The sequence below is a fragment of the Argopecten irradians genome, chromosome 4, assembly GCF_041381155.1.
Source record: "Argopecten irradians isolate NY chromosome 4, Ai_NY, whole genome shotgun sequence".
NCBI lineage: Eukaryota > Metazoa > Mollusca > Bivalvia > Pectinida > Pectinidae > Argopecten > Argopecten irradians.
In genome coordinates, this window is record NC_091137.1 from 45,009,443 (window position 1) to 45,130,639 (window position 121,197).

General features: G+C 33.2%; 3 protein-coding genes and 1 pseudogene across 4 annotated transcripts in view; 2 read left to right on the top strand and 2 right to left on the bottom strand.

The window, feature by feature from the left end:
- Positions 1-7,570, top strand: part of LOC138321815 (FAST kinase domain-containing protein 4-like) — a 10,024-nt gene extending 2,454 nt beyond the window's left edge. Inside the window, exons 3-6 of the mRNA XM_069265796.1 lie at positions 301-403; positions 896-962; positions 1,560-1,674; positions 5,110-7,570. Coding sequence (XP_069121897.1) covers positions 301-403; positions 896-962; positions 1,560-1,674; positions 5,110-5,208 — 384 coding nt within the window. The 3' untranslated portion in view covers positions 5,209-7,570. The remainder of the gene's footprint in view (positions 1-300; positions 404-895; positions 963-1,559; positions 1,675-5,109) is intronic.
- Positions 7,571-20,127: 12,557 nt separating this feature from the next.
- LOC138321817 (fibrillin-1-like) lies at positions 20,128-78,288 on the top strand. The gene is made up of 54 exons (XM_069265797.1): positions 20,128-20,264; positions 34,651-34,734; positions 35,267-35,431; positions 36,470-36,589; positions 37,336-37,452; positions 38,753-38,854; positions 39,285-39,407; positions 40,446-40,719; positions 41,065-41,170; positions 41,821-42,022; positions 42,369-42,528; positions 43,391-43,517; positions 43,867-44,164; positions 44,507-44,611; positions 45,015-45,103; positions 45,481-45,619; positions 45,963-46,107; positions 46,445-46,554; positions 47,899-48,069; positions 49,760-49,854; positions 50,981-51,092; positions 51,536-51,787; positions 55,183-55,328; positions 55,606-55,807; positions 56,392-56,544; positions 57,437-57,600; positions 58,157-58,294; positions 59,023-59,185; positions 59,608-59,739; positions 60,003-60,128; positions 60,863-61,035; positions 61,885-62,033; positions 62,287-62,453; positions 62,916-63,062; positions 63,829-63,957; positions 65,075-65,194; positions 65,718-65,947; positions 66,503-66,610; positions 67,053-67,223; positions 67,608-67,781; positions 68,209-68,392; positions 68,880-69,097; positions 69,744-69,918; positions 70,374-70,493; positions 71,104-71,226; positions 71,482-71,577; positions 71,808-71,869; positions 72,637-72,751; positions 73,435-73,551; positions 74,587-74,709; positions 75,035-75,199; positions 76,089-76,310; positions 76,904-77,097; positions 78,115-78,288. Exons 2-54 carry the CDS (start codon positions 34,674-34,676, stop codon positions 78,166-78,168), a joined length of 7,833 nt encoding a protein of 2,610 aa, XP_069121898.1. The 5' UTR covers positions 20,128-20,264; positions 34,651-34,673; the 3' UTR covers positions 78,169-78,288.
- A 1,288-nt stretch (positions 78,289-79,576) lies between these two features.
- Positions 79,577-106,708, bottom strand: LOC138321818 (uncharacterized). Of its 2 annotated transcripts, XM_069265798.1 has the most exons (13): positions 106,566-106,708; positions 105,315-105,350; positions 104,566-104,712; positions 103,979-104,064; positions 103,419-103,530; positions 102,287-102,406; positions 96,354-96,377; positions 93,065-93,173; positions 92,394-92,512; positions 91,777-91,920; positions 87,273-87,398; positions 81,450-86,356; positions 79,577-81,415 (listed from the first exon to the last, which is right to left on the bottom strand). In XM_069265798.1, the coding sequence occupies exons 2-12, from the start codon at positions 105,331-105,333 to the stop codon at positions 85,614-85,616; spliced, it is 1,749 nt and encodes a 582-aa protein (XP_069121899.1). In that variant the 5' UTR covers positions 105,334-105,350; positions 106,566-106,708; the 3' UTR covers positions 79,577-81,415; positions 81,450-85,613. The 2 variants fall into 2 exon arrangements, with proteins under 2 accessions (XP_069121899.1, XP_069121900.1); XM_069265799.1 differs by lacking the exon at positions 96,354-96,377.
- A 4,911-nt stretch (positions 106,709-111,619) lies between these two features.
- LOC138322322 (dopamine beta-hydroxylase-like) lies at positions 111,620-116,609 on the bottom strand (annotated as a pseudogene).
- Between the last annotated feature and the right edge of the window lie 4,588 nt (positions 116,610-121,197).

Below are 121,197 nucleotides of genomic sequence, written 5' to 3' on the forward strand. Positions count from 1 at the left end.
GGTACTAACTCCTAGCTATATAGGTGGTGGTTTTTCTTTGGGTATTCAGGCTTTCCATCACTATCTCAACCTGGCATGTCCTTAAACGGCCCCGACTGTTAATAGGATGTTAAACTTATAAAACAAAACCAAAGATGATGAATTGTCCATTTGTTTTTATGTACCCAGTTCTGATCTATCAGAGTTACTCCCCTTTATACAGTTTACTTGCTGATTGGTTTTACAAGGTATCGTTATATGCCATGTTGTTTTTGGTGAGCCATTCACAGCAGCCTTGATAAACTTTCTTTTTTTTTGTAGAAAAGTGGACCATTTGAGAAGGTTGTGTGTGATGCTATAGAACAAAGTCTACCAAAAGGTTCATGTAGGAGAAATGTGGTGACGCCAGCAGGACACAAGATTGGTATGACATATACAGCACATACAGTCAAACCTGCCTTAGCGACCTTGTCTGTATAATGCAAAGACCACTTGCTTGATAAAACATTTTCTTAGGTCATAGGTCATAAATGGTCAATTTTAGTACAATTTTCCCTGTGTTTATAGAACATTTGGTTATTAAAAACCATTTTTAATTCTTTATCTCTTGGGTGGTTTAAAAGTCAGGTTCGACTATAAAAATGAATACTGTAATAGATTAAGAAGAAACAATCAGAAATATATATACGTGCACCAACGGGTTACAAGATATCTATGAAGTGAAGTAATGTACAATTCTTAACTCTAATAATGACTATTACACATTTGAAATTTAAAGTTACAAAACGTCATGCAATGCTTACCTCCCCTTATCGATTTATTTATTCAAACATGCTATATAAAGGTCTAATACTAAGATATACTGCTTAGATTTATTGTCATACTTCTAGCTCAATTTGTTTTTGTTTTGTTTCAGAGATAGAACTGGATGTGACTGCTGGTGGTAAAGCTGTAGTTAAAAAAGACAAGACTGACTTACACAGGTATGTGCTTAATCTGAAATAGGGGTAGGGGTCTGTAGGGGGGGGGGGGTAGGGATTACATGTAGAACTTAGCAATATCATAGAGACACATTGAACAAATGGTTCAGATTACAGATGTTCTGCATTAATTACCCATTAAAATTTGATCACTAGGCTCTGATATCATGAACAAGTCTCAACTACGACTAAAACAGTCATAAGTTTAAAGTTAGCAAGTCACAGATGACATTATAAAAAGTTACATCATTTGTGATTGGCTAAGTAAAGGTTTAGGGGCTGTGGTTGCCGAGTGGTTAGGATGTCTCAACATATTACCGCAAGCCCTCCACCTCTGGGTTTCGAGTTCGAATCACATGTGGGGCAGATGTCAGGAACAACTGTTTGTCAGTGGTTTTTCTCAAGGTACTCTGGCTTTCCTCCACCAACAAACCTTGCACATTCTTGAATTACCCTGGTTGTTAATAGGAAACTCTAATTTACAATTAACATTTTGGTTCATTAATTAGTTCTCCCTTTGTTACATTTTTCTAGCCCCTTGGCTACTAATTACGGCGAAAACGGTATCTATTAAATCCTGTGTTTGATATGATTATACAGGGTAGCAGTGAAGACACGAGGCTACTACACTTTCTCTAGACTAGACCAACTACCGCTAGGCTGGGTGGTAATGGAAAACAAGAACTTGGCAAAGGAAGGCTACACTGTTGTAGAGGTAAGTCTGAAGTTAAAACAGCCTCATCTTACCCTGATATTAATCTATGGATTTACTTTTGCGAAACTCGCTTATAGAAGATTTCATAGTCCTGGCTACCATGTAAAAGGCCCAGGTACCTTTTCGAAACAAAAATAAAAGTTTCTTAAAAACATTTATAAAAAAAAAAATTATATTGATGCCCTAACATGTTGTTACAACACCAAACAAATGCAAATTTTTCTGAGTAATCTTAAGTTAGAACAGTGAAGATTCATTTCACTGTTTGGTTCAGTGATAGTCAATTAACATGTGTTAATTAGGATGATGCAAAACGTTAACACGGTCCGATGGGAATTTAAATGTTAGTGATTAACGGTCAACTAATGACCTTTTGCGCATTACTTTTATTGTTTGTTTGTTCAAATGTACGTTCTTTACAAAATGTTACGTCATTTACGCAAACACGTGTCAATCCGAAAAGTATTCAAAACTAAATGGAAAAAGAGACTTCGAAACGGCCCGTGTGAAACGGCCCCGTGGTGTTAGAAGATTAAAGATGTTTTCTTCAATTTTTGATATATGAATATCATTAGAATTTCAGGTTTTTTTAAAGTTGCAAAAAATTTCCTAAAGATCTTGGACCAATGCGGAATACTCGTACGAGTTTTTTGATCGCTGAAAGGACAATTGATGTTCTTTTTTTGAAATTGGTCAATATATGTGTCTCAAGCGAGTGCCTTTACCATTCGATTCAAAACCGAAATTACGGTAAAAATTTACGTTAAAAAGTGAATGTGGAGGGCTATATTTTGCAGACACATAAAATCAACACCTAAATTAAATGATAAAATTGCCCATATTTGGAGAGGTATATTTCCGCCATTTTTCTATAAAACCCCTTTAAAATCCATATACATGTAGCGGGTGGAATTTGTTCAATAAATGACAACCCGCTGGGTTTCAGATTCCTTTATGATGTATGTTTATTCCATTTATTTTCACCCGAATTATGTAATTGTTATTTGAACTACATATATACAAAGAACACACACAAAAGTTTACAATACATGTTTATCCGTATATATTTTCATATTTAAAAAATATCTAAATTATAATAATCACATTCAAACCATTTTACTGGAGAATAGAATAATGTATTAACAAGATTTAGAACCAACCGAAAAGCAAGACTTACCTAAATTAATGAATTTTTAGGGACAACATAAAAGTTATATATCAAATGACCACACTGACCAATCAAACACTTCGTCCAATGTCATAAGCAGTCACAGTCATAAAAGTCCGTCAGTGAACTCTATACGTACATACACATATAGATAAACGCAGCGCTCGCGAAATATATAGTTTATATTACGCACGCGAGTAAAACACGGCACGGCATATATAAATACTAATATTATTATTCACTGCAAATTATATATTTGCAATTATTGAAACATCTTTCATAATACACCTTTATACCACTTTTATTTATTACATAAATTCTCGATAAAATATGACCCTTACTACATACATACAGGTTTTAAGGCGCTGAAAACGTCTCGCGCAGGGACAAATATAAACTAAAATTTCGATTTTTGATGTCCTATATCTCCGCCATTTTGAATTCGGTCCTTTTGAATGTGTCCTTCGAAGCATGCTCTTTCACATCCTAATTCCAAAACAATTTCTCTTTGAAATTTCAAAAATTACGTGTTATAAAATTTACGTTAAAAAGTGAACGAAATGCCATATTCAGAGGGGCTATATATCCGCATTTTCAAATTCATGACTTTGAAATTAAAAGTCTGTACAGAGAATGTGACGGGAACTGACACAAATTTATCACAGGTACGAAAAAAATGGCGTACATTTTCGCCATTATCGGTGGCTTTTGTCCTTTGAAATTGAAACCCCGATACAGATAGTATGTTAAAGTCTACATTTACAAAAAATCAACACCCTACATTAAATTAATGAAGGCGCTACGAGCACACAAATTACGTTGAAAAATAAGGAAATGAAACAAAATTGCCATATTTGGAGAGCTATATTTCCGCCATTTTTCTATATAATCCCTTTAAAACCAATAACTTTTGAAGACAAAAGTTCATACAACAGCGGTATGAAAAATCAACACCGTACATACAGGTATTAAGGCGCGCTGAAACGTCACGGGCAGGGGCAAATATAAACTAAAATTTCGATTTTTGATGTCCTATATCTCCGCCATTTTTTATCATATGACCTTGAAATTGGTCATTTTATGTGCCTGAGAACATGCTCTTTCATATGCGCCCTTCGAAACATTTTCTATGGTAAAGTTCATTTTTGACCTTTTGTTTGACCTCATTTGACCCCCTAGTGAACTCGTGACCTTGACATAATTTCTGATAAACATGTAATGAGAAAAAAACGTGAATTATCGTGATCTACATGGAGAACTGAAACGTACATGTTGTGTAACGTACGGTTATAAATTTATGAGCGTTTTAAATTTCGTTCGAAAAAAGCAGTTTCGTGTTTTTTTACGTCTGTGACCTTGACCTTGAACATTATCCTCCAAAATCGAGAGGTTTTTTTTTACATTTTAAGAACTCATTGTAGCGTACATAACGTTCCAAATTTCAGCGCTCTACACCTCTTATTTATTACGAAGATGGTCGTTTAAAGATTTATAAGCTTTTTTTGAAACCCTGTTGACCTTGAGATGAATGTCAAGGTGACCTTTTGCTGTGGTGATTTCTTTACTTTGTTTGAACCCGTAGCGAACTCTTGACCTTGACATATCTTGATAACATTTAAGCAGCGCAATGTCAAGATCTATCTGAACTACAACAGATGTACACGCTGAGCGCTTAAACTTCGTTCCAAAAAATTGTTTTTTACGTCTGTGACCTTGATTTTTTGTTAAAAATGAACGTACATTTCAAGATCTTATGTACATCCATAACTTGAGCTTCGTACCTTATTTCGTTAATATCCTTTTTTTTGCTAAAGAAAAATCTGAAATCCCTAATTAACTTCAACTTGTTTAAAAATGCATCAATCGCTGACAAATTTGATTTTTTTTGCTACCGAAATCTGGAGCAGACAAATTAGTATTTCTTCAGTTACAAAAGTTTCTTACTTTACACCATTATCACCGTAATGATTGAAAATTATTTGAGCTTATTATTTTACTTTGAGATAAGAATATCAAAAAGAATTAATTGCGTCCTGAAAAAATCAATGTCACTATGTCCTACATGGAATGATTGCACATGCATCGAAAGCAAAATAAATTATTTTATATGTACTATTGTGTTCATATAGATATATATATCAGTTATTGCTTAAATAATGAGTATCGTTTATGCTCTGTTGGTGGTTGAGCATCTTATATATTCCCATTTTAAAAATCAAAAGCTTTTTCTGAAAGGTAAAGGAATTGACTTTAATTTTTTTTTTCAGATTCCATATCACGAATGGAATGAGCTAGGAGATAAAGTGGACAAATCCCCCTACTTATTGAAAAAACTACAGCAAGCTGTTTCTTCGAAACTTGTCTGATGTGAACATTTAAAAAAACTTAAAACATGCAATAAAAATGTACAAGAATCTTGTGTCCCTAGGCAAAGATAATGAACTTGAAATATTTGAAGAAAGAAACAAAAGAATTCAATTTTGCGTGCAGGTATTTATCAAAATTATTTGTTTGTTTTTAGTTTTGTGGATGTTTGGCACATTTATTTGAATGTGATTAGTTTGGTGCAACTGTACTAGATCTAGATGCTAGGATGAAATTTTAGCATAATGTATAGTTTTAAAATGATGATTCTATGTAAGGGAAACATCATGAAAATGTTTTCTGCGAGTATTTTTATCCAAAATTTGTTGTTTCATGTGATGAAGTGCATAAGTTAAAAAAACCATGTGTTATGTTATATGTTAAATAATAATATATCATAAATAATTTTACTAAGTCAACTCAGGAGTATGTCAGGGTTGCCCACTTTCACCTCTTTGATGTGAGATACACAATTTTTACTGTCTAGATGTCTCCTATGAAGACATGTGTCACATAGTGGAAGTAATATCGTACCATTCTTTAAACGTTCTCTATCATTCTACACTAAGGCATATATTTTATCCCATCAATGTCACTAGTCAAAAAAATAGAAAATTCTTGAGCATATACTGGGTTTAAACTACAAACAGCTTTAAGACTTGAAAAAATTTGAAGTACTACAATTTCGATAAATGTGTGTATGTTTTATGTGGCAAAAAATGGCGCTATTTCTTGCCTTTAAACTGATTGTTATTCGGATATTTACCCTCTTACCCTTTTGGGATCTTTAGAGGTTGGCAACCCTAACTATGTGGATCAAACGAGATACACAACTTTTGTTGGAATAAAAAAAAAATGTTATTTTGTGTAATGACATTTAATGTTTGTGTGTTGTTGAATTTTCCCAAACTGATATAGAAATGGCTTATACCAGATTAACAAGTAAAGCAATTTAATGTGATACATGTACATATTGTACAGTATATAATTATAATAATCTCATATAAATGAATCCATTTTCATGCCCTGTCATGAAATAGGAGTTGGTGCGATGGAGGGGGCATAGAAAGTATGATGTCTCTACTAACTCGTCTTTTCTGGTTGTCACATCCAGTTGTGTCCTATCCAGTCGTTTTCCACTTTGACATAGAGATTGGAGTTGTACATGTCTAGCAGACATTTCTTATTTAAACTGACATTTAATATCAGGGTTTTAAAAACATTAAAATGCAGATTTATGTTAAAGCAATGGAGACTTGCATATGAAAGCAATAACGAAAGAAGTTAAATTTTGTAAGGATTCATTATTCTTTGCTTTAACTTATTCACCCCTGAAGACACATTTAGACTCTTCTCGATCAAAGACTAGACCAGACTATTATGAAATTCCGGGGGGAAATGAGTTAAAGATATTTATCAACTTTCCTGGAAATATTTAGTTAGCTTCTGATACTCTCTTCAAGGCTTACAGTTAATGTACACTACAATAACAAGCAGAATTAATTCTGTGTTAAGACTTTGCCTTTGAAGAGCTTAAATGTTAGAACCAATATACGTACCTGGCCTACTATACCTTTTGGCCGGCTACAATATGGTGCATATGTACAATAGTCAAGCATTGTCTCAGAAAATCACTTGGGCACAATTTTCTATACTTTTTGTAGGTTTCCAATTAGTTTATAATGCATATACATGCATTTACATATTACTTTTGTCCAAAACAAACATAACTACCATTCTTAATATCTACCATACCGCTCACAAGACGTCAAATTCACAATTTGTGGACTTGTGGTATAAATTCCGTTCAGAAAGACCTTCATGTGTGTTATGTAAAAAAAATTTGCCTCATTTTTTGAGAATTTGATATGTTATGCGGTTCGGTTTTATTGCCAAGTAGGTAAGAAAAACAAGTATGATAAAATGCCTACAAACCTTTTAATAATGGTTTGTATGATTACTTCTTTGCTCCATTAGCAGTAATAGGCACCAATTGTAGCTCTAAAGACGACACCATTTACTATCTAAAAGTCTTTTTAATCACAATATTGCAGCTATTTCTAAGTGTCTTTAGGGGTTAATTAGTTATAGGTTATTTGACTTTGAATGTGATAATTATGCTTTTCTTTATCAAAGTACTGGATGTTAAAATATTTTTAGTGATGATTTTCTACAAAAATGTCCATTGTTCATGACATGCAATTCATTCTTTATTTTTGATTATTTTCTGTCAAAATGTTTTTCTGCTTTTATATCGTTGTTAATTGCTTGAGCCTAAAGAGAGGAAACCAGAATGATGAATGTCTACATTTGATAAGGAGTCAACTAGATGTATATGTATTTAAATTAAAGTTATTAGCTTTTCTTTGTCTCTGTTCGTTTCTGTGGGAAATATCACGTACTGTCAGACCACCCGAGGGACCCAGAAAGATGGTCTTTATACCAAGTGATCTTTATACACAAGTCAAATTGTGTTGATATTGACGAATTAGGATAATGGGAAAGTGGTCTTATTGAACAGGTGGTCTTTATTCAGAGGTGGTTGTTGAGGTAGGTTATACAAGTATGTACAAAAACCTATGGTAGTGGTGACTGTATTTTGACTTTATTACACTAAAATTTATAAAATAGACCTGAGATAATCTGGATGCCGAAAGACCAGAATACTCACAATCTGGATGGAAATTTTATGGAACGGATTTTATGCAAAGAAAATGGAATTTAACAGTCCGGAGAATTTTCAATCTTGAGATTTAAGCTGGGGATGCAATGTTTTGGTTTATTGAGAGTCAACTGTAGGTATTTAAAGATGCTCCACCGCCGACAGAGCATAAATGGCATTCACCATTAGAACAATAATTGGTGTATAATCTTGTATATATATGGCTGATTAACACAAAAAATAATATAAGATAATTTATTTTGCCTTTGATGCATGCGCAATCAGTACTTCATTCCATATAGGATATAGTGCCACAGATTTTTTTCGGGATGCAATTAATTATTTTTTGTATTTTCAACTTGAAGTAAAATTAGAAGCTCAAAATTTTCAATGGTGGTAATGGTGTAAAGTAAGTAACTTTTGTAACTGAAGAAAAATACTAAATCGTCTGCTCCTGTTTTTGATAGTGAAAAAATACCAATTGTCAGTGGTGGAGAATTTTAAGTCATGTATATTTTGTATCCACACACGGTATATATTTGTTTACATCTGAATAATAATAATGAGTAATTACATTAAAAATCAGTTAATTAGATAGATACAATTATGCTTTGTGATAATGTAGAATTGAGTTGACGATAAAATATTGATTCTGTAGTATGAAAACCGGGGATTTTTAATTCAATCGAGTCTGGGTTACCTATCTTTAATGTCAGGATTGAAAAGCAACAATCGAACATACAAAAGAAAACAGATGGAAATGCAAAGAGTACACAAACATAGTAACATTTTTGTAAGAAACCTCAATGGAGCCTTGTAGGAATATTATATCATGTGAATAGTGAAAGGAATATTAAAATTTCACAAAGGGGATTTCGTGCAGGTTTTTTCAAACCAATTGAGCAACGCCAAGCTTTAGTGTACAGATGCCGTAATTACATACATTATGTAATACTGTGCAGCTGTTCCCCAATTGAGTACAATAAGTTTAAATTACAAATGTAATAAATAGTTCTTAAAAAAAGTTTTGTGAAAGGTATTTGAGTTCTTCTGGATTACACAGGTCTGATATTACATTAACAAGAGGCCTCAAGGGATTGTGTTTCTCAATTGTATCATTTTATCCAGTACCGGGTAACGCCATACATGTGCCCGAACATCTGAGGCATGTTTCTAGGATTTATTTCCAAAAAGAGGAAATTTAAAGGAATTGCTATATTTCACCTATTGAGATCAGCCCTTCTGGTCTCGAGGTTTTATTTTTGTTATATAACTAAACCAAAATGTGAACCAAATCCATTCATTGTTATAGAAAAATAAGGAGTCATCATAATTTCCCTATTGTAGAAGTGCTATTCCTTTACACAAGGGACCAGAAACTTCAACAAAGGATGCTATTATCAACATACGGATTAAAATACCCTTTCGGTCGTAAAGAAGAAGTAATGTGAAGAATTGCTTTGTCCTTGAAGAATTGCCCTGTGAATAAACTTATGATTAAACTAATTCAGTATCTTTTTAGGAAGGATACTGTATACTAATTAAACCTTTAGCTCAAATAATGACACTCTTAAAGAAGAAGGAATTTAAAAAATAGATTGCTAAACTTCTTCCGTCCCTCTAACCCAATGGCTACCTGTCTTATTGAAAATAAAAACAGGATTCTTTTTCAACGGATGCTGCTATATGGACCCTTTCGTTCACAAAGAAGGAATGTGAAGACTTGCTTTGTCATCCAGACAACCATAATAATGGTTAATACAAATATGATTATATTTCAAGGAAGGGTTTTATATGCGAAGTAAAATGGCCTAAATTATTTCATTCTTGAAGAAGAAGAAAGTAAAGAAATCGCTAAATGTCCTCTATCCTCCTTGCCCAATGATCACCTGATCTATTACTTACATAAACTGGCTTCTCCTTCAAGGACGGTTTATCCAGACCAGTTATCGACGACGTCCTTTCTTCAAAAGAAGACCATTACTGTAAGTCGTTTTGTCCAGTGGCGACCAGAGCTAATATATGTGGTTGATACAGCACCGTGCCAAAAGTGAGTGTTACCATTGATTTCCTCATTCATGTATTTTATTTGTATTTGCATTTTGAATGAAGATAGAAAAAACATTTGCCCTTCAAGCTAGTAATATTTGAAAGATATTTCGATGTTTCATTTCTAATGTATAATTATTTCTATTACATGATTTTTTGATGTTATTTCCTTCTTTGTTTTTACCAAAATGTTGATACAGAATTACGAGATAAAAGTTAATTTCCTATTTTTATGCCAAATGTTGGCAGGATGATCCATAAATAAGACGAGGAAGATTCAATAAAAAAAGTTAAAAATACCAAGAATTTATATGAAAACCATAAATTGTTGATCAACTTTTTGACACATTGCTGTAAAAGATCAAATCCAAGGATACCGTCGACCATAGAAGGACTGAATTCTTGCGATCTTATAATGTAAAAATGGCGTGATGATTGAAGGATTGCTAGATGCCCGCTTAGTAAGAGGGAATTGAGACATCAGCTTTCGTACAGACACCTATAGCTATCGTTAACACAAAATTGACTCCTTCATTGAAGGATGCTACAGACCAAAATATATTGTCTAAATCATTTCACTCTTAGAAATACGTTTATACGAACAACTGAATTTCTTCTATAGGCTATTTACAACGAGTAGTTTTAAAGGAAACGGCATAGATGATGGATACCTGTTATCATGATAGTACATTTGGTAGATTACAAATTAATGAAAACTTTACACATCATGATAGTACATTTGGTAGATTACAAATTAATGAAAACTTTACACATCATGATAGTACATTTGGTAGATTACAAATTAATGAAAACTTTACACATCATGATAGTACATTTGGTAGATTACAAATTAATGAAAACTTTACACATCATGATAGTACATTTGGTAGATTACAAATTAATGAAAACTTTACACATCATGATAGTACATTTGGTAGATTACAAATTAATGAAAACTTTACACATCATGATAGTACATTTGGTAGGTTACAAATTAATGAAAACTTTACACATCATGATAGTACATTTGATAGATTAAAAATTCATGAAAAACTTGACACATCATGATAGTACATTTTGAATTCCCGTGACAGGTTACACATTTATGAAAACTTTATTTTATAACATTTGTATCGCTGTAATGTATCACTTACAAATGAAGTGGGACGACTGGTTTGCTCTCCGTCAGTATATAATGACCAGATGAGGTGTGCCGTCCGATATCTCTAGAGGTATGCTTCAGTGAGATAGCGCTATAAAATGGGCAAGAGTTTCCACTATTGCACAGAGACACAACACGAACATTCCACAGCCTCCAAAATATACAGACATTCACTCAAGCACACTATATACAAGGGATGCCGCCCTTAAATGACGTGTTCTAAATACTAGTAGGACGTTAATTAACCAACCAACCAACCAAATTAGTAAATAATGATAACAAAAAACATTAATATGAAAAACAAATTTGACCCCTCGTTATACTTGATTTCCATTAATGTGAATGATAAATCACTGATATTTCATTATGCTTTATGGTTCATTTTGTATTACTGTGATGATTTGCATTATAAACTACGTTTTTAGATATTTATCAATAATTGACAATTATGGACCTTTGTTAATGTTAACATGGTGTTACATCAACCTGATAAAATGAAATATCGACCTTGGGGTGAATCCATCATTGTTTAAGATTCTACCTGGTCATCTCAACACGAAATTATCAGAATCAATGAATCTTAATTTACTGGAATAGTGTTTCAAAGAAAGTCCGTTACATTTTTTTTGATATGCTGTAATTGCATTTAAAATGACTTTATGGTTAATGTTTTCGAGGAACACAACATTAGGGCATTGCGCTTGCGGCATCCCAATATGCCAACGTGTAGCTCATTGGGAATTTTTATCCGTGCTATTCTTAATCTAAGTATAACATTATATGACATGAAATAACGAATGTATTTTAAAGATTAATTACATGGATTTCTTTAAAAAATGAATGGATAAAATCTGGTTTTATTCTATGAAACAAAACGAAACCTGATATATGATAATTTAAAGATAAACTTCGTATGCATGTACTACGAATATGAAAACTTGACACGTCATGAAATTACCGGCAGATAACATATATAGGTTAAGATGAAAACTGGACACGTCATAAACATGATCGATTGTATCTATAAGTGAAGTTACCAAATGTCTATTGGTTATGCACGATAGAAGCCATATCACACCATTAAAAGTAGAAATAAATTCATCATGTTGACTGAAAGGTAGTGTACATGCATTTGATGTGAAATTAACAATTTTATTATGCTTTAAAGCGGCATGTTAAGCATAAGGAAGTCGTCATTTTTAATCGTCAATTCCAAAGCACCACATCTTGTGTAATTGACATCTTAACTTATGCAGAGAAGAACATTATAAACCACGACATTTGAATTGCAGACTAATGATCAATTTATAAAAATACGATTGAGACTTTATGCCTTTGTTCTATCTGTATTGACGGTGTAAATAAGATCATTACGTGTCCCTAATGATTTTGACGTGTAATCTCCTAGCCAGCTGGGTAAATAGAGACAAAGTATTGATATCGCGCCACATGGCACCTGCATCAGCATGTTAAACACACAAAGGCGACGCTCATGGGCAGCTTAACGTCAACTTATCATGCGATCACCGGTTTGAATGATTTACAATTTTGAAATACTTTAATTTTTTTTTATTTCCGACTTTTTTTTCTGTAGTCAGACATGTACAGGCTTATCAACATTTCGACTAATTTCATTTTCAAAAGATCAAAAATGGATTATTAAAAGAACGAGATAAGTTGTTGATGGATTTATTGATAAAGGTGTACTATTGTACGAGTAGCTGACCACGAATATTTTATAAGGATTTACGACTTTTTACTGATATCAAATACCCCATCTTCAAGTAACGTTACTTGAAATATTCCAGTACATGATTTGTTAGAAATATCTTAAAAATAAAACTTGCTGAATCAGATCGATTAACCAACTAGCAGTGTGTTATGTAATTGTTTTGTAAATAAAACAACATGTAATGGCACTTAATTTTGATGGTGCCATGAACGCCTTCTCATAGTTTGTCTAAACCTTTAAAAACACTATTAGAGTTACATTATGATGCCATTTCAAATTGTCTTATAGCAAAAATGCTCCACTTTACACCATTACAGCCATTGACAGTTTTGAGCTTCCAATTATATATCAAGACAAAAATATTAACAATAATTAATTGCATTCCGAAAAAGTTCCATGGCACTATGTCCTATATGGAATGAGGTTTTGATTGCACATGCCCCAAAAAACAACATAGATTATTTGATATTAATTTTTGTTTTAATTAGACATACATATACACGATTTAACACCAAGTATTGTTCAATTGATGAGTATCATTTATACTCTGTTGGCGGTGGACCATCTTTAAATATCTCATTATACTTCAAATGAAATTAAATTAAAATATTGCTCTGACGATAAAGTGATGAGAATTTGTGACGAATTTTGAAGTTTTTTTTGGCTTATTGCTTATCAAAAGTTTAAAACTGTGCTTCGTTTAACTGCCATTGCTGCTTTTCGTCCTATGAGCAACTATGGGTTTACGAGAAGCCATTACATATGCGTTGTGGTAATTTATAGACTGAAGTATATTAAGATGGATTTGTGACAGGATAACCGATAACTACTTTTAGTGTTGTCCAACTGAAGCATACTGTCAAATACACCGAAAAAACCTACATGGTCTGATTATACCAACCGGTTATCTCTCTCTATAAACACTGAGCGTAAAAGATGAAGATAAATGAAACATTTGTGGATCTTTCGTATTTTATAATAAATAAATAATTTCGTGGACAAAATTTCCTTGTTAACCAATGAAATTAACACATAGGAAATAATTGTTGTTTTTATATCCGTAATTCTGTAGCAATCGGGTAAACAACATAAGTTTCTTCACTTTGTTGGTTTTTTGTTTGATTCAATTAACGTCCTATTGACAGCTAGGGTCATGTAAGGACGGCCTCCCATGTATGCTGTGTATTGCGTGTATGTAGTGCGAGGTGAGTGTTTTGGGAGACTGCGGTATATTCGTGTTGTGTCTTCTTGTATTGTGGAACTATTGTCCTTTTTACAGTGCTATATTACTAAAGCATGTCAACGAAGACACCAAGAAACACACCCCACCCGGTCACATTATACTTACAACGGGCGAACCAGTCGTCCCACTCCCGGCTTGCTGAGCGCTAAGCAGGAGTAGAAAGTTCCACCATTATAGACTTTGGTGTGTCTCGGCCAAATGACAGAACCCAGAGCCTTCCTCACAGGGGCGAACGCTCAACTCAAGACCAAAAGTGAGGCGGTGCCAAGGGAGGCATAAGGAAAGATAAAGTCAGTTAGGAAGAAGAGAAAAGTTAAGATCCTAAATTTTGTCGCCTTTTACGATCATGCAATAGGGGCAGCAGGTACAATTCTAACGCCCTACCTGCGGGGTAGTTTCTACACAAAGAATATTACTTGTTATATAATACCGGGTATAAATGAAAAAATATCCAGAGAGAGGCAAAATACAATTTAAACAATACAAATGTCTCTTCAATTTTGGATTCTGAGGACATACTCAGGCACACGAAAACATATGTAAATCCATCTTGGAACTCCTTATTCAGGATGGATTTTACACAGCTTGTTGTTTTAGTGTGTCCAATGATGACCAAGATGCCTAGAAGAGACAGTTGTTTTGTTTAAATTATAAATGTTTAAGACATCGGTGTTTCTCGGCCGAGTATCGTAAGACTTAAATTTGATTAACGTTCTGTATCACATGAAATGTCCGTGGACACTTTTATCATGGTTCGGAACTTTAAATTTATTTCGTGGGCTGAAAATTTCGTGGTTAGCTGATGTCATGGTGCTTTAAATAATGTATAAATAATGTAGTTGTTTTAATAATATCGGCTATTCGTAGTTCATTGCAAACAACAAAAACAACGAAGAAATATAAACAAAGATTAAATCATCTGATACAGCAGCAATTATGATAAAAAGATATGAAAATTAACTTAAAGATGCTCCACCACCGACAGGGCATAAACGGTACTCAACATTTGAAATATAAATGGAGTTAACCCATGTTAAATATATGTCTACTTTTTGGCGTTCGGTGGAAGTGTAATCAGAACTTCATTCTAATTAGGGTATAGTGCCGTAGATTTTTTTCGGGACGCAATTAATTATTTTCCCAATTTTTATCTTGAAGTAAAAAAAAGACCTCCAAACTTTTCAATGGTGATAATGGTGTTAGTAAATATTTAGTGTATCTGAAGAAAAACAATAATTTATCTGTTACTGTTTTTGATAGAGAAAACCATTCTTCAGCGGTGTAGAATCATTATAGAAAAGAAAACTGATCTCTCTTACGTTAAGTTAGCCGAAATATTGATTTGTGAATATACTTCCTAGCCGATAATGTAAACATTTTGTCTGGTGTTTCCACTTGCATTATGCGTACATTGTAATATCAAATCTGATATACATATGCTGTTCATGTCTTGTGTTGTGTAATATGCACCTGTTTCCGCGGTTATTACTCCCGTAACAGCTGATTAGTCGTATCCGACACCGTACCATACATCAAAAGTACAGCGTTGAAAAGAATCTCGATGTAAAATATCAATATACATTGTTCTTTTCCATGTTGTTTCTGGTCGATTTTGACGTTAAGTGCATTTAACGTAAATTGAGCGGTGTAATATTTCGGAATTATCAGTTTACATCTCACAAACATCGGTAAGCAGTGCAAAAATATCGAAATGGATAAAAAATAAAAACGTCAATGAAGAGAAAACATACTTATGTTCATATGTATATAGTAGCATATTTTACTTCTTATGTTCATATGTATATAGTAGCATATTTTACTTCTATCAAATTCATAAATAACCGATTAGCCTGGTTGTATTGTCTTCTATTGACAGTATTACGTATATTACAAGATCCTTCGACTGAGATTCTTCTGGCAGTTAAGTAGGTCTATCTGCAATATGCTATAAAAAGAATAAATGCAATGACTTCATGCAGTAAGTCACTCTATGTTAACATTCCTTCATATATTCGACACACATGTAACTCGCCATTTTTGCCTAAATGGTATAACATCAAATAATCGTTGTATAGGCACTTCTGTTGTTTTCTTGGATGTTGTAGAACCACGAAAACAATAAACTTTGTTTTAATATACTAGTAATCACTATTGTTACCCGGAATCTTATCAAAGCTTCAAAGTACAAAATATTATACACACAAATATTTCATACAGAATATTCGTAGCATATTTTTTTCGTTCCAACAATGCCATTTTTGTTAGATTACCCCTGTCAATATCGCACAAATATACCGCGGCTATACATCGTACACGAGTACACACCATATGAGGTATCGTGTGAAATAAAGATGAATATATATATATATATATATAAATGTAGATAAAGATGATATGTTGATTCAGTGTGTTAGTCTGGGTTCCGTGAACTCCGTCTTTTCCCCACCCGATAATTTAAATGACACACTACCGGTGAGGCGATAAAAAAGTTGCCGTCTTTCCACAAAAATACAGTCGATAAATGACATAAATCAGTTACCCCATCCTCAATACTCCATGGGTTACTACAACTGACGTTATATCCTCCCCTGTACTATCTCATTGCAAAACTTAGGCAGTTCAAGAGAAAACGAACTGACTAACCACAGGCCTGTAGAGCCTTTCTTTGAAAATTACAGTGAGAACGACACCCAAGTTCAAAGCAACAGTCAACCACAGTATACCGTTATTTTTTTTATTAATTTCGTGTGTATCAAAGGATCGAATTACCTGTGTCTTCTATTGCCTCCAGTTTTATAATGCGATAGTCCAGAGGTGGACATAAAGTCAATGATAGTAACCCTTGGAGTATCGAGGATGCTGTTACCCCTGTAACGGGTTATAACTCGCTCGCATTGGTGTTCAGCCTAGCCTTCATTGCAACTTCTTACAACAAATAATTATGCAATTTAATCTTAACCTATGTATGGACACATCCTTGATACACCAGGGGTTACTTTCACTCGTAATATCCACCCCTTGGCTATGTCATAGTAATATAATGAAGTCGAAAATGTATACTATCTCAACGGAAACTGCATGCAGAAATTTAACCAGAAAAAAGAAATATGAAGAATTTTAGACTCAAATTTAAAGTGACAATTCACTCAGGCTAATTCTTTTACATAACCAAGAAGCAAAATATAGCATACATGTATTGTTCTACAGTTCTTATGAAACATATAACATAAAATATTGACAAATTCCACGTCATTATTAAGTGTTTTAATTGATACCGTTGAAATTACAAATCGTTGATCAATACGATAAAGCATGTACATGTATACGCTGTACCCTTACCCTAGCCAAAGTCACACACGCTAAACAAATGAACTACATAACCACTAAGGAGGTGATAAGATGATTTTTAGGCAAGACAATTCACCTAATAAGGTAAACACACTGCTGTCAGAGCGATTTGAGCAGTTCTAGACAAAAATTGCATTACTTTACGAGCAAGGGACAGGGTTCGGCATACAAGACGTTTGACCACGATGTGTAATGGCGGACAGCGAGCTAGTTTGAATATTTCACACACATTTCACCACCATGGGCATTTCAGGCATATCACAGTAAAACCGACTGAGCTAATTTCCTGTACAAATTTTAATGTTCTCTTAGACCGAATTGTCCCTTTAATATTCAATGAACACATACAAGAAAAAATCAAGAAAGCAAACTTCACGTTCGCAATCCTCAGAAAAAACCATTTCAATTGATGGGTAAAGCGTCATTTATTCCACTTTACATTACAAATGTTTACTTAGATCATAGCTTGATTACGCCTGTCCTGTGTGTGCTTCACATCTTCAAAAACTAATTGAAAAAAACCGCAGATGAGCAACTAGGTGTCTCCCGGAAGTGAAGACTATGACTATTAAGAGAACGATTGAAGAAACCGAATCTACCAATGCTAGCCTTCATGAGAATCAGACGAGGCATGTTTGAACTACATGTATATGAAATATATTTATGATAAAAAATGCTGTAATGCCATTTTACTTTGGCATGAACTATCAGGTCGTCATAGTGGTAGAGGATACACACGAATATTCCCTAAACGATCATCAATTTTACTCAGAAAAATATATTTCACTATCAGAACAGTATCTTTATGGAATGAACTGTCTGAACATGCAGTATTTATAATTAATTGTCGCTTAATTTTTTTCCAATTAGAAAGCAACAATAACATCGAGTTATTTTGTTTTTGTTTTGTTTTAATCTAATTTGGTTTATAGTATTTGGTATCCACTAAATCTGAGGACTTTTAAGAGGGTAACCAGTATATAGCTTTTAGAATCTTACTGCCTGGTGTAGGGCAAAATATTCATGTCGCCTGAGGCTGTATTGCATGACTAACTATGCAATACATGTACAGCATCGTGACGTCACAGCGTCAGCAAAATTACTATTTTCTTAGTACAATTTTAGTGGGTTTTTTTCCAGAAAGTAGTCTGGTTTGGCGTTTTAACACGCAAACAACGGGATTTGCGTTGAAAATGTGTAGAGAATTGCCTTGCAGTTAGTTTTTTCTCGAATTCATTGAAAATAGCAGGCTATTATAGTTGTATAAATACAATTAAAGGATGAGAGAAAAACACTCTGATTTATGTGGATATAAAGGATAGGGATATTCTACCCTCGGGATCGTAAAATGTTGTAATACCGTCGGCAAACCTCAGGTTTTACAATTTTGTTGTGATCCCGAGGGTAGAATATCCCTATCCTTCATATCCACATACATTGTATGAAAGAATCTTATAATCTTTATCTGGACCTGTGTTCGAATACTGATGAACAGTATGTCTAGTTACATAATAAAGCAGCACATTCGTTTTCTAGTGATGCCGGGATTATTTCCTCAGGGAAAGTGAAATGCGTTGCAAGTATATGGCTTTGAGCTTTACATGGACATGTTTCCTGAAAGAAATTTATGTTTTACATTTACAGAGAATGCTCGGAAAATGTTATCGTGAGGATGGCAGCACATCTGATTGACAACTCTGTATTTGTATATTACAGATTTAAGTAATTTTCGGGAAGGTATCAATTATCATAAGTAGGTATCATCAGCAAGAATGACGTCGTTTTCTCTGAAAAATATTACGTGCTACCATTCCAAACAACCTGCCGAAGTTCAAAGAAATACAATCTGTCCTTGTATGAAGATAATGAGATTTTCATAAAATAAATCCTCTTGTGTTTCGTTTGTAATTTTGCCCGTTTTATCACCTCAATTGCTTATGAGCAGCTGTAGGAAATTAAAATGTTCAACGAAGTTTTCAAAATGCTACCTCAATTACTTTTACTTATGTGCATCTGTAGGAAACAAATGTTCAACGAAGTTTTCAAAATGCATTAAACTTCCACGACACACTGCATGACCATCTACAGAAAACCTATTTGAAAGAGCATACGGATAATGTATATAACGTGTGTCGGGAGGAACGCTTTAGAAACATATTTTTATACTTATTCAATTTCCTTTATCTTGTTATGCAAGAGAAGACTTACGTTAAGAAGTGAAATATACGATTTAAAGCTTACATGTTCTTTTGCAGTTCTAATTGGAATATGATTGTGCTGAACTATGGTGGATTTATTCTTGAAATGTCGAGGCTATTTCTTTTGAATTTAATATTTTTCATGTTCATAGTACACGTTGCTAGGATTATTATTTAAACATTGTATTATCTTGAAAGAGAATGAGTTCACCATGTGTTATGCAGGTACGTACGTGCATTCGTCATGTGTCATGCAGGTAAATTTTTCGCCGCGCGTTTGTTGTTGATTTTTATTTACTTTCTATTAGAAAATATGCCGTCAAGTCCATTGAGAGAAGCTCCGGACAAACTACGATAGACCTTGGATCTATTTAAAGCATCTAAAGGACAGTGAAGGAATTCATGAAGCACTCCATCTGTCATTCAAGTCTTATTAAACAGAATAGGTGTAGATCTTGTGTGACGCAGTACCTTTGTGCGGTCCTTTTCGACGCCAGCTGTTCTTTACTTATACTTCAATAAATTGATTAAAATATGCCCGCAGATTTTTTTCTGTGAAGAAAATTGTCAATTTGTCACTACTTGGGTAGAAGCTTATCAGTAAATACTGTCATTTCAGAAGACACTGACCACGACGATAGTCCTAAGCCTGATAATTGTAAAGGTAGGTTCATTATTAATTAAGCTTTCCAAAACCGTTCGTTAGAAGAATTTTCTTAACTTCAACCACGTTTTATAGGTCGTATAAGATTTATATCATATAATCTTTTTCGTTATCTATTTTTTGTAACATAATTTTGAAAACCTAGTAGTAGTAAAAAATCTATAAAAATATGTAACATGCGTAAACTTGGATTGTTCAACTTTAGTGTAAATGAAAAATCGCTCTCTGCAATTCGGATACTATTAGAGATAATATTACTTCATTATATTAGTGGTTTTATGTCTGCATTTTATATCACTTAATATTGTATGTAATATAATACTTTCTTATATTTTTCCTATTTGTAATTCATGATTAAGATACAAAATCTTGCACGCAAGATGCACGCTTCAATGTAAGATATCTTTACGAATTTATAATACTTCAACTGTCTTAATTGTTATAATGACATGTCAATAGACATATTAGTATTGGTAGTATTGCATGGAAATTGCAATATCAAAAAATGAAATCGAAAATCCTAAAACGCTTAAAACTGTCAAACTATTGCTGTCATTGAGTCATTTGGTAAAAATAAGTGTGTAATAGTTTCTACATTTAAGAACTATGCAATTTCAAGATGCTTGCCAATAAAACTCTTATCCACATATGAAAAACACGTAATTATATGGGAAATTCCCACTAGAGTGGGTTGCATCAAGAAAATAATGCAACAGTTTTCCTTTTATTTATTGCATTGACGACCTTAACTACCTAAGACAGATGCAGCTAAACGTGCAAGATCAATGCAGATTGCACCGCAGGTATTCACTCCTTCATGCCGAGACAGCCCAAGGATACCACCCTCAATTTTATATACATCACTGACGTCAGAGTGTTATAAAATTGACAAAATTTGCCCCTCAGGCATGATTAACCAAGTACAATGCTACATTTGATAAAAACACACAACGTTTAAGATTGAGCGTTTACTGATATCACCACATCTGCACATGCATAGGGGAGTTGAATTGTTACTAGCTTCTGATGGTCGAACATGAACTGAAGCAGGTAATTGTTTTATAATTAGTCGTTTCCAATTAACAAAAAAACCCAAGGAAATCTTTAATGCTGTTTTTGCTGTATTTTTGAATATTTCAATATAGAGCGCGTTTAGTGTTGGAAAATAATGACGTAATAAGTTTTAGTCAATTTGACATTTTTTCCATTAGTTGTATTCTTTAAAAAGATTGTGTAACTTATTATTTCATTAGTGATAATGTAAGAAGAAGATAAACTAAAATCTCACTTTATACTTATCTTCTGTTCATGTATCGTATACGACAATAGTAAAGAAGGTTATACTAACATGTTTTGTTTTTGTTTAGCAATCGTTAAAATTTTCGTTAAAATCCACGTTTGATAATATCAGTACAATACAGTTGAATTGAAACTTGTTCTCGTTGCTCTTTGTGTCAGAACACATAGACATAGAATGGAAAAAAATATTGTACTGTTATTTGATCAAGTTACTATTCGCACTCATTTGAATACATAAAAAACCATCGAGGAAGATATTTTACCAGGTGCTAATATCAGCAATAGAATCATATTTTTGGTTAAATTTGAAAATGTGTTGACATAGTTTATCTAAAGTCTGCAGGAATTTGTACTATCGTTACATACATACGAACAATCGTATGGGGAACTATTAGACGTTTTTGTTTTTCATCAAATGTTTATAAAGCGCAGGATTAGTGTTGTTTTTGTACAAACAAACTAACGTATTTCTATAATGCTTACAAATTCTTAGGCCAAAACTATGTCTGTTTAGGATTACATCGGAAAAAAAAATGGGTCGGTAGGTCTTCACCCTAAAGTAATGGCCGGAACCGGAGTCTGAGATCGAAATCCCGACTTTAAATTGTTTTTCGTAGGAAAGTGGAAAAAAATAGGGTCGGGGGTAAACAATAAGGGTCGGTTGGGTAACCCTAAACAGATATATTTTTGTGGCCTCATGCTTATCACCTGTATACGTTTATATCTATTCAAAATGTAATTTGTAAAATAATCTGTGTTGTTTTGTTTCGCTTTTTTGTTCCTTTACAGTACAAAGATGCATAAATTGCGGAATGAAGCGAAAACATTTCTTTTAAAAATTTGGACAGAGTTTACCATCGCAACATGTTGTAAATCAGTATTTGATGACGACCATTTTATGATAGCGTAGTAGAAATTTTACTGGTATCGGTATCATTGTCCAAAATGGATATTTGACGACTAGTCAATAGACAACTGATTTTTATGTTGTGAAAAAAAGTTTTAAATCTAAAATATTTAAAATGCAATCGTTATGCGATATTTTAAAACAGATCACTAGAGGGGGATCTTTATTTACCAATCTATCATTCTAAAAGACGATTTTTTATATTATTATCTAACATAAACATACCCAAGCTTTCAATTACCAAAACCGACATACAAACTTACCCAATATGCTGGAAATTTCTTAAAAAAACAGCATCAGCTGTCCTAATACTAAAACCCAACTTACTGTTGCGTGTCCATGAAGTTATGGTATTTCGCATCCAATTATAATTCACAAAAATAAAACACATTGAATATGAAAAATCATGCGAGAGCCATTCTCCGGAAGGGAAATACATTAATTATTTAACATGATTTTTTTAGATAAAATATAACAAAATGACACGAGAATGTTTCAATTATAAGTAAAATAACTTTTAAATGTAAGTCGTGAAATTAAATCGTCGTTAAAAAGTCGTTAGGAATGAAAATGCAAAAATGAGGTGGTTTACAAAATATACTAAAAAACTAACAACTTAAAGTGCATCCTTAAAGCTGAATAATGTGCGTTTAAGTTTTAATAAAACTGGTTAATTATTCAGGTATCCATAACGTAATTGATCATGTAAAATGACTCGTATAGAATATTCAGCAATTATATAGCTACGTGAGATATCAAGCGATCAGTATTTTTATTTATCACACTGAAATAATTATAGTTCTGATCGATATTATTCTCCACAGCCAGTCTCTAACTGGGAAGCTTAGCAAGCACAAAACAATTTTCAAAAACATTTTTTGAAACATGTGCGCCATGTTTAAATTTTTTTGAATGGTATCGATTTACAATACAATGAAAATACGCTTTTGTTATAATTCAAAATAAAATGTAGGACAATTATATAAGAAGACGATTTTCTGTTCCCATGTTCGCAAGCTAACAAAGCTTTGTGATATACAAAATATGCAACACAGATGAACATGCATTGTTAACGACTACATTCAATGAAGACATGTTGGCTGGCATTTTTATATCCTGGTCGATAATAATGTTTTTGCAGTTTTCAATAGGACATCTGATATGCTTATTATACATTTGGTTTGTTTTTGGTGTCTTCACATATGTTTGTAGATTGGTAGTGATTAAGGAAACAAAACGTGACATTTAAAAAGAAAATGCATGAGTGAACATAAACTACTACCTTTCCTTGATGTCTGAACTGGAAATTACAAAACTGGCCTGCAAATGGGTCATATCACGATATGTATTGTTCACACAGGAGCCAATGTGGCAATTGGTTAAGGTGCCCGACACACTATCATTAACATTTAACTACTGAGTTTCCAGTTCTGAATCTCTAAGCCATTCAGTGCCCAGATAATAAGCAAAATTAGGTTGTCTGCTTTTATTCGGGTAATCCGGATTATCTCTGACATAAAAGTAAGGTCTGTGCTTGATGTGACATAAGACTAGACATATCTAACTAAACCTTTTATTAGAATGCAGGAAGTGTCATCTGCCTTTTGTTTCACTAACGTTACCATAAAGAAGTGTCTGTTTGTTGCTAGTAAATATGTTCAAAATTACACCCTATTTTTTGCTATTGAGGCATGACACATATGTTTGCACCCCATATCAGTTAATGATTGTTCCTTTCGTTGCAATCCGTTTTAACGTATATCTGACCGATATCTATACATGTATATCTGTCAAGAGAACAGTACTGTCGTCTAATCCGGATCTCTGTCTAATATGGCTTAATTGTATGACATGTTTTTCGTTACATTCCTAATCACAGTTATTACAACCTGAATAATCCGTAGATTTTGCCTATACCGGTTAAATATATGCTTATCACATGACATCCGATTTAGGCAAATAATACTTTGTCATCTTTTGTACAATTCAAATTGACACTTACCTTTAGGCGTATAAAGATTGTACTTTTGTTCCATCGCATTATTGTATGAGGCGACCAATTATTTTGGTATTTTAAGTATCTTGGGGATATCATATTTCCTCTTTTATCTTAGTAACTGAAAAGATTATAGTTTATCACATTTATAAAGACAAATATTAGAGAAATTAATAATATAGATTTCTCTACTTTTCCTCTTTGTGATGCTTCACTTTTGAAAGTTCGTCTGTATGAAGAAAGCTTAGTTGATATCACCTAGTGGTTACACATGATATTCTATTAAAGTGGTAGGTCTTATATTTGCTATTAGAGGTTCAACATTAGTTTGTCCATTTTCAGCATATTGATGGGATGTGCTCTTCGGCATCTTTTGCTTACGCTTCATTTAAGTTGCCATAAAATAAGTCTCACGTCCTAGCCATCATTAAGCATTGAATATATCATGCAAAATGAATCAGAATGCAAACTTACGGAAAATGATAATAGTTGAACCATAAATATCAAAAATATAAACACATTCTGACTCTGGGTCTCATCTTAATGTTATAAACTCACATGATATTGGGGTTGATGCAAAAAATGGTTCCGATGACACTTTCTTGTTAACGGAGTTGGGGACACCGTGGCTAAGTCTCTTTGAATGCATTGGAATGAGATTGAATCCAGAAAAAAATAGCCACCGATGAATCGATAGGAAATATTTTGCAAAGTAATAGAAGACAAAAATATCAGGGTGGGGATATTAGAATATTTTAATTTTGGCATGTTTCGCGAAAGCTCAGCGATTTCTTAAAGATAAGCCACACACTTTACTCGAGTGGATATGGATTTGCACTTTCGTCGATTGTTGCAATTCAGCGAGTAGAGTTGCTTTTTTTCTGTAAAAACACACTTTTATTTTTTTCTGTGAGCTCGATTTAACACGTTGTGTTTAAATACATACTTAAGTAAATACAAATGTGATAACTACTGCAAGTAATGCAAATATTTCTCAAAGCAGTATTTGTTTTAGAACGCCAATAAGTGTATTCTTTGCCGTAATATGACACACTACTGTTCATAACGTGACATCTGTTCAAACGCCTTTTTTTAAGTCCGATATTAAGTTCACTGTTCCACCCGTATATCGTATCTTACTTGTAAGTAATGCTAGTTGTAATGTGATACACTGGACATTTTTAGACAGACTGTTTACAGATACTTACAGATACTTCATTTGAATATGAATGCAAATATATATCTACCGATGATTCTAGGATGATTAAGAATCATTGTTTCTGATCTCGCGTGGGCTAGGTACATACGTCAGCACGGAGTGTCATTCGATACATAAGTAAATATGTGGATAGTATTTATGTTATGCATGAAATATGATATGATCCTCATAGATCAAGTTAAAAACCGATAGGTTAAAGGCAAAATAATTTTTCTACTAAACTAATTCAACAGACGGAGTTATTTGGTTCATATGATTTATTATTAAGTTTGATTTGGGAGGCTTTGAAGGTTATTAGATACTTAGTTTTTCGTTATTATTAATTTTATTTGCCTTTACAGTTTACGACCAAGATTGAACTCAAAAGCCAGTGATTTCTTAAAAGAATCGTTATTCTGATTTATGGTGCGTTTTGCACCGCATTTTAATTAGGATTTAGGGCACAGTTTCACAAACATTCCTTAAATTTAAGGATTTCCTGAACTTTAAATTTCCATAGGAAAGATTTACAAATTTTAAGGAAGGCTCCTTAATTTAGTGGTTTTATTGTGTAATGTTTTCCTATAGGAAACTTTAAGTTAAGAAATTCCTGAAAGTTTAAAAGTTGAATCTGGCTCCTGGTATAGTACTATATCAACTATATCAACGGTAAGTCTTAAATTTCTTTGTTTGCTTAGAGGGATGAAAGGTATGATAATAGATTTCGTGATTTATTATTTCTTCTTTATTATTGGTTAATCGGATGATAACTGAACAAACACATTTATATATTTTTTTTCTTTGCTCTAAATTGTCTTTTTAAATTACAATTTATTCCGTGTGCTTGTTGTAATTGCCAGTTACTGTAAATCAACTTATTTCCGCGTACAATTTCGTATCGCATATTTCACGTGATTTAGGGAATCGCGGAAATAAATCACCGCTACATAGTTTCAAACAAAACAATCTAGATCGCAAAAATAATTCATTGTGAATAAAATGTTAGGCAGAAAAAGCAGGAAATTATGCCGTCGCGAAACTAAGTTGAATTACAGTACTTTGTTTACCTGGAAAACTTTTTTAATGTTCATTTCTTCCTCATTATTAAATTTTCAACGGAAAAAATAAGCAGAGATTTCATCCTTGGGGTGATTTGTATTCAAATAATGTACGTATTATATACAATACGTGGAACGTTTTTGCAGTAATACATGATAATTAATTTTCAACATATACAATTCAATTGATGTTTGACGTTTTGACCCTTTACCCGTATTGTATTAATGACTCGTCAATCCATCGTCAAACAAACAACACGTGATGTGAAAATATTTTACGTACATTTGTACGAAATTATTGTCGCATATCATAATTCTGTTCAATATTTTTATCTACATTTATTTCATCTGTGTTTCCTTGATACTTACCATGCGTGTATCTGTAGATAATGAATATATCGATTTCTCACATATCTTCTCAGAATTGTATAGAGGGGATAATTTAGTCATTCAATAGATGTTTATATATCATGAACATATTCAATTATTTTTTCTACATCTGTTTATACAAAAAGCTGTTGGACATTTTAAGTGACAAAAGAAATCCCTTCAATAGGGAAAGTTGTTATCATTTAGTTGTTGACTGAAGATTAAAGTAGCTTCTTCCTTCACGATTTCTGCCCGAAAATAATTGAGTTTAATAATTTATTATCAAAGTATTATTGTAATACTTCCTTATGGTATATATTTATTAAAAAAATGAACATTAGAACAAAGACAAACTACACGAAAATATTTAATTAAACACTGAACAATCTTTATAAAAATGGGTATCAGAATATAAAATAGTATAATTTTGTCATCAAACTATTTTTTTAAAATCTAAATCTTTTGACAATTTATTTGCATATTTTTTTTGTAATCACGTGACCTTGCCCATTTGATATTTTCGAATTAGGACACGTTGACGACACGTTGACGAACAAGACCAATGGCACCAAAAGATTTGAATGCGTCAAGGTCAAAGGGTGTAATAGTATATGATCAAATACAGTAAAACACGTTTATAATGATCATGCTTAAAATGAATTCATGGCTATAACGCTGTAATTTTCATTCCCCATTAATGCTCATGAACGATGCCTTTAATATGTGTATAACAAACTTTGCTTATAACGAAGCGATTTTGTTGATCCCAAGGGGTTCGTTATCTAACTGTGTTTTACTTTAGGTATTCATTTGAGATTTTATATACAATAACTTAAAACTTGCATAAGCATACTAACATGGAAAAGACATTATATGTTTATGGTATAAAACAATTTCATAAGATGCAGTTGGTAAAAGTCTATAGGCATTCCGTTTATAATACAATCACCTAAAGATTCATTTTATGGTTCTTTAACACTATATAACTATACCTTAACATATCTCTTTTCTGTATTTGCATATTACTATGTGCTCTTGCGTGTAGGTATTGATTGTGACATTATGTGTTTGTCATACAGTTCAGAGAAATCGGGGCCGCGGTGGCCGAGTGGTTAAGATGTCCCGACATATTACCACAAGCCCTCCACCTCTGGAATGCGGGTTCGAATCCCATGTGGGGCAGTTGCCAGGTACTGACCGCTGGCCGGTGGTTTTTCTCCGGGTACTCCGGCTTTCCTCCACCAACAAACCTGGCACGTCCTTACATGACCCTGGCTGTTAATAGGACGTAAAACTAAACAAACAGAGAAATCGACGTGAATTTCTCCACAAAATAATGACGTCACAATGGATACCTACCCGTAAGGAAGATGAATCTGTAATAGGCAAAGACGAAATAAACGGTGATAAATCATAGCTAAATATGATTGACATACCCTTTGAATACCAATAATAATACATACAACCTCATCTGCCCTGTGCTATTGATCTTAAAGATCAATTGCTCCTCTTTACTTGTTCATAAAAACATAAATAACTTTTAAACCTAAAACATGAAAAAGACTTGTCAAACGTAATCATACACCAAAACCTGTGCAATTGATAATATATCATGTTTATAGATAAGAATAATTGATTTGCTAGATTTCATTTATATACTATCCCCCCATGAACTTTGTTAACACATCATATAGATCTTTTTTGACATCCGTTTAGTTGACGTGAATTGCGAACCCGAAATCGATAAGCATGATTGTTAGTTTTAATTAAGTACCAGATGTGACTCGTCCACCCTCTGGGCCGAATACCGAGATTGGTCGATCATGCGAGAGGAATAAACAGGTTTATGTCCTTAACAGATAGTTAACGATAATTGTGTTTCTTTCTATCACAAACTTGTAATTCTTTCACCTATTTCTGCTGATTGCTTGCAAAAGGCACCATGTGTATATAATTGTTCAGCATCTCTTCATATTATTTTTCTTCTCGGGAGTTGCAAAAATGAAAATGAACTACTTGTGTATCCACAAAACAGCAAAATGATTAAATTGGGACAATGCAAAAAATCAATAGAAAAAACATGTCACGAATAGTGAGTTTCTATGGTGGATAATTAAAATATTTTATTTTAAATTTGTTCAAAATATAGGACAATAACAAGGGGTAGGGAATAAGTTATTGATACAGTACACTGTTTATTCCCGCTGTTTAGCTGTTTATATTTTTAAGTTAAGGACCTTTGTTGATGTCAATATAATGCTGTCTTATGTCATAAGATTTTTTTTCAAATGTCCTCATCTTTATAGATAAGAAATTGCTGTCTAAAATAGCCAGAGCATTGTTTGATATGCATGCGTATTAAATGAATAGCGTAGGCTCTAGAATGCCACCTTGATAAACACTGTATTTGGTAATATAATCGAATCGGTACGTGTGGAAATGGAAAAATCGAGTCGATATGGTAAATATTGACCTCAACTTGACATTGTTTTAGCCAATGAAATCACTGGACAATAACAGCTAATCTTACAGTGTTACAAAGGTATCAAACCTTCATTATTTTGTATGATAAGTAGCTTTTAATTAGTAAAAAGAATAGCCCACTTGTACGTTGCTTTCGTTTGAACAAAATCTGAAAATAAAAAAGTGGTTTAGTATCAGTAAAGCATCATTTAAAATAGGGAAGATACATGTGATGCTATTGACTTACAGGTAGATTACAACTAGATTAGTGTATTAATAATGATTAAAGATGCCGACAAAGCATAAATGATATTCATCATTTGAACAATAATTGGTATTTAATCGTGAATATATATGTATGATTAACAAAAACAATAATATAAAATAATTTACTTCGCCTTTGGTGCATGGGCAATCAGTATTTCATTCCATATAGGATATAGTGGCACAGAATTTTTTCGGGATGGAATTAATTTTTTTTATATCTTTAATTTGAAATAAAAATAGAAGCTGAAACTTTTCAATGGTGGTAATGGTCTAAAGTAAGTAACTTTTGAAATTGAAGAAAAATACTAAATCGTCTGCTCCTGTTTATAAAAGTGAAAAAATACCATTTGTCAGCGGTGGAGCATCTTAAACTTAAAAACAATTTATATTTTGATTATACATAATACAGATAGATTTCCTTTAGACTATGCCATGACAATGGCAAAATTATAGATGAAAAAAAAACAACAAAAAACAAAAAACCCAATTTCCATTCACATAGTAATCCAGGATATTTCATTTAAATAATGATTAATGAACTTTTTACTGCTTCTCTAATGTGCATACCATACACTTATATTTACATGACGTAGATCTGTGAGGAGGCTTGTCTTAACAATATCTTAACAAAATTAATTGACTAACACGCCTTCGCCGGGCTATTAAATCAAAGTACGAGAACTAGGACATATGTAAAATTCATATTGTGTGTAACTAGGACAGAGAAACGACAGCTGGTTTTGATAAAACGTATTTACGTTATACAGCCAACAAATAGAGAGTTAGAGGTTAATTTTCTGTATTAAATCCATACAGAATTTCAGTTGTTATCAACTCAACCGAATTCATCCGACACAATATGTTATTTATTGTAAAGCAAAAGGCGGATGTGCTGGAATTTGCGCGTTTCATCATGTATCTTTATCAAAAAACGTCAGAGACGTGATCGATAGAAGCTAAGTACTTCTATAGGAAACTAAGTCGACTGTTAAATTTATTATTGATTGCAATTTCTATAATTGGGCAAACACAAAAGTGAACATGGAGAATGATATTAATATCTGCTTTGATATATATCTGTACAATAATGACGATTATAGACAATGCTGAGTCATTGGAATATGAACTGCAAGTAGGTCTATATGACTTTATATTTTGAATTTGCTTTTTACAGAGTTATCTGCTCTTTAGAGGAGATACTGGTTGTTACGTCATTAGTTTATAAGCGTTACAGCATACTTCTCAAACAAAACCGTCCTTACATGACCATAGCTGTTAATAGGACGTTCATTAATGTATACCTAGCTAGTTCTTTATAAGTGCTATATATAATAAATATAACTTTATGATACATGTATATTGTAATTTATATTTACTAAATTGAATATGAAATATGGTTTAAACTAATACAGGTACGTTGTCATAGGGATAATGTTTGGAAAAGTTGAATCTAATCCTCAATTTTTCTCTCAGATTTAACGTACGTCACAACGCCTAACTGAGTACCAACTCCTACGTTATACTAGATTATTTTGATAGGATATGTACTATCCTTAGCGAAATAATTCATCTTGTCTGACAGAAGAATAAAGACACACTCTTCAATCGATATAATGTTTATGGCTACATTGTGAACGAACAAACGTATAAACTAAGAAAGATCACATGGGACTGACCCATGTCGAACTGACATTGCGAGTAAGATGTTGTTGGACACAACAGCTTCCTAATAATGTAGCGTTGTGGAATGATTTTGGAGGAAATAATTGTTGCAATCAGATTGTGAAAAACATGGAGGAAAAAGAAATTCTTGACGAAAATTCAGAAGAAATCTTTGAGTTAGCATACACACAGATTTCATGTAAGTAAACCGAAAAAACGACACCGTGAATGCAATTTATATATTATTTTTTAATGTTATAGAAAAATAAATCCTTGGCAAAAATTCACAAGATAAACTTAAGCGTGCATACACATTTAATATACATATTCGGTATTTGAATAAATCGAAAGATTGATAGTGGGACTACAGTGTAAATGCATTCAAAATACTATCTATATTTTCAAATTCTCTCAAACAATATAATATAGCCTATTATATTATCGCTTTTGTGCCTGATTTTCCTGCAAACTAAAAAGCTTTGTATATCCGAATATAAAATCAGTTGACATCGTAAAGTACAATTCGTTAAAATTGAATTCTCGACTCGTATACTGATCTCAATTCTAACATATAAAGACGTAGAGATTATTGAAAAATCACTTAAAATGAATTTTCGGATATGAAAAAACAACATGAATATGAAAATGCAATTGTACCAGTGCATAATCTACTTCTATACCTACACATCGTACAATATACAAAATCCTTACATAGTTACATGTGTTGAAATTTTAACACCATTTGCATATCTTGTAAAAAGTAAAACTGAAGACGTCACATTAAAATATTTCAGTATTTATTTGGCAGAAATGTAGAAGATTGAAAATTCCTAAAATCACATATAATGTAAATGACTGTAATTATGGCAAGTAGTAAAAAATGCTTCAAGACGTGAATATCAATTGCAATGAGGTGAACAACGTCAGTCAAAATGCCCAAAGTGTTCAACTACTCTGCGTTGGTGATGGAGCTAATGAGTTTTACAAGTTATGGAAGTTACTGACATATCCTTCAAAAAAAGAACTTCCTTCAATGATAGTCTTAATATGAAATTTTTGGTCACCTTGAAAATTTTCACTTAATGTTTTTTTCAACCTCTCTTTTCTGCATTTGGATCAAATATTTTTTTCCAAGAAAATATACAATAGCCACCAAGGAGTACACATGCATATTTTTGTAACATACCACACCTGAATGATTTAATCTGTGTAATCTCTGTCATTGTCTAATGGCAACATGTGGTAACTTCTTTGTTAGCCAGGTCTGTACATCATTGTTAAATACCATTGTACCGACATATCCTACACGATAACACGTACGGTTTACTTAACAAATACTCATCCGATAAATTGATATTTTGTTACCGTTAAAGTGGATCTATTACGGGAAATCCGTATTCTAGCTACCTCGGTTTCGATACATATGTGAGGTCATTCATTTTGATCAAGTGTTATTATGGGACCAAAGTGGTCGAATGGAGGAACATTTTCGAATCAAATGGTAGGCAGGTTGTTGCCATATACTGAACCGTAGGTCGATGATTTTTTCCAGATACTCCGAATTTCATTCATCTTATTAACTTAACATCACCCAAATAACTAAAAAAAACATTTAAATAGTAGGTTATAAACCCAAACAATGTTTTTTTCCTAAATGGTTTCTAATATTACAAAGAACATATCACAGTATCACAAAAAGAACTTCTCAACACTCTTAAGATATACTAACAAGGTTGATGACGTTATATTAGGACAATTAAAACGAAAGAAAATGCTTGTCTACATCAACAATATTAAAGTCGTTAAGTGGTCGTTGTAAAACATTAAGATTTTAGAAAAAGAATATTACAAGTAATTTTTTAACAAGCTTCACGCTGGTCGAATTCTGTACCGAATTAGATTATGGACAGGTCAATAATATCATCTTAAATAAAAACATGTGTCTGTCGTCAGGTACATTGAAACTAGGCATAAATGACGTTAATATACTTGACATCAACGTCATAGCTTTTCACATCAATATAATAAGGAATGTCACGACCATTGTTTGTTTATTTTCTTTAACTTATCTCTTTTTAACGGTCGATAGTGTTATCTCATGAAGGTCGCCATTGCCCTGGCTACAGATGTAGAGCAATGTCTTTTGATGATAACCATCACATTTGATATTAATCTTGTCACGTCTCGATCTAACTTTGAAAAGACGCTAAGGACATACGCACCAATGGAATCAATGAACCGGAAAATCTCAAATTGGGACACATGTCATCGTACGAAAGTATTTGTTTGTTTATTCGATAAGAGGACAAAATTCAAGTTTACTCATCGAAACTGCTGTTTTATAGCACATGAGTTGTGATGATTGTATGATTAAGGTTTGTAACATCAGTATTCTGTTGTTGGATTGACCGTTGCAAATAGGAAGACGTTCACAGCTGTTAATATGACCTGAAATACAATCAAAGCCGTTGCTATTTTATTTTCAATGGGCGAAAACAAGCAATCTTAATAGAACTGTATTTAAGAATACTAATTATGTATTATATTCCTTTGAACATGTTGAAATTTAGGTCAAAGTTAAAGCTGATGTCAACTTGCTTTATAGGCCAACCCCCATAATAAACAATTAACCGAACTTGTTGATCTAATATGGAACTTCAATTTATAGGTATCGAAGACTCCTCATTAACAGTCACAAAATTCATTATTAGCTTTAAACCTCAAATTTCCCGACTACTAACTTTGCCGGATAGTAACATCCCTTCATGAAGGATTACATAAAGTGTAATGGAAAATGAAGACTGACAGAAATTGCGATTACGAATGCCTACTATGAATTCTCTTCGAATGTTCTATTATAAATAACATTAAAAAATCATTCAACAGAAGCATGAAGGACAGGCGAATGGATCAGGAACTAGTAGAAAATTAAACATATGAAGTATGTGGAAGTAATACATATTTGTTATTGATATCAAATTTCATATCAAATTATCGTTTAGGTTGTTGCATAATCAGTGCCAGATTTCTTGGTAATTTTGCGTTCCACTAATTTTGTTTGTTTTTAGTAACAAAACAATGCAGTACTTAATGTACTTTCATCCACCTTTTATCAATTTCAGTTAATGTGCATGTAATTTTAGTTTATAGTTGTTGTATAATTTTAGACTGGTGACCGGACGGCCAGAACATGGAGATCCGGACCTCCTTAATTTCCGTCTTAATCCCACTGTTTTTGGCTAGCATTGCAAGTAAGTATGCTATAATTTCACGTTGCAAAATTATGATTTTATAACCCGAATGTCCAATTAAATAATGGTTTTCTTTTCCATCTTTAATTGTAAGACCCTTGAGCAGCTTTTTGCAAATTTTCATTCGAGTTGACAACGGAATTCTTCTTGAAGACATGCTATAAGCTAAATGGACGGATAAACAATCACACACTCCTTCATTTGAGATGTATTTGTGCTACTTTATACGTTATATTCTGGATGACAATCTAACATATGCATTCATGTATATAGCATTATGCCATCAAATAACATTTTAATATCAAATCTTAGCATACCATCAAATTTATAACAGTGATGTAAAACTGATATTTTCTCTTTCACATACCATTAGTTTAGTCGCATATCATGTTGATCAATGTAAAATATAATACACCAATACTGATTGAAAGTATACAGCAAACACAATTGATTAATGTAACTTAACAGGGATGTAACATGGAAGTACATTTCTCGTCATTATTTAGCTAAAGTGAAATATATTTTCTTTCAGACGCCCAGTCAGTGAATGATACCGACAGCTGTTCATTTCACGGCTTTTACACCTGCGATCATGATGCCAACTGCATTGAAAAGCAAGGAGTCTTTGATAGTTGTGAATGTAAGGACGGATTTGAGGGCGATGGCTACCAAGGAAAAAACCACACAGGCTGCATAGGTACGGATACGACATTTATTAATCATCATAAATCAATCGTTTAAATAAAAACAATTATTATGAATATGAACGCATAGGATTCATTGGCAAGTGACTGGTTTCATTAAATACGGATAAAACACGTTTTTTTGCAGAATATACAAGTAGATTTAACATAATGGCAATAGTCTTGAGCTAAGTACTTATACAGTTTATTATAGAATCTTCGTTTGTATGTTACTATTGCCTTAAATAGTATTGTTCAAGTTCTTTTTCAGTACAATTCACGTATATGAATGCTGGATTAGCGTTGACGAGTTGCATTTATGCGCCTATAACACATTATTTTTGTCACAAATTACAAATCGATAATATATTTTTTTCTATAGATAAAAACTTCATGGGATATATTATACAATACTATTGTCTTAAACAGTATTTTAAAGTTTATTACAAGCATAGGTTAGGGTAGGAGTGTTCGATTAAAATTGCGATATTTTGCTTTCTTTCATATTTTGGTTTCACAATCAACTACTTACTAACATTGAACTCAGTTCTATAAATACGATTTTAATACTAAGCGGGGTCCAGTTGTTCTAATGGTGATTAGGATAATAACAGGTTATCGACAATCAATTTCTTGTAATACACATTTTACAAAATTTAACAAGATTCTTAAGAACAATATTCTTTACCTACATGCTGATTTTGGTGAAGATATAATTACAAATTTTGCAGCAAATGAAAAATGGAAATTTCACTAACCAAATGATCTAGCTAATTAACCATCCTTTCGAGCAACCTCGCCCTTGGTAATTAAACATAGATAAATAAGATTTTTCAAATTTACATAGAGTAGCAGTATTCGAGTCAGGCATTTTGCTCTAATTTATGATTTAGAACATTTATGATGTGTAAGTCGTAATTGGATCTATTTATAGAAATCAATTCAAAATTTATTTTTGCGTTTGAAATTTAATTGCGCCAAGTTAACAGTATCCCACGAGTTGAAACGATGAGGGTTCGTTTATATAATTTTAGATACCGTTTATATTGCAGCTTCAGAGATACCATGTGAAGCAGAAAAGGATTGTTATGATTACGATGCTGATTGTATAGACTCTATATGTCAATGTAGACCCGGCTTTCAGATGAATGTCACGACAAGAATATGTGAAGGTAGGGAATTAAATTGATTCTGTAATATACAATACTGGTAACCAACAATATTTTGCGTTTGTATTATTTTCGCGAATTTTGTGATGAAGGTTAATTCGCGCAATGTTATATTTGCGAATTAGTATCTTGCACACTTAAACTCAAAGGTATCTCATTTCAGTTTAAAATCCATGATACTTTAAAGCTGCGAAAAATGCTTTGAATCGGAAATCGCGAAATTCAGTAGCCGCGAAAGAAAGTTGGGTTACAGTAACCAGTATATAGATTGTGTTAACATAGTGGGTTGGTACCGTATCCTGTATACAATAGGGTATCGGTTATTCGTTCTTTATATTGTCTTTTAATCTAATAGGATTACTTTGAGCGTTCATCGACTTAAGACTCAAATTACTGATACCTTATTTTAGTTTATTTATTACAACCGTACTCTTCCAAATTTAATAGGTTGACAACCCCCGTGTCATGCATTGAAAGTTTACTTAAAACTACTATATAGCAACCAAACTTGAATAGTATTATTTGTCCGTTATGGGAAAAGACAGGGATTCCTTGCAAGTTTCGGAGGGTCCTGCTTCAAACCCAGGTCTAGACGCTAGATTTTCTTTTGTTTAAACAACGTTTGTTCATATACGATATATTCAACCTCATTTAATGGGAATGTTTTTGTTCACAATTGTCTACGATGCAATGCAGTCAATTTCATAAGACAATGACTATTTGTTAACCCTCGTATTTTTATTGTTTAGACATCGATGAATGCCAGCAGAACCCATGTGATCCTAATGCCGATTGTCAGAACACACGTGGTAGTTTCGTGTGTACGTGTAAGGCTTTGTATGATGGCGATGGATTCTTCTGCAAACGTAAGTACTCCATTGTAACACTGGTACATAGAAGTGAGCTGAAAGACTGATATATTTGAAATATTTATGAAATATTTATCTCAAGTTTTAAGCATGTGATTAATGGGAATAATTTACGTACCACGTGATACTCGATAACGTTTGTGCGGGACTATTGTTTCTATTGGTGATTGAATGACGTCAAAAGATGATAACTCGTGCTAACGTTATTTCAGCAGGAAGATTACAAATAGTTACGTTTCAATACTGGAGACACTAGTCTCGTACAAACGTAATCGGGTACCACGTGGTACGTGAATTAGAAAATGTATTTTGAAATTAAAGGATTTAAGTGAAACATAGATAAAAAACTAAATTATTCTCGTTTTGGTTTAGACATGTGAAGAATTAAAAGACTGTGTTTTGAAATTAAATTATCGGTTTTAAAGATGCACCACCGCTTACAAATGGTATTTTTTCACTATCAAAAACAATAGCAGACAATTTAGTATTTTTCTTCGGGTACAAAGTTACTTACTTTACATCATTACCACCATTAAAAAGTTTGAGCTTCTAATTTTACTTCAAGTTAAAACTATGAAAAATAATTAATTGCATCCCGAAAAAAATCCGTGGAACTATATCTTATATGGAATGAAGTAATGATTGCACCAAAGGCGAAATAGATTATTTTATGTTATTTTTTTTGTGTTAATTAGGCATATATATACAAGATTAAGCACCAATTTTTGTTCAAATGATGAATATCATTTATGCTCTGTCGGCAGTTGAGCATCTTTTAATGAAACACAAAAACTTATTTTTCTCATTTTTTTTATCCCAATAAATAACCTGCTAAAGAGTATTGTATTTTTACATATGACTCAATAATTTTTAAATATGTTGTTGATCCAATTTTTGCGATCATAGTAATGTCCCCCCAACTTACGAAATTATTATCCCTGCAAGAATAACCATGGCAGTTATACGGTATAACAATACTTCGCATTCCTTTTAATTTAGCTCGAAACAATATTTAAGTTTTCCACATCATTCAATGATTTTTCGCTATCATCGTCAAGGGAGGTCTCTCACGCTGAGGCGATCTAGACTGCGTGCGCTTACCTTTTAAACTATAAGTAAGTCAACAATTACGTAAAAGTACATTGTTGACAACGTCATCAATTTTGACGTATCATCGACGGAACCGTTATCATGTTGCTTTTAAGTTGCTTGTTAATAACAAGTATTTCAATCATGTCTATGTTGCTGTTTTATATATAAATGTTTGATCAAATTTACTTATCTTTTATGCTTTCAGGAATCTGTCGAGTGGATGCTAACTGCCACGAAAATGCCCACTGTCTCCTTAAAGAATGTATTTGTGACGACGGCTATACCGGGGATGGATTGAACTGCACAGGTAAACATTAAAAGTTATTTTTTAATAGAAACATATATTCGTCAACGAAAATGACAAATGGATTTTTTAACAAGAACAGGCGAAGACGAATTAACATTTTCTTTAGTTGTAAAAGTTACTAACTTTACACCATTACCACCATTGAAAAGTTTGGGAATCTAATTTCACTTCATAATAAAATTATGAAAATAATTAATTGCGTCCCAACAAAAATTTCGTGGCGCTATGTCCTATATGGAATAAGTACTGATCGCACTTGCAGCATCAAAAGCAAAATAAATTATCTTATATTATTTTTATGTTAATTAGACATTCATATACACGATTAATTGCCAATTATTGTTCAAATGATGAGTATCGTTTATGTTCTGTTGGCGGTGGAGCATCCTTAAGGAATATGTTATCATCCAAACTATTTTTTTTTCTCCAGATATCAATGAGTGTGAGACGGGGGATGACAACTGTCATTTGAACGCTGACTGTTTCAACAACGATGGGTCGTTTAAATGTGCATGTAAATCGGGGTACGATGGCAATGGATTGACATGCGAAGGTTGGTGTATATTTTTACCTGAATCTGAATCTTATATCTCGACAAGATTTGCATACACTTGTTCTTAAATGTCCCTTTGTGTTTATTAAAGGATTTAATTCAATATTTTTATGTTGTGGATATATAACATAAAACTCTGTATTTTAAATAAACCGCGAAGCAGGTTATATACTGATTTTTGTGATATATCTTCATAACATAAAATATATTAATCCATATAATTAAATTTACTAACGATAATATTTTCAATATTCAAAATTCCTTTTGGGAATCTTTTGTCTATGATATCATTACGCCGTTACCGTAGCCAATCCGAAGCGACGTTACAACCGCGCAAACGGCGACGCAATTATTTTTAATCCAATGAAAACGCTCGTTACAAGCAAAATTGAATTAGAGGACATTTAGCTGAATCAACAAACCAACCAACATATATCATATCAGAATTATAGGCTCTATAACAGTCGCAGGCAGGATGACAGCATATAATTCGATTTTATAAGTACATAAAAAATCAGTTGGTCCAATATTTGGACACTAGATTGACTTTCAAGATGTCATCCTTCCTTTGTACTTTAAAATGAAGTCTCTATGGACCGGTGATTGGTCAGACTTTTCCCCCTGAAATGCATTTAGATTGACAAGACATAGTCCAACTATGGAAAAACTGTAGCGATAGTAACCCCTTGAGTATAGAGGATAAGTGGATAAGTTTAGATGTACTTTATATAATATGATAAATTCTGAGCCTTTTGTTGTAGTCAAGGATTCATATTAATCAGCTATAGTGTTGTTTAAATGCTTTATCACAACTGATGAATTCCTCTTTCTTTTTACCACAGCTCATATACTCTTAAAAAACCCATGGATACATCATAAATAATGTCATACTCATCAACATCTTCATCAGCATCATTATCATTATCATCATCATCATCACCATCATCATCATCATCATGCATCATCATCGTCATCAGTTTTATGACTTGGCATCATTTTCATAATTAACACTTTTACTTTTCTTTGTGTTCACCTTAGTGGTACCTCTGACATGTCACGACATCCTACAGAAAAATCCTAAAGCCCAAACAGGCAGCTACCTCATTGATCCAGATGGTACTGGACCGAACCCTGCTATCCTGGTCAAATGTGAAATGCGCCCTGATAACATCGGTGTCACAATCATCAACGTCAACGTCACTTCCAAGCTTGTAACGTCCAGTCACCCTGTGTTTGATATACCATACGCATCTCCTATTGAACAAATCATATCCCTGACTAATATTTCCGGATATTGCTACCAGGAAATGAAGTAAGAGTTAGTTTACCAACCGGAACACTGTATTTGAGAGTAGAAAACAAGTATTTGCATGATATAGTAAAACAACCGAAATTCGTCTTAAATCAATCAATGTAATTCTATTACTATTCGGTCAGACATAATATATTTATGTTAGATATACTAACTTTGTCATCGTACTAAGAAATCGCTATCATATCACAAGAGAATGGAGCATAACCTTAGAGAATGATTTAAAAACGAGTTTAGTGAAATATCAATAATTAAATCGTTAAAATCATAAATGTAAGTGAAGTATTTTGAGAACGTAACATAATATGGGGATGACTATATGATTATTCCATTTTATTCCTAAAGTGCCAAGTGTCGTTGGAAAGCGAGAATGTTGAACAATAACACATACTGGGTGGACAGAAATGACGACAGACATTGGACCTGGGGTGGTTCTACTGTAGAAGGAATGGTAATAAAATAGTTTACATATTTGTCAAAATGATGCCAAATGTTACGATAAATTAAATATAATTAAAAAAGAATGAGAAATGAGAGAAAAATATATGATACAGCTGTCAAATACCGTGGTAGAAGATGTATTGATCTATTTGGATTATTCAGAAGGGCAACGGCAAGCAAGCGTAATCTTTAGACTGGTATCTAAGATATCCTTTAGCTAAAATGACTGCAACTTCTTTAGAAAATCACAAAAGTCATTTTTTTACGTTCTTGATAAGAGAATGGCGGAGATAACAAAATGATATGAAATGCAGCAGTCAAATTGCAAGATAGAATACACGCTGAAATATTTTTTTTTATTATTAAGAAGGCCAAAGTTAATCAAACATATTTAACAGACTGGTTTTTTTAGTAATCCGTTAGATAAAATGATTACAACTTCTTTAGAAAAAAATATCACAAAAGTCATTTGTTATTTTTTACTTGATAAGAATAATGGCAGAAATCAGAGAATGATATCAAATGCAGTAATCAAATTGCATATTAGGAGACACATTGAAGGTCAAAGGTCATAATTCACAGACTGGTATCTTAGTAAATCATTATATAAAATGACTGCTACTTCTTAAGAAGAAGTTATAACCATCTGTTATTTTTAAGTGTCCCTGTGGACAACTAGAAGAATACTGTTATACCCGTGGTTCCCATTGTAACTGTGATGGGACTGTCAGTATGATTGAGGACAGCGGCAAACTGACCGACCGGACACTGATTCCAATTAAGTCAGTCCATATGGAGTTAACTGGATCGCAGAGGTTCACGACGAAAATCGGCCCCGTGGTGTGTGCTCCAAAACCCATAGGTCAGTTCTATTTCTTTTGATTATAGTCAGACAAAATATACTTTAGTCGTAATTAACGTATATTTTAGACACATTTAGTGAATGTTGAAATAAATTGATAATGGTTTCGCATTTTCCATTTCTATCTTTAACATTTCTATAAGAGGATATACTTATGAGCAACCTCAACAAATACCTGTTTATCCTTCTGTGAGCTCTTTTTCTCGTTTTGTATTCTTATATTTTCATTTTAATGAGACGCACTCGCATATTTTTTATCACGAAAAGTTTGCTGTCTCTTCAGTACAATTCCTAGAAATAAATCATTTGCTATGAAGCTTATAACTTATTCATTGTGTGTTTTCAGATGTGATGAAGGATTGTGATGAAATCAAGCAAAAGCTTGGTGTAAAGAAGAGCGGTGCCCAACTTATAGACATTGATGGACCAGATGGCGATGGGGACCCTGTCTTGGTACACTGTGATATGGAGACATACCCGCACGTTGGCGTTACTGTCGTACCGACGTAAGTCTTTGGAAGATTTGTAAAATAAATTTTCTACTATGTTTGATAGGTTAGTGAGACATACTTTTATCCCGCCTCAGACAAGAATCTTGTATTACCATTGGCTAAAAAGACGTCACGTGATATCCAGGATATAGTCTATTATGTTACTAGAATTCGTATGAGGATTGGAGATAGAGTTAACGTTCTTGGTTCTTAACGTCATTAGCGAGTCACATTATGCATTTTGCAATTATTTAATTGAAATTAAAAATATATATATATATAAATTGATATATTCGTTAAACAGTTTGTAAGTGACCTAATACGGAAAAAAATTATTGGGTTTACAACGGGTTCACCTCGCCCGATACAAGTTTATTTCAGACCCAATATTTTTTCGTGTTAGGTCACTAACATCTAGTAATAAATGGAACATTTACTACGAATACGTTTTTGTTGTACAATTGTTCCATGCCAAATTTGTTTGGAAATGGCTAAAATAGTCTTAACCAGAGGTCAAATCCAGTTTTTTTTTTTTTGCGATACAATTTGTTTAAATTGAAATTAAAATCTCTTGATATATTTATGCCTAGTACATATTCATTTGATACTTTTTGTTCATGAATACAACTATATAGAGAACATAGTTACTATGAATGTATGGGGACCAACGAATCACTTCGTTATAAGCATAGTTCGTATATACGATATACATGATACATACATCTTATAACAATTACGCTTATTTGAACGCTACTCCTGTGCCTTTAATCTTATAGCGATAAATATATAATATATGCAAAAAACCCATTGTAAAACATTTAAACGCAACTGATCAAATTGCTGAAATTTTACATGAATTTTTTTATTCTTATTTTAGAGTGGTCCTTCAACAGCCAACTGGGTCCGGATTCAACCCGGTAAAATATCCCATTGAGAATAAAGAAATTCAGAATATCATCAACTACTCAAAATTCTGCGTCCAAGAGTTTACATATAATTGTATGGTATGTGTTGGTATTCGTTGTTATTTTCTAACTACTTTGTCTTATTTTTGAAAAACATGTACAGCTACGAAATCTCTAAATAAAAAATGAATAAATAATAATTGATTATAATTATTGCTAAATACGATCTCAGCTGACGGGGCCTATTTCTCTGCCTCAGTCATTCGAACTGTAGTGTTTAACACCGCAGAACCTAGTTGGAAGCCTGGTCGTGGCACTCGACAGGGATCATGTTTATTTCTCCGTTCTTCTACATAATTTATAATGGGAAAAATGATCAAAAACTATTAATTGAATCTACACAAAATTACACGATCAAGCGTTTATATATTTTCTCTCTTAATTACAGAATTCCGATTTGAAAGGATTTTATTTCACCAACTTAAAAGGTGAGAGAAGGGAGTTTTTCCCTGGAGGTTTGGACACAACAGGGACGTGCCCCTGTGGTTTGATAGGTAGGTGTGAAGACACCAACGAGTTGTGTAACTGTAACACCAAGGACGGTGTGTTTAGGATGGACTTTGGCGCGGAATTCAATAAAGACAATCTACCAATCACAGGGTTGTATTTTGGAGATATAGGGACTACAACAAACCAGAATGCATCATTCACTCTGACTTCTCTAAAATGTAGCCAGCAGGAGTTCTGTAAGTGTTTTGTTTTAATTTAATTATTGAAATATAATTAATTTATATAGTCTGTCATTTTTTTGGTACAAGCAGTTTTAATTTTCCTTCATGACAACCCCCTAAAAAACTCAGTAAAACAATATATCAAATTTTGAAAACTAAGATTTTATTTTCTGGTTGTAATTACGCATTGATGTTATTATCTTCTAATTTCATAGGAATGTTAAACATTATTTGTGACTTTGTAAATGGACAAGTATTATTTGCTATTTTTTCAGTGATTTCTTGGTTTAATTATTGTTTAACAATCGCGGCGGTAATCATGCTTTTTTTCGTTACTTATATCGCATTTTATTTCAGCAATAGAAATGGACTGTGAATCCTATTTTTTGCACAGAGGAATGAACAGTACTTATGTGCGGATGGTGGATCCAGATGGACCTGAAAATAGGAATGGAGACCCAGGTACTAAATTTTGTTTGTTTGAGTTTGTTTGCAACATTGCTTGATTGTATTGTCTATGGACATTTCATAATTATCTAATATATGGAAATATTGAGGAGTTGCAAATGTAAATAAGTTAAACACAGGATAGCAATATAAAGACACTGCGTTTAACTAATTAGATAGTATTTTCAGTCACAGGTTGATGATATGGGGCGGGGGGGTGTCGAAATAGTTGTTCAATGATGAGAGGACAAGTACTTCATTATATTTGTTGTTGTTTTGGTTTTTTAGAGTCATGGTTTAAGTTAAAGTCTTTATAAACTTCTACTCGTGACTTGGTAACATCCCTTCCTCATTTCTCAACACAAACTTGGGACCGATTATAAATCCTTAATGAATACTCATATCGTAACCTCTATAGATGATGTCAAACCGTTCCCTGTGGAATGTCAAATAGTCGAAAACCCACCACATGCAGTTACCATTGTACACCATGAATCGGAAGGATCGGTAAGTCGAAATGGAAACTGAAACTGACTTGGATTTATTTGATTTGCGTCATACGTTTAATGCCGTGTCATCTAGGCTTAAGATGGAGATGGAAGCCGACGTGGATCTATGGCGAGCGTCTAGTGCAATACACACGTGCATTTCAAAGTAAACCAGATATAGATGTCCATTGATAATGTGAAAGTCACGTGGTCAGGTCATGCTGAGCACAATCATCTTTTGTTAAGATAATCTTACTGTCGTTCTACACGCTCTTGGTCGAATTTCTAAAGCATTTAATTTAATCAATGCCTCTTTAATCAAAGGAACAAAAATGATGTTTTTTCCTATTTTATTTAACCATTCATCATCAGTATTTATAATATATTTTGTCACAGTATCCAGTCGAAGGCTCTATGGCATATAGATATATTATGGTATCCAAAGCCCAGTTGGAAAAACTGACTACACGTGCAGTGTATTGCACACAATCTGTGACGTACACATGTAATGTCGAGGGCCCAGTCCATGACGCAGGTAATTTTATCCTCGTTAAATTGTCTATAAAGACTACCTAGGGGACAGAGAAAAATTGTATATATAATCAAGTGGTCTTTATACATAGGTCAAAGCTAAATGAAGATCGTTGAATATACTCGACTTAATCAATAGATCAAGGAACACAGGAACAAATTTTATTCGTAAGTTTAAAACACAAATTTTGAAATTTGCTTTTCCAAGTCAATGATACCATGGATATATGTATCTCTAAAGGAATTTATACCAATGGTATACTCTTAAGGAATCACACCGCGATAAAACTAATGTTTCATTATGGGTTAAAATCTTGTTTCACCCAAACAATTAATCTTTTCTCCAGGTGGTGATTCTATATTGTACTGGATCGGACTTGACGGTGAGAGGCATGAGTACTTACATGGTCAGGAAGGTAGCAGTTGTCAGTGTGCACTGACAAATACATGTCAGGGATCCGGCCCATGTAACTGTGACGGCGCTACAGGAACGTACGTTTATCATACAAAATGGAATTTTAAGTGCATTAAATTGATACAGACGCATCTATGTATTAAAGAAACAATAGTCTAAAAATGACGCTCTTTGTAGACAGTTGCCCTTTATACAGACGTCGATGATATAGTTAATTCCACTAAATGGGGTTAATGAGTCTGACTATGACAGATATTATATCTATAGAGACTGTCTTTCATAGGCATGTGTGCTTTCTGTAGAGTTGTACTGTATAGCAGGTTTAGTTGTATTTAGTTTGGTGAATGACAAATATTTTGTTTCAATTATATTATTTCACAGTCTTAATTTGTGTATCAATTTATTTCTTCGTAGGTCAGATTCTGGAAACTTATTCGGTAATAAACATGTACCAGTGATGAATTTCACATTTTCCAACCCCTCATACGGAAACACTATCGAAGTTGGGCCACTCAAATGTTTGGGTAAGTGAATCTAATTATAATACACATATAATTAAAACATATTATGCTATCATGTTTGATTGTGATAAAAATGTATCTATTTTATAAGAACGTTGATTCATTTAGATATCATGTTATACGCTCAAGTAAGTAATTCATATTTATCTCTTGACGTTAACCAATCTTTTTCGTCACGCCAAATTACCTACGTAGGGAAAGTGTTTATTTGTGTTACAGACACCAACATTTGTGTTTTTTACAACCCCCTCACCCGAACTCCACCAACAAATATTAAATGTAATGATTTTATGTTATTTCCCTAGGATTTGTTTGCGAAAAACGATTTATTTTGATGTTATGATCTTATTGATTTAGCTATTTAAAGCTGACAATGCAAGTTAAAAACATGCATTTGAAATTAAAAAAAAAAGATAACGAAATTATTTTTTTCGAAAATTGTTTCTGAGACATTCCCTAGTTATGACAGTGCGGTATCTAAGGAAGTGGCAGCCATTTTTCTTTTGCTCTGCTTAGTAACCTTCACTGGCCAACCCCCTATATAAAGCACGGGACACTTGACACACGTGTGTCATTATAAACATGTCTTGTCTCAGATACACATGCCCCGATATTGCAAATAACAATGTCAAATTGAAAATAAACACTGCACTCACCTGACAATATTTCAATGAAGTAAAAAATGAATGTGGTGTCAGCTATATCCTAACATATGTCCAATACGAATTAATTAAACACTTCAATATACACTAGGTTTTACGCGTACATGTACATCGACACGTGTGTGTCCTTGATAGTTGTCGCTCGTTAGGGTTAGGTACTATAGTCACGTGTATATGGTCAGTTGAGTGCAATGAGTACGATGATATACGTGGAGATATGTGGACGGATTATTGTTTGGGTTTCTATTCACTTGCGCTGAAATTTTATTTTGAGAAACATCTAAATGACAACTTACAGTAGTTGACATGTTTTCTTGCTAAAACATGTCCCATATCGTTTTACAGGTGAGGGTTTTGTTTACCTATTTGTAGGTGATATATACTGTGAACTGCTAGGTGTATATGTACATGAATGAGCGCACGTGTGTCGATTCACGCGCTTTATATAGGGGTCGGTGAGTCGTCGGAATGTAAAACAAAAATGGCTGTCCTCAACCGGGGAATGTCTCATTAACGATTCTTGAAATTCTAGTATACTTATTAAAAAAATCATTTTAAATAATTTAACTTGCATTGTCAGCTTTAAAAAAATTGTAATAAATAAAAATAACCTTTTGTGACTATTTCAATTTCTATTCTGCATTTAGTCAACGTTAAGAAGGAGGAACATACATTTATTTTGTAGAGTTGCGTCCAACATGTAATGATCTGCTACATGCCAGACAAACACGTGCACCGAGCGAGGTGTTCCTACCGACAGACACTCCTTACACGATCGATCCTGATGGCGCTGGCGGTAACGACCCTTTTGTTGTCTTCTGCAAATTTCCACAGACGATCATATCCGTATCTCCAGGTAAGTGTCTTCAGTGCCTCCTGTGATTCAAGTAAATTTTTACAAACAACATACTTTAGTGTATATGCATAGAAAACGTGACAAAATTTTCCGTGTAATATTTTATAATCAAAAAGATTAATAGAATCTTACATGGGTCTGTCATGTGGACAGGGATATCTCAACCCGAGTGAAAGATTTTGGCTTGCCTAGGGTTGACGGTCAAAATCTTTCACAAGGGTTGAGATATCCCTGTCCAATTGACAGACCAATGTTTGATTCTTTTTCTCCCATACTTAGTAGAAAAGATGATAAAAATTCCAGTTGGTTTTCAGCTTTTTCATCGCGCCATTATCGCAGGAACGTCGTTATGCGTCAATATTGATGACGTCATCTACAATGCACGCCGCATGTATTGATGACGTCACGTTATTGTCTAGCGCGTGTGAACTGTATTACACCCCCCTGTGTAAGAAAGAGATGTCTTTTCACTAGCAACCAAGGGATATCCCTGTGAAGTATGGGAGAAAATTACATGTACATCTTATTTGCCCATATCTAAATCAAAGTTGAATTTTTGTCGCTTCCAGCTAAGATATATTTCAAGGTTTTTTGACACCTACTTTGGATTAAAAATGCTATAACTTTGCGAAAATTTTGTTCTTAATTTTGTTTTCTGCAGTAACCTATTGAAAACCATATCAAAGTTTGAGAAGTAAACTTGTGACAATAATTCAAATGTGCAACAAGAAATGCATGATGTCTTATAAATATCAGTTATAGCACTGAATTTTGCACTGTAAAAGTATACATGTTTTTGTATGTGTGGATGAAAACATATACATGTATAAAGAACTCACATTACAGTTAGATGTAGTGATAACACTGTAAAAAATATTAAATGTAGTTGTAAACCACAACTTGGCTAAATGATCTGACTGTATAACTCGTTTTACTGCACAGTTAACATAAATATAGAGATTTTGGCAGCACACTGTAAAAAGTATCCTGTCCTTATTCATCTGTGTAAAATTTAAATCAATATATTATAAGTATTGTAATTCTCAAAATATTGGTAACCGATGGTGGCGGATAACATATGAAAAGCTGTTCTTTATTCATATACATACAAATTATGGTGCTAACGTGTAATTCTAAATTTTTATTAGAAAAAAAGTATTTCTTATATTTTATTTCCCTTGCAAATACGTTGGCAGCTTTCATTATGTAATACATTTGTAAAAAACTAAATTTGATCCTAATAAACGTTTTCTGGATGTAAAGCAATTCTTCGCATTTCATAGGTCAAATACGGTACATCGATCTAAGAAGATTGAGTGAATTTCAAACAAATCGTTTAAAGATGCTACACCGCTGACGAATTACATTTTTCTTGATCACAAACAGGAGCAGACCAATCACTATTTTTCTTCAGTTACAAAAGTTACTTTCTTTACACCAGTATAACCATTGAAAACTCTAAATATTTTATTGTATTTCATAATTAGTTTTACTATGAGATAGTCAAGGTGTGTAGAGATTGTAAGTGATCGGAACCCCTGGAATATCGAGGATGGTGTAAGCTATTCATTTGGACACTTCAAAAACTTGAACTTGGAAAATATAAAAACTTGAACTTGGAAAAATCAACTTGAAACGTTATAAAACATCCATTAGCCGTTTATGCCAAGCGTTCCGTCTCTTTTTGCAGATAATACGAATACAACAGGTACATCAGGTGGTGAAGGAGTAGACAAGTGTTTCCAAATCACATACAATAACGGTGTGACACCTGATCAAATACAGGTAAGAAATTGATTCCATATATGTTAAACCCATTGACCTTCATGTGCAATTACATTTGGCGTATTCCACGTGTGATTGGAAGTAACGACAGCCAATGTCACGGAAATATTTAAGCACTGGTACATTGGAGTCCTATGGTTCTTGTTTATGAAAATTAATATCGTGAAAATGCTTGACTCTTTATCGCGATAAGTAAGACCGTGAAAATGTTGTACTATTTATCGCGATAAATTTAAGATCGTGAAAATGTTTGACTCTCTATCGCGATAATTAATATCGTGAAAATGTTTGACTCTCTATCGCGATAATTAATATCATGAAAATGTTTGACTCTTTTTCGCGATAATTAAGATCGTGAAATTGTTTGACTCTCTATCGCGATAATTAAGATCATGAATTTTTTTTACTCTTTATCGCGATAATTAATATCGTGAAAATGTTTGATCTTTATCGCAATAATTAAGATCGTGAAAATATTTGACTCTTGATCGTGAAAATTTACGTCGTGAAAATGTTTTACTCTTAATCGTGAAAATTAAGATAATGATGTTGACTCTTTATCGCGATAATTAATATCGTGAAATTTTTTGACTCATTATCGCCATAATTTAGACCGTGAAAATATTTGATTCTTTATCGCGATAATTAAGATCGTGAAAATGTTTAAGCACATGTACATTTGGGCCCTATGACACTTCATCACAAAATGTAGTGTCATGAAAATATTTCAGCTCATGTATATTTGAGACATAATACTTTTTGATCAATTGAATTGACAAGAAAAAAGTCATTACGTATGACCACGCAGAATTAAGTCACTACGAAATCAAATTGCTTGATAGAAGTCACTCTTTAATATATCTGAATTCAATTATTTATCTTATATGCAAATTCTGTATTTGTCTGTATTTGGAATCTGTACCGACAAATGATTCTATAAAGACCATCCGAAATACCAAATAAAAATAGAATTCATAGCCAAGCGGTTTTTATACACAGGACAAATTGTGTTCATTTTGGATCCTGAGAAGGTGATCTGATTAAACAGGTTGTATTTATACAGAAGTGGTCGCTAATGCAGGTTTGATAACAGAAAATTGTTAAGAATTTCTTTATCTTGATGTAGGCACTGATAGACAGGTCGGCCTACTGTACACAACATATAAGCTACTCTTGTCGAAATGCACCCAAGACGGACCGTGTACACTACAAAACTTGTGATGGCAATATTCAACCAGGTATATGTTTTCTTCTCAACGAAATTCTATAAGCAAATATTAATGGCCGCACCCCTCAATTTTTCAAATGTTTTGTACATTTTTCGTGACGTGTTATTATGTAAAACGACTTTTCTAACTAAATTCCATTACTCAAAATTAACGAAATCCTCCTTTTCCCAAACGTTTTGTACAAAGTTTGTGCTTTGAGAAGATAAAAAATTGAGGGGTTTGCGTTGATATACAAATGTAAATAATTGGTAACTTGAAAATAAGAAGAGTCTCTTAAGGATGCGATAACGATATTAAACAATATTATAATTCTCCTGCAGAATTAGGCTATATTCCGGTACCTTTAAACATTTGTTTTTGGTCGATTATTGGCTTTTACTCTAATGGTGTTCATTTTTTTGTCATGACACAGTTGTATGTATAATAACCGTATTTCTGACGTTGCTATACAGGCTGGGGCGGTTCGAACGGAGAAGACAGCTGTGAATGCGGTGTAACTGGAGTGTGTAATGCCGGACCGGATGTGCCTTGTAACTGTGACAACGAGGATGGCAATGTGTACATCGACGAGGGCTGGATTCACAACAAAACCAGACTTCCGGTCTGTCAAGTCTGTTTCTCCCTTGAGGCTTCAACTGACACATCGCCATCTCGTTCCGCTTCGTACACAGTGACAGACCTCATCTGTACTTCCGGTCCGATCGGTAGGTAGTAATTATCTACTTTCACTTTCATTTTCTCGAATCATGATATCAGTTACTCCAATGATATACTTTTTTTCTTCTTAAATTTGGTATAGAAATAAACTTTCATATGCCACCCACAGGAAATATAAACACATAAGTGAAGAATGATTGGAATCTATTGCAATAGTTAATTGATTGTTTTAAGACATTTAAGACAATCTAATTACCGTCAACAGTCCTTCATTATTAACTTCTTTACGACATCTGTTTTTTGTAACTGTGTATAATATTTGATTCGAAACTTGATATTTGTTCCACATATCAAACATCTGAAGGATAAGTGCTCGAAAGCACTGAACAATCTGCGTGTTCTTTCCCATTCTGATTGTGGAGCAGACCGTGAAATGCTTCTACGAATCTCCTGGGCACTTATTAGATCAAAACTTGACTACGACTTTTCGAACAACACCTGTGAAAAGTCTTCCTTTGAAAGCTAATGCGCCATCTCTGGACGATCGACGAAAAAAATTATCCTTACAGTATGCTGCTCAACTGAAATCCAATCCCAAAAGCCCTCATTTAACCTTGTATTTAATCTGCAACATCATGCTCATACCAACATTTGGCATCAGAATTTCAAAATTTTTGCATTTAACCTGTATTTAATCCACAACATCCAAGAAAATATTTACACAAAATCAAATGCTCATCACCATAATTTAGCATCCAGATATCAATTTATCTTTACATGAGAGGGCAAAATCCAGTGCATTACCCGAAGATTACAAATCCTCCTTTCGGGAGTGCATTAGGGCTTTCCCTGACCATGTTCTGATCTACGCTGACAGATGCTGATAATGTTACGGCAGCATGCTGTACATCTAATCATTGTTCCTCTATCCGACTGCCGATTGTTGCCTCAATTTTGTCTGCTGAAGCATGTGCTGTCGGTCTGGCGCTTGACCATATCGAAGAACACCGCATTGAAAAGGCAATCATCTGTTCCGACTCTCTTTCGGTTCTTCAGGCTTTGAAATCAAGAAACCCTAGAAACCCAATAATCCAATACTTTTGATCCGAACATTTCGATTATCTTCTAAAACTCAAATTACTTATCTCTGGATTCCCAGTCATGTGGGTATAAAGGGGAATGCAAAAGCCGATGGGCCAGCTAAGACTGCTCTTCGCCTAGCACAAACAGATTTGAAACTACCATACACTGATTTCAAACCTTCTATTCAGTCAGCTATCAAACACCATTGGCAACAAAGATGGTCTACCGAAACGAACAATAAACTGTTTAAAATACAACCTACACTTAATCCTAAACTGTCCAGTCGGAGAGACCGCAGAGAGGAAGTTGTTCTCTAGGCTCCGAACTGGACACACATATTTTACACATTCCTGTCTATTAAGAGGGGAGGATCCTCCTACATGCCATGCATGAGAATCTCCTTTCACAGTGGAACATATTTTAGTGCACTATATTGATTTTAAACACATACGAGATAAGTATTACGATGTCTCCGACATGTACACATTGTTCCATGTCGTGAGACATAATCGTGTTTTCAATTATTTCAAAGAGATCGGCATTTTAAGAAAATATGAACGTTTCCCATTTCATCAGTGTATCAACCCAACATTTTGTCGTTTCATCAACATTGCATGAGTTTTCATGTGTTTTAACCAATATTATTTTATCCAAAACAATCTTTTTACAAAATCAAACTTAACAATCTGTGGTTTTTAGTTCTTACTTAGGTATGTCTTATCCTAATCTTATAGATACAATCATTACTCGTCTTCTGTCCTGCTGCATGATGTGTCGTTTGGTCCTAAATGACCATGGTTGTCGATAGGCCGTGAAACACAAACAAATAACTGTGTGACATAACATTTTCTGTAAAAATCAGTTAACAACTTTATCTATTATGCATCATTCTAACAAATCATTGAATCTACAATTTTGATTGGTTCACCTAATCATGTGATCGATGCGATCAAAATTTCCGCCTTTTCGGAAACCTCGGAATTGTCGGCAGAGTTTTCGTTTTCATATATGGAAAATCCGTAATGATGTTTGGCAGATTAGCAAAGTCCAATATGGCGGAACGTGTTCGATTCAACATTGCTGCCGTTGACGAAACTCGTTTAAGATTAATACAAAAAAATTAAGAATACTTATAAAAACAACAATGGTAGCTGTAAATTGTTATCAATATCTCCTACACGAAACAATTTTAATATGAAAGCTGAATGACATTTACGTCGATCAGAGCACGCGCGCCAAAAATATTTATTTCAAAGTGTTGATGTTTCTTCGGTATGCTACACGCAATAAAAAAACCTTTTTAAGAACATGCTTACAATGATTTAATGGGTATGATGTAGCTATTTCCCCCCGAGTTTCTAATGTATTTAATATATGTAAAACAAATTATGCTTATAATGAAATCATTCCGTTGGTCATCAAAGGATTGTTATAACCGTGTTTTACTATAATTTATTGGACTTTGCTGAGCAGTATTCTGTATTTGCATATTACAGAGTTATCTGTCCTTGCGGGTTGATATTGATTGTGACCTTATGTGTGTGCGGGTGTTACATTATACTTTTTAGAAAAAACGACGTGAACTTTGCACACAAAATAGTGACGTCACAATACATACTTACCCGCAAGGGAGCCAACTTTGTAATATGCAAAGATATGTTTGCCCGCGAAAAATAATATTTTCTTTTATTTTTTGTGAATCAGCCTTCAGTTTCCATTCAGCAAATGCTTAACATGTGTAAAATCACGAAATTCTGAGTGTACTCTAAATAAACCGCGAAGGTTCAAATTAAACCTCATAATTCAATTGACAATAGATAATCTCTTTAAAATTCATTTTGGGAAGCTTTTGTCTATGAAAAAATTACGCCGTTATCTCTGCCAATGAAAAGCAACGTTACAAAAGTCAACGCCATTTTTTCCCTTTATGGGCTGATAAAGTAAATTAAGCAAAATTGAATTATATGGTAATATCTGAATTTTGTCAAATGGATTGTTATATATGTCAAAACGTTTAATGTACTATAAATTTAGCATTCGATTATATTTTCCTACATCTTCAATAAGTGCTTTGTAGCTAATATCACACGGTAGTATTTCAAAAATCATAAGCATATCAGACTATATGAATATAAGGATAAAGTTGTTCTTTTTCGCTGGTAAATTTTTTTCGAGATTTAAACTTAATTCTGAAAGCCTAAATGTTCAGAAATAAAAACAATTTCCATTTGGCAGTACTCGCGGATTCCGATAATATCACTACCCAAATAATATCCCGCAAAATCGCGAATTGAATGAAATGGAAATAAAGCCTTAATTGTAGATAACAAATGAAATCTTATCTTTTCAATTTTACCAGGTGTATTCGGAACGTGTCAGGATGCCCGCAATAATGGAGTTGACGATTCCGACACCATCTACATAGATCCAGACGGTCCTAACTATGGTAACCCAGCATTCCCTGTGTACTGTCGTCTAGAAGCATTCCCTCCAACAGGATCAGCGGTAAGAAAAATCCTTTATGTAAACAAATAAAAAAAATCATTGCAAACGTTGAAATATAGTCAGAACCATCACACTGAAAAGACAGCAATAGTAAAATGATCTTCACACATAGGTCAAATTGTTGTTTTATATAGGTAGTGCGCCAATCTGAGATGCATGACGATAGTCTTCGAATAAACTCAGGTATACTTTGTTGTGTTATATATAGGAAGTGTGCTACTCGGACATGTATGGCGATGTTCTCCTCATTAAATCGCTTGTATTTGTTTATTTACAGGAAGTACGTCCGTATGAGACAGAGTACCCTGTTCCTACCAATGGAACTATTGTCATCAAGTATTTTGTGTTTGAGATATCCTACGTTAAAACGCTTGTGAACACATCAGTTTACTGTGAACAGCCAATATATCTATTGTGTGGAAACGCCGAACTACCAGCGGATGGCAGGGATATGTATGACTGGGAGTACACATCTAATGGTATATCAATAATATAATCTACTGCAAACCAACCTTTTTGCAGACTTTTCGCGATGACTGAATTTCTTGTTTTCATAGCTAATGTCATTTCGCGGCATCTTAAAGAAATTTCGCATTTTCATAACTAAAGACTTTTCATTGCATCTTAATTTCGCGTTTTCATAGCAAGTTAACATGACAGTGCATGGCGACTCAACTTCGCGATTTTTACTTGAATGGGATCAGTTGCTGAAAATATCATTCTGCAATTATTTTTCGGAAATTCTAATTCTCCGCAATATATACAAGATGTATTAACAAATAAGTTGGTTAACAATATTCTTAGCTACCGTAAAGGTAGTCGTTAATGTTGTATATTTTTGCTAGCACTGCTTGTTAGGAAAACAAATCCATGATCATCCTCGTGACAATGGTTGATTCTAAAAGAATGTTCATGATTCATTAAGTGACATACTTCTACCATTCCAAAGCACTTTCACGGCCTTAGGGCTCCCAAGATAAAATGTTATTTGTTAACATATTATTTATTTATAAATCAGAATCAATTAACATTAATTAATATTACTTTATGATATCTATGACAGGAATCCTCTCCTGTAAGGAGGGTAAGTGTGAATGTAATGGAGACGAAGTTTACGGAGGATACGTGATAGTACAAGATGCCCTCCCAGCCACCATTCTTCAACTACCACCCGGCGTACAGGGGAAAATCCATGTCGAACCTATGCAATGTTACAGTGAGTATGACGTTCCACCATCATCATACATTAGATATCTTGTATTTATGTAAATGAAATATTTTTAATTAAATCAATATTATGAGTACAGTTGATTATTGATTGAAACATATTTTATTGTCATTTATGTACAATTGGAAAAGGCACATGGTATCGAAACTTCATAGCCTAATGGATTCTCCAGCAGTTGACAGTTTATATACAATTCATTCCTCAATGGTTCATGCATGATGTTTCCCGATATGTACAACTTCAGATAATTGTAATTCCATGTTTTCCTTTTGTATATGTAAAACAAGATATATGTGTACCCAATGACATCAAAGGTGGTAAACATTTAGTTTCGAAAAGCAATTAATTTACATCCAAGATTATAGTTTCCATCCAGTTACATTAAACGTGATATGTATCTATTTACATTAACGATGACAGTCTTTAATTTACATCAGGATGACAGTTTTCCAGTTCTTCAAATACTAATACAAATTTATAGTTGTGCAATATGCAATCAGATAAAAGATTATACAAATCATATGACATGAAAGATGATAAAAATCATATTACATATACATCAAATATGATAATTTTTCAGTAACATCAAGAAAATATTTACCTTTCATACCGCGAGATGACCTAGATGGATTTAGAAAGGAAAAAAACCCCAATTTAGAAAGAAAAAAAACCCCAACGCTATACGTGATAAAGATTATCCATTCTATTCTTTGGTATGAAGCGATGCATGTTGTAATATCAATGCACAATTTTATCTGATTGGTTCAAAACATCTTTGTGTGCGATGTATATTGTGACGGTTGCGTTTTGCGGTATACTTGTTGGTATTAGTCAACTTTAATTTACAATCAAAGCTTAGAAGTGCGTTTTACATTTTCAGATGTTTACAAGGATTGCCACGAGATAAAGACCCATAACGCCATACTTCCTAAGAACCTCAACCCAGACAGTATCTACTCCATTGACCCCGATGGTGCCGGCGGAGTAGCTATATTCCCTGTATACTGTGACTTCACCACTGATAAGACCATTGGTATCACTCAGGTTAGTTGATGATGTCAGAAATCTATACATTGGCAAATCAACCCATTCATCAGAAATAAATCACATGGGATAGGCTATACATGTTGGTAGAAATATTTACGCAAAGAAAGAAAAATAGAAAAAAAAATTCAGAACCAAAAGTGCCAATTTGCAGTATGCCCACAGAACAACAATTGATATGTAGTAATCTTGGTGACCGTTTGTGGTAACATACCCATGAAATTCATTGAACTTAAGAACAGAAGTCAAATGCAATCTTACTTTTAATGAACTTTTTGATTGGTTATCTGAATAAGACGCCAACAAGTATCCGTTGTGACGATTTCTCATAGGAAATAATCCCTCAAAAATAATTTGGATGTTCACGGAAGTAAATTTGAATACGAAGGACGCTCCCTCCAACATACACAATCATGTCTTGTTATCACTTTCCTTAGACAGCATATATCTCCTATAAGGTGTTATATCACCATAAGATATACAGTGTGTAATTCAATTAAAGAATACCCTTATTATTATATATTATATATATATATATATGTTTCTGTGGTTGTAGATTAATAATAATATCGATGGAAAAATTGTTGTGGACGGATTCAGGACCCCAACCGACTATACGGTTCCGATGGAGTACCCGGATGTCACCACAAAACAAATAAATACACTTACAACTATTTCCAACTTCTGTTATCAGGTTCGTAAGTTTAAAGAATATTTTTATCTTTTCTTGGAGTTCAAATTACATGTACCTTTATATGATATTTTTAATTGATATTTGTATGCAGGATAAGTTAAAACATTATGATGTATCATAGTTATCTCCCTTCGTTTAATTCCCTCAAAACCCCAATAACAGAGTTACTTCCTTACGTCTCACTGAGTGAAACGAAGGGAAAGTGAAACAAAGGGCAGTAACTCTGATACTGATGGCGTGAAACAAAGGGAAATAACTCTGATACTTACGTCTCACTGAGTGAAACGAAGGGAAAGTGAAACAAAGGGAAATAACTCTGATACTGATGGAGTGAAACAAAGGGAAATAACTCTGATACTGATGGAGTGAAACAAAGGGAAATAACTCTGATACTGATGGAGTGAAACAAAGGGAAATAACTCTGATACTGATGGAGTGAAACAAAGGAAAATAACTCTTATACTGATGGAGTGAAACAAAGGGAAATAACTCTAATACTGATGAAATGAAACAAATGGATGTAATTATGATACTGTAGGAGGGAAACGAAGGGAATAAACTCTGATTGGTCAGAATGAAGAATATAAAACGAGTGTAAATGTGAAACCTTGTTTTGTTAACACGAATTGTGTTATTGTTTATAATAACAAGGATACCATAATAATTGTATCCGTCGTCAACATGTGGTATGTTCAGAAATGATGACGCTGTGTAATTTGTAATGACAGGGCATTGAGTACGAGTGTACCAATATACCCAGCCTTCGTCTGACAATGTATGAGGGCGAAGAGAGCGAAAGCGTTGGGACAGGTGTCGGTAGTCCAGACGGGTGTCCGTGTACATTGACTGGCGATTGTCCTGGCAACAACACCTGTCGATGTGACGCTAAAGGTAAATTATGATCTTCTTTTTAAAAGAATACTCCTAGAAATGCAAATTACAGTTTAACTTGTAGTAACGACGACCATCTGTATAAAGATCATCTAGTTAAATTGCCACTTTTTCATTGTTCTATTTGGTCTATTTCAACACAATTTAAACTGTGTATAAAAACCACTTGGCTACAAGGACAAATTTTTTTGTCCCTTGGGCGGTAGTTATTGACACGTATAAATGTTATGTTTATGTATACCTAGCAAAAACTGCCTTCAGCACATATGCTCTTACATGAATGGCTATTTTATAAGAAGTCTTTATTCAGTTTTTGACGAGAAAATGATATTACTTGAATGAATTTCAAAAATCCTTTCATTCAATGACCCAATATTTTATTCAGAAACCTTTCTGACGAAAATTTTGTAATTTTTAACCAGGATCAATGGTAGACTATGGATGGGCCCTTGAAAATCTGCCCATAGAGGGGGTTAGGTTTGGCCCTCCACAATCCAATGACGAACAGGGATACGCCGCAATCAGTGCTGTCAGGTGTGGCCCAAAACCTTTCGGTAAGTATTCATACTATATTTACGTCCGTACAGGAGCGCTGTTGCATCCACCATTTACTCCAAACGTTACACACGTTCAGCGCGAAAATTTTCCCCGCGCGCAACATTTGGTGTCTGTATGAAACCATGCTGAAAACGTAAACGCGAATGTATTAATCACGAAAATGATAACATCGAAATGTCTAGCAGTATCCAGTCAATATCGTTGCGATATTTATACATGTCTGTTGATACTAATAATGTTGACAATCTTCTATCCACAGATATTCCCAAGGACTGCGAAGAAGCCTTCAATCTGGGATTCAAGACTGGCGATGTCTTGATTATGCCCTCACCAAATGTCGAGCCATTCTTTGTCGTCTGCGACATGGAATTAGTACCAGGGCATGGTAAATATAGAGATAACATTGTTTTGGTTTTGTTTTTCTTTTGTTTTCCAAAACATAAAACTGGAATGATAAAGCTTACATTATTAACATATATTTCCGCTGGAAATCTGATTGTCATTTTGTGATACTAATCAAAAGAGGTTCTTGTCTTTATTAGTTAAGGGAAAATAAAATAATTAATCTGAAAAGGAATATTTCTGAAATTTGTAAAATCAAGTTTGACATTCCCACTTTGATTTGCACATGGCTATATCAGAAATGATATGGTGAAACGAAGATAACGTTGTATGCGGTGTGTATAGAACGATGGTGCCAGAAATAAAAATGTCGAAGGTTTAAATACAAATATGAAGGTGATTATTAACTCCATTCATTGCCCAGTTGAGAAGTCACTATTTTTTCATAGTATTGTCTCACTAGTATACCCCTTAACAATATTATGAGGCAATAGTGTCCTCTCAACTGGCCATTATAGCTTATAATTAAGCACTTCTTGGTCGCAAGTTGGACACCTATGTTGAGCATTTGCCAGGTACTGACCGTTGTCGGTGTTTTTCCGTGTATCTACGGTTTCCTCCACATTCAAATCCGGTATGATCTTACATAACCCTGGCTGTTAATAGTTCTTAAAACTAAAACAAACCAAAAAACTATCATAGAGACAATCAGAATGGTAATGCTTTCATAACGCCATGATTAATCCTGAAGATCCAGCAAAAAACTTTTTATTTTAGGTGTTACGGTAGTTGGACACAATTGGGACGACACCCCTATTGAGCTGGATCTTAAAAACGACACCACCGTCAATGTTTCTTACAACAGCGTCACAACTGTCCAAGTCGAGGCTCTCACAGACGCGTCACAATACTGTGTCCAGCCGGTCAAATACGACTGCTTCGGCACACAGGTATAATATGACAACCAGAAACCAGCTTGCTTTTGCGACAATTGAATTGTAGATTTTAAGTTTATTTAAGCGATTAACAGTTAAAACGCTGTATATTGGGAGTTATGTTCCCGAATTTTGATTGAAAATATCTTACTCAAAAAAATTACAGTATATATGAATTGGACATAGATAGATAATTTAAAGTTATTTTTGACAGGTTATTTTTTATGTTTTTTGCAACACTGCCAAAAATCAGTTACTGCTCTTATTTGTACTTGTAAAATTAAAACCTATGCATTGCAAGTATTGTAATTCTCAAAAAATATTTTTAACTTTTGCTGGTGAATAAAATATTAAAAGCTCTTCTTGATTCGCGAGTATGAAAAATACTGCACATATAACTTCAAATGTAAATTGAATAAAAATCGAATTAAAATAGATAACACTGATGCCCATCTTCCAATACCTAAAAACCAACATAAGGAAATATAAAAAAAAATGTTCACTGATCACGAAAATTGAAATACCAGTAATTTACCAGTATTTCTTTCGTGGATTTCTCTATTTCGATAAAGATCACGTCTTTCAAAGAAACGTGCTATATAAAATCTATTTAGTGTAAAATATTTTTAATGAAGACAACTATCAACTTTAAGTTGATTTTAGTATAGGTTGAACATGTTTTATTGTCAACAAAGACAAAGATCGGGTAAAAAATATTACAACTTATACAAACCATTGGTTCGTGGATTTAAGTGTTTATATTTCTTCAAATAGTCAATATTATATATAAACCGTAGCCTTTTTTTAAATTAAAAATCCATTGTTTAACACGACAGTAATAGTATTATGCATTCTTGATTGTAGTTTTTGGGATACAATAAATTTTATTGGAACGGAAAAGATTTCAAGGAATTCCGATACTTTGGAAATAGCGACAATTCTCAACAAGAGTGTTCATGTGGAACTGAAAACAAATGTGGAGGTAATCAAACTGAACTGGACCTAATTAAAAGGTACGTATTGACCTAATTATCTTACCGTTATAGTGTATATTAAGTTTCGAAAACATGTTCAATGGAGTTCAAAAAAATGTTATCGCAAGATCAATTTGCCTTAAAAATCATCAAACATGAAAATGTGAAAGAAAGTCACCTTAAAAATAAATCGGTGTCCAGTATGTCTTTAAAGTGTGTATTTTTAAGTTTATTATATTGTACAACTGACTTCGAAGATGGAATATCTTTAAAAAATATTTTTATACTATAGGAAGTGCAGTTGTGATGCAATGGAAGCTGAATGGAGGAAAGACGGAGGAGTGTTCTCACGCAAGCAGGATCTTCCTGTTCAGGCTATGACATTTTTGAAGAATGAAAACGATGGTGCCCAGGCCAGCATCACCCTTGGCAAACTTTACTGCTCACAAGTAGAATACAGTACGCAATGCATGCTTTTAATTTGAATTGAATTTAGACACTCAACACAAATACGTATTTAGATGAATTGATTTCACAATGACGAAATCATATATGTAAAACGAAAGTGTTTGGTTCTATTTAGACATCAAAGAAACACAATTTAACAAAGCATGACAATTTTATTGACTCGTGCTCTATCCGGGCCTCGAACTCACGATCTACGGCACCCAATCGCCTAGCCAAACATACCTGCGCCTTCTACCACTGCGCCATATCCACATCCACATGTTCTTTTTAAACGTAACATTTGCCATATAATTTGCTTACAAGAAGAATACAGTACTCATAATATAATTTTATTGATTCATAATTCACGCGAACACGTCCCACTGTTAGTTAACATTAGCCATTTAATATGTTTAATTAGTGTAATGGATATAGCGATATTTATACCTAATGGTTCTTTTTTTTACATTAAAGATCCAAATGAATGTGAAATGGACGTGCATGATTGTCATGAATATGCCCAATGTCAGGATACAACGAAAGGATTCGAGTGTCACTGCAAGGCGGGAATGCAAGGCATTAAGCGCGACCCATTGGTGGCTAACGGCCGGAACTGTTATGGTAAGATCGGATATCTTCATAAATCATAGCACTTTTTAATTTGTTGATATGAATAAAAGAAATATTGTGGCAAGGGTGAACTTTACTTTATTTGTGATCCAGATTGAGCAAACATATTCTTCATATTCACGCACTATTGAAAGAGAAATTTATTCATGCCTGTACCGTATTATAACAGTTCACCCGTATCAACCATATTCCGCTATAGTAAAGCTTCCGCAATAGGTGTTTGTTTGTCTTTACTTTTAAAAAAACCTTTCTCCATTGATAAAGATAACAATGTAATTTAACAGAAATCCCAGTGCTTTAAAACTTATATGAAAATGACATATTTCTTCTTATATGACCATGTTATTCAGCCTCTGACGACATTCTTGAATTCCATTAGATTAACCCAGTAATACACGTGAAAGCACAAGAGCAAAACATTTAACGCCAATGATTAAGTAAATATATGAACATCTTCGTGTTGAATTAAAAAAATATAAACTGTACATTCTATGTCTTGATACACATCGACTTAAAAAAAAATCTGAACTTACATGAAGACATTCTCTTTTGTTAAACTGCTGACATATCTGCATATTGAATTCACAATGAACCAAAAACTGTTTTGAGAATAGTATCTATATAATAATATCAATTGAAAAAAATTGTAAACAAGATTTATCATTGTAAGTGTTCACCATCGTGAATAACATTCTCCATCATCCTGAATTATTAATTCGGTTTTATAATAATATCAATGTGTGATTATTCTATGCAGACGACAATGAGTGTGGTACCGCCGTCTGCCAGCCAGACCGTGCCGACTGTACTAACACCTTCGGATCTTTCTACTGTACTTGTCACGATGGCTATGTAATGGCGGACGGATCTAAAACCATCTGCAATGGTGAGTTGATACATTCTACATAATATTATTTTTAATAATGATAAACTTAAGATATTCTGTATGGTGAGTTAATGCCATTATATATTACAGGGTTACCTGTCCTTGCAAGTAGGTATTGATTGTGACGTAATGTGTTTGTGAGCGTGACGTCAAACTTGACAAAGAAAACAACGTGATTCTGCTCACAAAATAAGGATATCACAATGAATGCTTATCTGCAACGAATGTAGAGGAATAGAGGTTAAGGTTATTGTATTCTCAAGATGTTGTATGAGAATAGAAATATTTACTTAAAGATGCTCCACCGCCGACAGAGCATAAATGATACTCATCATTTGAACAATAATTGGTGTTTAATCGTGTATATGTATGTCTAATTAACACAAAACATAATATGAAATAATTTGTTTTGCTTTTGGTGCATGCGCAATCAATAATTCATTCCATATAGGATAGAGTGCCAGGGAATTTTTTCGGGATGCAATTAATTATTTTTTATATTTTAAACTTTAAGTAAAATTAGAAGCTCAAACATTTTCAATGGTGGTAATGGTGTGAAGTGAGTAACTTTTGTAACTGAAGAAAAATACCAAATCGTCTGCTCCTGTTTTTGATAGTGAAAAAATACCATGTGTCAGCGGTGGAGCATCTTTAAATAGATATCGAGTAATTAGTGTAATGCATTTCACTAATAATTAATTTTATGAAATGTAATAACATTCGTGCATGTGTTGCTTTTATTTACTACTTTTACATTCTAAATCATCGATGTTAATATGGAATATACCGTGGAATGCTAAAATGGAAAATAGGTCAAGAAGAATTTAACCCAAATAGGCTTTATCTTTTAAGTTATAAAAAAACATAAATTAATATGATTTAATATAGCATGGGGTTAGATGTGTATCATACCGAACGGTCAATTTTACCAATAAATCCTAGTATGAAAAACAAATCATTTAAAATAATTTTCTATGATTTACAGTAAAATGGCGTCCGTCGTTATTGATATATTGAGAGAACTAGGGCAAAAAGATAGAAAAAACTACTTCACTTGAGTCTGTACGAGTTACCTCTCCACGTAGCTTTAATAATTTTGTGTCTCTTTGTGATATAGATATTAATGAGTGTGAGAATCCCAATGCTTGCTCACCTCACGCCGAGTGCTTCAATAGGCCCGGGGACTTTGTCTGCCGCTGTAGACGTGGTTTCCGAGGTGATGGATTCAACTGCACATGTAAGTCCATTTTGTGATATTTGAAGTTACATTTGCAGGATTGAAGCTATAAAGCAGACATATCTTTGAATTAAGATGGAGAAAATATCTTTGGCAAGAAATGCATAAAAGAATGATTATAAAAATGCATAAAAAAACAAGAAAGAACTAAGCAACAATGAAAACCTCTTTTGATTATATAATTATATTAGATAAGATTCCTTTTATTGTGTTTAACATGGTATTAGTTAAACTGAGTATTTGTTTATCGGTAAAAATACTGCAGGCTGCTGACGAAAAAATTAAAATGTTACGATTAACAAGTTCATACCGTATTTGACCCAATAACTGCCCATCCCAATTTTGAGGCCTTGATTTCAATTGCCCAAGGCATAAATAGACTTACCAGCCAACCTGGACAAGGTTTATTGGGTCGAATACGGTATGTATTTTTTCTATAGCTGTAAAACAATTGGACCATGATAATAACTGTCACACAAACAGAAATGCCACATGTAACCTTGTTAATTTGTATGTTTTTAAGCTGTTGGAATCTGTGCCTGTTTCGGAGATCCTCATTGCCAATCGTTTGATGGTAGATGGCTCCATTTCCAAGGAGATTGCAAATATACCATGGCAACGGACGGATGTGAGGGCAAACCGCCAACGTTTGAAGTGAGATCGAAACACTGGAATCAGAATATTCCTGGACTGACAGGGGCTACATGGGTGGAGGAGATCGAACTGGTCCTCCATCTTGGAGGGTCAAACACGGTATATCATACATCTTACCAATAATGCAATGATATGGTATATCATGTTTGGTATATATTCGGTCTTTGCATATTAGAGTTATCTTTCCTCGCGAATGTCATTATTTTTGAGTGAAAATTTCTGACACTATGCTCATAATACATAACGTACCGGTCAATGTACCAACATGTTAGGACATAGCTATGTGATATACAATTATAAGATAGTCATAATGAAATTACATTGACGAAACATACCATTATAGCCTAATACACTTCAATGCATTAGAATTGGAGAAATACACCTAAAGTGAGAAACCCTGAACACTTAATATAAAAACAAATAAAAACAAAGATATTCGCTGCTGAGTTACAACTGATGGCGAGGAAATGATATATATTGATAGGTAATTATGTAAAAATGATTCGTAGACAAACTAGCTCTTATAAAATCTTTAAGTATGTCGTAACAGCCATTATGTGAAGTGAACATACAAGGTGTCATGATTTGTTTTGTAATGTTACAGGGTTTCATTTTTATATATCGTATTACTCATTCCATGACCTTGTATTTTAGACCGTGACCTTGAAACAGGGCAATAAGGTCTGGTACAACAAACAATGGTTACCCGTGCCCAGCAGACCAGACGACCATGTTGATATCCGTCGGTTTGGAAACTGGATTGTAAGTGTCAACAAACGTCTAAATAAACAACTAAATAAACGCTAATGTAAAAGGAGTCCTTTGATTTCATTTTGTTATCTATAAGTGTATGTTACAAATAGTTAAAAATCATAAACTTCTTAGTGTATGGAACTTGTTCATTGAAATATGTAACTATATAACACTTCGCGAAATTTAATTTCAACTTTATTAAAATTTCTAAATTTGGATATAAAAGTAATATATTTCATTAATTTCTTAATATTTCGTTTGTCAAATTTTTACGAACATAGCAATGTCCCGCGAAATCTTCCTCACGAAAGTAACTAGTTATACGATACCAAAAACGTTTAATGGAATTTGGAAGTTAGCATTGTACGATAAATACGATTTAATATGGCTGATTGTTCTAACGTATATGTACTATATGAATCGTTCAAATCTCTTTATCATAATTATGTAGCAAGTGTACACGAGCCTTGGTGTCCGTGTGAACTGGGATGGGGACCATGCGGTAGAGGTCATGCTTCCGGATAGTTACTTCGGCAGCACGTGTGGTCTCTGTGGAAACTACAACTTGCAACCGGAAGACGATTGGAAAATTGGAGATTACTGCCCTACAGCCGGAGAATATGTTAGTAAAATCAAATGAATCAGGCTCCTTATGATATAATTCGTCGTAAAGCTGTTGTTTGTCTATTTTCAAATATGGTTACATATAAATTATGCCGAAATAATTTTAAGGAAAGGTATGCAAGGTTTTGCAGAAATAGATAACTATTTTAAGTATCAAGTCTTTTGGTCTTCTCTACAAACTTTAAATAGATGTGAAAATGTAGACCGAATGTCTTATTTGCAGAAACAAGTCACGTAATTAAGTTATGATTTTCAGTCGTAGTGAAGACTATATATTTCAAAACAAAATAAATTATTGAATAAATCAAATAATTTGAAACAGGAAATTAAGCATGTATTGGAACCTTTCGCTATGCAACAAAATATTCACACTTCTTTTCAGACGAACAACCCTAACATATTTGGTAACTCGTTCGTTGTATCCGAGTACAAAGAAAAGAATCCTCATTGTGAGGCCGACTGCAATGCACCCGAGCCGCCCACAGCATGTACAGAAATGGAGAAGAAGGAAGCTTTAGAATACTGTAACAAGCTCTTCCTCAACACACAATTCGAGGTAATTTAGTTTGCTGATATCCATAACATGTAATGGTCATTCTCGCGATATGAGTTGTTTAGCAGCTGATCTAAGATGATAGACGTTACCCTCGATATTCCAGGGGTTTGATACTATTACTGTCGTTATATCCAATCCTGGATCTATCTAATAGTAAAGCTGAAGGCAGTTCAGGAGAGGAAAACCCTGACAAATCACAGGCCTTCAGAGATTACAGAGCCGCGACGCCCACACAGTCACCCACAGTCCACCGTTTTATATAATTCCTTTGATGTACATCAAAAACAAATTACAAATTGTGTCTTCTACTGTATCAGTTTTTGCTCTGAGATAGTCCAGGGCTAATACAATAAATTAATAATTATTATCGTTATAATTACAATAATTATAAGTTCGTGTTGTTTACCTTTCAAACAATGTTTCACAGGAATGTTTCCGTGCAATGCCTTCGGCTACCGTTGACGGTTTTATCGTTGCCTGTGTTAATGATCTGTGTCTTGTGAAAGAAGATTTCGATGCAATCGTCTGCACCCATGCTAGCAATATGGTGAAAGAATGTTCAGATAATTATAAAGCTGTTGTCACTGATTGGCGATCTATCGATTTCTGTGGTAAGTACGGGACATAAGGGCGCATATAAATTTATATTGTTTTAGATTGTGTGTTATAGCTGAAGTAACGCAAATTTCTCTTCTGTGATAAAACCTGTGGTTCTGAATATGGTATAGCGAATCTTTGCAAATCCTCTATAATACATTATTTCATAGAAATGCTTTCTGGTAAAAAATATAAATATATAACTTATTGAAATCAAAGATTTAAGAACTCCTTTGAATACCTCTTTCTATTTATGAGTCTGATATATAACAAATATTTTCTTCTTGTTGTTCTTTTCTTTAAACAACATGCACCATTCTTTGCACTTAAAACAAATGCATAATCAAATGTGTGTTCCAGTTAAGCTTGATGCCAACGTATAAGTTAAGATGCAAATTAAGACCAAATACAAGAACTTGTAAATAATATTTGAAGCGCTACATGAAAAAATGAATAAATTGGAGCATTAAAGATCTAAACAAAAATCGTATTTTTTTTTAGATGTAACATGTGGTGCAAATATGCAGTATTTGTATTGCGGATACCCACAAGAAGAGGGGACTTGTTATGACGTAGAAAGTATTACTCCTCTACCGATAATTAACGATACATGCCGTGAAGGCTGTTTCTGTGAGGACGGTTACGTCATGGATACGTCCGCGACGGAATGTGTTCTGAAAGAGGACTGTGGATGTATGTATAAAGGACGTTACTATCAGGTAAGCGGAGAAAAATCTACCTTTCGCAGCCAATCAGAATGAAACGTAACTGGTCTAATACAAAAACATCAGATGTACAGATATATATGGGATATAGTTCTGATTACAGTAAAAAAAATTATGGAAAAAAGCATTGTATCTACATATTCTTATCGTTACTTAGAAATGTAATGTAGATAGAATAATTAAAAATATTGCTTTTTTATTCTCAAAGAATATTACGTTTGTAAAGATATTTGTTATCATATTCTTTATAATTTTTCTCGAAATCTGACGTCATGGTCTTCTGATGAAATTTTCAAAGAAGGATTTGGTTAACTGAAATGTGAATTTTTAAGAAATGAAGTGAGAAAGATTGAGTTCCTAATGACCAAATGATTAAATTCATAGTAAACACATTATTGATATCATAGAGTGATATAGAAGGACATCGGTTTTGATTTCAAACATTATAAACGTAACTATAGCAAATAATAAAATTATATAACTTGATCCGTGAAATATTGAAAAAATAATTGAGTAATATTTACTCATTTCATTAAATTCATTTAAAATGTAATTTTCTTGTTGTTTAAAACCGCGAAGATATTGACTCACGTAGATAGCCGGCTATACTGTGAACTTTAATTGTATTCTACATTTTAAGGTCGGAGAACAAATGATAACTGAAGACTGTAAAGAGAGGTGGACATGCCAGGATGACCACGACTTTACCACGGAAAAAATAAAATGTCACGAATTATCAGAATGTAAACTACAGAACGGTATTTATGGATGCCATTGCAATCCAGGGTACATCATGATCGACGATGTTTGCATATGTAAGTAACAGTTTTAATGCTTATAAATACTGAATGTCATGTGCGGTTAAAATTCGCGTAATTTTCCCCTACAACTTTGACGTTATGCTCGCAAAAATATGACGTCACAATAAATACCTAGCCTCAAGGGCAGATAACTCAGTCTTTAATGTACAAATAGAGAATATCTCGTAAATTAACATTACATCGCAACCAAAATAATATGCTTTGCAGCAAACATTTTTCGCACAACAATAATAGTTTTAATAACATAAAAACAGCTTTACGCAGAATACTTTTTACAAATGAATTTTGTCAAATCTAGTTGAGACTATATTAAAAAGTGTCCTTTATGATAATTGATCGAAGTGACTTTAACTTATCCACCATATATTCAATATTTGATTCTTGCTTTTTATCAAACGAAAGACAACCTAGACTGGTATTTGTATTCCGTGTCTTTCTTCACCATACAGTTGATCCTTGTGGTTCAGAGCCATGTAAAGAATTCCCAGACGCCGAATGTAAAATGGTTGGAGATACATACGTATGTCAGTGTAAGATGGGTTACCAAGGAGATTGCCGAGAATGTGAAGGTACAAAATATATATGGATCTATTGTGTCATTTTTCATTCACTATGTATTGTAGGTTTCTTGACAAAAATTTTCAACTTATAACAGTTTTAGCATGTGTTTTTAATTTGAAAAACAAAATATGTATACACATTTAATTGAAAATTGTTTTTAAACAGTACAATCTCTAATTCATCAAGTTCATAATATTTACAAAATGTATAAGATAATTTATCTAATATCAAGGTATTCACTGTACATTCTGAACAAATAATTTAACCCACCAAGAACCATATGTCAAAGTTGTGTATCTACTGAACAAGGTATCTTCTCAGTCGTAGTTCAGATATATTGACTTAGCAAATTGATTCCTTGTGCTGCAATATTGCAATAATATTTTCATATTCCTATCTAAGAGAATTCATATACATTATTAATTTCTCTTATTGTAATTCAAAAACATCAAAACTCCCAAATACGACGTTTCGGTTTATCATCAAGAGCCAGAGACATAGTGGTTGAAGCTGGTCGTTTAGGATTCCGGAAAAGCGGGTTTTCTTAGAGGGTAGTCTCTATAGAGTTCTCTAAGACAGGTTTTCAATATTGCTATAATGTCGGTTTTATCTGTATAGATATTGACGAGTGTAAGACAAGAACACACAACTGTACTAAACATGCTGAATGTAAAAACACCCCGGGATCCTACACCTGTTCATGCCGCTCAGGTTACAAGAAAAACGGTGACAGGTGTGACGGTATGTTAACTTTTTAAGTACACTTAAACAAATAAATTGAATTTACAACCTGTAATGCAAAATTCTTGTGCACATTATTTGATGAATAGAGTTCTTCCTTCATTCCCTACCTCCCTTCTCTGTAATTATTTTGAACGTATTCTAGTTATATCGTAAAGTGATCAGAGAAAACCAGTAACAAACATAAAGTTATCAACAGCAATTAAATAAATAATTATATATTTTTTAATTGACGTGTTTTTGTTTATGTTTTAGATGTAAATGAATGTCTCGATGATAAACTCCATAATTGTCCAGATGGCACGAAATGTTACAACACCATCGGTGGTCACGTGTGCAAACCATGCAGCGGTTAGTCAAACAACATAGTCAAATCTTATTTACTAAAATTATTACATGATGTCTTGTTGTTTTTTTCAGAGATGAATACAAATTCGATTGTGTATTAATAAAAAGTATTTTTTATAATCATAGTTAAAAAAAGATCCAGTGAGGAATAAATCTAATAGAAAATTAAAAAAAAAAAGTTTATTTGCTCTTTGACTCTTGAAAGTTCATTCACTCTTTTTGTAATATTGTAGATAATTCACCGGGAGAGAAATGCTGCTACTGCACTGGATCACGTTGTAAGGAGGAAGGTCCGGTAAGTACAAGTATAAATCAGTCACGTGATTCAAATCAGTCACATGATTCAAATCAGTCACGTGATTCAATCTACCCGGACAACCTTTCTTACATAATTATGTATAACGTTTTGAGTAACTTTTTGTTTCAGACTCCACTTAAATAAGGAAACAAATGTACGAGGTGGTGTTAAATTACAATTAATTTACGATTACGATTTAATAACATATCGTGAATCTTATAGGTATGATATCGTATCGTCAAACTTACAGGTGTGATATCGTATGGTCAAACTTACAGGTGTGATATCGTATGGTATCAACTTACAGGTGTGATATCGTATGGTCAAACTTACAGGTGTGATATCGTATGGTATAAACTTACAGGTGTGATATCGTATGGTCAAACTTACAGGTGTGATATCGTATGGTATAAACTTACAGGTGTGATATCGTATGGTCAAACTTACAGGTGTGATATCGTATCGTCAAACTTACAGGTGTGATATCGTATCGTCAAACTTCCAGGTGTGCTATCGTATGGTATAAACTTACAAGTGTGATATCGTATCGTCAAACTTACAGGTTTGATATCGTATGGTCAAACTTCCAGGTGTGATATTGTAAGGTTAAACTCACAGGTGTGATAACTTATCAACCTTAATGTAATATTTCATTATTAAACTATCATGTGTATTATTGTCTGATAAAACTTGCGTGTAATATCACATTATCAAAATGACATTATCAAAATGATATGTACAATGTCATATTTTCCAACTTACAGGTATGTGGAACAGATGGCACTACCTATCCTTCTGCGAAAGCTCTAATAATAAGTAGGTGCGAAAATGACCTGAAATGGCACGAACTACAAGTCGATTATAACGGACATTGTAAAGGTAATTTACATTTACTGAAACAAAATTTTAATATTTTTGAAAAACTATATTTATTTTCTTTGTTATAGTCAAGTAACGAACAATGCAATCTATTCTAAAAATAATCGTCTATATTGAAAAAAGAGGAAGACGTTATGAAACAAATGACATTGATATCAGTATTATAGATTAAGTATGTCCCTGTCATAACATTGATTTGGGAGGGGAAGTATATAGTGTAATATATGACCGTCCTGTCCTTACCTGTCTGGTTACGTGCTGCCTCGTTCTCATTGTCGTTTGGGTGACGTCATTTCTATTTTTCATTTTGATTTTTGATACCGTATAGCCGGTTATTTTCGCGGGGATGATATTTTCGCGATTTCGCAGCACATTGCAATGATCGCGAAAATTTGATCTGCGAAATATTGAGAAATGGTTGAATGATATCTACACTTAAACCATATCGCAAAAAAACAAAAAAAAGAAGAAAAAAAAACCCTCTAACATATGGTTTTCTCGTTTTAAGATCAAATCGCGAACATTTTGGTGCGCGGTATAAGATATAAATTGGAACCATTATTTTCTACTTTACTGATATGACACAAGGAATTCTAAGGTATTCTCGTATTTTCATTTTGAAATATAGTATCAATATCACACGTTCTTTTTTAATGAGGAAACACATACTTGTTCCCCTCCAGATGCTTGTAATACCACGGAATGTCCACCAAGACAAAGCTGTGAAATCGACCCTGACACTCAGAAGCCTGTATGTGTATGCGAATCCTGTGACACAAGTATTCCAGAAAATACAGAGCGTAAGTGTTGTCCATAATGTAACATTTCTGACTTGAAATCATATATGTGTATATCGCATACAATTTCTGTAGGGCAAAGAAGTTATTCTAACAGTGTGGACAAAATATTGTTGAATTTTCGAGGCGATCTGCCCCTTTGTCAAGATCCAAAATGAACAAATAAGATTACATATTAAAGACGGCCATGGACGTTCACAAAAATATAAACAATGAACACATATAGAACATACAGATAAACCACATAGACAATAGCTATGCGTATTGTCTGAATGATCCCTTCGGTCAGTCGCTATAATTAGTTGCAATCGCCGATGGCTTATTTAGTTTATCTATAAAAAGGCATATCAAAATGGTGTGCGGTTAGGGTTATATCAAAATTTTAAATTAGAAATTATTTACATTTGTACATACGTAGACACTTATTGTAATTATGATTATGTTACGTGATTTCTGTGACACAGTTAATCCAGCATAAATGCAGAACATGAGTGGTAACTACTATGTTTCAATTAGAATGATGCATATGATGTCTGTGACACAACTTATCGAGACAACATAAAGGTGCTGCATCGCCAACACATAGTAATTTTATCATTTGATAAGGACCAAACGACTGTTACCATCATTGAACTTCTTATTTTACTTCAAAATAGAAGTATTTTAAATAATTAATTGTATTCCGAAAAAAAAATCATGACAGTATGCCTTATTTCAAATAAGATTCTTATTGCGCAGACAACAAAAGCAGCACAAATCAATTATATGTATTTTGCCTTAATTAGACATCTATACCATTAAACATCAACTATTGCCAAAATAATAATTACGGTCTTTGTTCTGCTGATGGTGGATCATCTTTAAATCCACTGCTAATAAATACCGGAAAAAAATATTAGTAATTTTTTTTCGAGAGTCAAAAACCCCTGAAATGGTCAATTTAAATATTTGATATCATGTGTATCATTAGCGACTAATCAGTTATATACTATAAGTGTGAGAATTATTTCCCTACCTTGCTTTTTGACATTCGAACAGGCCCAGTGTGTACTGACACTTTACGACTCTATCCAAGCATGTGTGCTTTTATTGAGTCAATGTGTAATGGCGACGGAGATTCGATTCCAAGCTTTGACACTGGACCATGCGAGGGGATACGATGTAAGTTATTGACAAGCTAAAATGTTGTTAACTTATAAACTGTAATATAGTTAAGTCGGTACACGATGGGGTTTATTTTCGCCATATTTGGGAATTTCTTGAAATTCGGGAAAAAACCTATTAGCAACGTTGTCATCATGAAAACCTCTTTGATCTGCGATCACTGGATCGAAGTAAATCGATGCACTACGAAAATAATGCTCCATTAAAGAATTCACGCAATATTTGCCCTATAATTACGAGTTGGCAGTGTCATAATTTATGCGGTGTATATCTATGATTCTACGAACTGTATCTGTTTTAAATACGTGATTTATGAACACAGCTTTCATTCCGGTTACGGAGTGGAGTGAGTGGAGTCCATGCTCAACAACGTGTGGAGTTGGAGAGAAAACCCGATCGAGAGAAAGAGTGAATGGGCAGTTCTACCAAACCTTCAACTTTGAATTGGAAGTAGTCGCCAAATGCTATAATGACCCGTGCACAGATTGTACGTATCAAAACACCAAACCAATGATATGGTTATTGATGAAGTGTTATTTACTGTATAGAGCGTGACTTTCCAATATGTTTGTAATATATTTCACTGTTGTTAAAAGCAACAGTATATTTCCTTTCAAGTGTTGTTTATTTTATCAACATTAGCTAGAATTTTTTGTATTTTTACAAACACATATTCTATTTTGTTAGAAAATGTTTAAAGGCAGCCGATATCTAGATATTTCATTAAATAGTTGAATTCATGCGGACATTAAGGGGATACAGTGAGTCAAATATATGTTTAAGACTCACTTATACATTCATTTTGGGTTTTTTCCGCACGCTGGTGTGCATATTAAAATAATATCAATGAAAAAAACCAAACCAAACTTCAATTCAGGCTTATAAATGAAAACAACATACACGCAACACACCGCATACATGGGAGGCCGTCCTTACATGACCATGGCTGTTAATGGGACGTTAATAAATCAAACAAACAAACAAACAAACAATTATAAATGAAAAACAAAGAACCATTTCCTACGGAAGAATTATCCTCTATGATCACATGGTAACAACGAATATATCTTAAAATTTGGAATGTGAAATAGATTTCCCTTATATTTCGATTTCATCCTGTGAAATTCCACATTTGTATAGCATATAGGATTTCTATTTATTTGAGTAATCGTTACTGCCTTGTATCAAATATAACGTTATAACTAGTGACATTATTTTCTAGTATTCGTTATTATGGTAACAATTTTTCAAACAATTATAAAATTTATGTTACAAGCAAGATTGAATTATATGAATATATATCAACTAGCTCAAAATGACGACTGTAAAAAACTGACAGAGTCTTCATTTTGTTAAATGATGCGTTTTATTTGCAGCCCCCTGTTCCAATAATACGTGTAACAGCACAGAAGTCTGCCTCATTGATGCCTATGGTGAAGCTAGCTGTGAGTGTCCCGACTGTTCATACCACGGGGACGAACCAGTCTGCGCTATGATTGCTGGTCACCATCATAATTTCCGGAACCCGTGTGAGGCCCAACTAGAGGCTTGTGAAACGGGAGAACCATACGAAATTCTCAACCAAGGAAAATGTGGCAGTTAGTTTTTGAATTACTTATAGCTGATAAACCTGATTGCTTAAAGTAATAAAGAACTTGAATTTGAATTCATGCCTAATCGATGATCAAGATATCCCATATTGTTTTTTCAACAAAACACGTTGAACACTTTAATTTTTTTTCACTATAACTCTAACCATTGGTCATTCGGAACATCTTAAAGGAGCTGTTAAGTTATTTTCTCCAATAATAGCGCAGTAAAACATTACAAATTCCACATCCTTAATGGAAAATAAGCGAAAAATATTCATAAATCCGATGAACTGTTAACGATCATGGTTTATGCTGTATGGCATTTGGTAACTTCAGAAAAACTTGAAAACTTGGAAATCCCTAATCACTATGCGATTAATTTAGCCGAATTTCTATTACGAAAACAAATGCAACAGATATCCACATATCCGCTGAAAATGTTCTTTTTATTTGCCTTAGCCTCTCAATTGAAAAAAAGTCCTTTATATTGCCATTCCCAGGATGGATTTCCGTTAAGCAAACTAATGCAACGAAATAGCCATCAAGAAGTTGATAATTGTCCTTTTTTAGGGTAAGATATTTACACTTCTGTATTACAGCCCTCCCTGTGAACTGCACACTGATGCCAGATATGAAGGTTTTGAAGAGTCCTGGGTGTACTAACCTTAGAATCAATAAGGGGAAATGTTCCGGTGGCTGTGGACGCAACTCCAACTTCTGTTGTAATAAGCGCAACACAGTAAGGAAAGCATTCGTGCTGGATTGCGGAGAGAATGCGCCAGTTTCCCAAACGGTAATTGGATCATATCCTTTCTCGTGCAATATCCGTGTCGGACGATTATTATCTTGAAATAATCCAGGAGTTACTATCACTTGTATTTTACCCATGGACTATATATTACCACAGTAAACTAGATTCTAGTTGCTACGCGGACACACGAAGTTTGCAAATATAATCTATTTCATAATCTGATAAAATTTATAACAAAATAGAGACATGAATTCTTAAATGAAGTATTGTTTTTTCCTCATACCTTATTTCTAAGATTTTTTTTTATTATATTAAGTTTCAATAACTACGCATCTTTGAAAAACGTCAACTTATAAAGATTATACGTTTGGAGACGATTTGTCCCTTGAATTGGATCATTTGGAATAAATTAAAATACATCTTCAATATAAAATAGATACCATAATTGAATTGTACTTCTTAATTACATAGTACTAGATAAAGACTGTAGATACAGACAAAATTAATGTTCTGCATTTGATAATTTAAATTCACATTAGTTACATTTCTAATAACTTAACATGTTTAATCGAAAATCATTTTTGTATTATAATACCACGTAATATGAACTAATATATGGCAAAATATAACCATGGATATTAGTTTCTAAAATTACTGTGCAAACAATAAATAATATCCTTAATATTGTATAGTTCTTTATATATGGAATAACTGGAACTATGAGAAAATTTGCTCAATTTTGTCATCAATAGAAGACAAATTCAAAAAATAACTTCGAAAACGTTTTACAGATGCATTATTAACACTGATTTCATTTATATTACCACAGAAAATCTATCTGAGAACAGATTTTAATATTGGGAAAAGAATAAATTTCGCGTAAAGTTTATTTTTCGCTATATTCGCGTTTTTATTGAAATTCACGAATTTTAACGCTATCGAAATATTCAAAACGTACCTAAAACAATAGTTCATTTTTTTTTTAAATATTGACATATTAAGCGACAATTTATTTTCTGTCGGTTGTAATTTAATTTTGATTTGCATTTTCCATTTCAGGAGGAGATCACAGAATCATGCGAATGTGATCGATTAAACCTGGAAGAAGAATAACTTTACAAATGTAGTTGTTTCTGTTCATATGTCACATCTCGATTTTCTGTTCTTTTTTGTTCATCGGTTCGTGACATTCATATAAACATATTCTTGATTAAAGAATTTCACAATAACATAGCTTAGTGTTTGTAATGATTTGGTTTTAGATAATGGTTTCTACGTATTTACGCACTGATGTTCATTCTCCGTGAACATACATGCATTTCATTTTTGTTTTGTAATTTTTTCTGTGTTTTATAAGTAATAGGCTTTTCGGTGATAACAAACTGATCAAGTAACTCAATGTATCAATAGTCAAACACTTAATACAGCAAGTTACTTAGTAAATGGTATCAAAACAAAAGCTACCCAATCAATCAAAGAGAAAATTATAAATTCGACAAAACAAAGTACTTTGTAGAAAATGAAAATTGAGATTAAAGCTTAGGGATCTTCACTAAGTTTGTATTAACAAGATTACATAATTTTGGGTTTAGTTTGTTCTTTCTAAAAACAGTGCATGTTAGATCCAAGCAGATACATGTGGTTCTGTGGACAACACTGCTAATTAAATCGGGCCAGTTTGGCGAAACCTCCATAATGTTGAACTTTGACGGTTAAAATGACCTCAGTAAGTGTTCTGAATATTGTTTACAAGTAGATATTAGACAGACGTATATTTTTCATACCATGGGCCTACAAGACAAAGGTTGGCCTTTCTTCGCACGAACGTCTTATAAACAATTACGGTCATTTAAAGACGACCCCAAATGTATGCAATGTATTGCGTGTGTGAAGGTCTGTATGTTTTGGGAAACTGCGGTAGACACCAAACAACGCACACAATCCGATCGAAATTTAATGACAACAGACAAATCAGTCGTCCCACACCCTTTTTGTTGAGCGCTTGAAAGAAACTGAAAACTTTTATAGACTAACGGGTACCTCGGTCGTAGGCCAGAACCCACAGCCTTCAACACAGGAAGTTAAACGTCATGTAATCTTCCGAGAACTGTTCCATTTACTTCACAATGTATAATTGAATAGCCGTAGAACCAAATGATTGGTTCATTTCAGGTGATGTTAAAATGTTTTAACAAGAATCCACCGAGAAAACTATTATTTTAATAACTTCACATCAGTACGTTCATTGTATTTGAAAGAGCGCCAAAATGTATCAATGACTTATGTAATAAACTCTCAATGATGTTTATATTTGAAGAAACAGCATTGCCCAGGCAGCAAAGACATCTCTGTGATTTATATCCCCGAATTATTTAATCAGTATGTCCAGAGGCAATCAGTTTAATACTAAGAATTTGTTTTTGATTTGCTTTTGTGATCCTACGAAGACTTTGGGTTAAGAGGATCTAAACGACTGGCAAATGGACGGATCATCAGGTCACAAATAACAAAAGCAGTGATATAATAAGCTACAGTTTATTGCATTAAAAGCTCGAGTAGAATTAGAGTCAAACGATCGATAACATCCTCCACAAATATAAAATAATATTTCATCCTTCAGCAGTGACAGTTCCATATTCAACAGCCATACATGTAAGTTAATTGTAACAATAGATCATGTATTGCCATGTACGAGAATTTACTGGGACAAATAGAGTAGACTTATTTTTATCATTGTGCCTTCTTCATTTTACGAGGAAAATGATTGATACCACAAAGTATAATAATACACTATGCACCTGTTAACGTCGTTTGGGTTATTCGTTGAATGAATAGCGAAAAAAAAACAATTCTCTGGATTTAAGGAAATTTTTAGTGTTCGATTAAAGGATTTTCTAAATAATTCCAATAAAATGGCTCTATCAAAGAGAGGAAAAAGAATATGTAGGTAACAGAAATAGAGAATACACGTTATTTTCAGTTCCACTATTAAAACAATAAAGTGATTGGTCAATCATTCTTAAAGTCTGAATTCATTCTCCATTGGTAAATGGAAATTTACAAAATGGCACACCTTCAAACCTATACACCAAATATATTCCAACAAAAGGTGTAAGACATATATTTGCCTGAAAAATCAAAGGATATCGTAGAAATTGGATTCAAGAAATTCGTTTTCGGCCTTATTTGACATATTAATGTTGTCAAATATCAAATGGAGGATTATTAGAAATAACGGGACTTCTTTAATACTGCCACTGGTACATCAACATTATAACGTTTACTTATGAAGGAAATATTCTCGGTTAACAAAAGCTGAAAAGTGTTGTCTTAACATTATTTCCATGGCGATGTTAACTACTCGCTTGTGACTATAAAGACAGTTTATAGGGACATAACAATACAAAATTAATTTAATGTGTTAACAATATAGCAACAACTCTCTACGGCAGATTGGTCAAAGCGGTGTCCTAGCAGCACAAATATGTAACAACAGTTAAATCCAATAATACAAGGAAAACCCAACATATTAAAAACACTTTTAACATGATCTATTAAATATTACTAAGAATATATCTTATATATATATAGCCAAATAACACACAACTTAGTAACTCACACCAACATTGTATAAATGTTATCTAAATTCACATAGTGTCTAAAAATAGAAATATATCAGTTTTGATTAATGAGGTCAATGCATGCGGTAATGTTTTAATTGATATTTTATTATATATTTCACTCCAATAATATCATCAAACATTTGGGGCCATATTTATTAGACCATCTCAAGCTCAATCAAGAGCATCAAAACTAAAGTTTTATTACAAAAATTGTTGTTAACTTAAATAAAACTTTTTTCTCCAAAATTACCATGAAATAAGATACACTCACTGAATTAGAATATTAATATAAAACGTTATTATCGGACAAATTTGGGATAAGCACAAATCATGAATTTGGGCACAGATACGTTTTCATGAATATGGCTTATAAGGTCAAAATGATGATCTGTCACAAAAAAAAACGGGGCAGTGAAAAATGAATCGAGAAATAGATCAGATTGGTCACAAACAGTTCAAACTTTTGATCAGAGACTACAAAAAACTGCAATGCTGTGTCCCTGCTTGTATCTACTACATCAAAATCGTCAGATTTTCCCATAAGTATGACATGGAAATACATACAGTATAACTTGTCTGAACCGAATGTCATCAGGACCAGATTATTTGCCCGGTAACAATAAGTTACCGGATTACAAGTTTTGATAATCATAGATTAAATAGAAAGATGCCATATAATTACGGTATTTTCGGAGTATAAGTCGCGACTTCCCTCCCCTGAAAATCGGGAGTGCGACCTATACACCAGTGCGACCTATACACCAGTGCGACCTATACACCAGTGCGACTTATACAGTAAGCCGGAATACATAGGGATCCGTATGTGACAAGAGCTGGTTTTGACAGGTTACACCGTTATCAACAAAAACACTTAAAAACAAAGAAAAAGGTAGGTTGATAAGAAAACGAAATTTGAACAAAAATATCATCACATTTAATTTCGAATCTAACGCAATATAATAATATATAGTTTGTATTTGTGTAAGTTTATAGGACTTGAGTGTGTATTCAGAAGTTGAGACTGGGTGTTTCATAAAGGGGAAATTGGCACCAACCAGTATGGTACGCAAGGTCTATTGAGCAAGAAGTTGTCTGACAAACAGTAAAAGAGACTTAATTAACACAGGCAATAACAAGTGGAATGCTAGGAGTACAATATTAAATAGAGTTAGGATTAGCTATATAGAGATCACACAATGCCTAGTACATCTGGTAGAAGAACTTATATATACAATATACAAACACTACCTCTCCAGAACTACTAAACTTATATTGGCGGTATATCACCAATACATATCCTTTCAGGAACTTATAAGAGTTACAATCCTTCATTTAATATAAGAAATAAATAGTTCTTTCCATGTAATTACAATTACGTTTTAATAAAAATAGGCTGCTTTGAATGTTCAAAAAAGATTTGATTTCAGTGCAGAACTTTACAAAATATGAGATACATGTATAAAAGAAAATTTAAAGAGTCAGAGTCTATGTGCATAAGTTAAAGATTTAAAATCATAATCTTTCTTACCAAAAAGCACTTTATTTAGTATGTAGAATTGTTAGGTCAAGCCACAATACTGCTAGGATAAATGCGAAGGAAACACCGTTATAATACAAATTAAAAACTACCAATATCAATATATTACTAACTACACTAGAACTACTTATGCTTTAAATATGAAGCTGCATAACCAATTATTTCAATGCAATTAACAATTAATTAACTTAAAATCAGACATTAATCTTAAATAGTTAATTTCATGACAGCTTAAAATCATACCTATCCTGCATAATTCTTTATATTATTTGATTATTGGAGTTTGACCAAACTGAAATTTAGACCATCTGAAATATATACATATTATACATGCATGACACATATAAAAATAAGGGACACTTGTTTCAAGAGTTTTTTTCAGAAGATATCTTGATAAAATTATCATTTTTTCCAAAGGAACATCCATTAGATATACCAGTACAATGGATTTTAATTAATATTAGACTTCATAATTGGACTCAATGTTCAATTTGATAATGTGTTAAAATGATAAACTGCATAAAGTTGGTAGACTGTATATAGTAAACTAAATGCATAGGCAAACCAAAATGGTTAAACAGTGGTAATGGAGTGAAATATTGCACTGGTTATTTCAAATTATATATTCTATGACAACTAGAAACTTTGGTGCCTGAAAATTATTACTTTCATCTTTCAGAATTAGATTACGTTTAAATATGAATGTAAAGTCTTATCACAACCGTCTTACAACCACGATTATTAGCTATAGCTTCACTTGACTAGTTTTATCTTCATTTGCAGAGAAAAAACTCTTCTAAATACACATTCCGGTTACAATGTTGTAAATTCTTCACACACTTTAGCATTATGATCAGTTTAAGTGTATGAAATAAATAAACACTAACAAACATTTAAAGTAAAATTTTTAAAAGTGGAAAAATTAGAATTTTAACTATAATCTATTTGTTTAGTGTTGTCTTTTTAAGTTAATTTTTGAGCAATTTTTTTTTTATTTTTCATGAATTTAATGCTATCTACAACTCAAATAAAAAAATGCATCCAATATATCAAAACAAAGCATACATTTTTCTTTTCTTTTTCCTAATCAGTTTCAAATTGAATCTATCATGTTTACTGCATTCAACTTTTCTTGATACTTCTCAACTTTATATTTTCAACTTCAGCACACACCATGCATATAGTCTTTTTTTATATATATTTTCTAACATGATTAAGAACAATGAAAAAAATATTCAGAAAGCATAAAATGAGATAGCTTATTAGCCATCTGGTATGGCTTAATTTAGGCCGTAATGGCAAGGTACAACACAATATATGGATAATAAATAAGCATTTGGTGTCACTAACTTAATCTGATAATAACAACCTGAATGAAATGAAGTGAACTGCAGTGTAAAAATAAATGGCGAAAATGATCTACTATTTGATTATAACATATTTACAACCAATGCATCTACAAAATGAAAAAAAAAGATACTATATATCCTATAACCCCTTTGTTTTCGAACATTCACAATTTCTTTTAAAACAACCTAAGATAATATAAATATATATAATATTGTGTGTACATCAATCTTCTTGTTTTACATTTTTGTTTCATATAAATGTTTGTAAGTTTACTGGCAGAAAATACTCTTTGTTAATGTTGAAAAGTCAAACAAAAATCCTTGAGACAGGTAGTAAATTACCCGTACAAACATAATGATGTTTCAGTTCGGAAAAAAGACTATAGATGTCAGACTAATTAGTAATAACTTTTAACGATGTACACATAAGACTATTGATGAACTATAAACATCCTGAAATCGACAAATAATTTTCAAAGCAAGTTGCTAAATCGTTCAAAATATCTCTGAAAATAGCTAAAAATTCCAAATTATATCAATAATTTAATAGAGAAATAATATACAATGATCAAAATTGTCCAAAACAAAAACTTCACTTAATTATAATATAATGAAAAGTTAAAGACACATTTCTGTGTTAACAAGGCAAACAGAAATAATCAACAACTCATCATTTTAGAAAACTATAAACATATGATTTTAAACAATTTAACGAACAAAAATATAATTTTATCGGTGTGCTTTAACAATCCTCATATATATTTCACTGCACCAACAGCATGCACTAGCATAACAAAAGTTATGATGAAATTTCAACCAGGATATTTCTGTCTTTGCATATTAGTTATCTCCCTTGCGGAAAGATAACAAATGTGACGTCATTATTTTTTGATGGGAATTCACATCATTTTCTCATAGAAATATGATGTAATGCAAACACACGACATCAAAATTGATACCTAGTATACCCTCAAGGGAGAAAACTCTAATATTCAAAAACAGAAATTTACAACATATTTGTATGTGCAATGGCATTAAAAATTTCATTGACACATATAATTTTTGTGATAATTGCGATGTACAGCATCTTGGATAGAACTGATATTGATTATTCCTTTGTTTTAACCTCATTTTTTTCATGTTGAAATAAAATCTGTGTTGGCATCTTATTCAACATACAGCCCAAATGTATTCATACAAATTGTAATAATATTTAATCTTAATTAAATAATCCCTTCTTCAGGACATCGATAGGGATAACAAGTTGAACTTTGAGCACTGTTCAGATCTAGTATAATTTTTATAGCACTTTACAGAAATAATTATGCTTTTGTACTTACTAGTACTTTGAAGTAAATTTGTGAGTGTTAGTTGATAAAGTGGCAATAACTTTAACTACAGATGGCAAATTTTTAGATATGAGAAATCTGGTAATACATTTGATTAAAACTAATTCACTTCAGGCTAATTTGTCTTATTAAGTTAATTACAGAAAGGAAACAATTGTTTTGCCAAATTCATTTTTTGTGTGACATATTGCTCAGCCCTTTGGAAATAAATACTTCAAATTGTGAAAATAACCTTCTAAATGGAATTAGTTTACTAATATATATATTTTAGAGAGAAATGCATAAACCAATTTATAACATAAAATACTTAAATTAGAATTCTGCTAATTGTAAGCAGATTCATACATGTATACTTCATGCCTAAGCTGATGCCATGAATATAAAATGAAATGTGCTAAATTGTAACTGCCATTGAATAAAATTCTTGAAATATGTTCAATATTGAATATGAATGATTATTTCAAAATATACCATATAGTTAGCATAGATAGAAGGTCACTTAAAACTTTCCGGTCAGAAATAGTATGATATTATAGCAGTTTCAATTTTAACGCTTGCTGTTATTGATGTCCTTTCTAAATTGTTCGTACATTTCAGCCAGGACCGATAGTCTTTACTTACGCCCTATATTGTTCTTTCCGTGGACAGCTCCTGGTCACTTTTTCTTAGTTAACAAATTTTCAGTTTTAACACTTACGAACTAGTCCTCGTCCTCGCTTAGGTAAGGATTAGAAATCATTCGAATGATCGCTTTCATCATGGCAGCAGCCGCTAAAGCAGCGTACGGACCCCATTCTTTGTTCCTCGTGCCGTCCCCGTAATCCGCTATGCCCCTGATGAACATGAAGCTGTCCTTTCTGTTACCTACAATGGATTCTAACACCTGGTCGAATTCGGTGTCAAAACACATGATACCGTGGCGATTGACAAAGTCCATTCTCGTCTGCTCGGACCTGTTAAATCGTCCGGAGCCTATGGGGCTGAATCGGATGGTGGGACTTCCTTGATTGACATCCATTTCACTGTCGGGCGCTTCAGGATGCTGCACTTCGATAACGTTATCATCACCAATGCCCATATAAAGACGGTCACTCTCGGGAGGAGGACGGTTGAAGTCAGCCTCCTGGTTCTTGAGTATTTCCAGCCCCTGTGTGATATAGCCCTCCCACGGGATTTTCTCCGGTCGCCTCTTGATTCTGTCCTGTAGTTTTTCTACTACGCGTTGAAGATCCATCTCCCGCGGCGAGTAAGTCTTCATTTTGAACTGAACGTCGCCTTGTTTGTTACGTAGTACCTTCTCGCAGTAATAGTATATGTATCCCTTGGAGTCACAGGTTGAGATGACAATGTCTCCTAAACGCACGTGTTTGTAATAGTCAGTGTAATGAGGTACGCCTCCAGCGATTCCTACCACAAACACATGCTCGATATTCTGGAATGTTCCTGAAACAAACAATGCATATCATTAGAAGAGAATGTGCTATTCTTCAAACATATGTCTGTTGCTATGATAGTTTTATGCATATTTCTAATGAGGAGAGTCACCAACTTATAGTTATAGTCAATAACTACAAATTTTCTTTGACTTTGTGCTAATGGTAACAGATCTAGAATGTCAGCACTCATCAACCAGCTTGCCATTCAGTCCTCCTTCAAGGTATGATTTTTTTTATATATACAGTGACTCTGTGATAATCTGGATGTCTAATAGTTCAGAAAACTCACATTCTGGATAAAGGTATCAGGAAACAGATAAGTTGTTGATTATATAAGCACACAAAATTCATCAGTTCAGAAAATTCTCAAACCCTATGGTTTGGCATTGGAATTTATGTAAGTTTTCAGATTATCGAGGGGCCACTGTAAGTTATTGAAATAAAGAGCATCAGGATAGATAAGAGTTCTGATATTTCAAGGAACCAAATTTCTCTCAAAGCAAATTTTAACAATAACCAGAAATGTCTGTGTAACAGAAATGCCCCCTCTCTCCATATATCAAATCGGATTGGGATTAATAAGGACAAGACCAGACAGGATGGGAAGGGAGTCATGATAACTCTAAATTCCTGATTTCCTGTCAATAATAGTGGCATAAAGATAGTTGGTAATATATCGAGATCTGTTGGATGTTCACGTCCAAGTTGATATCATCAAACAAGAAATAGTGTAAAGTAAAACATGGTTATAACGAACCTCTGGGGACCAACAAAATAATTTCAGTATAAGCATAGTTTCTTAAACACATATTTTAGGATTCTTGGCAGTGAACGAAAATTATTACGCTATAACCATGAATACATTGTAAGCGTGTTCGTTATATGTTTTACTGTATATTGAATGTAAATGAGAGTCAACTTACCAAGTAGTCTGGTAGTTGTGTTTCCTGAAGAGATCTGAGCAGCCCTGGCATGTCCTATGGCCGGCAACTTTGTGGACACCACACGATGTTCTCCGATGTATCCCATAGTGTATACATTGGACTCTCCTGATGAAGACATGATAAGTTAGACTGATGTATTCATCCACATTGAGGCAACATCTCCCTAACATTGTCTTCATTTGAACACATAAGGGTTGATTGATTGATATGTATGGTATTATATAACACATCCATTTCCACATGTCTCATCAACGCAATGATAAATTGCCACACTGATATTACTTGGCAAATAAAAGTTAAAATAGATAAGATCCTTTCAAGCCCTAACTTTCACTTACCTTCAATTAAATGCACACTGACAATATGAAAACCATGAAGGTTTTTTTAATTGATATTTTTTGCATATGATTTATGGCTTATTTTGTGAAATAATTTTCTGAAAGGTAATTTATATTTGGTCCTCTTAAACACTTCTTTAATATCCCCCGCCCCCAAATCCAAACACCAGGGCGCTTATTGCATTGAATACAGCCTGGGTAATGAGCATAAAACCATTTGCACTTATCTTTCAAACAAGAGAGGCCTATGGGCCTTAACGGTCATCTGAAAAATCATTTCAACAAATTATAACAAGAGGGAGGGAAAACAAATATTTGGTGAAATAGAAACCGAAACAACAGTGTTTGGCAGAGTCACAATACAAAAACTTTAATCATTCCCTTTAAATTTTTCAAATTCTATTGATGTTTTTTTGATACTACTAGCTTTTTTCAAAACAAATTCCTCATGGAACTTCTCCGGCATGGCACACGATTCTCCTTGATTCCCATAGTGTATACATTGGACTCTCCTGATGAAGACATGATAAGTTAGACTGATGTATTCATCCACATTGAGGCAACATCTCCCTAACATAGTCTTCATTTGAACACATAAGGGTTGATTCATTGATATGTATGGTATTATATAACACATCCATTGCCACATGTCTCATCAACGCAATGATAAAATTGCCACACTGATATTACTTGGCAAATAAAAGTTAAAATAGATAAGATCCTTCGAGCGCCTAACTTTCACTTACCTTCAATTAAATGCACACTGACAATATGAAAACCATGAAGGTTTTTTTAATTGATATTTTTTGAATATGATTTATGGCTTATTTTGTGAAATAATTTTCTGAAAGGTAATTTATATTTGGTCCTCTTAAACACTTCTTTAATATCCCCCGCCCCCCCCAAAAACGCCAAGGCGCTTATTGCATTGAATACAGCATGGTAATGAGCATAAAACCATTTGTACTTATCTTTTAAACAAGAGGCCCATGGGCCTTAACAGTCATCTGAAAATCATTTCAACAAATTATAACAAGAGGGAGAGAAAACAATATTTGATGAAATAGAAACCGAAAAACAACTATGACTCGTTTGGAATTTTCAGAGTCATTAGACCAAAGAATTTTATGACTCGTAGCGTTTTTGAAGGAATTTTCAAAATCTTAGATTTTCCCTATAGCGTTTTTGGAATTTTCCCTGCCCAAGGGGGGTCAGAGTAACCATTTATACAAAATCTGTTCCCCTTTCCCTAAGGAGTTTCTGGCCAAAATTGGTTAAAAATCATTAAGATATAATTGACCTGAGTTAGCGATTTAAAGTGTAAAGTTTATGCCACGGCGAACAAAAAAGGATGGTGCATGATGACTTTTGGTCATCTTGACCCTTCGGGCCAGAAGGACCTTAAATGATAATTGTCTAAATATTTTCCATTAATTTTTATTAACTGTCTAAAAATTTACCCTTCAGTTTTGAATTCAAACATTTACAGTCTCATGATATTACATCTGTTTTGAATTTAACATTGATCAGCCTATAATATTACCTTCAAATTTAACATTGACCAGCCTATAATTATATTACCCTCAGATTTGAATTTAACATTTACCACGGTCTGCCAAATATTACTTTCAGATTTGAAATTCAACATAGTCACCAGTCTTAATATTACCTTCAAGTATTTGAAATTTACGCACTACACTGGCTATAACTTATTACCTTCTGATTTGAATTTCAACATTTACCAGTCAATTATTTTACCTTCAGATTTGAATTCAACTTGACCAGCCTATAATATTCCTTCATTCAAACATTTAAAGTCTATTATATTACCTTCAGATTTGAATTCAACATTGACCAGCCTATAATATTACCTTCAAATTTGAAATTAAACATTGACCAGCCTATAATTATATTACTTCTGATTTGAATTCAACATTTACCAGCCTATAATATTACTTTCAGATTTGAATTCAACATTGACCAGTCATATAATATTACCTTCAGATTTGAATTCATCATTGACCAGTCTATAATTAATACCTTCAGATTTGAATTTAAACATAAGTGGTTTTATTCTCCATCATGGCGTCAACAGCTAGTTTCTCCCGTAGTTAGCTGTTATAAATGGCTATCGTAGGTTGTTGGTTTGGCCGCAATGGTAAGGCATCTGTTTGACGCATCTGGACCTCTGCCCAAGGTTAAATATCAGAAATTCTTGTTATCAGTGAGATCAACATTGCAAGTCATAACTCAAAGTAATTCATCTTTATTAGGAATAGCCCAAATTTATCATAGAATAGTGTTATTCAACAAACAGATAAAAATATTAGTCTTAACATATATCTTATAATTCTCAGATTTGTTGAGGGGGGAATCATTGGGGGGGGGGGGGGGGGGGGGGGGGGGGGGGGGGGGGGGGGGGGGGGGGGGGATGGGGGCATACGGTTTGTAGTATACTACTTTACAATACTGTTTTCTATATGTATGATGAGAAATTAAATGATGGTAAATTAAGAATAATATTTCATATAGTCGCTAAGCTTTATTAGGAACTTATTGCTGTAAAAATTTGAAAATGGTCCGAGGAATAAGAGATAAATATTTATTCATAATATAATGTGCATATGAAGGATAAAGAGATATTCTTATCTCTCATGATCAGGTTACACAACAAGTTTTTATTCCCATCTCCTGTGGCCCTGGGGTAGAACATCCCTGTCCTTAAATTTCATTATCCCAGATGCATAATGTAATCAGCATATCATGATACATATACTCACCAAGGCGTACTTATCTTCCAACATGTGGTCGTACGACACTCTTTCCTGTCTTCGACCCTCAACGTACCAAGTCTCGTTGTTTCAATTCTGATAATTGCTGCATTACCAACCATCTCATCAGCAACATACCATTCCTATTAAATAAACATGAAAAATAAATCATCTACTTTAATCCACACATGTAGTATATGTTCATGATAATTTTCGTATCAACACAATTCATGTCCACGATCATTTCCGTATTATGGACATGCAATCAACTCTTTTCTCATATAAATTCAAAATTCTCATATTTACAGAATTGGTATGTGAAGGAGACAACCAACAGTCCCAGGGTCCTATATATATGATGAGGATGGATGTCGAAGTGACAAACAATAGTCATTTGCTGTAAAACTTCTGAAAAGCCTGAGGTTTTATAATTCTTTATGACCCTATGGTTAGAATATCTCTAATACTGTATTAGAATTGGGTTGTCCGTTGTCTGTCTGTATGTCTGTCTGTACTGGTCATGTACACACAACATTTGTCCGGCGAATTCCTCCTAAACATTTGTATGTACCCTGAAAGTTAATTTTTTGAATGAAATTTAGTACAGATACAAAATCTGTTATACAAAATCTGTTCCCTTTCCGCATAAAGATATTTTAGACCAAATCTGGTTGAAATTCTTTCCAAACTTTGTGACTAGTAGCGTTTTAAAGAATTACCAAAATTTCCCCTATTGGGCCCCGCCCCTCCTGCCCCAGGGAGGTCAGAGTCACCATTAATACAAAATCTGTTTCTCTTCCTCTAACAATGTTTCTTGCCAAATTTGGTCAAAATCCAATAAAAACCTTATGACTAATAGCGTTTTGAAAGAATTTTCCTGTATTTCCCCTATTGGGCCCCGCCCCTCAGGCCCAAGGGGGGTCAGAGTCACCATTTATACAAAATCTGTTCCCCTTCCCCTAAGGATGTTTCTGGCCAAATTTGGTTAAAATCCATTAAGAACTTTTTGACTAGTAGCGATTTAAAGGAAAAGTTTACGCACGACGGACAGCGCACAACGAAGGAGGGTGAATGATGACAATAGGTCATCTTGACCGTTCGGGTCAGATGACCTAAAAAGATATCTGCTAAATATTTTCCATTAATCAACCTGTCTACAACTTTACCTTCAGATTTGAATTCAACATTGACAAGCCTATAATATTACCTTCAAATTTGAATTAAACATTGACCAGCCTATAATTATATTACCTTCAGATTTGAATTCAACATTTACCAGTCTATAATATTACCTTCAGATTTGAATTCAACATTGACCAGTCTATAATATTACCTTCAGATTTGAATTCAACACTGACCAGTCTATAATATTACCTTCAGATTTGAATTTAACGTAAGTGGTTTTATTCTCCATCATGGCGTCGACAGCTAGTTTTTCCCCGTAGTTAGCTGTTATAATGGCTATCGTAGGTTGTTGGTTGGCCGCAATGGTAGGCATCTGTTTGACCATCTGGACCTCTGCAAGGTTAAATATCGAAATTCTTGTTAACAGTGAGGTCAAACATTGCAAGTCATAACTCTAAGTAATTCATCTTTATTGAAATAGCCCAAATTTATCAAGAATGTTTATTCAACAAACAGATAAAATATTAGTCTTAACATATATCTTATAATTCTCTCACACATACGGTTGTAGTATACTACTTTACAACTGTATGTATGAGAGAATTATAAGCTGTAAATTAAGACAAATATTTCATATAGTCGCAGCTTTATTAGAACTTATTGCTGTAAAATTTGAAAATGGTCTAGGAATAAGAGAAAATATTTATTCATAATATCATGTGCATATGAAGGATAGAGATATTCTACCCTCATGATCAGGTTCACAAAAGAGTTTATTCCATTCTGTGACCCTGGGTAGAACATCCCTGTCTTTAATTCATATCCAGATACATAATGTAATCACATATCAGATTACATTAACTCACCAGTCTTATCTTCCAACATGTGTCGTACAACTTTTCCTGTCTCGACCTCACGTACCAAGTCTCGTTGTTTCAAATCTGATAATTGCTGCATTACCACCATCTCATCAGCCCCAACCATCCTATTAATAACATGAAAATTATCATCAACTTTAATCCCACATGTAGTATATGTCATGATATTTTCTATCAACACATCATGTCCACATCATTTCCTAATATGACATGCAATCAACTTTTTCTCATTAAATTAAATTCTCATATTTACAGAATTGGTATGTGAAGGAGACACCAACAGCCAGGGTCATATATATTTATATGAGGATGGATGTCGAAGTGACACCAATAGTCATTGCTGTAAAACCTCTGAAAGCCTGAGGTTTTATAATTCTTTATGACCCTTGGTAAGAATATCTCTATACCGTATTAGAATTGGGTTGTCCGTCTGTCTGTCTGTCTGTACACACAACTTTGTCTGGCGAATTCCTCCTAAACTGCCCGACAGATTTTGATAAAATTTGGTACCCAGAACCCTGACATAAATGGGAGTTAAGTAAACTAAATAGGGTTCTGCAATGTCCCCTTTTAATGGTGTTATTTGTAAATTTGTGCAGCGGAAGGTATTAGTCGACCACTCTGGCGACAGTTCTAGTGATCTTAAAACCTTCACTGACCTGATTAGATCTTCTACCTCGAGCACATTAGGATACGCCGACTCGAGGATATGAAGCATCTTCTCTCTCACGATCTCCTCCACAGGTCTCGTGTCTTCCTTGTTTAGTCCTGGAAACAGATTTGTCATCGTTAACACCTGTACATTTTTTGAAGATATATTCAGAATTTTAAATAACCTTTCCAAAATCTTATTCAAACACTTTTCGCTGCATATTGAGTGTCTGGAGATCATTTTCTTTCCTTTAAGATTATTGTCAAAAACTGCATTTAATAATGTCTTGAATAAAAAACTATGAAATATAATAAGTCAGTAACAGGCTCTTTCAAATTTTTAAAACCAAGACAAAATCCTTGAACCAAGAGAAAGTATTAATTTACTGTACATGGTGAAGCAAATCTGTTTAAAATCTTTAAAAAATAGTTCAGTACATGTACATATATAAAACACTGTATATATGTGAAATAAAAAGGTACATAAGTGAAAACTGAAAATACATGTACAAGTTAAATATCAAAATCTTTCTGTGAAATCACAAGCATCAAACTTAAAGGTGAGAAACATTTAACTTCATGCAGTGCTGCAAAAAAAAATAATTAAAACATGCAAAAAACAAATTATTTAGAACTGTATGGGTAAACATGATGAATTATATACAAGTTATCAGTGATGTAAACATCAACTAGAAATCTTCATACAACATATCTCAACCTCCATATGAAATCCGATTGGGACATGATGTTACTGGATGGATGGGTAACAGTGATAATACTTCCTAAGTGAAGCATGGAAATCAATATATCAAACCTTGTAAAGAGCTAAAGCACACTAACAAAGTTGACTTCTATTTCAAAATCAGCTTTTAACATCAGTATTTCTTCCTCTTCTTATTTCAAATTTTCATTAATTTGATATCAAATGCAGTTTATTTTATTACTTAAGTTAGGAGTTATCTCCCTTGATGCTATATTTGCAGCCCTAAATTTTGAGCAATACCTAACATTAATCAAGATACAGTGAATGACTAACACAAGACAATGAGAATACAAATACAATACAACATGCACACACATCCTATATATTAACCCCTGAAACTCTAAAATGAACCGTTCCAGCTTAGTTTTAGAAGAGTTCAAATGTATCATCAGGGGGAAATATTTTCCATATCATGCTGACTTTGATCCAAAGACCACAATACATGTACTTTGACAGTACTGTGTTACACATATTTTTCACAAGACACTTTCAACTTTGAAAGATTTTGCCTTGCATTTTCATATTAATGTTAATCAAGATCTATTTTACAAGGTCTCAATTTACATACACCTCCATACATATTCATTTGCAGGCTATTGGGAATATATATATCCATGCAAATGATTTTTAAACTAGATGTCACCATACTACATCAAATGTTGCTTCTTTTTTTATCAATGTAGTTATGCACATAACATATGTATATAATCATTAACAAATCATAAAGAATGAATAAGAAAAAACGTAAGTTTCAGCCTCGGTACCCATTTAACTTTACCAGTTCAGTATATATATAATTTGTAAGTTCAGCAAGTCACTTCTCGAGAACATAGCCATCCACTTGTTTCCTAATTCATAAACATTCTTCATTATAAAGTGTTACATTTATAATTAATGGGTAAATGGGTAAAAATGGAATACTTGAGACAGTTAAAAGTTTTCAAAATCATTATCTATATAGTGATGGAAATTAGTGATGTTCAGCGACATTTAACACATTAATATATTTTGATATTTTGATGTGATTATAGCTACACTCCCAAAAGCTGTGCCTCTTGCCGAACTAATTGATGTTTGAAATAAATAACTTTATAAAGATACAGTGGTCAAGAGTGGAACAATCAAGATTGGTCGTCCCATTCATTCCAATAACTCTTATTCACCCCTGAAAATTTATAATGAACTGTTCCAGGTTTTGAATTAGAAGAGTTCAAATGTGTCTTCAGGGGTGAATAATAACTTTATAATAATCCATGTTTCAAATAAAATTGTCTCAATCATAGAAGTATTTTGATTTTGGGACACTTTTTTTTTAATACTATGGTAATTTTAATTTTTTGTTTGTTTGTTTAAGCAAATGCAAGTACTCCACTATATTATTAATAATAATTATGCTTTAACATATAATTCGATAGTTCAAAAACAGTAAGGGCTATATATAGCTACCTTGAATAATACCACTCATGATTGATCAATGTATCTTCAAACTGAAAACCAATTGTGTAACATTCAAAGTGGGGGTGGAAATCAAAGTCACTCTTTAACATTCAATGTGATGATCATATATCTCAAATGGTTATATATTTAGTAATGGAAAACTGTATTTTACTGACAATTTAACTAACAAACACTTTTCAATGCACTTTTCAGTTGGTTATTTTTTCCCCCCGGAGGGTAAAAAATTCAAGGATTTGGATTTTAACAAATCCATAATTTGACTAAAAGGTTAGCATATAATACATTCATTTCTCAATTTTCCATGGATCAAATGTTTGTGGACATATAGCAAATTGCTGCAAAATTGCACAAGTATTTGGCTATATGCTATCCCATATTTGGTAAATTAATCAATATATATCTAACAATTTTATAAATTAATTGCTGCATAAGAAAGATAATATATATCATTGAAATATTTGAATAGAAATCTCTTTTGTTTTTAATACCTTTTTCCAGTCTCTATTATATACCCATCTTTGAGATATCATTAAAAAGAAAAACACAACCATTAGATATATTTGTACAGAAGAAATATCTATGCCTGTGTTCCTATATTAAACCACAGAAGATCTTGTCACTTGACCAGGCTTCATCAACTCTACAGATGATCAAAGCAGTTTGGCAATTAATGCTTTGACCCTAGACACCTGATCCAGTCAAATTTGAGACTTGTATTATTAATAGGCGAAAATTCAAGAATTTGAAAAAGTCTTAAAATTTAAGCCTTGATAACGTCAAATGAGTTTATAAAAAGTGCCATTTTCGGCACTTTTTTATATTTTATTTATCATTTTTAAAAACTTGTCGTGAATGACTTAAAGGGCACAGACTTCAATTAACACTTGAGTAAATTGTATTCGTGGAAGAAAAAGAGTAATGTGTGCATTTTGACACAAATGACAAGTTCACATGTACGTGTACCGTAGATATGGATGATTTTAGCCTTACCGAACAAGTCTGCTGTGGTTTGATATAGAATCATACAGATTTCAAATCCAAGTGCCTCTCAGGTAATACACAGTACTATTACTTACCAAAAATATCCTCAGCATTTCTCCCTGATTAGCATATAATTAAAATAAGATCTTGATTGAATTTTTGAAGATATTTGAAATGCCTGCTGAGAATGATATGACAGAAATATGACATATGAAAGTACATGTGTGGATGTAACTTTGTTGACAAGAATGGAAATACATTTATATATGTATATGTTTGATGCATATTATATGGGAGAATGTACATGTTCATATGTTGAGGAATTAAAACCAGATTAAAGATGCTCCACCGCCTACAGAGCATAAATGATATTCATTATTTGAACAATAATTGGTGTTTAATCGTGTATATATATGTCTAATTAACACAAAAAATAATATGAAATAATTTATTTCGCCTTTGGTGGATGCACAATCAGTACTTCATTCCATATATAGGATATAGTGACACAGAATATTTTCGGGATGCAATTAATTAGTTTTCATATTTTTAATTTGAAGTAAAATTAGAAGCTCAAACTTTTCAATGGTGGTAATGGTGTAAAGTAAGTAACTTTTGTAACTGAAGAAAAATACTAAATCGTCTTCTCCTGTTTTTGATAGTGAAGAAATAACATTTGTCAGCGGTGGAGCGGAGCATCTTTAAATAAACTGCCTAAGACAATCACTTAACGTCCATAGTTTATTACACGAGTTAATTAAGTTCGTCAAGAATACTTGTCATTTACTGACTGGTATGTTATTACAATAAAGCTCAGTGTACCGTACATGTCGGGACCTTCGACAGATTATATAAGTATCATTTAATTCGTGTACAGTAGCAGGGCCTAAAACATATCTTTTACATCAATATCTGTTCAGTGTTTATATATACAGTGTATGCATTGTTGGGGCCTTGAATAGGTCTGTTGCATCCATGCATGTACATGACTTGTTAATTGCTTTTGTAATTAAACATCTAGCATACATTTTAGTGTACAGTGTCAGGGCCTTCAATAAATTGGTTACAATCATCTAGTGTTGAGGTTTTCAACAGACCTGTTACATTTGTGTACAGTGTCGGGACTTTCAACAAATCTGTTACAAAATCGTGTAGTGTCGGGCCTAGTGTTGGGGACCTTCAACAAATTGTTACAATCATGTACAGTGTCAGGATCTTCAATAAATTTATTGCGTTCGTGTACAATATCGGGACCTTCAACAAATCTGTTACAAAATCGTGTACAGTGTTTGGGCCTAGTATTGGGGACCTTCAACAAATCTTTTACATTTACGTACAGTATCGGGACATTCAATAAATGTTACATTCATGTACAGTGTCTGGTCCTTCAATAAACCTGTTACAAATTTGTGTACAGTGTCAGGGCCTTCAACAGATCTGTTACATTTGTGTACAGTGTCCGGGCCTTTCAATAAATCTGTTAAATTTGTGTACAGTATCATGGCCTTCCAAGAACAGACCTGTTGCTTTTGTGTACAGTGTTGGGCCTTCAATAAATCTGTTACAATCTTTAATTTGGGTACAGTGTCGGGGCCTTCATCAGATATGCTGCATTTGTGTACAGTGTTGGGGGCCTTCAATAAATCTGTTACATTTGTGTACATTATCTGGATTTGCTGCATTAGTATACAATGTCAGGGCCTGTAACAGGTGTTACATGAAATTGTGTGAAAATTTGAACATTTCGGAGAAAATGTAAATGTTAGGGCCCTGTTACATTGATCTTGTGTACTGTATCAGGGCCTACAACAGCTCTTTTATGTGTAATGTAGAGATACCTGCGGATCCAAAGATTGCACAGAAATGTACTGTACCACTTAGAACCATCTGAGGGGTTTTATAAAATTTGCCCACGGGTGACTACAATATTACCAACAATGAAAATTACAATTAGCAAAATTAATGTGAATCTTCTAAGCTGAGAGGATTTCTTATTCAATCCGTCAATCAACATGATATAACCAAGACAAAACAATAAAAATATAAACTATCTACTGTAGGTCATAATTAACTTTCTTTGGTTGTTGTTTGCAGAATCACTTATAAAGTGTACATATTTGAAACATAAACTTGATGTTAAATATAAACACGACAAAAATAATGTTAACTCAAATATGCATACAAATTACATGCATCGTCAAACTTCTAGCTGAATCAAGAAACAGCATGGACAAAAATCTTCTAAAGCACAGAACTAAAATTAATTACATTATTAATATTATATGTATACTATTTATATTTTTTTTTCTTTGCAACCAACCATAAAACTCTCATCAGCAGCAGAAGCTAGCCCCAATCATAAATTCAATAAACTGTCACTACATCTTTGTATAGAGCTAGTTGCCACATATCCCAGCTATTGACCAAACCTACTACACCAATTCAACATCCTAATATATATCTCCTGGCTCTATACTGAAACTTGAACCACAGAAAGCACTTGCATCGCTACTTCATTTTTGTGACGTTTTTCTTCAAGTAAACGGACACTATTACGCACAAAAAATATCTTCCTTATAAGCCTTTTCATGTAAACATGTACGGTATTATAAGACATGGAGACACACTGGACAGGTCTCAAGTAGACACATACAGTAGGAACACCCTAGCCTAATGTTAAAGATCAGGACCCGGCACCATAAAACTATTCTCAGACAGATTTTTTACTGAAGTATATGATTTTACATAGGCTTGAGTAAAAGATCTGTCTGAGAAAGTTTTATGGTGCCGGGCCCTGTTCTTTAGGCACGAATTCGATCTTGAATTTTGAGTAATTACTGACAGTAATTTTGATTCTCAAAGATTTTCCAATAATTAAGACAACTGTTAACACACTTTTTCCTCATTTGTACCAAATATAACGCAAATGTAAGGGTTTTCACACTAAATTAGCTGGGCCTTTTTACCTATTGAGAAAGAAATCAGTCAACTGAGAAGATAATTTCCATAAGTAATCTTAAATTGTATTCAGCGGAAAATTGGAAACATTTTAAAAACTTGGCCTCACAATTCAAAGATGCCATCCCATCCCCCTTACAAACCTGAATCCATATAAGTCGCAGTAAGACAGTATACGTGATGCAACAAAACTTGTTGCTTTCCTTAGGTTTTTAGAGCCAACACTAATTTAGTATAAACTTTTAAGATCTTGGGAGGGGAAGTCACAAAATACTTTTATTAATGAATTGTAAGGAAAATTGGACTTGTGATTTAAATAACTGAGCAATCTCTAGTCAACAAAAAAACCGAACATGCATGAACTGAATACAGGTGTGAAAATGAGATGATATCTACAACGGATAAGATCCAAAGATTTGATTTAAATCATCCATGAAAAATTCAGTCAATTTAAGTCATACTTATGCCAGACTTTCTCCTGGGATAATATTTTACACAATTTGCAGATGAAACAACAATACTGACAATGCAGACGATATCTTACATAAGATGTCAAAATTATAAGTCAATTATACTGAGTTAAGTATAGCTCTCTGCACATCCAATCACATGTACATATATATACAAATTACATATACCTATAGGTTATTCTGCATGAAATCAATGACATTTATAAATAATGTATAATGAAAAGTGGTGCAATTCCATGATAAAACAATTATAAACAAGGAATCACAAAGAACAGAAACTCATAACTCAAATTGGTACAAAGTGCTGGCATATGGTTTCAATAATGTGCACAAGCAATGATAATTGACTCATGACCAAATAAGGATATCACACTATAAACAGAACATATGCGAGGACCTACCTCTCTCCGATAGAACAGTGGAAACTATTCCTTCTGATAACAAGTACATAATTTTAAATCTCAAATTTCTGTCTATGTTTCTCAAACTACCATTTCAAATGGTTGAAGTTTAAAAGTTTTGAAGACATACACCATATTTGAGCCAATAAACATAAATCTTCCTAAAAATGTCTTCCCCTCTTCTTGGTGTCTCGTAGAAAATACCAATAAAATTTTGATGAATTTCTTAAAATCTCTGTTCTTAAATAATTCCTGAATTCTATGAAAAAGGAAAAACCAGGATCAAAGATCTTTCAGTAATAAATAAAAGTCGATAATCAAAATAACAAACAAAGATATCAACTAGAAGTGTCTGTCGGACATATTTATATGCTCACACTCAATACTCCAGGGTTACTACCACTGACTTTTTATCCACCCCTTGACTATATCATGAAAAAATTGAAGGCTTTGTGTGTGATAATAGATGAGACAGGTAGATGGCCATGGGTCCTTTGATGTTCATGTACATCAAAAAGAATTAAAGTAAAAGTACACTATACGGCTTTGAAGTTGGGCATCGCTCTCTGTAAATCTTCAAAGGGAGTCTTTGTAGCCCTATGATTTGTCAGGTTTATGCTCCTGAAAATGCCTTCAGATTTGCTATGATATATATATATGCCAGGGGTGGATATAACGACAGTTATAGTAACCCCTGAAGTATTAAGAATGATATATGCCGCACCTTTGATTATGAAATTATGATTAGGAAAAGTCCCCACAGGACGCACATGGTACTCCATTGGACAGTTACAGGATTTTATTATAAGGTTCAATTCCCATATTTACAATAATATATTCTTATTAGCATAATTATATAAGCTAATCAGTTAACATTTGATGTAAATATCCGTTCCCTCTTTTTATCTTCAGTGAATGCTTAGTGGGTCAAATATAGAGTATTGTATAAATCGTGCGTGTTAAAACTTTAGCTAGTACCTTCTTTTGACTGTATCATTATTGCTACAGACCATATAATATGCACTACAGATTTTGCAAAACGAATTAATAAGGGATTAACCGACTCATTCACCCCTAAACATTCATAATGAACTGTCTCAGCCTTTGAATCGGCAGAGTTCAAATTGTGTCTTCAGGGGTGAATGAGTTTATGCATTTATTTCTCATAATTAATAAAGCAAGTGAAATTATCACTATATAATTGTGTAATGCAGACAATTACTCATCATGCATACATTTTTACAATATCAATTTTGGTAAGACTATATTTGGGTGGAAATATATCTACTAAAATGTTCAAACAACTAGCTAAGAACAGGACCATAACTCTAAGTCATTGACCATAAAAACTTTAATTAATATTTGTAACATTGTCTGCTATTGGAAGTGGCAGACTTGTAAATTAGCTAGACAAAACATGTACATTAATATGTTCACATTCCTGAATTTGATATTTTTCTCTTCAAAATATTAATTGTTAATAAGCTTCCAAAACTTTCTATATTAATTTTAAATATACACATCTAGTTCAAACAAAACTGTTTTTAATACACAAATAAAACCAATAAAAAAATTAAAGTAAAACTAAATCTACAAATGAGTGTCTATATTTCTATCGGTTTTAAATTTAATAATTGATAAAATCTGTGATCCATGTTGATGGATTTTGTGTTAAGTATTGTTCATAATCATAAATAGACAATTCGATCTATTGGTAACGAAGAATTGTTTTGAGAGTGGGTTACTATTTTAAAGATAGACAGTTTGTATGAAATGCAACAGAAATTGTTTTTGAGCAAATGTTGTCATTTCCCCATACAAGGCCATGACAAATATAATGTATGACCCAAAGGGGAGATAATCCTTTAGTAGAAAACAATCAAGTAATGATTAAACTATAATTCAGCAACCTTTGTGAAAAGTTTTGAAAAATAAATTTTATAAACAAAGAGTGTATGAACATTTTTGTTGTCAGATGAGAATACCTTATGTTTCTTTACTAAACAACTGGTGGAATTTATCTGGGTTTTTTTTTCAGAAAGGGATTATATCTATAACTTTAATCGTACAGGCTCTTGGAATTCTAACTACACCTAAAATAAATTTAATTGCCAAAGATAAAGAAAATCTGTTTCTTCACAACTAATAGAAACCAGATCAGCGTCTTCCTGCCGTTTATCATCAGTACAAATAACTCACCTGGACTCAAAGGAGCATCTTCTTCGTCGAGAAGCTTTATCTCCAGATCCACTTTCTTTGCCAGAGTATATTCTGGCCTCTGCATTTGTTTCATACATTTCTTAATAAATCCAACATAATCTGTAATAAATGACATTGATTTGAATCAAGGTGACATTATGTAACAGTAAGGGATATACTACTGAGTTCACCTTGATTTGCGCTCTTCTAAGAAGAGAATTCGAAGTCTTAGAAGATATTGCACTTGCTTTGGAGGACCTCAGAGATGGAAGAGCTTCCAGAAGAGCAACAAATATATATACTACTACTGAGTTCAACTTGATTTGCGCTCTTCTAAGAAGAGAATTCGAAGTCTTAGAAGATATTGCACTTGGAGGACCTCAGAGATGGAAGAGCTTCCAGAAGAGCAACAAAGTGTCTGGAAGTTATATTCTAGAAGTAGAAGGGGGCAAATCGAGTAGACCTCTGGTGTTGATCGAATAAGGTGAAGTTTTATCATACTACTTTACGTAAATCTTCATGATTTATAATTATAATACAATATGTAAACTGTTATATCATAATTTAGATTATAATCTGGTTAAAAAGCAGATCTGTATCCTCACTCCTTTGCTCAAGGATCTGAAAACATCCCATTAAGGGTCACATTCTGGTGACCTTTCAAATTGTCCAATGAAATTGCTACTTCCTGAAATTTGGAAGTGAATTTTAGTAGGCAAAAAACTGTTTGCAAGATCTATCAGAATAATTTTTGTGCATGAATTTATCTCTGCCAACCAACGCATCATAGCTACATGTATATGTAGGTTGGGATGAAATGTTGTTTTCAGTTGATGAAGCTAGATGGAGAAAATGCATTTGAACAGAATTATAAAAGTTCTGCAGTACAAAGGTCACCAGAATATGACCTCTAAAGTGATTTTGTTAGATCCTGTATAAACAAAGTGACACTAAGGATCTGTATTTCAATTAGATTGTTCAGATTTAAATTGCTATTCAGATATTATTAAAATGACATTCTTATCCACTTGTAGGATTAAGACGTTTCATAAGACAAGTTGCACATTTTTCTCAACTCAAACAGCAGAGAATGTCAAAAAAGGGAACTGGACTCCTTAAGATAAATAATTACCTCTGGGGAAATTTTCTGGCTTTACTAATTCCTTGAAAAATTCATACGCTGTTGTCACCTGGTCCAGGTATTCCGTTCCGTCAACATACCAAAACTTCAACCTTCTAGATTCCTAAAACCAGCAGATAACAACTGGACATTAACTGCTCTGTTTTCTTAAAATCTAATACAAATTACAGAAATTACACGACATAATTTGGATGCATTAGAAGATAACATTAACAGTTGTAATGTTTAACAAATTTATGAAATATTGACTACAAGGATAAAGTTTTCAAATTATATATTTTGATGGCCCCAATCAAAACTTACTCTTTACTATTAAAAGTCAACTTTAAATTCAATAATCCTTCAATGAAAGTTTTACCAGGTCCACCGACTTTATTAAGTCATTCACCCCTCAAAATACATTTGAACTCTTCTGTTTTAAAGACAGGAACGGTTCATCATGAATTTTCAGGGGTGAATGAGTTAAGAATGATTATCTATGAAGCTATTTTTCTCATTTTTTTCTATTGTCTTTGCCATGTTTTTGGATTGAAACAAAACAAATTACATACCACCATTCTGTTCTCAGTTTTCTGGTCGACAAGGAAACAGTTAAATCCTATTTGTAATTGGGGTCGGGCAAGGTCTACATCATCACCTGAAACATTCAATATCTTTTCTTTATCTTGTGTTGAATTAAGTACCATATTCGTCCCAATAAGCGCCCATGTCCCTATTAGTGCCCCTCCCCATTTTGAGACTAAATAAAGACTAAAACTATCGAAACTTTGCACTTTCTTTGCAACAATTTCATCATATTAAGCACCTTTTCATTTTTTTTAAAATGCCCTGGGCGCTTATTGAGTCGAGTAAACGATCAAAACTTTGCACTTTACTTTGCAATAATTTCATCTTATTAAGCACCTTTTCATTTTTTTTCAAATTTTAAAATGTCCTGGGATCTTATTGGGTCAAATACAGAATATGCATGTACATGTACATATGAAATTGTATATTGTTTACAGCGAGCTGGAACAGATTAGATATTTTATACACATGAAATAATACAGTAAATTAATACATTTTATCAACGGCAACTGCTACAAAGTTCGGGTAAAATATGGTTTAATTTAATTTCCCTACACGTAAATAGACTCACCTTCCGCCTGTTTGTTTACTACAAGTCCTGCATTTTTCCCACCGCCGACGTGCTCCACACTATCATCTAGACCCATGTCAAGCTTTTTTCTCTTCTCAATTCTGATATGTGTTGTTTTCCCCTTCTTGGATGGGGTCATGACAATCTCTGTAACAACAGCAAAAGAATTGAAGTGCTAAATAAACTGTTTACTATATCAGGGGTTTCAATATCAGGCGGTACCCGGTACTTTTTGCCGGTTGAACCTAGCTGTGGTACCGCCTGATTTGGGCTTAATTACATTAGATAGCATACAGATGGTATAGAAAAGTATCCCTGAAATTGCAATTGTACCGCCTCTCCTGTACGATAATGAAACCCCTGCTATATGCTGTAATGTTGTGACTTTATATATAAATATCAGCATATATCCCTACATTCATTAAGTTTATTCAAAATGTGAAGGAGTATAGGTACATCGAGAAGTCGAGACATGTAACATTAAACATATATCCTTAAAGTTTGTTTTATCACCCAGAATGTTTGTTTTTAAGTTATTTTTTTACTTTTCATATATATTTATTCATCACTGCATTGGAAATTTGAACATAAATGGAGATTTACTACAAAGAAAGAATATTAATTAACATCGTATGTTGACTATAGATACATATGCATAGTAAAGAGCCAAGAATCAAAGAGGGAGGGTAAAAACCACATTATCCTGTCAATCATAGTCTATAATGGCATGGAAAGAACTAAATTGCTACCTTCTTTTTCTTCAGCCATCTTGTAGATTTTACTTTCTGAAATAAAAAAAACAGTATCAAATCAGAAAATGTATCATATTTCAGCATCAAATATTCATAAGATTATTTTCTAGCAATATTTTGTTATTTTTGTTATACATTGTACACAACTCTAAAAATCTGAGCTCAGCTAATTAACAATATTGTTACAATGTATGTATGTATTACAATGTTTCAAATGTAAACATTGTATTTTTCAAATTAGCTTCCTGTTAATTCACTCAATCTTGAATTTTAATTTGCTCAATTAACTAATTAGGTAATGTTATTTGCTTGCATTATAGAAAACCAACAGTGTAATAAAATGCCTAAATCAGATGTCTTTATATATACACATGTAAGTAAAAAAGAACCATGTCCATGTATATTCACATGTAGGAACTAGAACATTTGGCCAGTTTAGCCAGGTTCCCATGTTGTAAAGGTCTTGGTTTAAACTTATAAATCATTAAGAATTTAAAGGATTATGCTGGTTTATATACAATCGTCAGGCTTCAGAATCGAAGTTTAACATACTGTTCTGTTACTGAATTAGATAAGCAAAACATAACAACAATAATTTGTATATTAACATATAAACATAAATTTTGAAATTTTCTCACAGATATGACTAAGTACTCTTAACATTTTAGAATCGTAACAGTGACATTTGATTTTTATACGCATATATATGATGTAATGAGTTAGTGATAAAGATCTTCATGTATGCATGACTTGTTATTTTATACATATACATACATGAACATTGTGTGTATATACGGCGAACCCGTTTGTGATATTTAATTTGTGGGATAGTGATATGAATCTAACCAAAATCATGCACATTAAGAGCATGTAGACTTAATTAATATAAGCCTTCTATGGAATGACCCCATCCAGTTCGTATACGTATTGCACATGTACAAATGCACACATGCAGATTTCCATATCCGTTGACGAACTCTTATAATCGAAAGAGGCTACTTCTAATATCATGTCGATATGCTAGATATTATCCAAATGGTATCAATGTTTCAGAAATAGTTATAAAACATAGTAACTGACTTCAGGTAATATTACTATAATCTATAATTATACTAAGGAGAAACTCCGGAAACCCGGCCTATGAATCATAGCAGTCGTGCCCTCATTTTCCCGTCATCGAACTTATTTCAAAAGTATCAAAAAGGAAACCCTGTGCATAGACGATTTGGTTTGTCTGAAACCACTTACTAATATAGTGATCTAAAAACAAGCAATCTTCCTTCCTCTCCTCTCCTCGGCCTAAATATCAACAGGTCTCTCAATCCAAGTGAACGGTACGCTTACTTTGCCGCCATATTACATTCCTTTACCACGCATGCCCAAAGGCAACCCAGCTTTACCACACCTGTATGGAAATCGGTAGTATACGGTCACCTAGAAGCGTCGATATCAGGAACGTACATTGATGATATACTCGACATCTGTCAGAAATCTTCCGTCCGTCGTCCAGACGTGACCTATCGTTTTAATAGAGAGTTTATATCCCTTTTACTTCAGGAGTATCCCCATTCACGAACGTTTTAATAAGAGTTTATATCCTTTTACTTCGGAGTATCTCCATCACAAAATTATTTTTATACTACATTTTATATATATATATATATACATTTATATATTTAGTAGTACATGATGTACACGTACAATGTATAATACATGTAGAGACTACTATTAAAACATATAAGGAAATGGATCTTAGAATTACAATGTGGTTACCTATTATATAATTTATATAATTATATTATAGGTAACTACATTGTAATTCTATATATATATATTGGTCCATATATTGGACCCACCAGAGTGCCCTAAGGCCATTTTAGGCGTTTTAGGGGTCTAGAAAAAAAAAAAACGGTAAAAATCATACTCTACATATATACATGTCACGTGAGTACTATATACATGTATGCCATGATATAGGTAAAAGATGGAAAGCTCCAAGACTCAAAACTCCTATCCCCCCCCCTTCTAGTTGCAATATTGTAGCTCAAAAGACTTTTAGACAGAAAATGGTGTCGTCGGCCGAAAGGTATAGTAGGCCGGGTACGTATATTCGTTCTAACCCCCTAGCTTTAGCGGCTTATAAAATCACATTTCTAACACATCTTCATAAAAACGGTTACTGCCGATGGACAGAGCGACAATTGTCTTTTCGAAACACCCCACACATCTATACAATGTTTATTTCATGTAGTTTTACTTCTTTTTCTTTGAATTTTCCTGATCTCATCTATAAATTGATTTAACATAATTATAGAAAATAGAAAATTATTTACACATCAGCTCACAACATTTTCATTATTTTCTAATGTTTTGTTTTCAAAATATCACTATTTGTGTGCACTACTTAAACTTTTTGACATCATTTCCTTCGTTGTTCTTACAAAAATGACAATGAAAAAAGTGTAGCTTCATGATAAGACAAGGTTTTCTGAAAAAAAATACATTAAGTAAAATTAAGAAAATATTATGAGTTGAAAGCGAAGACAATTCTTTATAAGTATACCAAATTTGGTCAAAATCCATCTGTAGATTAGATCAGGAAAATTCAAAGGAAGAAAGTAAAAATACACTAGTCAAAATATGAAATGTTCAAGTACATGTACTCTATCCACGTACTGTAGCTTGGTTGACTATCACTTCGCCAGACGACAAATCTTTACATTTGTTGTAATCTCATACAGGTGAAAGTAAAGACAGCTTATATAAAACAGTATATATTTGCCTTCCCATTGTTTCCTAAAACAACACCCACCTATTGTTGATAAATATGTTGGCGTTCAGATAATTATATACATGTCAGTCTACTGCATGTGCAACAATATACATATTATGTATGATAAGCATCACAGGGACCTGGCACGATTTTTTTTAAACTAACAGTATACATATATATATATGATACTATAATATATATATGTATACTATTGGTTAAAATTTTTCTTCGTGCCAGGTCCCTGTGATAAGCATGGTACACGTATCCTGAGTGTCAATTAATTACAGAGAAATATTTTTTTTCTCTCTCTTTTAACGATCCAACTTTATACTTTGCTTGGGAAAGGTACCTGGGTTCGGCAGGGAACAAGATTTACACCCACATTGTTTCAACCCCGGTCCTGATATAAATATTCTTATTTTATCATTGTTTTCTGGAAACTTTTTGTAAACCAAATAAATACATGTATACAAACACGTATTGCATATTAAGAATGCTGATTAATATCTGATAGATATTCTTTAAATCAATCATTTTTCACACAATACTCAAGGAGTTGGGCCGTGTGGTTTTATTGTTCAAGATACGGTTAATTAACGCAATTATCATCAAAGGCATTTTACTATTTTTACACTGGTGTCTTGCTGCGATACCTGTCAATCATCTGTGTACCCGCTACGGCATCTTGATATCTACACCCTGTATCTACACCGGTTTCATTCTGGGATACCCGTCAATCATCCTTTTACCTGGTCGCTTCTTAAAAAAACTTATGGAACAGTTTCAGAAAGCAACCTTTATCAATTTATTAGGATCACGTTTGAAAGGTACTCTAGTTGTATAGCGCACTATAATTCAATTTATATATACGATAGCACACTGTACACAGGCCAACCACTGTAACAGGTGTCAGTTCTGGTATGGACACATGTCAAGGTCAGTAATTTGTACCGTTTACTTTGGAATCCTTAAGCTGTCCACCTCCTCCCCTTCATCCTCCTTGTATTAGAGTTTAGATTTTATTGGGACGCCATTTGATAATGTTTTTAATTATTGAATTGTAGGTTACATTTATTAACACATTGTGTTGATACTAAGTCATTATCTTGTTTGTGTGATGTTATATCAAGACCCCTGGTTTTATACATCTTAATATTAGTAGTGTGACGTTTTCGTATCCCCACCTTGTACCAAAAGTTTATATCATACCTTTGTATATTATTTGAAGTATCAACTTGCGAACAGCAAGTCTACTTCATGATCAATTGTCGTTTAATCGATAAAAGGCTAATTTCAATTCAATCACATTTGTCTGGTTTTAACAAAAAAACATCCCATATATATGTTTGTAATAATATTTGTTTTTCTTAATATGGATGAAAGTAAAGCACATTTATATAATATCAACATACCAGTAATAAGGGGGAAATGTGTTATCCTGTCTACATTGTACATATGAATACGAAATGTAGGTACATGTACATTGTGTCAATGCTCCTATATGTATTCATGTATGATATTTAAAGCTATATGTGCCGTAACTGGGCGATAATAGTGACATGCTAGTTTTTCATCATTAATTTATTAAAAACCATAAGGTTTGGTGAATAAAGCTGTAAAAACCTTCAAATGGCTTCAGATGACTTATAAACGTTAGTTATAACACAGAAATTTTGTACTGAAAAATTGTTGCTTTTATGTCATTAATATGAATTCACTTTATAATTACTAAAAACATTGTAAAAATGTGTAATGAATTTGTAGACCACAATTTGGCTTCATGGTCTCACCGTATGTACTCATTTCACTTCACTATTGATGTAAATAAATGATTTTTGGCAGTACTGCCAAAAATCATTTTCAGCTCTTATTTGTACATGTAAAATTAAAACCTGTGCATTGAAAGCACTGTAATTTTCAAAAAGTTGGTAATTTTTGGTGATGAATAACATATTAAAAGCTCATCTTGATTCATGAGTATGAAAAATACGACACATATAACTTTAATACTTTATACATATTTGTTGATACTATCAATGTTATCATTGTTGAACCCCTTGTTGTGCTCAAATGTTCCTCTGAGGTGTAATAAAAAAATCTTTAAAGGCCCACTACCTTTCCGAAACGGCTTTTAATTTTTAAAGATGCTCCACCGCCGACAGAGCATAAATGATATTCATCATTTGAACAATAATTGGTGTTTAATCGTGTATATTTATGTCTAATTAACACAAAAAATAATATGAAATAATTTATTTCGCCATTAGTGCATGCGCAATTAGTACTTCATTCCATATAGGATATAGTGACACGGAATTTTTGTCGGGATGCAATTAATTATTTTTCATATTTTTAACTTAAAGTAAAATTAGACGCTCAAACTTTTCAATGGTGGTAATTGCGTTCACACGCAATAATTTTTTTTTATTTCATGTCCGCTCCCAGCCACCGTATGTAATGGTGTAAAGTAAGTAACTTTTGCAACTGAAGAAAAATACAAAATCGTCTGCTCCTGTTTTTGATAGCGAAAAAATACCATTTTAGCGGTGGAGCATCTTTAAAATGGGAATGTAAAACAAGATCGATAATTTTGTAGAGTCTTATTAATAATTAAATTACCGTTAATACTACATTTATCATTATCTTGTGAACGATTTGATTAAAATAAATAAAATGTTTATTTTCCTAACGCGGGTCGTCTTGTGTTTCCCGCCGTCGTCCTAAATACTGCGCGGTAGTTGACTATCACTGCGCCAGACGGCAAAACAGCGAATTGACTCTCCACTGTTTTCATATGTATTCATGTACGCAGGAAATCTTGCATATTTTTGTTGTCGTAACCTTATTCTAGGTCATCGATATGCATTTTCTGAAGTTGTTAATGTCTTTTAAGAAACCTTTATATTTTGCTCCGGAAAGGTAATGGGCCTTTAAAATTTTGAAAATTCAAACCCTAATCGTAATCTTACAATAAACCGCTTTAGTATATAATCCGATGTTACTGATACGCCGGTATCTCTGTAACATAAAAAGCTATTCAAATTAATCTTTGTAAGTCATGCTAGTTTAGATATTATCTTCAAACTTTCAAAATTATTAAGGAATTATTTTTTTTTCTATTAAATCATTCCGCCATTGTATCAGTCAGTCAGAAGCGACGTTACAAACAAACACGTTATTTTGTCTTTTATGGACAGATAAAGTAAATTGTTCAGCAAATAAGATTGTTCGGTACACTGAAGGCATAATTATTCACTTAGTCTAATAACTGATATTAAATGATGTCCGATGTAACTGCGATTTATCGAAGTTGTGTAAAATAAATCTTTATTGTGTATATTATTTATCGAAATTTTATCCACCAGGAGGACACTTGGTACACATACATATTTATATTGAGCGCAAGCAAAACGCTTTCGTAGTGTCCGTTGTTGATGTAAAAAAGGGGGTTGGGAATTTCGCTTTCATACCATTTAAAAATAAGAAAGAAAGAAACACCATATAACATGCACCAATCTCGAGTAGGATATTATATTTAATTCACACAAATTATTAGCGATACAGAATATATACATTGACCAACGAGTATAACCTAGTATTACATTTTGTTCATTAGAAAGTTCAGAATTTGGGATAGAAGTTTAAAGTTTAAAAAGGCTTCGTCTCGTTCGATACAAGTTTCTTTTAGACCCAATATTGTTCCGTATTATGTTACTAACAAACTGTGAAAGTAATATTATCAAGGTAATCTACAGATACAGACAGTAACAGATAATTAACATTCACCTCAAATGTCTGTTGATAGTTTAGTATACGGTACGCATGCATGACGTCATTGAACGAGATTGATACTCAAAACTAGATAATGAGTCTGTAAATAACAAAAGAGAAACTGATGAGAAATATTGGCGCTACCATTCTTACAACATCTGCCTCAGAACATAGTCTACTTGAGTTTCCACATGCCGAATTCTCACACTGAACGGATTCCAGTGCAATTTCGACGTTGCAAGAGTCGATACATGCCCATAATGCCATGCGTTCTATTGAATTTTTGGCATATTGCCGATAATACTGTCCAATTTCCCCTTGTATGCATCTGTTCCGGCGAAGTTCTTCTACAAGGAAGTCCTTGCACTCTGGCAGACATGGTCCAAACGGCTTACAGCGAATGTATAAGTCATTATAAAGACGAATAGTGTTTGGATGAGATTCGTTCTCGAAGATGTGAACGTTGCACTCATCAATCACGGGGAAGTCTTCGAATGATCTCAACTTGCATACATCGCCCCCTTCCACGCAAGACAGAAAGGATCTTTGATGTTTTCTGCTGGGTAGAAGGTAAAGAAACCATAACACATTTCATCGGAGGTTCCGTCTCCAAAGAACGTGGTTTTATCTTTCCCTATTGACCTGTATGTACAGGTGGTCTTCAATTCGTCTACGGGTCGTAGTTCAATCGGATCCTCAAACCTGAAATAAAAAATATCAGGCCTATGTCAAGGTAGATTTATACTATTATTGTGAAAAAGACAAACACATAAAACTGTATTGATGTATATATCCAAAAAATGAATCGGTTTAATTCTCATACCACGTGATATGGATAATGTTTGTGCGGGACTATTATTGTTAACATTTCTATTGGTAATGTAACGAAACCAAAAGGTGATATACCGCTGTAACGACATTTCTACGGGATGATTACAAAAAGTTAAGATGGTATAGAATATTCTGTATTTGCATATTACAGATTTACCTGTCCTTATGGGTAGGTATTAATTGTGACGTCGAGAAAACGACGTAAATTGTGCTCACAAAATAATGACGTAACAATCGATACCTACCTGCAAGGTAGTTAAGTCTGTAATATGCAAAGACGGAATAGATTTCCTTTTGATTTGCTATCATTTTATTCTTTCTGCTCCTGCGTTAAAGTTTTATTCAGAAAGTTTGACTTCAGTCGGCTACTCGACTAAGGTTTGGTTCGATGAATTGATGTCTGGATTACAACGAGTTACCACAGGGGGCCAACTCAATGAAAATAGATGTTGTCATACACTTTTTGTATTTGGTGGATGGACTGATGATTATACATGACAGTCATGTGATTTTTTTTTCAGAAAGTGCGCGATTTGAAAAATTCTTTAAAAAATCGGGATATTTACTATACAACAGAGAAAGGGACGATAGTCGCCATATTGGAATTTTTACCCCACCTCGATAAAAGTTATTATTTTTCACAATAGTATACCTTTTTTCTGTGAAAAAAACAACCCTTTATCGAGGTGGGGGTAAAAAATTTCAATATGGCGACTGTCGTCTCCTTCTCTGTTTTATAGCAGGCATAAATATCCCGATTTTTTAAATAAATTTTCAAATCTCGTATTTTCTGAAAAAACCCACATAACTGTCATGTATACTCATCAGTCCATCCACCAAATACAAAAACTGTATGACAACACCAATTTTCATTCAGTTGCCCCCTTGTGCGAGTTACGTTCCATCACCAATGGAGATACTAGTACCACACAAACATTATAGGGTATTTCGTGTAATGCAAAATACTGCTAGTTCAACATTCGACTAGGGAATACTACATAATAAATAAGGAGTTGATGACGGAAGGGAAAATAGATGATGACAAACGAGTATGTAAATGTTGATGATCGTTATATAGTGAACGTCTTCCATGGTGATCACAGAGAATCGGACGCTTATTTCTCAAACTAAACTTTAAGTAAGTGCGGACTAAAGTCAAAAATTCTGAATGACATTTACGCAATTGACAGGAATAATGGCATTTGAATAATATGAGGAAATCTACGTAATTTTATTTGAATTGTATACTTAAAAAGCTATAGGAGATTGGAATATTTCCTCGATTACTCAAATAAAGAACCTGTCCAATATGTGACGGTAAAGCCATAGGAATCTTGATACATGTATAAATGCTAAGTAATTACCTGTATACATGAACAATAAAATTACATTGTTTTAAATATGTTTTACTTGTTCACTATGACTGGTGACAAACATGTTCAACTTACTGAACAAGTTTTGGGTTGTCATAGCTATACAGTTCATCATATTACATTCTTCAGGAGTAGATGATCAGAGGACGACAAAGAAAACATGAAAAAATGAAGCCCAAACGTGTAACGTGTATGTTCATGTTTACGATCGTTTGTGAATTTCAGTCATGATAAACATAAGAAATCGAAATAAGAAAGGACGTTAATTTCCCGAAACTTTTTAGTCAAAAAACGAACAATTGTTTTTATTTTTTTTTTTAATAACGCAATTGACAGGATAAGTAACATATAGTTAATGTGAGGAAATCTATATATTTGGATGCATAAAAGCTGTAGGAGTTTTCAATATTCATTTCCTTTCTTCTATTACTCTATACCAAGCCTAGTTGTGAAGACAATACACTATAGATGTAATTATACTAGATCTAAATCTTAGATACAACACTTACCTACATACCTGTATATACATGTACGAACATAATGAACTATAATATTATACTGCTTTAAGTATGTAAAAAAAAGGTTCAACTTACTGAACAAGTTTTGGGTTGTCATAGCTATACAGTTCATCATATGTCAAATCTCGTATTTTCACACCGTCACGATACTGCTCAATTCTTTGTTGACGCCCTTAAACAAATCATCAAAGCCAATTGTTAATTAGTATTGAGTTCTGTGTCATACATTTAAAGATAGATTGCCGCTTATTTGCACTCAACTATTGTCTTTCTCCGCGAATATCTTTCATTTCTCTTCCATTTTTCCTGATTTGAATAAGTTACGAGATTTGCGTTAATACCAAAGGAGGGGTTAATTTACGGCCACTCAGTGATAAGTCCTATTTTGCACTAAGATAGATTTGGGTCAGCTGCATATTGTGTGCTATTCAGATCATCTGATTTTTCTGGGCTCATAAAAATTTCAGAGGTCAAAAGTCAAAGGGTGAAAATTTCAATGTACTAATTGATAGATTGAGTAGAAATGATATTTCAAATCATAGGTTTGTAAATTTGAGTTCAAACAACACATATAACTACCTAGTTAAGTAATGGTTGTATTTTTTAAATGTTCGTTTAAAAAAAAAATTATGATGTTGTTGACAAATGCTTGAAAGATATCGTCTATCGAATAAGCATGTTTTTAGGTTATTTAAGTATATTTTCTGAGAGAATCCCAAGTAATACCTACTACACCAAGCATATATTATGTATAACTTATGCAACCAAGGAAAATAAACAAATAAATAAATAGATAAATAAATAAAAAAATATTTGCGAAGAATACAGATTTGGGACAAAGTACACGGAGACAAATCTTATAGATAAATAGCATATTGTCTCTTTCAAAGTGTACCTCGTTAATTGAATTTGCATAATTCGTACAATTACTGATCACGTTTTCCTGTAGATGCCGCAGTGTGCTTGACACAAATTATGATAATTTTGTAATGTAATTAATATCGACATTTATGTTAATGTGTGTCATTTAGGGAGCGGATAAAATTAACTGATATAAATTCATTACATTTCTTTGGAGTGAAATACACGGCTTTATGGTGAAAATATATGTGGTATTTTTTTATTTGAGTGAAAATATCAGTTTTGATATTTTAGCTCATTGACCAATGAAAACACAGCATTTACAGTGAAAATATTGTTTATGGGGGGGGGGGGGGGTACCTTTTCCTGAAATATCAAACCAAAATGTAATATTACGTGTATCTTTCCTATTTTTTTTAATCGATGAAACATAGCATTAGATTATCTTTTAGTATTTTTCCTCAAAATATATGCCCCATGTACATGTGTGGAACTAAAGAAATTGCGGCAGATAGATATGCATGTACTGTTATAAGCCTAGTTTAGACCTAAAATAGAGACAAAAGTGTAATAAATATAATATTTCTTGTTTTTTTTTCGAATAACAGTTAATGTATATTTCATCTCGTGAAGTGGAAACATTGATATCTTTATAAACACCAAAGTCTCCATCGCACTCGATGAAATACAGCTGTATGTTTCATCAGAAAACAAGGATTTTCCTCTATATATTGCGTGCTACCTATGTAGAGCATGCGATTCGTCGCCCTTGTGATATAGATATTATCAAATAGTTTCCTTGACGTGCAGACTCTACTGCACATGGCCTCCACTGAGTAGGATTCCTGTCCTGGGGGGATAGCGATGTAGGTCTGTCCAATAATCATGGTAGTGGCATCATGAAGGCGTCGGTTAGCTGTGTAGTACAATGTCATCCCAGAACTGTCTGTGAAGTTGGACCGAAGCAAAGAGTTGTTCCAGTGAAACTTGATAGAATATTGATAAAATACAATTAGTTTACATATATAATACGTTCGGTAAAATATAAATATATTTAAGATGCTCCACCGCTAACAAATAACATTTCACTATCAAAAATAGGAGCTGACGATTGAGTACTTTTCTTCAGTTTAAAATGTTACTTACTTTACACAATTACCACCATAGAAATGTTTGAGCTTCTAGTTTTACTTCAAGTTAAAAATATAAAACAATAATTAGTTGCATCCTGAAAAAAACCGTGGAACTATATCCTATATGGAATAAAATACTGATTGCGCATGCACCAAAGGCAAAAGAGATTATTTTATATTATTTTTTTGATGTGTATGTTAATTAGACATATATATATATATATATACGATTAAACACCAATTATTGTTCGTGTGATAAATTTCCACACACACCTAAAGATATAAATGTAATTAATACCAATTTATTTTTTTTTAAATAAATACATAGTTCCCAAATGTAAATATTTGAATCAAGTGTGATAATACCAATTTATTTTTTTTAAATAATTATTTTAAAAGCCGATGAAGTTCCCATTTTTTTATAGTAACGGTTTTTTTCCTATTTGAACATGGTGGTAAGTGTGAAAACCATACATTTCTAGTGGGTTAGCAGCTCCAACGCCATGGTGAGTTCAATGGCACGTCTGTGATTTTCTCGGCAACACATTCAGTGATTTTATATAAGAAAAGACGTTGAAATTCTCTGCATCTCAATATATAACGAAATAAAACTTAGTCATATATTGAATGAAAACATGTCTTTTAACACCTATGTCATTTATCACTAGTGTTAGTTTTATGTTTATTTTTCATTATAGTTTTAGCAATTTAGTCATTTGTAATGTTGAAGATGATGTGCAGGAAAAACGATGGAATATGGAAAAAAATTATCACATATACAATACATATACACGCATGCGCAAAACACTTTATTACCATCACAATCATCACTATTATTAGTCACTATCATTATTATCATCATTTGTCACCACCATTATCACCATCACCAGTCGTAGTCTTTTATATAAGTTGTACAACTTGTGCCCAATTCCATTGCACATTTGTTTGGTTTGTTTATTTTTACGTCCTATTAACAGCCAGGGTCATGTAAGGACGTGCCAGGTTTGTTGGTGGAGGAAAGCCAGAGTACCCGGAGAAAAACCACCGACCAGCGGTCAGCACCTGGCAACTGCCCCGTGCACATTTGACAATAAAATATGTCTGATTTAATTAGTATTCGTTATCAATTTTGTCGTCATCAATACTATTATCGTTCCCCTCAAGTTTGGCTATTCAAAGATAATTTGAATACTTACTTGTTTCATCACATCCAAATACCAGAATATGATGCATGACCTCTTCGTTGTCAATGTAAGGCGTAGTAGCCACCATATGGTAGTCTCCATCACTTGGTAGGTCAAACAGCATACAGAAGTAGTTGGTCTCGGTAGGGGGAACCGCCGTCTCAGGGAACCGGATAGTGATATTCTGTATATCTGTATAGAACAAAATCAGAAAATGTTCTCCATGCTTGGCGTGCCAGAATGGTGAAAAACTTCATTAAAGTTCTTTCATGTTGGTTTCTTTAATTCCATATTCTATAGCAAAATTCTATCACAAAAATAATATATTTGTTTTATATGACAAATTGAATGAGTTCCTATTTTGTGCCCTACGTAAATATTCTGCTCACCCCTTTAAAAAGTGGAGGATATTTTAGTTAAATACAAACTACAATGACAAGCAAATAATATGTGTTGCATAACTGTTAGCTTTCATTGTCAACTTTATAGGATTGTTAGCGCCCCATATTGAATATATTCTTAGAGGAATTGCTCCATACAAGCATAAAAACAAAATCCAATCCCTATATTTACACTCACACGACTTTTTATTTATATTTTATGCAATAAAATCGTCATTTGAAAGTGACGTAATTATTCAATAGAAGTCGGTCAAAAGTGGGAGAACCTTACTCAATTGAACAGCGAATGATGACTTTTCACGTAAGATAGAATTATTCATCCGCGACGACAAAAAGTTTAATATTTAAGTGTAAAATAAACAAAAAACAAAGTAAATTTCAAAGATAATTTTATTTAATAAGATCAGACCTTTAACTAGATACTCAATTTTGCTAAAAGTTAATATATAGCGTAATAACAAAGTATTTGTACTCGGCCACATGTGGGAACTCGGTGACCGTTATTGTGCAGCGAGGCGAAGCTGACGCACGCTTACACACAGGAGTTTGCCGAAGTTGTCAAAACACCGGTGTTCAAGTAGCTCAATGTGTTTGAGATTGTCGTCTGACTTGACGATATTACATCCTTGGGATCCATGTGATTACATAATCTACGCTTAGATCCATCGCCATCGATAGATGGGACAACTTGTGTTCGATGGATACAATGTATTTGTGGTGACGCATAACTGTCAATACGTGGATTACTAGCAGTGCATGTTTTTATAATACACACGATTAAATTCTCAAAGAACAAAGACAAGAGGATATGTTTATAACTGACCTCTGTCAGAGGGTCTCACGCCCGTCCACCCCAAAGACTCGACCGTAGGACGAACACAGACACAGAGGTAATGTTTACATTTGACATCCATCATTTTTTACAAAAATGAAAGCACTGCATGTCGCCCCGGTCTTTTTTTCCGTTTCTTTATACATTGGTGATTTAAAAAATGTTTGTATCATATATAAATATAATACATATATATATTGTTAACATTTTTCCAAATTTCTATGAAAAACAACAATATACACCTAATGTTGTGTCAAAATGTAAATAAAGCCATGTGTTGCTTTTAAAAAATCAGCCCCTTTACGTTGCATAGAACATTTTCATACAAAAGTTCAAAGTTCAATGTTACCATGCAGTTATGGTAAACAAAATCGGCTAGTACATGTACTTGCGTATAGTAAGCAAGCCTAGCAAGTGTAAGTATAATAGTATGAATTGTTCTTTGCCTTTAAAATAATAAAAAAATAATACAATAATATAAAAAATAGACAAAAACGATGACTCAAATAAAATATAATTCGATGCAAAATAGGTATACAATCTAACAAATCACACGAGAACTGTGGAATCAATACAGAAGTTTCGACCGTGTGGGCGGGGATACTCCCCTTAGTCCATACACAGTTCGGATCTCCTAGTTCCTCGCCGTTTGTCTTCCCATCACCATCATAATCCATCCTACATAGCGAATTGGTCCATGTCTGGTAAAATACTAATGTGCTAATCAACTCAGTTAAACTGAAAATTACCCATAAAGGATCTTTTGAAAATTGGTTATTCCCTTATAGAAAAAAAGATAGAAAGAAAGGAATAATAACAGCAGAAAATACATTGTAACCATAAAATCCAACATTTTGTTAACTAGGTAGGTTTGTGTGGCAATAGCTTAATAACGAACTCACGAACATATGTTTATATTTTCGTCTATGGTATGAACTCTTTTTCAAAAATCTATTTATCAGCAAAATGTTTTAGTACAAAAACATCATAAACAATTTCTTTCATATATTAAAAATGCATTCTTACATTTGCCTAAATGATGGTGAATATATATTATTCGTGATCATATGAAATAAACTATCTCACATTAAAATCTATACATACGTTTCCGGCGTTCATGAAATCTACACCGAAGGGATTTCTGTCTCCTCCACCCACGAAGGGTGGGGCACTTCACCGCCATTTGGGATCATATTTTGAAAACTCGGGTAACCCAAAACCGGACCAAGACACAGTAAAGCAACCAAGACCAACAAGGTCATTTTGAATTGACAAACAGAATATGTATGAATTCTGTACAAGCATTTGAACGTGTTATATAGATATATATCTGTATAGAGGGGAGATTTCCGTTACGACAAGTGCTCTATAATAACAGCTATACGACGGGGTGACAAGTGAAGGATGTCACAGAAGCCTGTGATGCATAGGACATAGCTCAATTTATCAGAACTATGAAATTACATTGACTGGCATAAAAAAATGCAAAACAAAGAAGTCTAAAGTAGGAAGTTTTATCCTGAAACATTTTTTTTCGCGCAAAGAAAAAGTGTAAATTCCTTGTACAGAAGAAAGGGATACACTGTCAACGTACTTATATCAGTGGTAGTTTTGTTTAAGCGCTTTTCGCACTGTCTTTGAAGCGACAATTCATGTTCAGCGATAAATTTTGTCAAAGGGTGTTTCCGGTATTGATAAATGATAAATTACATAGTGTCGCATTAAAAAAAATAAAATGAACACCTTTACAGTTTATGTATCTTGTAAACACAGATTAAATGTTTTTAATAAGCAATATGATTTGTTGAAACTGAACGATTCGTACCCGCATCCCTTCAAACACTAGCCGTCAATATTTTGATAAGCTTCAATAATGTAGCTTTTAAACAGATAATAAGATTTTGAGAGGGGAATTTTCCCGCTAAGCCAATTGTTTCCAATGGTTTATTTAACCAGTGACAAATGAAGCATGTCATGTAATATAAAGGGGATTAGTCACCCAATACCATCTATATCGGTGTCATCCCGCTGCACTGCATTATCACTGCTCGAAACATGGGTTTGAAAACCTGCCAATTGATCAATCGCCATGCAGTATGTAGCCACGACTCGTGCGCGCATACATGCATTTGCACCTATTCAATATTGGAACAAATATCGTAACATTGCAAATTCACGCGCGGTTTGATTGACAGCTGGCGAC

Coding starts and splice junctions, on each gene's coding strand:
- LOC138321818 (XM_069265798.1), bottom strand. Junction 102,407..103,418: donor GCCAGAAAATTTCCCCAGAG/GTAATTATTTAT, acceptor CATTTATTACAG/ATTATGTTGGATTTATTAAG. Junction 92,513..93,064: donor GAGGTAGAAGATCTAATCAG/GTCAGTGAAGGT, acceptor TGTTATTAATAG/GATGGTTGGGGCTGATGAGA.
- LOC138321817 (XM_069265797.1), top strand. CDS start 34,674: ATGGAGATCCGGACCTCCTTAATTTCCGTCTTAATCCCACTGTTTTTG. Junction 44,612..45,014: donor AAATAGGAATGGAGACCCAG/GTACTAAATTTT, acceptor TAACCTCTATAG/ATGATGTCAAACCGTTCCCT. Junction 62,034..62,286: donor GAACTGGACCTAATTAAAAG/GTACGTATTGAC, acceptor TTTATACTATAG/GAAGTGCAGTTGTGATGCAA.